The following is a 144,179-nucleotide window of genomic DNA, read 5'->3' on the forward strand; positions in this document are numbered from 1 at the left end:
CCTATCATGTACTGAACATGACAACCGTTCCAAGCATGCAGGGTGTACAGATAAAAGCAGTGGTCCCTAAAGCTTCTATTAAAAAAAAAATCACTTAAAGGGAACCTGTCACCACATTTTTCACTATTACATCTAGTGACAGGTGCAAATAGAGCCCTATTAACTAACTGACACCCTTCTTTTAGTTAAAAATTGTTTCCCTCACATCCTCAGAGGAGGTGTATCCTGCTTAGCTGGCTCCTCCCATCTACTCATCTCCATGTCCCATGACTCTTCTCAGCATGTCATGTGACCAGGGTGATGTAATCTAAGGTCCTTTACCCAGTTAAATTTGCAATGTCTATCCCATGTGCTGTATGTATCTGTACACATGAAATCACAGCATGCCTCCATGGACTTCTACTGCTCCCCATCCTCCATGGAGGCTTGCTGTGATTTCATGTGATCAGATGCATACATGATGCAAATGTAACAGGTCCTTAGATTACATAACCCTGGTCATATGTCATCAAGTGCCCTTTGATGTGACAGAGCTCTCTCTCAATGTTCCACACAGCAACATGTTCTGTAGGGGTGAGACCTGTCAATCAGATCCAGTAAAACTGATTTTTTAACATTGCAGCCATGGAATGAAACAATTTAAGGATAAGGGCAATGCTTTTAAATCATAGTTTTTAATGAAATATTTATATTGTGTCTGTTCATTTGCATGGCAGGTGTAACTAAACTTTCAACAAAATTGTATAAATTAATATTAAGTAATTTATTAAAGAAATCTGTTCCTGTGTCCTTCTTGTCTATCTGCCTTTCTTCCTTATTTAAGCAGTTTATGTGAATCAGCTTTTAGTCCTTTATCCAATGACAGTTGAGAGATAAAGGATTAATGGTCTAAACTTAATTCTTAATCTCTTTATAGAGCAGAATCATAAAGGGAAATATTCTTTATGTATGAAAATAGTTACAATAGCCATACCTCAGAAGGCTTTCAAATATACTGCTCACTACAGGAGAAAGAAGTGGAAAAAGATCCAGAGAAGGTGCTTTACTTAATGAAGTATTGTTAAGATTGGTACACAAAAGACAGGGGATAGTGTGCCCTGAGCTTGCCCCAACCTATAGGGCGACCGTGGGGCGACTACTTGAAGACTCGAGATACGCTGGATAAGTGAGGGAAGGGAAACACAAACAGACTGACAAACATAAAACACAAAAGAATCGTAAACAAGCCGGAGTCACAACGAGAGGGTACGTCAATAGCAAAATCAGTAGGCAAAGAGTCAATGTCAAAAACTAGCCGAGGTAACAACAATACAGATACAGATACTGAGCAATACAACCTAGTAGCAGCGAGTGGAGAAAGGGATTTTCAAACACTGGCACAGGTGACTAGTGAAGCTGCAATTTATGCAGCCAGAACTCCACCTCCAGAACCTGATAGGAGCTGGACAGCATCTGGGAATTAACCCCTCATGGTGCAGAACAACCAGGCACCAAGCAGAGGTTCAAAGTCCCAGCCACTCCTAGACAGCGCGAGATCTTAGCAGCCGCTGCCCAGGACGAGAGGTGGAGTTTGCGCGGATACGCGCCGGGGTTCGGAGAACGCTGCTGGTACCACCAGAAGAACCAGAAGTCCCAGCAATCTCCCTAGCGAACCTGACAAGTATATTCCAAAGTTTACTATTATCAGCTGCTGTATTCATTTCTTATTTTTAAAAAAAGAATGGTTCCAAGGTTTAATTAAAGGAAACCTACCATCTTTAATAGGAATAGGAAGTGCTGGAAAACCAGTGACGTCACTGAGCTCTCGGGCACACTCGCAACTTCGCGTGCGAAGCTGGGCAGGATAAAAATTTGAAGTTGCGCAGTGAGCTCGGTGACGTCACTGGTTCTCCGGCACTTTGTTTTCAGGCGCACGCATGGTCGTGCGCATGGTGCGCCAAGAACGTATGATGGTGTGCCGAAGGGGGGTTTCTGAAAACTATGAAGATATGCTCCAGCACCAGCTCACCCTGAGCTGGTGCAAGGTATTTCAGGGTTATAACTACCATTTTAGAGTGGTAGGTTTCCTTTAAGCTTTAAGATAAGATTCATTACTCTGTTTAGAAGGTCTTGGTCATAATAAGAAAATAATAAAGGTTTCTGCTGAAATACATGTCAGGGTGATGTCATTACAGAGCATGAGTGTATTCAGCATGGGTATATGCTTACTTTTATATGGACTTCTACAAGCTTATTTGTAATTGTCCTGCTACCTGCTTGATGTGTCATATACTAGTATTCGGATGGGTCAGAATACGGTTTTACTGAGCAATCTTTTCTCTATAATAGCAAAACACTACCACTACTAACAATTGTCACTACGTTAATGAGGAGTGACATTATAATATGCAGGTGGCTTATATTGATCTGTATCTGATGCTATCTGATCTTTACATAGAACTTTGCTGTTGCTTATTTTTCTTTGCTGTGTATTCTTGTGTCATAATAGAATGTGATCAATAAAGTTTATATATGTGTTTTATTTATTTTTTCTTGTCTGCGCAGGGCCAAGATCAATGTCCGTCGTAGATCACTAACAGCAGTGGTTACAAAGTACTGCATTGTAAATTTCTGTACCATTGTATGATGGATACAAACAGTGACTGGTGGAGCTCAGTGATTTACAACAATGTGGCTCCAATGGTTTTTAAATATTTTGAAAACAAGAATTACGTTGCAGTGTTGCAGTTGTATAACACGATTGGAATCTTCAATGTTGGCTCTTTATGTCAAAGTGAAAAAAAATAAAGAAGACATCTAGAGTTTTAATAGGTGAGTTATTTATTTGGATACAGTTACATCCTGACAATGAACCGTAGAGAGACATAGCATAGATATGTCTTTTATAGATAAAATAAAAACATAGCTAGTTATATATACTGCAGATATAGAATTACATACTTAGGGGTAGATGTATCTATTTTTTAGGTTTTAGGGGTTCTTTTTCCAATTAGCGCAATTTTTATGACTTTTTCATGCATTATTGTAAGCTTGTGGCAAACTGTTTTTTCCACTTTGTTCCTAATTCATCTATGAACTGCGCCTGGTGGCTAATTGATTATTTGCAGTAAGCATAGTATATAACTATTTGACAGGTGAAAGGGCGGGGGGGACGATTTTGTATAGTTCGCCGCAGCAAAGAGGCTAGTTTTACCCCTGCCTATAGATAAATAGATAAAATGCATGAATATGATCCATAAAATACTAAGAAAGATAGAGCTATAAATAGATGGCATATAGGTGCCTTTTCTATATGTTTAACTTTGTATTTAACGTTTTATGTATCTTCTTATGCATTTCTTTCTTTCAAATTTATCAACTATGATTTTGACAGATTTCTTTATATATGTATCCAATATGATCAGTGGTGTAATAACTGCTGTAGCAGCCGTAGCAGCTGTGACGGGGCCCATGCTGCGACGGGGCCCCGGAAGGACGGCAAAACTAAAATTTATTGTGCTGTTCTACCAGTCGCTTCTCTTCCAGCTGACCACAACAACAGGACAAGCTGCAAGAGCTGTGCCCCACCTTCACCGGGCACCCACTCTCCCATCCGCACAGCCATCCATACTCCGAACCGTACGTGGGCACATTGACCCTCCCTCCTGCTTGTGGGCACAGCTGCCACCTTCCTCTAGCCCTTAGCACAGTCGTGAGTCCCGCCCCCGCCATACGATACAGCCAGACAAACTCGGAGCCGCTTACGCCCAAACCCCACCCCCACAAAAGATTGAGGCTCCCTCCTCCCACTGGCATGGACTCCCGCCTGCTCGGCTGCTCATTCGTCCATATTCCCACCTGCCGGACAGCACAGCCACCTGCCTGCACCAAGCCACTGAAGAAAGCAAGTAACTTTATATGTAGTCATCTGTGCGTATATATATACAAGCGGTCCCCTACTGACTTACATCTGACTTACAGACGATCTCTAGTTACAAACAGACCTCTGGATGTTGGTAATTTAATGTACTTTAACCCTTGGCAACAATAAACAACACACGCAATCGGATTTCGGCACATCGGGGGGCGGGATGGATCCTGACTGAGCACGCGATTTAACATTGAAATTGTCGCAAGACAATGCACTTACATGCACCAGGAAGATGAAGGTGAACTCCGCTGGACCTGAGCGGGGAAGCGACACATGCAGGAAACCGGTGCACGATCTTAGTGAATTGCGCCAGAGTCCATGATCGTCGGACAACACACAGCGGGGAACACAACAGGACCGGGTAAGTAAATGTGCCCCTATGTGTGTGTATATAATATAAATGTCTGTATATGAGTGCGTAAATGTGTGTGATTGTATAAATGTGTGTGTACAAATATATTTATTTAATTATTTAAGGGAAAGGAGGGCCCCATGCAAAAATCCACTATGGGGCCCAAGCTCTCCTAGTTACGACCCTGAATATGATATTTATATATATCTATCTACCTCCTACTTTAAATCATATTTATCATATCTATGTATTTATTAGGCTACCGGATATACTCGTGTATAAGCCGAGTTTTTCAGCACAAAAAATGTGCTGAAAAACCTCACCTTGGCTTAAACGCGAGTCAGTAAAAAAATAAACTTAAGTACTCACCTTCTGGCACCCCTGATGCTCGGCGTGGCTCCTTTTCTGTCTTCTCCGTGATGCTCCGGTCCCCATGGCTCCTCTTCTGTCTTCTGTCACTGATGACCTCATAGCATGTGCCAGCCGGCAGAGTGCATGGCCGCGTCTCTTTTTTTTTTTTTTAGGTGCTGGACAAACTGGGGGCTGACTACTAAAGGGGGCTGGCTGGCTACTAAAGGGGACTGGCTGGCTGTATACTACAGGAGGCTGGCTGTATACAATAGGGGGCTGGCAGGCTATATATTACAAGGGCCTGGCAGGCTATATACTACAGGGGGCTGGCTGTATACTACAGGGGGCTGGCTGTATACTACAAGGGGCTGGCTGGCTGTATACTACAGGGGGCTGGCTGGCTGTATACTACTGGGGGCTGGCTGGCTGTATACCACAGGGGGCTGCCAGGCTATATACTACAGGGGTTGGCAGGCTATATACTACTGGGGGTGGCTGTATACTACAGGGGTTGGCAGGCTATATACTACAGGAGGCTGGCTGGCTGTATACTACAGGGGGCTGGCCGGCTGTATGCTACAGGGGCTGGCTGTATACTACAGGGGGCTGCCAGGCTATATACTACAGGGGTCTTCCAGGCTATATACTACAGGGATTGGCAGGCTATATACTACTGGGGGCTGGCTGGCTGTATACTACAGGGGTTGGTAGGCTATATACTACAGGGGGCTGGCTGGCTGTATACTACATGGGGCTGGCCGGCTGTATACTACAGGGGGCTGCCAGGCTATATACTACAGCGGGCTGCCAGGCTATATACTACAGCGGTCTACCAGGCTATATACTACAGGGGTTGGCTGGCTGTATACTACAGCAGGCTGGCTGTATACTACAGGGGGCTGCCAGGCTATATAATACAGGGGTTGGCTGGTTGCATACTACAGGGGGCTGTCTGGCTATATACTGGGAGGCTGTGACCAATGCATTTCCCAGCCTGGCTTATACTAGAGTGAATAGTTTTTCCCAGTTTTTGGTGGTAAAATTAGGGGCCTCGGCTTATACTCGGGTCGGCTTATACTCGGCGTATACTTGAATATATCTATTTTTATCTATAAAATCTTCTTCGCATCTATAATTTTTTTCTATGTAAGTAGACAGATAAATAAAGTTTTTATATTATATAAATATATATATACACATAAGACATTTATGAATACATAAATATAATAGGCCAAATAGGCAGATAGGCACATAGATATATAGAGGGGCGGGCTGGCCATTCATCCCACCAGGAATTTTCCCAGTGGTCCGATGCATCTTGGGTCGGTTATACTTGCTGTCTATACTGTGAACTAGCAGCAGAGTGCAGGAGGATATCAGTCTCCCCTTACACGACATGCAGCTGTACAGCACCAAACCTGGAATGTCTGCGCTCTTTTCCTCTTTACATACAAGCAGCAGTCAGCAGTTATATTTGTGAGGAAAGATGGGAGATGGGCACAGCTCCAGTGTCTGCAGAGGAGAAGCACAGGAACAAAAATCTGCAGTACTGTGTCCGTGCTGGACATCTACATCTATAGGCATGTCTGCTGCTTCTTATAAGCTGCTTTGAGTTCTGTTTCCAAACCTCCATTTTTATGGTATAAGAAAACTGTCTGTCTGCCGGATATTAGGGTACAGGGTAACAGAAGTATATAGACCATACATGAAAGTAAAAGCGTGTCCGTATATACTTGAGTATAAGCCGACCTGAGTATAAGCCGAGACCCCTAACACAAAACACAAAAAACTGTGAAAATCTATTGACTTGAGTATAAGCCGAGGGTGAGAAATACATTTGTCACAGCCTTCCCCCCAGTATAAGGATAGTCCCCTTTCTCCCCAGAATATAGCCATACCCTTGTAAATATCCAACCAGTACATGCCACACGGTAACATTTTGATTCTGTTCTGTTGATTCCGTTGTATGCAAACGCATGCGCTCGGCAATCAGCGCCCGGTGTCTTGTATTGGATAAAAGACACCGGGTGCTGATTGCTGATCGAATGCGTTTGAATACAAACGCATATGCGATCGTCTGTAGCCGCCCCAGTGCGCTTGATTCCGTTACAAAACGGAATCAAAACGCTAACGTGTGACATCACCCTTTGTATTGCATTTCAAAATGAAATTCAAACACTGAGTACCACATATTGAATTTGCATTTCACCTGGTTTCCCCTGCAAAATCAAAAACAGATCCAAAAATGATTGCAGCTATTGATGATGCAGTTGAGACACAGTTTAAACGCAGCTTGGCCTGATCAAGTATGAGATTCGCATGCGATTAGTAACGAGCACCACGTGTCTTGCAAACGTAATGTGTGAACACCACCTCAGCTCACATTCACACACAGCATTTGAATTTCTTCTTGAATATGCATTCACACGGAAAAGCAATTGTAATTGGGTAAGAGCACCACGTGTGCAATACCCCTGCCAGGAGTGTTTGCGGGAAAGACTTTGACTCCACTCCAGATTACAAAATTTGGGATTATTCAGTTTAGAAAAAAGACGACTGAGGGGAGACCTCATTACAATGTACAAATACCTGAACGGACAGTACAAGGATCTCTCCAAAGATCTTTTTATACCTAGGCCTGTGACCAGGACAAGGGGGCATCCTCTGCGCCTAGATGAGAGGCGATTCTACCATCACCATAGACAAAGGTTCTTTACTGTAAGAACAGTGAGACTATGGAACTCTCTGCCGCAGGAGGTTGTTATGGCCGACTCTATGTACATGTTCAAGAGAGGCCTGGATGACTTTCTGGAGAGAAAAAATATCACGGGTTATGGGGATAAAACATTTATTTAATTCTTGAAGGTTGGACTTGATGGACTTGCGTCTCCTTCCAGCCTTATATACTATGATACTATGATACCCTCTAGCGCAAAGCGGACTTCCTGCCACACCTCATCGCAAGGCCAGAGCTTCTGGAGATTCTGTGCAGAGAGGTCAGCGCCAAGTCTGCTCCTAGGCCTCTACCCTCTGCTGAGGGACCAGAGTTCCTTGAAGCTTTGGAGACTGCTCGTGATCTCTGCGCAGCCGGTCCGCGGAACATTTGCAAGACACCGGCTGCACCGGGGATTGACCTGGGCCTCTGTCATGAGGACCTACCTCCAATCGGTGATGGAGCTTCAGGCACTACCCAGGCGGTTCCTGCTGCCTCTCCCGGTTACCATGCTGGTAACCCAGGCACACGTGGAGGTGCCACGTGGGGAGGCCCCGATTCCTGCTCCCAAGCCCATACCTGCAGCTGCCGACAACCCCACTGTTCCGCTGCTGTTCCCGATTCTCCAGCTACTCCTGCTCCAGTTCCGGCACCTGCCTGCCCACCTGCGAAGCTAGAGCCTTTCCTGGAGAAACAGCCCACAACACCACCCCCCCCCTTCCGCAGCCTCAGGGTCGAGGTGAGGCTCTCCGCCGACATCTCCGAGACGCCGAGGTCTTCATTCCCTGCCGGTCCGTCAAGAGGCCTGATATACTGGAGCGACCCCACAACCTGAGGGCCCGTGAGTGGATCGAGTTCTCCCTGCAGGAGGGTCCCCACCGACATTGGGCAGCTGGCGTCATCCGGATCCCTGATCCAGAGGAGTCTACGAGTCCCCAGGCGGTGACCCACGTGAGTGCCCCATTGACAGTGATTGTCTCTTATGTTTGCACAACTGTCATAATATTGTCAGTAAGTTTACACATAACATCTTCATAGGCTTTACTAAGGCTGTGTTGGCTGTGTTGGACCGTCCTTTATATGTAAATCCTGACCACAGGCTTACGCTTGGAACCTGAGCTCAGTCATAGTATGGCCTCTGTAAACTGCGATCCTTAGGGGACTGGGGGTGTTCGCGTAGAAGCTTCTAGATATCATACACCAGGGTAAGACTGCCAGAGGGCAGGTAAATTGTATTCTATGCACTACATATACTGTTATGTGTATTATATTGTCGCCAAGGACAAAGTGTTTGCGAACAAATTATCAGACCTTGGTGCAAGGAGTGGACTACAGGACATGACACTACACCTTTCGCTCACCAACAGTTGGTTTAAGGGCGTTAGCTAACTGTATTACTCTCATTGCATTTTGTGTACCCAGTCCTACACCAACCCCGATGCCTGTAGCCAGGACTGTGGGCAGCTTGTCCCTCACACTACACATAGCCAGCACTTCCCAGCAAGTGCACCTTTACCATCCAAACCCCTACCTGCTGTGATGTGCATAGACCCTCTGGAGGCCATATGCTGCTGGCCAGCGTTGGTTATCCTTCACCCACCGGGTCCATAGCCGAGCCGTAGGCGGCTCTTTTAATTGCCTAGGGGTATGCCATACCCCTGCCAATGCATGGGCAGAGGAGTGTTTGCGAATGAGGCCCTTTATCTGTGTCTCCCCCAGCAGGTGAGCCTGTACAACTCGCCTTAGGGATAATGCAGTCATTGTTAGGCATCAGCAGCTGTATATACTGCCATTACAGGCAAGGGTTAAGAGATGTGTGATATGTCATCCAATTGTATTCCTTTATGTGAACTGGAGTGTGATTGGAGAGTGAGCAACCACCTGACCAGGAATTAATAAAACCCATGGACAGGGAGGAGCAAAAGGTCTTTTACCACAGGTTTGTTCTTAGGACAGAGCTCATGAGCTCTTAGGCCTAAGCTCTCCGACGAGAAAACACCTACTACTACTTCTAGAACATACTGAGTGACCAGAGACGGTGTCTGTGCACCACTTGCACAGACACACAGCTAATCCCAGGACAAGCTGCAGCATCCACATCTGGACACAACTTCATCCCAGCATGTATCTACTACCAGGCTGGTGAATCTACTCCAGAGGATCACTCTCAATGACCACTTCAGTAATCCGGAATCTCCAATAATCTGGCATCTGTTCTTAGATTGTTTCAGCCCATTGCCTGCAGTTGTTCTAATAAAGAACCGTGAGTTATTTTGCACCACGTTGCCTCCGTCTGTTCCCTTGATAAGGCTCTCACCACCAAGGGCTCCTCATCCATTACTCAGGGACATATCATACAGACACTAAGTGGTCTAAGAGAACCAGTACATCAGCCTCTCCCTCCTGTAGGATAGCCCTCCGGTCCCCATACCAAGCACCGTGACATCAACGTGCCTAGGCAGCAACCGCCAGCCACTCCAGTATTCTGGGCCCCGGCTGCCTCCAGGCCCCAAAAAAAGGCTAGGCCCCAGTGGGGGATGTTGCACATGTTTTGCATTGTTTACATGTACAATTCGGCCAAGCCTCTTCTCAATGCAATTGAACTCACAACACAACTTATCTTGAGTATGAACGCTGCCTTTTGCTTCATTGCCTTTAGTACATTTTCCTGCACTACATCACTCAACCTGTTTAATACCATTATTTTCCCACTAGCGAATAGTTGTTCCTGTTTTGCATTAAGGAGGACCTTTCACCACCTCACACATATGGAGGTTAGCATACCATGTTGTAGGGGCAGCTACACAGATGCAGGAGCACTTTGAGGGTGCCTTCCCACGTGCTGTTTTCATTGCGTTTTAAACGCATCCAAAACTAAAGTGGTAGGGAGTTTGGCCAAAAAGCATATGCATTTGCAATAAAACGCATGCATTTCAGGCAGACCCCCCTCCCACTTGTGTTTTGGATGCAGTTAAAAAACGTGATGAAAACGGCACTTGGGAAGGCACCCTGAATGTTTCTTCTAGCCCGCCATGTTGTGAAGATATTAGTCTCGAATTCTGACCAATAAAATCTATGTTTAGTCAGAGAGGAGGAGCTGGGGCTGGAGCTAGAGGCGGGGTTATGCAAATATTCTCTCATACTGTCAGTAGTGAGCTGTGATTTTTTTCCATGTTCAGCGAAAGGTTATGTTCACACACATTCGGCTAGTATTCTGATAACATTGCGTTTACACCTGGATATGAGCACAGTATAAACACAAACACACGCAAAAGGATCAACATGACACAAATGCGACAAAAGCAAACACCACATAAGCATAAATCAAATTCAATTGGCACATAAACACTATGCAAATGCCATATAAAATGCAAATGCAACATAAATGTGTTGCCAATGCTACACAATCATAAAGTAAATGCTAACACCTTGTACACCTAAGTGTAGACACAATGCAAACACCAGGTAAACACAACCAACAGGGAAACGCCACGCAAGTGCCATGTCAACGCAAATGCCTTGTACCCACAAATGTAAGGCAAACATAAGCAAACACCTTCTAAATGTCATGATGGCGTAAATGTAATGTAGATACTTTTACATCACGTTTTATGTTTACACCACTTTTGTGGTAACACATCACATCAAACATTATTAAGTTTGCATTTACATTGCGTTTGTGGTACACAACTTGTTTGCCATGTAAACAGAATGTACACGCAATGTGAATGCAATTAACCCCTAGGGGACACAGCCTATTTTGGCCTTAAGGACGCGGCCCCATTCTTCAAATCTGACCTGTGTCACTATAAGTGGTTATAGTTTTGGAACGCTATGAGATATCCAGGGGATTTTGAGATTGTTTTCTCGTGACACATTGTACTTCAAATTAGTTTAAAAATTTGGATGATATCTTTTGTGTTTAGTTATGAAAAAAAACTAAATTTGGCAAAAATTTGGAAAAATTCTTTATTTTCAACGTTCTAAATTCTCTACTTTTGATGCAGATAGTCATGGCTCCCAAATAAATTCCTAACTTACATTTCCCAAATGTCTGCTTTATGTTGGCATGGTTTTTTAAGATTCCACATATTTTACTAGAATGTTATGAGGCTCAGAATTTAGGTATCATTTTTCAAATTTTTTGTAAAATCACCAAAACCTGTATTTAGATGGACCTGCTCAACTTCTAATTGACACTGAGAGGCCTAAATAATAGTGAGACTCGTAAAATACCCCATTGTGGAAACTACACACCTCAACGTATGAAAAACCACTTTTAAGAAGTTTGTTAACGCTTTACGTGTTTTATAGGGGTTAAAACAAAATGGAGGTGCAGTCTGCAAATTGTAATATTTTTTCACAATACACTCATTTTGGGTGGAAAATTAAACATTTACAAGGGATTAAATGAAAAAAGGCTCCACAAAGTTTGTTACCCAATTTCTCCCGAGTACACGGATACTCTACATGTGGTGGTAACCTGCTGTATGGGCGCACGGCCGGGCATAGAAGGGAAGGAGGCGCCATCCAGATCAGATTTGCTATGTCATATTGTACAGGCTATAATTTTTTTCTTTTTTTAATGTGGACCTATAGGGGCTTATTTCTTTTGCCACATGAGATGCACTTTTCTGGTACGTAATTTGGGGGAATCTATAGGCTAATTGGTGAGATTTTATTAACTCTTTGTTGGTGGAGGAAATGAAAATCATCACTTTTCAGGAAGATTTTTATGGGGTTTTTTTTGGCTGTTTACCATACCATAAAAATAGTATATTATTTTTATTCTATGGGTCGCCACGATTACAAAAAGACCTCATTTATATAGATTTTTTATTTTTTTCCCATTTTTAGTGCATAAAAAGTAATTTGGCAAAAATGTTGTTACTTTTAGCATCACCGTCTTTCATATGCATAACTTTTTTATTTTTCGCCTCACAAATCTGTTTAAGGGCTTATTTTTTGCGAGAAGGATTGTTCTTTTTAGTGGTCTTATTTTAGAGTGCATAACATTTTTTAAATCCCTTTTTAGAGCATTTTTATAGGGTATTAATTGAAAATGATCTTTTTTCTGGAGCTTTTTTTTGTTTTGTTTTTTACGGGGTTAACTTTGCGGATCTAATAACAATTCTGTTTTATTATGCAGATTGTTACGGACGCAGGGATACCAAATATGTGGGGGTTTTGTGTATTTTATTCAATTGTACTGAATAAAAACCAATTTGGAGAAAATCTTGTTCATTTTAGCATCATCATCTTTTCATATGCATAACTTTTTTATTTTTCGGCTGACAAATCTAGTTAGGGGCTTATTTTTTGCGAGAAGAGTTGTTCTTTTTAGTGGGCTTATTTTGGAGTGCATAACATTTTTTAAATTACTTTTTAGAGCATTTTTTTATAGGGTATTAATTAAAAATTATCTTTTTTCGGAACGTTTTTGCGTTTTTTTTCTACGGCATGTACCGTGCGGGTCCAGTAACGATTCTGTTTTATTATACAGATTGTTACGGACGCGGCAATATCAAATATGCGGGGTTTTTTGTGTTTTTGTGTTTTTTATACTTTATTAAGTGTTTTTATGGGAAAGTGACATTTTAGGGGCTTATATTTTTATGTATTTATTTTTTATTTATTATAATGTGAAGTGTTAAGTGTTTTTGCATATTTTTACTTATACTTACTTGAACTTAAACCAGTGATGCTCTGATCACTGGTTTAAGTTCAATACACTGCTCTACAATACTATTTTATTGTAGAGCAGTGTAAACTGTCTGAGCAAGCTTGCGCATGCTCAGACAGTTTACAGTCAGACCCGGAAGGGGTCTGGCTGCCATGGAGACCGGGCAGCTCCGGGGCACATGCCAGTCCTCGGAGCTGCCCAGAAGTGGATCGGATCCCCCGGTAAGCGGCACGGGGGATCCGATCCACAGCGCAAACACCCTTACACGCCGCTGTCATGTTTGACCGCGGCGTGTAAGGGGTTAACACCCGCGATCGGAGCCGGCTCCGATCGCGGGTGTTAGCGCAGGCTGTCAGCTGTACTAGACAGCTGACAGCCGCTGCTTCTGGTACCGGCTCCGTTCGTGAGCCGGTGCCAGAAGCAGGACGTTATAGAACGTCCCCGTGCGCTAAGCATCTAGCCCCGGGGACGTACTATAACGTCCTGGTGCGCCTAGGGGTTAAGCAACATTGTGATTATGTAAACACAGTGACAACAGAATATTAGCAGATTGTGTGTGAGCAAAGAAAAAATCACCTCATAGCACCTCATAGCAGCTTCTCTGACATTGCCTGCCACTGATTGGACAGTATGAGAGAAGATTTGCATAACACACGCCTCATGAGCTCCCTTTTAAGGGAACCTACCACCACGATTCTACCTATAAAGGTAGATCTGGTGATAGGTGGATGTAAGGGACGTGAGGAGAGCTCTTTTTAGAGCTAATCCTCACGTCCCCGCTAACTTTTGGTAAACTTTATTCCCCTGATATGTAAATTTTGTTATGCGGCTACTGGGGCGTGGAGTAGCCGGGCACAAGGCTACACGGCGCGGCTACTCCACGCCCCAGTAGCCATGTTACTCCTTCTACCCTTTTGTGTGCGGTGCGCAGCTCCTCGTAGCTGCGCGCCCTCGTCCGACAAACCGGCTACTGCGCATGCGCAATAGCTCCGGCCTCGGAGCTGTGGCTGCTCAGCCGCAGGCCTGCGTTCTGTGCATGCGCAGAACGCCAGCATGTTGGACGAGGGCGCATGTTGTCTCGTGCCCGGCTACTCCACGTCGCTGTAGCGGCATAACAAAATTTACATATTAGGGGAATAAAGTTTACCAAAAGTTAGCGGGGACGTGAGGATTAGCTCTAAAAAGGGCTATCCTCACCTCCAATACATGCACCTACCACCCGTTCTACCTTTATAGGTAGAATCGTGGTGGTAGGTTCCCTTTAAGTCAAATATCGTGGTATTCAGTTTGCTAATCCCAACTGTCATGTCAGCCACTTTTACAATTTTTTCCAGGGTCACTTTAAGTTCCCTGGATATATAGATATGATTTATGATAAAATGGAAAAAGTTCAAGTCCGCACAGTAAAGTGACTCCTGAGAAGGAGGGGTGCAATGCCTCCAAGGATTTCGGCTTGATCCTGGTTTGTAGTCAACGAATGGAAAAGGCAGGCAGCACTCCAAGGTTCAAATCAAACGTGAGAGATTTTTAATGAAACGGGTAGCAATGTTTCGGTGTTGGACACCTTTTTCAAGCCGGGCTTGAAAAAGGTGTCCAACACCGAAACGTTGCTACCCGTTTCAATAAAAATAGATAGGCTTGAGAAAGGCTCACTGTATTGAGCCAAAATGTTGCTTTCCATATGGAAAAAATCCACCATCATATTTTGACACTATTTGTTTGTTGGTGTGCTTATTTTTTCTGGAGATAGATAGATAGATGTACGTGTAACTGTGTATTTTTACGTCTGTCCCTGACACACTTCCGATGGGGTTTTCTGCAATGTACTATACAATAACATTTGCACTTTAGTAGCTCCCACAGATTAATTGTATATAGAATGAAGCTTTAATTAGAGAAGAACAAATGTGCAGCCCACTCCTGGGTAACAAAGTGGAGAACTGCGGAGGGCATAGACTGAAAGCTATTGATATTTCTCTTTTTATTGAACTAAAAACAGTGACTCATATTTTCTTCAATGCGATCCCTGGGGGGATGTGACATTAATGAATATGTTTACAATACCTTTGTCTTCTAAAAAGATGTTAATCATTATCCTGAAGCTGTGAAGCTTTTCACCTATTATGGGTATTCAGCTGCTAATAGGGAGCAAAAGAATATTATCTGCCGCATATTGGGACTCATGGACACTGACCAAGGAAGCTCTGCCTTTAGCCATATATACTGATATATTCATAGTATCATAGTATATAAGGCTGGAAAAAGACGCAAGTCCATCAATTTCAACCTTTAAGAATTAAATAAATGTTTTATCCCTATAGCCCGTGATATTTTTTCTCTCTTGAACATGTACATAGAGTCGGCCATAACAACCTCCTGCGGCAGGGAGTTCCATAGTCTCACTGCTCGTACAGTAAAGAACCTTTGTCTATGGTGATGGTAGAATCGCCTCTCCTCTAGGCGTAGAGGATGCCCCCTTGTCCTGGTCACAGGCCGAGGTATAAAAAGATCTTTGGAGAGATCCTTGTACTGTCCGTTCAGTTATTTGTACAATGTAATGAGGTTTCCCCTCAGTCGTCTTTTTTCTAAATTGAATAATCCCAAATTTTGTAATCTGTCAGTGTATTCTAGTTCCCCCATTCTCCTAATAATCCTGGTTGCTCTCCTCTGCACCCGTTCCAGCTCTAATATGTCCTTTTTATACACTGGTGCCCAAAACTGTACACAATATTCCATGTGTGGTCTGACCAGGGATTTGTATAAGGGCAAAACTATGTCTTTATCATGAGAATCTATTCCCAGCCCCAGATCATCCCGGGTCAGCAGGACATTTGTCCTGAATTTGTCATTGTTAAGAGTTTGGGTAATTTTCTGCTCCAGAGGTTAGACTCTGAGCTACATTGGGACCACCACCTGTCTAACCTGTTTTGTTTGGCCAGCTTGCGTTTGAGCCTCAGCCTACAATTGTACCATTTCTTCTTAATGTCAGCAAGAAACTAGCACTCGACCCCTGTCCTGAACCCCCTCCCTATGGGATTTTTTAAAGCTCCTGGAAAAACCCTCTAAGATCTTTTTTCTAGTGTTACTTGAAAGTAATACTGTGTGATCTGAACCACCAGTTATTTTTAGACCATAGCAACAAATATTAAAATTGCCCTATTGGCCTTAAGTTATAAATTTTAGATTGGTGTGGGTATGACTTACTGCACGCTTGCCAATCAACTTCTAATTTTTTACCCCTCTTAGTCTCTGGTCATCATTCTGTGTGTTTTTTTCTGTGTGTTGTTCTTATCTAGTATCCACAGACTGTTGTGGCCCCATACTGTACATCTGCTACTTCTGTACTTCCCATCCGCAGCCTAACTGGATCCATAACTATGTTGCATCTGATTGCCATATATTGCACCATTTTATTTTGTTTTAGCTATTTCTCTCCCCCTCCCTCCCTCTCTGTCATTTTCCTCCTCTCCTCCGTCTTCACAAGAATGGCGGGTGACATTTGACTTTGCTGTAACAATGCAACGTTGATTAATTGTAATCATTGTTGATTGAAATACAACTGTTAGAAGAATGTAATGTAAATCTAGCCGGCTCCTTCTAAGCCTCTGTAAAGATGTGGATGATCTCCTAAGAGGATGACCTACATTATTGTGTGAAACGGCTATGTGGTGTATCTAGGATCCACACAGCTGGTAAATATGCTCGACAAGGTCATTTCTGATTTGTATCAATAGCAAACACTAGGATTTTTATTCATGGCAGCTGTCTTGTATGATGGAAACTTGAATCACGGTAAGGTGTATCCTAATCTTAATTTAAATTAAAATTAAAGATTACTATAAGAAAAAAAACCCAATAAAATAAAAAAAAAATTTTATAATCAGACAATTTATCCAATTCTACAGTCCACCTGTAAATTCAAATTCTATGTCCATGGACATGGGTAAGGAATATGCAAATACCTTTTCCATGGTGTGAAAAGAAAAGTAATGCTTTCAGCGCTACCTTAAAGGGAACCTGTCAGCAGAAATTGACCAACTAAGCCACTACCACTCTGTTGCCAAGCAGATTAACACCTTCCAGATTGTGTTTCTTTCATGACCCAGTGTGGCGGCATCATCCAGAAAATCAACTTTAAGAAAAGATGTAAATTTGTTGTATAAAGTCAAGGAGGATGCATCCAGAGGCATCACTAACCAGATCTCCTATAGTCCGATGCATAATGTCAATCACAGAGGAGGAGGCGTACAGAGCTCCCCACCTCACTTCAGTGTTAAACGCTCAACCTCTATGACTTTATACAACCAATTTACAACTTAAAAGTTGATTTTCTGGATGATGCCACCACACAGGACCATGAATAAAAACAAAAACTAGAAGGTGTTACGCTGTTTGACAATATACTGGTAGTGGTTTATTAGGCCACTTGCTGATGACAGGTTCCCTTTAAAGGAAATCTACCATCAAAATTAAAGGGGTATTCTCGTCCGGGCATTTACATTCAGTTTCACTAATCTTCCATTTATAAACATTTGTTCAATTGGATGTTATTAAAAAAAATGTTCCTGTGTGAAGATAATTTCTCATAAATGTAGTCATTCTGTCCCTTAGAAACGAGATAGCTTCCTCGGTTACGACCACGTCACACTCTGGCAGCGGTGGCCAGACATGCGCTATTGAGTCATGTCTGACCTCCTGAATTCAGCGATCATTACCACAGGACGGCTGGGGACATACAGTAAATCCCAGATATTTCATATATAAAAACCTTTTGTTTCTTTGTGCAATCCCTCCATCAGAGGTGGCCGTATCTGAGGAAGCCATCTCGTTTCTAAGGGACAACATCGCAACATTTATGAGAAATTATCTTCACACAGGAAATTTTTTTTTATAACATCTAATTGAAGAAATGTTTATATATGGCAGATTTATGAAACGGAATGTGAATGCCCAGACGAGAATACCCCTTTAAGCATTATAAACCAGGGACACTTACTCATAGACTCAGACACTGTGATTGTGGTAATCTTTTTAAATTTGCATAAATGCTGTAACCAGAAACATTACATTTCTTATAGAACTTCTACTATTAAATCATTTATTACATGTGAATATGCAGAGGGATGGATATGCATTTGTAGTGCTCTATTATAATAAATGGGAACACAGAAACATCTTAGCGATCCACATTGTTATCAGAATCTCAACATTTAATTGAAATGCTTGTCAGGGTGAGTACATGACTCTCAGTAAATGCAATTGCAACACCCCTGCCAATACATGGGCAGAGGAGTAGTTGCAGTTGTTCTAATAAAGAACCGTGAGTTATTTTGTACTACCTTTCCTCCGTCTGCTCCCTGGATAAGGCTGTACCACCAAGGGCTCCCCCTCCATCACCCAGGGACATATATTATGGACATTAAGGGGTTGCCCCAGGGAGATCCAGTACATCAGCCTCTCCCTCTTTATTTCTTGCACACACCATCTGCTGGAGACCTCCCAGGCTGTAGGACAACCCTCCGGTCCCCATACCATGCACTGTGACACTAGCGTGCCTAGGCCGCAACCACCAGCCACTCTGGTATTCTGAGCCCCGGCTGCCTCCAGGCCCCAAAGAAAAGGCTAGGCCCCGGTGGGGGATGTTGCACAATACTAGAGCATGCTGAGATCAAAGATGGTACTTCATGCATGGGATTGTCACATGGTTAGCAAAAGCTGAGCTATGAATATAGTGCAGTCCTCTAAAAGCTACTGGCATCTATTTCTTTGACTATCCCTTTTTTTTGTGAAAGGTGGCAAAATGATTAATCTCCTCTTTCCCCTAAAATAAGACCTAGTACAATTTCTTTGCAGCTTAGAAATATACCATGAAAATAAGACCTAGCAGCAGTTATTGCTAGATCTCTCCCACGCCATACATTTGTATTAGTAGATGCTTTTAGATGCTGCAAGTTGTGACATGGGTAAAGAAATAATGAGATAAAATCACTCACTGTCGCACTGCAAATGTGATACATCCCCTGAAAATAAGACCTAGTGCTTATTTAGGAGCAAAAATGAATACACTGGGGGTCATTTACTAAGGGCCCGAATCGCATTTTTACGTCGGGTTACCCAAATTTTACCGTTTTGCGCCGATTTGCGCCGGGTTTTTGGCGCACACGATCGGATTGTGCCGCATCGGCGCCGGCAGCACGCGACGGAAATGGGGGGGCGTGGCCGGTGGAAAACCCATCGGATTCAGAGAAAGCACTGTATTAAAAAAAAAAATTGTCACTTGACACGCACTTACCTGCACCCGGCCTAGCTTGGTGAACTTCAGAGCACTCCAACGGACTTCAGCGCAGCAGCGACACCTAGTGGACATCGGGGGAACTACCTTAGTGGATCGCGACAGGACCGGGTAAGTAAATCTGCCCCACTGTCTTGTTTTTGGGGAAACACGGGTAGGTAATACATTTCTCATCACTGGTAAAGGAAGCAATGATGGAGATGTGTACAACACTTTGTACTAAGTCTTTCTCATAGATTTTGAATGGATTATTACAAGGAGAAATTAAGGGCCTGTTTAAGAAAGTGTGGGGACCCAGTAATGGGGCCACCGGCAAAATAAACCAGTATAATCTAAAATCTGTGGATAGATAATAAATGTTACGGTAATTGTACACCACTAGGTCCATTGCTCATGAAAAAGTGTATTCCAACAAATTTAGTCTACGCGCATGTGGGATTAAATGGTCAAACCTAGAACTACTGAACTGACATTCTAATGAGCGTGTACAACAAGAGAGTTTGTCGGAATAAATATGCCCATAAGAAGCCGACCTAAATGGCAAATATCAATTCCTGGACATTTTCTTTAAAATTTGTTTTTTTACTGTTACGGATGAACCCACGATCCTTGTCGCAGATCACTGGCACACCCGTGCCCCTCTATGTGCTGCGGTCCTCACTGCCGCTCTCCCGCTCCCCAGCCTGGACTCACCTCTCCACGCTACTGCCTTTACTCCTGCTAGGCCGCGCTCATACTGCTAGGGCACATGCGCGCCAGCTCTTTAATACTTAAAGGGCCAGTGTCCTCCTGATTGGCTCATGCTAATCCGGCTCGCCCTTATAATCCAGCACCTCCCTTCACTCTCTGCCAGATCTCCTCCTAGGATCTCCTATGGTTTCCATACCAGGCTTCCCTAAGCCGTTCCTGTGGAAGAAGAAGCCCATTAGAGTTTCCAGACGCTTTCCTGTGTTCCTGTGTGGCTCCTGCGTTCCCATACTCTCCTGGTGTGTCCTGTCTTCCAGCGTTTCCAGACGCCTCTGTGTCTCCAGCATTCCCATATGCTTCTGGTGTTCCTGTCTCCAGTGTTACTAGTGTTCCTCCATGTTCCTGTCTCCAGTGTTACCAGGGTACCTCCGTGGGCTTCTGTCATCCTGTGTCAAGTCTTCAGTCTGTCTCCATGCTTCCTGCTGTGCCCCCCAGGGTTCCAGTCCAGCAGTGTCTCCAGTCCATGCCAGCGTTACCAGTGTTCCTCTGTGTTCCTGCTGTCATCCCAGGCTTGGACTGTTTCCTGTACCTTGCCTGCCACCGCGGACCTCATAGCATCGCCTGCGGTGGTCCAGAGGGTCCAATGGTCCACAGACTCTTCCCTCCGGACTCTTCCCATAGAGACTTTTAGTTTGGTCGTCTGTGTGACCCGTTACATGTTGTTGCAATAATTATAAGGAAGCCACATTATCCATAACTTCTATAATTAAGATCAGAATTTTAATTTACAATACAGACCTTTTATTCTAACATTTTCTTAATATTTTCCCCATGCCAGTATCAGATTCTAATAGAAAGCAATGGTCATATCAATAGACCCAAAGCTCTAGTCATTACACAAAGGAGATTTATTTCCCTTAGCCACTCTCCAGGAAATGTAAATGATCTTCTGTCCTGTTCCTAGCACCCTGCACACACATCCTGCAATGCCAGAAGAGCAGGGGTTCCAGGAGCCAACTATTACTTGGCACTATTTCCATTTACCTACCAAAATAGACTCTATGAGGGTCATTTATCAGGGTTTTTATGGCAGAAAACTGGCATAGAATGCCCTGAAATAATCGCAATTGCTAGTGAACCGCAAGTGATTGTGATTATTTCCCCCTTTATGCCATCTCCGGGCCGAAGGATGTAAAGGCAGGCACGTCTGGCGGCTGAGCGGGTTGGCGTATTGGGTGTTAACCATGCAGGAACACCATTGTATGATAAATGTCCCCCTATAAAAACATACCATAGGAAAATTGTCCTCAAATGCAATTCTAACTTTTCCAAATTTTCCAAATGCTACTAGATAGATACACAGATGTCTATTAACACATTAAATAATATTTGTATAACTGGAAAACACTCAGTATCCAGTGTGTCCTTCTAGGACCAAAGGACAATACAGGAAATGAATCGTCTGGAAAGGAAGTGACATCCCAGTCATTGGATGAAAAAGTTCCCCCAATATTTCTGGACTGAGACAGAACGAGGGATAAGGGTTCCTTTGATTTTTTCCCACCATGGCTCAGCCTCCTGGGGATTTTCCATATTCCTGGAAAATCCCTTTAAAGCTCCAGCATTTAAACACGTTCAAAGACAAGAATAGTCCTTTGACTTATTCAACTTGTTGTATGGTATCATATTGTATTAAATCATGAACAGATTAAGATATTATAATGCTCTACAATATGTTACCTGAAGATCCCTGTAAAGCTAATTAGAGGTGTGTAGTAAATGACTTTTGTTACCTTTTGCTTTATTAACTATATACAGTACTCTTCTAGGCCAATGTCTTACAGCGTGCAAATTCTATGTATGACAGGTTTTTTTATGGCCATAGCATTTGGAATAGACTAGGCTAAGAAACAGATGTAACACCTACCTGGAGCAGGTGCATATACAACATACTCATTATGTTCCTGGTAAGGCACATGGTAATTACAATACAATTTACTGCATCCACCATAATATAGAGCCTTACACTGTATTCAGCCGACCTGCAAACATTGCAATGTGACTCATTTCGTTATCACACCATTACTTAGGTATCAACCAATTCTGTTACAGATATAACAGAAGCTGAGTACAGTAATTCATGGAAAAGTGTATTTTACTATAGGAATGAACACATTGGGGCTCATTTACTAAGGGTCTGTCAGACGCATTTCCGTCGGCTTTCCCGAATATTTCCAATTTGCCCTGAATTGCACAATTGGATTTTGGCGCATCGGCGCCAGCTTTCATGCAACACGAATCTGGGGGCGTGGCCATCGGACAACCCGACTGATTCGGACAAACCGCGGAATTTAAAATTCAAATTGTGTCAGAATGTTCAGAATGAAAAAGAGTATCAAAGGGACTGAAGCTGAAGCCTTTTATTGCATCTTTTGAGTACTATTCCCTTCTAGGTTGCTTCCTCTGTGCCAATCTATCACTAATAATTTAGGATCTGTACAGCGCTGCAGAATATGATGGTGCTATATACATAAAGTTTTATTATTATTATAGTTGTACTTGACTATGCATTCAGACCCTTTTTCATGTGTCCCGTATAGTGCAATGGAATCAGTAGTACTTCATAATATTAATTTATGCCTGTAATAATCCAGGTTTTGCATTCAATGGCTCGTAATCACCACCTGGGGATAACACTGATCTTATTACACTTGCAAAGAATGTAAATTCTTTAAATATCTTTCACCTGTCTAAAATTGACATGTCTGTGTTGTTAGATGGATCCACATCGAAATAACAATACTGAAACATCTCTTATTGTACAACAATATTGTGCAGTGTCCTTCTAAAAATATATAGCAGGAGTTAACAAAGTAGGTGTTACGAATTAGGATGAATAATGATGCCTCTGGCTTGTTTAAATTGTAACTAAACTTTGAACAAAATGGCATAAATTAATAATGCAGATTATAATAGTACACATTATTTAAAAAATATGTTATTATTTCCTTATTTTTCCCCTGCCTTTCTTCCTTATTTAGAGGGACACTTTCCCCAGATTTTACCCCATTAAATTTCTATCCCCTCATGTAGGGTATGAAATGTCCTCTCTAGAATTCCCTCTTTTATGTGAAATCTCACCTATTTACCTATAAAAAAAAACCTTCCTCCATAGTCATATGCAAATATGTCTCATATTTTGCATGAGATGAGTTAAGTTTAGAGGCTGCAGACGGTGGGGTTGTTACTTCAGATGCACCTATTTTTTGTTCAACAGTACCTAGAAACATGCCGGTGTTATATTAAAGCTAGGAATCTCATTTTTCAGATCGCATCAGTCTTCTAGTTCGGTTAGCAGAACCAGAGATACAGGTAGTTAAAGACATAGTTGGAAATGCAAGCTTTAGATAAATGTCCAGTGTCCAATTCTCATCAATTAATTAAACTGCCAGTATCTCCAGCTCTGTAGCTTATCTCTATGCTGTGTAGTGGGACTTGAGATACACTGCTCACTGCAGGAGAAAGAAGGAGGAGGAAAAAATGACTGTGAATCTTCCTTTTTATAAAGTATATTGCAAAGTTTACTTTTATCATCTGCTCTATTCATTTCTGTTATAAAATAGGTTCTGGGATAAACATCTGAAGATAGTGTAACATGAGACTATTACTCTGTGGAAAACTAGTAACTGGTTCTGACGCCTCCATAATGAAGAGTTAATAATAAGCAGCAGATAACTAGCAAAGATAAAGAAAGTCCTACTGTCAGAGCTAATGAAAGCTGTAAATTATTTTTTATGTTAATGATAGAAGCTTTTTCAAGGTTCTGTACCATACAGTGCACAGTATACAGTAATAATATCAGCTGTTCTCAACTGGTGTACAAAGGAGCCGCTTATTTTGGTACAGTAAAAAGTAGCAGTAGTGACAGTAAATTTCTCTTTGCAGTAGTGGGGTTTTCTCATGGCCAGTTTTTACAACAAGTTGTAACAATGTCATAAATACATCATCAATATGGGTGCCATATTTGGGATAATGTGGGGCTGCTGACCCCTGTACCATGTGTGGGCCAAATGAAGAGTTGACTGTGCATGGGAGTCCACTTTCCATTCAAGTGCATGGGAGCGCCAAAAAAACGGCATGGTATGAGAGTCAGTGGAAACCCATTCCAGAGATGGGTGTCATGTGGATATGCCATGAATACTGACCATGAACTCATTTTTTTTCTATGATAATTAGTTACAACACATTACTTTATGTACTGTAGGACTGTAGGAAAAAGTAAAAAATGAAAGCCAACCGAAAGTTACAAAATTGCGATGCAAGTTCTACAATTGATCTTGATATTATAACTTTTCTGTAATGTGGTACCATACCAGAGATTTACGTTAAAGAAATCATACTTTAAACATTTTTTCAGATTTTTAGGATGTTCCACCTTCAAATGGAATAGCCTTGACCCAGGTATAGTAACGCAGTCTGTCTACATATAGATGTTCACCACAATCAGTGACGTGAAGCAGCCCCACACAAAGCTTTTATCAATGACATTCCTCCCACTCCTGAAAGGTTTAACGTCACCGTGCAGATGGATTCAGGAGACAGAAGATCAGAGATCAGTGTTGACTCAATTCAAAAATGTTTTGTAGGAAAACAAATCAAATACTAAAATAGATGGCGAAATATACATATTGCCGGATAATTTCATACAGAATATCAAGCATTGCACATTTAAATGTTAATGTTTTCCTATTAACCCCATCAGGACCGAGGGTCATTGATGCCTGAATGTCCAGATGTGCCCTCTGCATAAACAGATAATATGCTGTGACCCTCAGTATATTATAATATATACCCTTATATATAAAATATACCCTTCATTATTTAACATATAGCACAGCATATTTATTATATAGCACAGCATCCCAGCATAGAATGGAGCTATGCTCCCCCTATTAAAATGTAGCACTGTACCCCTCATTATAAAGATATATAGATGGTATGTAGGTAGCCAACACATGCCCCAGTATAAAGGTAGCTCAGCACATGCCCCCAGTACATAGGAAGCCTAGCACATGCCCCAGTATAAAGGTAGCTCAGCACATGCCCCCAGTATATAGGTAGCCTAGCACATGCCCCAGTATAAAGGTAGCTCAGCACATGCCCCCAGCATATAGGTAGCCTAGTACATGCCCCAGTATAAAGGTAGCTCAGCACATGCCCCCAGTATATAGGTAGCCTAGCACATGCCCCAGTATAAAGGTAGCTCAGCACATGCACCCAGTAAATAGGAATAATGAATATTCAGACACTTGATGGTACAGATATTTGCAACATACATAATATATGTATATTTGGATCCATTGGTTACTTGTACAGGATAGTAGGACCCTACTTATCCTTCTTACAGAAAAACCTTATTTCATGTGGTAGGTTTCCTTTAAATAAATATAGGTAAATAGACTAATTGTCAGTGTTTTTATTTTTGTAGCCCAACTCATGCACCCAGTATATAGGTAGCCAAGCAAATGCCCCTAGTATATATGCAGCACACCACAAAAAAATGTATACTCATCTACCTGCACTCCCTGCAGCTTCTTTCTCAGCCCTGTGCTTTTCCTCCAGGGCACTGGCAGCATAATGATACAGGCGGCACCCCAATTCATGTTCACCCAAGTCAAGGTACAGTAGCTGTTTGGATATTGAACTATTCAATTCTATCTGAATACCATACAAGTGAACCAAGGAGACCAATTAAGGGTTATTATAACAGACCTTTGGGGTACTTGTGAAGTTGCTGCTTCTCTGTTTCAAGACCTCCAGAAAAACTGATGTCTGACATGGCTGACATCCCAGGCCCCCAAAAGTGTCTAGTACTGTTGGGGGTCCTTAAAGTTGGACTCTCACTGATCACATGATGTACCAATAATGGACTATTTAAGAAAATCCCTTCAAAGGGGACCTGTCACCTTTCTTGACTTGTCTGTTTTCGTAAAAACATTCCCATGGAAATACAGTTTTTGTTATTTTTTTGAAATTTCGGTTCCGTCAAAAGTTGTCAACTGGGTGTTACCATTCCTTTCATTAAAAGGAGGTAAACCTGCACAGTCTAACACTGTGAGAGCTATTTGGACAGCTTAGGGCAGAATTATCATGCTAATACCTCCATCCATAACCACCAACATGTTACTAGAAGAGAGCAGCACTGGACCCAGGAGGAGTCTCTCCAATGAACCACAGCTTGCATTACATTAAAAATGCTTTAGACTGCGTTTACACAAAGCATTTTAATTATGTGTTTTGCAATGTAATTTCAGTACAATGAGGAGGAGTTTCTCCTGATCGCATCTTTGTTTACACTTAAATGCTTGTGATCAGCAACGTGAACCACGTGTTTTGAATTGTGCACATGCGGGAGACACTCATTCCCACTGTGAAATCGTGTCCCTAAATGTAATTCAAATACAGCGTGTGAACATAACTACCGGGAACCAAAGTCAACTAAACCTGGCCCCACTAACCGACAGCTACTAAGCTGCTAACAAACACAGTGCCATAACTTATTAAAGGGGTTGTCCCAGCTGAATGGGAGTGGAGGTGTCAAAATAGGAAAGCAGCTTGTGGCACCGATGGCCAAAAATAATTTCTGCTGCACTCAAGGTTGCTTAGAGCACAGTGGCCTCAATTATTCTTAAATTGGAAGTATTTTTCAGACGACCAAAACTCTTCTGGACCTGGCTAAGTAATCGTGGGAGAAGAGCCTTGGTGACAGGTAAAGTAGAGCCCCAAGATCACTGTGGCTGAGCTCCAGAGATGTAGTACGGAGATGGGAGAAAGTTCCAAAGTCAACCATCACTGTAGCCTCCACCAGTCGGGGCTTTATAGAAGAGTGTGATGACGGAAGCCTCTCCTCAGTGCAAGACATATGAAAGCTGAAAAAAGCTTTCTCGCAGACTATGAGAAATAAGATTCTCTGGTCTGATGAGAAGATTGAACTGATCAGATGAATTCACACGACCGTTGGGGGATGTATATATGTTCTCCATAGGCCAGTAATGGCCACACGGCACGGTACGTGTCATTCTGTACCCAGGAAAAGATAGGACATGTCCCATTTTTCCCCGTATTACGGCGCCGTGCACCATGTATCTCAATGGAGAGGGGTGGGGGCGAGCAGCGTTCACCCCCTCCGCCTCTCCCGTTCGCCTCCCATGCAATGGCATGGCGGGCACACGTGTGCGTGAATGTAGCCTTAATTCTAAGCGGTATGTGTGGAGAAAACCAGACGCTGCTCATCACCTGCCATATTACACAGCCATAAGGTCAAAACTATGTCATGATTAGTAAATATGTAAATACCCAGAGTTATTAATTGATATAAGTTATTACAATTATTTTACTGTGAAAAAGAAAAAAAAACATAGAAAAGCATCAATGTGATGTAGTTTCCGGTGGGGATATGTAGGTCTATGTAGTGTGAGGCTCAGGAATGGACAGACGTTATACGGTTCTCTGTTTCTGACCCCCCGGGCACCGGTTGGTCATGTGACACCTCCACGCGTGACGTCAGCGACCAATTTGAGAGAAGGGGCGGAAGTGACGTAGTGAAGCCCTCCTGGGTGACGTTGTTGCCCTCCCTCCGGCTGCTTCGTCACCGGTAGACAGAGTGAGGAGAGTTGGGAGAGGAGTGCAAGTCAGAGGCCGGCGCTATAGTGACCCTGAGCAGTAGCGGGAGGAGGAGGACAGTAGTAGCGGTGCAGATCCCGTCATGGGCACCAGGGAGGACAGAGCAGAGCTGCTGGGCTTCACACCCCAGAAGGAGATAGTGTACAACCTCCTGCTGCCCTATGCCGAGCGCCTGGACCGGGAGTCTAACGAGCTGCTGGCCCAGATCAAGAGCAGCCTGGGCCGGGCCGTGCACCTGCGGGAGCTGTGGCCTGGGGTTCTGTTCTGGAGCAGAAAACTGAACACGTGAGTGTCTCCATTGTGTCCTCACCCTGCTGTGCATGTCCCCTGACCTCTAAGGGCACTGTCCTCACCCAGCTTTCCTGATGCCCAGATAACCCCACTAGTCATGGGCGAGCGTCCTATGAGTTGGAGAATTATTTAAAGCTGACTATTTGTAATCCTCCATGTGTCACCGCTCTGCTCTAGATCCATTGATCAGTTTTTTTTAATGATTATACAAATGGTTCTGATTTAGCGTGTCAGCCGCCATACGGGTGACAACCTAAACCTCTTCCTAAAATCCACACAGGACGTTTACACATCGCTCGGTGTCCATGGTGACAGAACAGGCGTTTTACTCTGATGGAAAGCTCGATTCAGAATTCTCAGTCGCTTTTTATATTACTGTATATCTAGACTATAATAATAGAATAATAAATCTTTTATAGCGCCATCATAGTCCGTAGTGCTTTACAGGTCCTAGAGTACGGACAGAATTAAGTGATTATATCTGTTAGTAATTTCTAGACTGTAAGCTCCTGCGATCTGACCATGTTGTTGATCTGTACAGCACTACGTGATATCTTTGCTCCTGACAGATCATGGGGGGGTCATTTACAAATAAGATCAATGGGAGTGGGGGGCACTGCTCGCAAGAGCTTATATTCTCTGAGGTGAAAGGGAGGACAAAGAAGGTATTTAAGGTATATACTCGAGTATAAGCCGAGGCCCCTAATTTTGCCACTAAAACCTGGTAAAACCTATATTTTTTTTACTCGAGTAGAAGCCGAGTTTGGGTTTTCATTTTTTTTGTGCTGAAAAACTAGGCTTATACTCAAATATATATGGTAATTCATTACAAAAATCAAATTTTTACGGTCTTGTCCTGTTGTGGAGGTCCCATGTGGGATGTTTTATGGGGGGCTACAAATTCCTTTGCAAGCATATCAATGTCCAAAGATCATCCCAATGATCTGAATATACCAACACTGGGCACAGTTTTCAGTCCCGGCTGAACCTATATACAGTAAGGGCTACGTCCCCCAGAAACCCCCCCCCGCCCCCCCGCAAATCCTAATAATTGGTACACCATGCCAGAATTCTTTTGATTTCTTCACCCCTTCCCACTCCAGAGCAAGATGAGCAACTGCTCCACAAATTGGGTTAGGAATAGAACCTGCCTATGCACAATGAGCGCCTTTGGTGGCCATTAGCTAGCTGCCATATTGGCGGCTCCCATTTGCGGACATGTGTGTGTGGAGCCTTCCAGTCGGCCTTGTCAGATGATTTAGACTTCATAGAGACTCTGTAGCTACATACAAAAACATTTCCAGCTCTACACTTTTTTTTTTTTTTTTACACGGATCCTACTTTTTTGAACGGGTGTTGGGTTATGCTACAAATGCAGCAGTACTGATATTATCTGGGATGACCACAATATTCTCCCACATTCATAGTTATGTTGAAGTATTGGAGGACGTGATGTGTAGCTAAGCAGACTCGCCCTTTGATTCTATAGAAATTCCGTCTGACAACGCCTACGGTAGCTGCGATAGCCGCGATATTGGTTGTCAGATGCAGCTTTCCTGATAAAACTGAACTGAATTGTTACCCACCTTTCAAAGACGTCTCAAGGGCAAATATTCTCTGCTGGTATTGTATTTTAATACCAAGCATAGAACGCAGAGTACGTCTCTGCTCCGAGTGTATCTGTGCAATGTCTTCTCTGGCTAGGTGACTGATGGATGTTCTGGTAAAGTGAATAAATGACTTTAAGGTTAATGTAACCTCTAGAGGACATGTCTGTATCTATGCTCATCCTGGAGGATATGTGGAACATTCCCGGATCCCAAATGTTACCTTGTGTCCATATTGGAGGCCAGGTCTCCCGTTTGACCTTCATTCTGATGATACTATGTATTATTTCTATGACGTGACCTCCTCTTGCTACATTGTTATTATTAGATGTCTTGTTTACGGAGGATCTTGTTCTTCTTGGAAAACCTTTATCCTTATTTACTAGATATGGGACATGATATTAGCTGCTGTTGCAATCCTGGAGTGACTCTGCAATGTGTCTGTACATAATATCTGTAGTGTTACAGGCCAGGCCTCTCATACCTCTGGATGTCACTCTTTTTGCACTGTCATGTTTAACTTTTTTTTGCTGTTTGTGTAAGAAGCTTTTTACCTTATGAAGGAATGTTTTTCAGTGCAGGCGATTTCACCGCGTGCCATTGGGTGTCAGTCTCTCACCACTGTCATTGTCGTGTTCTTCCCATTTATTCAGAAAACTTCAAGTTTAAGGTGAAGTTAGTGGAAAGGTTTGATGTGCCAAGAAGCTTCTTGAACTCTATGAACCATATTTTATATTGGGAGTAGACGTGATGTTCCTTATTCTGATCGATGGGGTCTTTATGTAGAAAATACAACGTGTGCCGTCCGCTGCTGTCCTTCAGGAACTCCTCTTCCTTGTCATCTTTATTTAGTTCTAATACAGAGAAACATTATCAGGGACTTAAAATATCCCTCCTCTACCTGTTCTGTGTTCTGTTCAGGGTTCTGGAGTTGGAGTTGTGGAGTCTGGATAAAATGGACACACTGGGGGTCATTTACTAAGGGCCCGATTCACGTTTTCCCGACGTGTTACCCGAATATTTCCGATTTGCGCAGATTTCCCCTGAATTGCCCCGGTATTTTGGCGCACGCGATCGGATTGTGGCGCAACGGAAATCGGGGGCGTGGCCGAACGAAAACCCAACGGATTCGGAAAAACCGCCGCATTTAAAAACGCGCCGCTGGATCGCGAATGGACCGGGTAAGTAAATCTGCCCCACTGACTCCAGAAATATAATAAATTGTGAAATTTCCTGTGTGTCTATTCTATTCCTGGTCTAAGGATTTAGACCAAGGGTGAACAACCTTTATTGTTCCAAGGGCCACATTGTCATACTTCTCAACTCTAAGGGTTGCAACAGTAACCAGCACCCTAGATGCACCAACAACCACAGTAAAGCACAAAATGTATTGCTGTACATATTACAGTACAGCAATAAATACCACCCCAACCACCAAATACTATATTCAGAGCAGATAATCATGCTGGAGACACCTAGAGAAGATGACTAATAATATTGGAGACCCCTTTCCTGGCTCCTCTTCTCCTATCTGGGTCCTAACACTGGCACATTCAACCAGCATCAGTAGATGGGACACAGAGTGAGGCTACGTTCACAGCGGGCACACGTCGGCGCCCGGGAGAGGAGGCGGAGGGGGTGAGCGTCTCTCACCCCCGCCCCTTCCCATAGCGATATATGGCGCAAGGTGCCGTATTACGGGGAAAGATAGGACTTGTGGAACGGTACAGTGCCGCACATGTTGTGCACCCATTGCCGTCTTTGGGGGACGTATATAAGGTATAAGGTCCCCCATACGGTCGTGTGTATATAGCCTGAAGTGGTAGGAGAGGACCCAGGAGCAGTAAGGACTTCACAGCTGCTGTTACCTTTTCCGGCACCAATGAACACATCAGTTATGGAAGCGCCCATTGGGCTATTTTTGGGATACTGCTATCCCAGCTCCACCAACCATTTGCTAGAGCAGTTGTCTAGGATCAGACGTTTCTGTTATTTGGGCCCAAGGAAGTCGAAAAAGAAAACCGACTTTATTTTACCTCCATCACCGCATTACTCAGAAAATCCACATTGCTCCCTGATGCAGAATCTGGCCATGTGATTTGTGGTCTCCCTTTCCTGCTTTAGAAATATGCTAATGAGTTACATGTGCTCTGGGGGACGGTCACTGTCTGTGCAGCCGAAACTTAGGGGGACTCCTGGTGATGCCCCCAGAGCACCTGCAGCTGATTAGCATATTGCTAAAGCATTTTTTTAGAAAGTGGAGAACATAAAAACTATTACAAGGCCAAACCCTCATCAGGGTGTGAAGAGGATTGTGTCGTTGACAGGGTTGAATCGGATGGTAGATTTCCTTTAACACACTTATGAACTGCACTTCAAGCTCATCTTCTGAATAGAACTTTACTATAGTTTGTGCAGATACATTTACACTGCGTAACTTTGTAGTGTTATTTTGCACGTGCTTGGAGTTGCCTGAGCTGATTCTGATGTTCCTTGTCTATGAGTTACTTCACATATTGCAGAAATTTTATTGGAATGAAAATCTATTTGATCTGAACGGAGAATCTTATGCAGCCTGTGCCAGGTTTGCGGAGTTAGAGAAAACACATTGTAACAGAATTGCTAATGCTGTCTAGCGCTACAAGAACACGATCGTAGCTGATGCGGCGTGTCTGATGCTGGATAATATGTAACATTACCAAAATGTCTACTCTTATGTTACACTTTCTATTTTTTGGCTTAATTTATTTCACCGGCCATACACCGCTTTGGAAAAATGATCATTAAAGGGCACCTACCACCACAAATCTACCTATAAAGGTAGATCGGGTGGTAGGTAGATCAATGGGACGTGAGGATAGCCCTTTTAAGGGCTAATCCTCACGTCCCCGCACTTTTTTAGTAACTTTTATCAAACTTTTATGCAAATTTTATTATGCGGCTACTGGGGCATGGAGTAGCCGCATCTGAGGTTACACGAGGCGGCTACTCCACGCCCCGGTAGCCTCTTTTCTTCTCCTACTCACCATCTTCGGCGCGCAGCTGCTTGTAGCTGCGCGCCCTCGTCCGACGATCCTGCAGTCTGCGCATGTGCAGAACAACAGGCCTGTGCAGCTTCGGAGCAGTGACCGCGCAGACGCGGACCTGCTGTTCTGCGCATGCGCAGACTGCCGGATCGTCGGACGAGGGCGCGCAGCTACAAGCAGCTGCACGCTGAAGATGGTGAGTAGCAGGAGAATATAGGCTACCGGGGCGTGGAGTAGCCGCCTTGTGTAACCTCAGATGCGGCTACTCCATGCCCCAGTAGCCGCATAATAAAATTTGCATAAAAGTTTGATAAAAGTTACTAAAAAAGTGCGGGGACGTGAGGATTAGCCCTTAAAAGGGCTATCCTCACGTCCCATTGATCCACCTACCACCCGATCTACCTTTTATAGGTAGATTTGTGGTGGTAGGTTCCCTTTAAGTAGGAGGAAGGCCAGGGATTTGAAGAGACACAGAGCTGTCAGTCAAAATAATGAGGCGTGGTTCACTGCAAGCCTGAGAGAGAGAAGTATCACAGCCAGCAGACATGAGTCACAAAAGCAAGAAAAAACATCTGTAATTAAGCTACAGTGCCTCACTGGTGATATGAGGAGGACCCTCAGCAGGCATTGTAAGTCAGGGTGGTCAAAATCTGGTGACAGGTCCTCTTTAAATTCATCTTTTACAAAACAGATATCGAAGAATGCAGGCAGGTGGAGAGCTATGTTGCTCAGGTTTAAAGAGAATCTATTTTTTTATCATACAAAACGGCATACTATGTTGCATATAGGATGCAATAGTTATTTATTTATCCCCTACTTTTTTAAATACTGCCTCGGCAATTTTTACATTTTTACACATCACAGTTAGAGATTAGCTTAAAGGGGTATTCCAAACTGGGCATTTAAATTTAATTAAATTCATTTGCCATATGTAAACATTTCTTCAATTGGAAGTTATTAAAAAAAATGTTCCTGTGTGAAGATAATTTCTCATAAATGTAGTCATGTTGTCCCTTAGAAACCAGATAGCTTCCTCAGATACGTCCACCTCACATTAAGACAGTGGTGGCCAGACATGCGCTATTGAGTCCTGCCTGACCACCGGGCTTCAGCGATCATTACCACAGGACGGCTGTGGGACCTGCAGTAACTCCCGGACATTTCATATACAAAAACTTTTTGTTTCTTTGTGCAATCCCTCCAGCAGAGGTGGCCGTATCCAAGGACACAGTCTTGTTTCTAAGGGACCATATGACTACATTTATGAGAAATTATCTTCACACAGGAACATTCTTTTTAATGATATCTAATTGAAGAAATGTTTATATATGGCAGATTATTGAATGAAGCCACGAATAAGGTGTAATACCGAAACGCGTAGGCTTTTCAGGCATCTTTCATGTTTTTTATCCTAATGTGCTGTGCTTTACAATTTTTTTTTATTGATCTAAATAAAGAATTTCTGGATTTTACCTACATACCGATTTCCTGTGTCCAGCTAGAAGATTTTCTTCTGATGTTTACATGCAAACATAGTTACAGGACATTGTGATACAGCACAATACAGGTTAACGCAGAGAACGCATTAACGTCTCTACATGTGTATAAATCCGCATCTCGACTCTGTCGGGGCCGGGGACTGCAGCCTCTTCATGTCCCTTCCATAGAAAAGAGCGGTGCACGGCCGCACACATGGGGAAAGATACCTTATCTTTCCCCCGTGTACGATGCGGAATGGTGCCACACATGTGAGGCACCATACCACTGCTGGGCCACCATTGCCGTCTATGGGGATGTATATGCAGCCACAAACTAGTGGCCGCATATACATCCCCCTAGACGGCCGTCTGAATGCACCCTAACAGTGATTGTGGTGAAACGGTAGTGTGCTGCTGTTGGTTTAGCAGAAGAGACACTTTAGCGATACTTTTGCCAAGTATCAGCACTCGAGCTGCCTTGTGCTGGCTACTACTGGAGCATTGGTACAGTGTTCCCCCTTGTCTGCGGTAAGGCACTGGTTGTGACCACTTAAAATTAAGGTGCTCTGATGACTCCTTAACTGGTGACCCTGGAGATCTGTGTAACCATGTAAAATGCATTTCTATTCCAGGATTGCAGCTTGATTTGGGGGAGTCTACTCACACTACTGTGTTCTTTGATCCATGTATTTTAACTGCAACGCGCAATCCATGTCATCACCTATCACACACCAGTTCCATACAGTGCTCTAAGTCCATCTACTATTGTGGAATATAAGTACATTTTTCATATTCCTGCTGCTGCTAACACAGAGATATGTCCCACCCTGGAGATCTGTGTAACCATAACACTGGGGCAGATTTACTTACCCGGCCCATTCGTGATCCAGCGGCGCGTTCTCTGAATGAAGGTATGAAGGTAGTTCCTCCGCCTCCTCAGCGCTGCTGCACTGAAAATCATCTGAACGCGCCAGAATACACCGAGCTGGACCAGGTGAAGGTAAGCTCTTCCCAAGCGACACATTTTCGGTTTTTAGATGCGGCGGTTTTTCCGAATCCGTCAGGTTTTGATTCGGCCACGCCCCCCGATTTCCGTCGTGTGCATGCCAGCGCTGAATCGCCACAATCCGATCGCGTGCGCCAAAATCCCAGGGCAATTCAGGTACAATCGGCGCAAATTGGAAATATTCGGGTAGCACGTCGGGAAAACGCGAATCGGGCCCTTAATCAATGACCCCCACTGTCTGCAGATTTGCACGGTCAACAATAAAGATTAGCACTAGAGATGAGCGAACACACTCGTCTGAGCTTGATTAGCGTACTCGGAACTGCTCGTTGCTCGGACGAGTATTTCGCCAGCTCGAGAAAATGCCATCTCCCGCCGTTTTGCTTTTTGGCGGCCAGAAACGTTAGGGTGTTATATTAGCTTACTGTTAGGCAGGAGTGATTCTACAAGAATCCAACAGCCCTTGTTAGGGCTACAATAGCGTTTATATATATATATATTTTTTGCTTGTGGCTGGGCTTGCTGCCATTAGTAGTGCAGCTAGTACCATATTGAGAGGAATTTGCAGGGAGACTTGCGACCGTTGTGTTTAGCTCTTAGTGACACACATATCCACCTCATACACCGAAGTGGGACAATTTATTAGGGGTTTAATTTGAATTAGGCAGAGTCTGCTGATTTATTTTTTTTTACGTTTATTTTTTTTTTATAACTCAAAGTCATCAGGCACAGCACAAAATCCAGTTGTGTGCTGTCAGTGTAGGTTAGAAACTAGCCATAGCAATAGGATAGCATCGTTTTGTTAAAAAAAAAAAAAACACAAAAAAACAAAAAAGTTTTTACAGTTTACACTTTAATTTTGAAAATGTTTAACCCGAGGGCTAGGGGTAAAGGACGAGGGTGTGGACGTGGGCGTCCAACTACTGCAGGGGTCAGAGGCCGTGGTCCTGGGCGGGGTGAGACACCACCTGTTGATGAGGGAGCAGGGGAACGCTGCAGAGCTACACTCCCGAGTTACTGGGACTCGTGGTAGAGCACTGTTGAGGCCAGAACAGTGCGAACAGGTGATGTCGTGGATTGCGGACAATGCTTCTAGCCATTTGTCCACCAGTCAGTCTTCCACGCAGTCCACCCATGTCACCGAAATCAGCACTCCTCCAGCTCCTCCACCTCAGCCTCCTTCCCCCCAGTCTGCACCCTCTCAGGAAAATTTGCCATTTGAACCGGCATACTCTGAGGAACTGTTTTCTGGACCCTTCCCACAGTAACAAACCACTTGTCCGGTTGCTGCTGAGCTCTTTTCCGATGCCCAAATTTTCCACCGGTGACGTAGCGGAAGAAGGGTGTAAAGAGGCGAGGAACGATGAGGAGACACGGTTGTCAGACAGTGGTGAAGTTGTTGTCAGGGCAGGAAGTCTGAAGGGGGAGCAGACTGATGGATCGGAGGATGATGAGGTGACAGACCCAAGCTGGGTTTACAACCTTTAACATGATTTACAATATATCACATCATTCACATTTTTCACATAATTCACTTGTGGTCAGATAGTACTTAAATTTTACCTCTTGGTTTTACTATTTTCCATTTTTTCCCCTTGATCCTCCCAACCCTCCCCCCTGCGGTTGACGGCTGCCTATAGTTCCCATCAGTGGTATCAAATCCAATGCATCCTCTTAACAATGTAATCTATTTATCCAAGACTTCCAGATCGACTCTGGATTGACCCAAGCTGGGTTGATAGGCCGGGTGAACACAGTGCTTCTGAGACGGAGGCGAGTCCTATACCAGAACAGGTTGGGAGAGGCAGGGCCAGAGCTGGTGCATCAGCGCCAAATGTTTCACATAGTCAAGCTCCCGTGGCGAGGGCTAGATTTTCAGAAGTCTGGAGGTTTTTTAAAGAAACACCGGATGACCGACGGACTGTGGTGTGCAACCTGTGCCAAACCAGGATCAGCAGGGGTTCCACCACTACTAGCTTAACTACCACCAGTATGCGCAGGCATATGAATGCTAAACACCCCACTCAATGGCACCAAGCCCGTTCACCTCCGGCCGGGCACACCACTGCTCCTTCCCCTGTGTCATCTGCTAGTCAGCCCCCTGCCCAGGACCCCGGCCCAAACACCTCCCGTGCGAAAACCCCATCTTCGCCTCCACGATCCTCCACAGCATCCACCAGCGTTCAGCTCTCCATACCCCAGACGCTGGAGCGCAAAAGGAAGTATAGTGCAACCCACCCACACGCCCAAGCCCTCAACGTCCACATCTCCAAACTGCTTAGCCTGGAGATGCTGCCCTATAGGCTGGTAGAGACCGAGGCCTTTCGAAACCTCATGGCGGCAGCGGCCGCTCGGTATTCGGTCCCCAGCCGCCACTACTTTTCCCGATGTGCCAGCCCTGCACAAGCACGTGTCAGACAACATCATCCGTGCCCTGACCAACGCCGTTTCTGACAAGGTCCACCTGACCACGGACACGTGGATGAGTGCTGCCGGGCAGGGCCACTATATATCGCTGACGGCACATTGGGTTAACTTGGTGGAGGCTGGGACCGAGTGTGACCCTCGGGGCTGGTCATATACTGCCGACGCCGAGGATTGCGGGGCCTACCTCGGTCCAGGTCTCTCAGGCCTACTATGCCTCCTCCTCCTCCCACCCCTCCTCCACCTCCTCCTCCGAATTACCATCCGTGGGCATGGCGCCATCAGTCGGTAGCTCTAGGCACAGCAGCAGTGCCGTCGCTAAGCGACAGCAGGCGGTGCTGAAACTGCTGAGCCTAGGCGATAAAAGGCACACCGCCCAAAAGCTATTACAGGGCATCACTGCGCAGACTGATCTGTGGCTGGCACCGCTGAACCTGAAGCCAGGCATGGTTGTGTATGACAACGGCCGTAACCTGGTGGCGGCTTCGCAACTCGGCAGACTGACACATGTGCCATGCCTGGCCCATGTGTTAAATCTCATAGTTCAGCGGTTCCTCAAGACCTACCCCAATCGGTCTGATTTGCTCGCGAAGGTGCGCCGCATCTGTGCGCATTTCAGGAAGTCCAGCACAGATGCTGCCACTCTCAGGGCAGCGCCGCCTCAAACTGCCCGCTTACCGACTGTTGTGCGACGTGCCCAAGAGGTGGATTTCAACATTAACCATGTTATCCAGAGTTTACCAGCAGCGCAGAGCGATTGTAGACTGCCAGATGTCAACTTCCACCAGAACTGGTAGTCGGGTCAGTCAGCTTCCTCAAGTCTACAATGAGAAGTGGACGTGGATGTCTGATATCTGTCAGGTGCTGAGTAACTTTGAGGAGTTAACACAGATGGTCAGTGGCGATGCCGCCATCATCAGCCTCACCATCCCGCTGCTTGGCCTGTTGAAAAACTCTCTGGTCAGCATGAAGTCGGAAGCTTTGCGCTCGTCACAAGAGACGGGAGAAGAAGATTCCCTTGTTGATAGCCAAAGCACCCTCAGGTCTGTTTCTCAGCGCATATCGGAGGAGGAAGAGGAGGAGAATGTTGGCGAGACAGAAGACGGGACCATTGTTCAGTCCTTCACTGTTCAGAGTGTATGGGCAGAAGAAGAGTTGGAGGAGGAAATGGACAGTCAGGCCAGTGAGGGGAATGAATTCTTGCGCGTTGGGACTCATGCTAGGCTGCCTATCCCATGACCCTCGCGTTCAAAGAATTTATTCCAGCACCGATTACTGGGTATTCACTCTCCTGGACCCACGGTACAAGCTAAATCTTTCCACTCCCATCCCTGGAGAGGAAAGGAGTGTGAGAATGCATGAATACCAGCAGGCCCTGGTGCACAAGCTGAAACAGTATTTCCCTTCTGACAGCGCTAGCGGCAGAGTGCGTAGTTCTGCGGGACAAGTAGCGAGGGAGAGTAGGCGAGCAGGCAGCTTGTCCAGCACTGGCAGGGGTACGCTTTACAAGGCCTTAGCCATTTTTATGTCACCCCAGCAAGACACTGTCACCTGTCCCCAGTCTCGGCAGAGTAGGGCTGATCTTTACAGAAAGATGGTGAGGGAGTACGTAGCTGACCATACCATCGTCCTAAATGATCACACAGCTCCCTACAACTACTGGGTTTCAAATCTGGACATGTGGCAAGAACTGGTGCTCCTTGGGGTTCTTGCCTGCCCTGTCGCTAGCGTGTTGTCCGAGCGGGTTTTCAGTGCAGATGGTGGCATCAACACCGATAAGCGTACACGCCTGTCGACTGACAGGCTGACGCTTATCAAGATGAATAAAGCCTGGATTTCTCAGGATTTCCATTCTCCACCAGGTGAAGGAAGCTCAACCTGAATAATTTATGCACTCCTCCTCATTTTCCTCCTTCTCCTCCTCTTTGTATACTAAAGCAGAGGAAACTGGCTATTTTTTTCCAGGGCCAACTGGCTCTAGCTATATAGTACTCTATGTATTTAATTTTTCTGGAGGGCCACCTACCTGCTCCTCTGGTTTGAAAACTTTTTTGGACTGCCACATACAGGCACTATCCAAATTAAATTGTCTCCATAGCTGCCTCCACGCGTTGTCCATATAGCTGCCTCCATACATCGTCCCCTTATCAAACGAGCTGTGTCAGGCAGAATTTTGGGTTGTTTTAATGGCTTCCACATCAAACTTGTTAACTTTGTCGCCACCCTGCTGTGTTATCCACAAAATATACTGGCAAACTTTTACCATTTACGGATATTATTTCAGCGTTTCTTGCACATCTGTTTACATTCCCCTCACCCGCCATAACCCAAACTTATAAGAACACTACTACACTTGATCTTATACAAAAGGTTCTTAGAAGTGCTGTTTGGGGAGTAACCGAGAGATAGGAGCTTGGATAGGCAAAAGCTCGCCTGGCAGCGGAGCGCCAGCTCCATCCCAAGATCCAACTAACATAGTTTTAACTGCAGCACCTTTAATCTACTACTAGTTCACTGCCTCCATTCATCGTCCCCTTATCAAACAAGCTGTGTCAGGCAGAATTTTCAGGTGTTTCACCAGATACATAGTGGAACTCGGCCCATCTGTCGCCGCCATGCTGGAGACCTGAAGTTGCAATCATAGCAGCGCAATATGGATGCCCCATACTGTCGCTCTTAATCATGGAAGTCGTCTCCATGGCTGCCTCCACATGTCGTCCCCTTATCAAAAGAGCTGTGTCTGGCTCATTTTTCGGGTGTTTCACCAGATACGTTATGGAACTTGGTCACTATGTCGCCACCATGCTGTGTTATCGACTAAATATACCGTCAACCTTTTGTTCACATAGGAAATCATTTCAGCGCTTCTTGCTCACCTCCTTTGGTTCCTCTCTGCCACCCATTGGTTTGAAGCCGGAGTTCATTTAGGGTATGTCGTCATGACACACTCTGGCCTGCCGCTGCCTCTCCATGCCGTCCCCTATAGTGTCAGGGTCAATTAATGCATGTTTTAGATGCTATCTTGCCTCATTCGGTCACTCATTTTGGCATAATGGTACGATTAAGCAGCCTCAGAGGCATCCATGCATGCTGCCCCTGCTGTTTTCTGTCCATTTCTGTGGTGTTTCCATCCTTTTCTGAGGTTCCCAGGTGTTTGGCCAAGCTTCCCTGTGCAGAGCCTTGGTCCCCTTGAAAAATGCTCGAGTCTCCCATTGACTTCAATGGGGCTCGTTATTCGAGACGAGCACTCGAGCATCGGGAAAAGTTTGTCTCGAATAACGAGCACCCGAGCATTTTAGTGCTCGCTCATCTCTAATTAGCACAAGAAGCAGAGCTCTTGCTAGAATTTACAACTTGCCTCTGGTTTCTCCTCCCCATTGTGGTTCAGATAACTCCTACTTATGTCTTTGTGTGCCTGGATTTCCGTTGCCCGTATTATTCTTTCTTTCGTAGGTTTCTTGGAAGGAGGAGAGAAACTTGTGACTTTAGCCTGGACCATTCCTGTAGAGTATCTGATCAGTATCGGACACTAGTAGTGGAGATATTCGGGAGGGAAGAATTTGCAGAGTGTTATCCGACTTCCTGAACCCTTCCTGCACACGGTCAGTGTTTGATCAGTATTTTGAATCAGTATTTGGAAGCTCAAATGGTTCGAAACGCGTAGCAGCTACAGATAGTTCCTCTATAACTATTCTTTGAAAGCCGAAAATAGAAGTGGACCTTTCAGAAACATTGATGCAAAATACTGATCAAGTACTAAATCTCTAGAGGACCGGTCATTCAATTTTTACATGCACCCACTGGTGCATGGCTCCGCCTATTGCTTTTTGGCCCTGCATTTCTCTCATAATGTTCCCAGAGCACTGCTGGCTCATTAGCATAATTTTCTAAGTTGATTGTAGAAGGAAGAGGACCGTGGGAAACAAATAAAATCTGAGTCTATTCAGACGTGCGTGTCTGGTGATATCCTTGTGAAGTCTATATTGTATATCTGCTTTTTTTTCATGTCTGCTAAAAAACAAATGGGTTTCTAATCTACATCCTGCACTGCCCAGCTGGTTGCCTAGCAACATTTGAGGGAAAAAAATTATTGCATATGGATCTTTTTTTTTTTTTTTTTTTTTTTTTATTTGGATCCATTTACTTCTATGGAGATCTGTGGTCTGCATGTTAGAAATGAACTGTTCATGCTGCGATTTTTAGTTTTCTCCCATTCCGTACATCAATGAATGAGACATGTGAACGGACCCATAGAACGCAATGGGGCAGATTTATCAAGCTGTCTGAAAGTCAGAATATTTCTAGTTGCCCATGGCAACCAATCACAGCTCCCCTTTGAAATATTCATGAGCATTGGTAAAATGAAATTTGAGCTGTGATTGGTTGCCATGGGCAACTAGAAATATTCTGACTTTTTCAGACAGCTTGATAAATCTGCCCCCTGCGTATGCTATCCGCAAAACACTGATGTCCCTTAGTGAGCCCTTAGTGTCCTTGGCTTGTCATGCTTGATTTTGTTGGTAGATTTCTTGACTTTGTGTTCCAAGAAATTTTTAACAAATTGGCGTTACCATTCCCCTAGAGAGAAAGGTGTGTTCCTACATAAACTCACACTGCAAGCACAATGCAGAATGTTCAGAAATTATGCTTCAGAATAGTGTTTTTTTTTTATTTATGCGAAATACAAGTATTTAGTAAAATGTACATGTCCAAAGAGGCAAAAGAGATTCCTTAACATCTACTACCGAGATGAAGGATTGTCAACTATGCACATGCACATACTGGTGTGTGCTCTTTCCTTTTTTTATCTTTTATATATATAAGGTTCTTAAAATTTAGCAAATGTGCCTGAGTGCCTCCGGGCTCCATGTTAATGGTGCCTGGAGCCCCTCGACTCATTTGCAAAATTTGTAACGTTTTTCTTCTTAAAAACAAGGGCCTAAGATGCTTAAAGACGAGCGAATACTGCTAGAGGGGGCATACACCAGTATGTCTGTGTGCTTGGTTTACAATCCTTCATCCTGGTGGTAGATGTCCTTTAACGGGGTTTCCAGAAAAATATATATTGACTCGTTACTTATTGGATAGATGGGGGTACAACATTTGGCGGCGTCCAGTGATCATCCTACTACCATCTCCACTGGTCTGAGGGTCTCTACATCTATGGGCTTGTTGATGGAAATCCTGTCAGTCCCTTGAAGTTGGTAGTGGCCCAGCAATTGAATCCACTCCTCCCCCCCACCCCCACCCGCTATCATTTGCTATTTCATGCGATATCTCTTTTAGCCAATGACCATTGCTCTGTGATGTCTGGAGCTGTGTATTTCGGCTTTTTGATAAGAGGAAGGCAGGTGAGATGCCACGACGCCGGGTCATGCTGAACTTATCATGCAAACTGATACATAAAGGCACATGAGAGGCACAAGCCATAGTCATGGATAAAGTTCACTATGAAGCAATATCCCTGAACATCTCCGGTATGACACGTCCTTCATTCCCAAGTGTATGTTTGATAAATCCGTGCTGAACTTGGTGACGTTGTCACGGCCTGCATCTTGTAGGGAAAATGCTGCATATTCTTATGTATCCTTTCTACTTATTGTCTGTTCTTTCATCATTTGCACAGCGCAGCATTTTACTGCTTCTATATATAGCTTTCCATAACAATGAACGTCTCTGACGTATGCACTGGGAAGTCTCCTGACATAGATATGGACCTTATCCATATATCTGCATACCCATATCTGCAATATAGAGGAAGGAGTCAGAAGACTAGCTCCGTTCTCTGTGTAGTGGAGGTTTAGGTAGCTGCAGTAACACAGCTCAGCCACTGCACAGCAAATGGAGCTGTTCCTCAGACTCTGTCCTTTGTGTTGATTCTAGTGCTGTACTTGTGTGATCAGTTATCCATCAGCTTGACTTCTTCCTATATTGCTCTTCTATTGCACTCATTCACATAATGTCAGGCCGCGTTCACACGTTGCGTTTGTAAAGCATTTTGAAACTCTTATTTAATCAAGGAGGAGGTACTCCAAAACCCTGATGTGTTTAGACCTAAATACTTGCATTCGATAACCGGCAACACGTGTTATTGCATTGAATAGAAATGTTTGGGTCTAAACACATCTGCATTCATGAGAAGCCTCCTCCCTGATGTGTTTGAAGTGCACTTCAAAACTCAGCTTAAACGCAACGTGTGAACGTGGCCTGAATTAATGTCTGGGGCTGCCTTTTTCTATTGCTTCATTGTTTAGTTTTGATGCTCGTATACCTTCTGTAGACACCTTTGGAGGTGGACATGATGACTGCTTTGTGGATATAGAGAAATAGAGGGGTAGGACAGCAATCCTTTTCTTTTTAAAGGAGGTTGTGATGGTGCCCGCGGCCAAAGTTTCTGATGCAGGAAACCAGGAATCAGCAGTTTTGATAAAGATTCATTGCGAATCGAGTCGCGCTTATCATGTTTGGATGCACATGTAAATAAACTTTCTGGAATTTAACCTTTGGTGCTGTGGCTCCCTCCTTGAAGACTGCTTTGAGGATATAGGCACCTGAAACATAGCAAGTTGCCATGTGTGAACTGACCCATTTCTGGTGCGATATAAGATGCAGTAACAATGGACCATAGAAGCTACCGTGTTTCACAGAAAAGATGACTAGGTCTTCTATTATTCATTTATTTTTTGCACAAAACAATAGCTCTTGGCATATAGAACAACTTTGCCTATTCTCTTTGTTAACTATATCCAGCAGTTTCTTTGCTATACCACTCAGATTACCTCCGTGCTGCAATGGCTGCCTCCTCTCCATGTGCTGATAAGCCCTGGAGTCCGTAGTATAAACAAACTATGGACCTCTGTGAGGGGAGGGTCTTCTGCTCACAGAGGTCATGTGACAGAGCTCTCTGTCTATGTAGTAGAGCTTGACGTGTTCAGAATTGTGGATACAGATGTCTCCTGCTAAGAATAGGGCCCCGTTCCAGTTTGCCATTTTTTTCTGCTTTCAAAATTTGAATTGCAAGAAGTTCCCTTGACAGATACAGCATATTTATGGAAAGAAGATTTAGCACTCCATTGGAAATCCAGTGAAAAGCAAGCAAACAATAATTCACCCATATGAATGCAAGGTCTAAGGCCCCTTTCACACAATGTATATGGGCACCTTATGCTAGCCATACAAACGGCATCTAGCGGCTGCCGTAGAGGTTCATTGGGCACGGCATGGTAGGGTAAGCACACAGGTAGCACAACTTGTTATGGAGAGGGGAGGGGTGAGAAGCGCTCACACCTCCACCTCTCCAGCCAAACTCAGCCGGGGCTGAAACTTCCTTTCTGACATTTTTCCAGTCTTGGATCAGACATCAGTTGCTGGCGCTCGGTGTGAATGTATATACGTGTCATATGTGAGAAACGCTCTATGTCCTACATGAGCAACATTTCGACTAACAACCCGTGCTAATGAGAGTTGTGTGGGAGGCATTCTCCTGACTGTCTATATGCCGCAGTAAACACTGTTATTATCGCACGCTGTATATGCTGTGATGCCGCTAATGCTTGGAAACAATTTCTAAGTATTAGTGGTAAGACCTTGTGAGTCTGTTCCCTGTTGGGAAAATTGGCGGTGATTTTTTTTTTTTTTTTTTTTTTTTCCTTTGACAATTGTCTGTCTAGTCTTTCTGGTCTATTCTATGATGCATTGCTTATTTGCAACCAATAATTAATATGTCAAGAACATGGGGTAGTCTCTCACAGCCATGACTCTACGGAGATGCTTACGGCTGCATACGCTGTGCCGTGATCACGTGTTTTTTGAGGGCAAAGGTGTCCGATTCCCGTCATCTCCAATTAATACTACTCTATTAATAGTAAATCACAGGCAACACCTTTAATCGGGACCCCATACAATTGGTTTTTAAAGGGGGGTCAATAAATTTTGCTATAGACATGTACTGTATATGAACTTGTGTCTTTGCCTCCTTTGGCTCCAGGCTTTTCCTGTTCTCATTAAGCTTTCCTCTGCTTTTAAACACGGCTTCCTCTCTCACTGATCTAGACCGTTCTAATTTTTTCCAAAAAGCGGTGATAGGTTCCCGTTATGGTTCTTTTTAATAATTATTTTTACTTAAAGGAAACCTACCATTTAAAATGGTCGGTGTAAGCTGTAAGTACCGAGCACCAGCTCAGGGTGAGCTGGTGCCGGAGCTTACTTTTGTTAGTGTTATTATCCACTGTATCGCGGTTTTAACACTTTTTTAAACTTTATAGCCGAAGCTGCGTGCGCGCGCAACATTTCGAGCATTTTGTATGTAGGCGCACGCAGCACTGAAGCAGCTTCTGCTATAGACTTTTAAAAGTGTTAAAACCGCGATACAGCGGATAATAACACTAACAAAAGTAAGCACCGGCACCAGCTCACCCTGAGCTGGTGCTCGGTACTTACAGCTTACACCTACCATTTGAAATGGTAGGTTTCCATTAATATTATAATGATAATTAACATATTAACACTTCCCTGGTGGTAGGACTGGTATAAAAATTAGGCCGCTTGCCCTACTCTCATTTGCTGTTCCTGAGTTAGACCTCTCAGAGAAGGCCCCAGCATACAGGAGGTTTTCCAAAATACTGAGAGTGCACCCTTGGTACTCTGTCCCATGTCACACGTAGCTCCAATCTATGCATGCAGTGAGCTAGTTGTTTTTAGTTTTACCTTAAGACTTTACTGTTAATTTAATCTATTTATTATCTTGATACATTTTATTTACAATGCAATCATGTTACTATTCATTCTCTGGGTTTCTGAACTACCGGATAATCCTTCAAGAACGTTATTTTTATTTTTGGTTACAGATGGAAGACCTTCCATTCGTGTCTGTGACAATTCACTTCCCTGTTAAAATAAGAAAGCATTTTTTTCAGAGTATTTAAAACGAATGGAAACCATATGGAAAGGACCATAACTACCATAACATATGGAAAGAATATAACTACAGGCAGTCGCTGGGTTATGTATAGGATAGGTTCTTTAGGTTTGTTCGTAAGTTGAATTTGCATGCAAGTCTGAACAGGTTTATTTTTAGTATATTTTATGGTTTTTTTTTTGTTTTTTTTTGTTTTTTTTTACCCTGTGACAATTGGATTTTCAAATTTTGTGCTGTCATGGGAACAAAGATTATTAATAAAGCTTCATTACTGACATCTTATAACTGATCATTGCAGCTTGGGACTAAAGTAAAGCATCCAGAGAGCTTAACCAGAGGTCACAGTGGGCTAGTAGGGGTCGTCTCTAAATCAGGTGTCCTTAAAGAGGACCTCCTAGTGCTACAGCACATGCCGCAGTGTTACACTGCCAGCGTTATTGGAAACCTCCGATAACGCTAACAAACACTGCAGCGATGTACAATTGAAAACGCAGGACCCCCGCTGTAAGTGGTCAGGCGTATTCATGAGCGGGTGATCCGTGGCGCTGCCTCTTCCCTGGACCGCCCTCCACTCCATAGTCACCGCCTCTAATCCCGCCCCCTCATGAATACGCCCGACCACTTACAGCAAGGTCTGGCGTTTTCAATTGTACATTGCTGCAGTGTTTGTTAGCGTTATCGAGGGTTTCCAATGTAATATAACACTGCGGCATGTGGTGCTTTAGTAAGCAGCTCCTAGTGCGGTTTGTAGAGGTGACCGGTCCTCTTTAAGTCATGGACTGCCTGTACTATAATGCTAAAAACAGTCACTCATCACCGGCATATCTTTATTACTACTGTCCATTATTCAATTTCCAATATATTCCTAGTTTAATCCACATGTTAATGTGCATCAAGGTTGTGTCCTGAGCATCCAGAGCATTGTAAGTCTTGTGTAAATCACTTTCGTCTTCTAGAATTATCCTATACTTCTCATGAGACCAATCTTTTGCATGTCTGATGGAGAGGTTGGTAGTGCAGGCAGGAACAGAAATGTAAAAAGACCTAGATACACCAACTGCCTCATTAACATAAGGATTAAAATGGGAATTTCTCTGAAACTACATAATATACAGAAATAATAAATGTATTTTTACTTGGTGCCAACACATTGTAACGCTTAGATGCTTAATATTGAAAGCTACTAGATTTCGGAGGCAGTCGCTTATTAAACTTTAATCATGTTGGGTACATTGGGCAATGAGTGGGGTCTCTAGAGAATTTTTATAGCGCTTATTTTTCCTAATTTTACTTAGACATTTAAAAAATTTTTGAGTTGTATCGATTTATTTCTTCTCATTAAACCTATTGGTAGTTGTATATTCAGCAGACCATGACTATCCATATTTCTACTACTGGATCTATAATCTGCATTACAGCCAGGCGTTGGCGGCATAAGGTTTAGCTTGAGCTGACTTGGCAATGCAATGTAAATCCCCATCATCTTCTATGTTATTTATGTGCGTTTTATGAATTGTATTGTGACTATAAAGGTTTTCCGCCCTTTCCTCCTCAGGTATATACGGCTTTATGGCAGAAAATTTAGCAAAGAAGACCATGTCCTTTTTGTGAAGCTCCTGTATGAGTTGGTGACTATCCCCAAATTGGAGATCAGCATGATGCAAGGTTTTGCACGCTTGTTAATAAGCCTTTTGAAGTAAGTTGATGAGATAATGTATTGGTTTATGTTTACCACTTTTTATTACTTTCAGAAGTAGAACCATAATACATCTATATAACATTGCATAGAGGTTTATGGTGCTACCTAGAAGGTTCCCAAATAGCATTAAAGGCGGTGTCCACTTTCAGCAAATTATTAAAATTGTTTATGGAATGAAAAGTTTTACAATTTTCCATAGTACTGTATGTACTCGTCTATAAGCAGAGTTTTTCAGCAGTACATCTGAAGTCCCTACACAGCATAGAGACATGAAGGTTAAAGGTTATCTCTTCCCATACCACTGTAAGGTGACCTGTATGTAAAAATTTCCCTATATACTCAAACTGCTTAAATAAGGAAGACGGGCAGGAGCAAAATGAGTTCACAGAAACATATCTGTGAAATAAAGTACATTACAAAGTTTACTATTCTCATGTGCACAATTGTTTTGTGCAATTATGTTGTAAGTTTAAAGTGTAACTAAAGGAAATCTACCATTTGATTTGATGCATTATGAACCAAACATACCCTGAGAATGCTGTAGCTACACTGATGCAGGATCATATCTTGGTTAATCCCTGAGTTGAGTGGTTTTGCTGAAAAAACAATTATAACATTCAGGATCTTTGGAAAGCAGGGTCAGGCTGGCTGCCTACATAAACACATTACACACGGAGCTTACTCATGAATTAGTCAAGACATAACTAATCACCCTGAGCTGGATCACTCATACAGCGATTGATGATGGTGCAGCGATGGATTATTCTGCCTTCGGGCACAACCCAGGGATTACATCATCCTCTCCTGCAGTGAATAACTAATGTGCTAGGAGAAGCTCTGAACCAGCCATAGAAGTGAGGCGGCTTCATTATCATAATGTTGTAATTGTTTTATCAGCAAAACCACTCGGCTCAGGGATTAACCAAATGATCCTGCATCAATGTAACTACAGCATTCTCAAGGTATGTTTGCTTCATAATGCATCAAATCAAATGGTAGGTTTCCTTTAAGAACGTTTGTGATCCGCCAGTGCAATTTGTCTCCTGAGTTGCTGGCATTACGTTATGATTGTCTGTTTAGGAAATTATTTCTTTCTACAGGGTTTTCTGTCATTAGTCTACATCATAGTGTTTCTGTTTTATATAGTTACTTTTTAAGTTATACCATAAAGGGCACAGATATGACTGTGCGGACCTCCGTCCTTATTAAAACACATTGTTTTATTTGTGACCCATTGCAGGAAGAAAGAGCTCCTCTCTCGAGAAGACTTGCAGTTACCCTGGAGACCATTGTACGACATGCTGGAGAGAATACTGTACTCTAAAACGGAACACCTTGGTCTTAATTGGTTTCCCAAGTATGTAAAGAAATTGCTTTTGGTCCTTGCACTGAATTTCGTGCTCGGGTTGTATTAGAATTGAACATGTAGCCTGCAGTTACCTTGTTTCCTTTGATAGGATAGAATATACTTGCGCTGTGGAGGTGGCGGCAGTAAATGTGATTGCTAATTGTTGGAAATAGCCTGTCCTCAGCATGAAAGCTGCAGTTTCCCTACCACAATCACATGGCTCCTTCAAGTAGCCATGCTTTCCTGAAGTATACATTGTCATTACGTAACTTGTATATTAGACTACACAGGAGTTTGGAATGTTTATTACTATACTAAATAGTAATATTATTTTATAATTAAGGTAGATGGTATCATAGGTTCCCAGTAATATCCTAAACCCTTAATTATTCTTCCCTAACCCTAAAACACTTTGTAGCCTACTCTAATATGTACATATTTTGCAAGGGATTACGGGGCCCTGGAGTAGCTTCACCGGGGAGCAGGAGCAAAGGCACCCCAGTAGCCTCTGCTGTCCCTCCCTACCTGCACGTGGCAAAGTCCTGCAGTGTTGGGCACGCACAGCATGCATGCACATACATAGACCTCGTCCCTCTCGCTGGCACTGAGGCCGCAGCTACTGCACAAGCGCAGTGCTTCGGGAGCTAGCAGCGTGCCAAATTAGGTTATATGGTTAGAGAAGGATGGTTTAGGGATTAGGATATTACTAGGAACCTACCATCAGCTCTGCCTTAATACGAAGATCCCTGGTGGCAGGTTTGCTTTAAATTCTTATTGGTGAATGATTTATGGTCTTAAAATCAATGATTCCCTTAAATTACAGCTTTATTCTTCTGCAGCGACTAAATTATTTATCCATAAGATAGATCATCAGTATTGGACCACTGTTGGCCTGACTCCAGCACCTGCGGCCTCTTCTGCTTATCACGTACAATGCCATACATACTATTATTGCACTGTACTTGGAAGAGCAGCTTTGCTCCTTTACTCTGGTTAGACTGAGCCTCTGTCTTGAATTTTGATTAATAAAGGTATTTACCATGTGTCGATCTTGTAGTCATGAAACACTATGGGATAAACTTGCACAAGGCAGAATCTGGTAGTAAAGCCACAGCAAATACCATTATCTGTAAAAACAATTTTAAATACCTGCGCTGACTGACAAAATCCCGTATTTAAACATAGGAGCAAGACTCCATGTGCTGATGCTGTTTATACATTGTCCTATACGCTGATGAACTACCATTATCTGTTGTCCTAGATAAGTGGTGGCGAACGTATGGCACGGGTGCCGGAGGTGGCACTCGGTGCCCTTTCTGTGGGCACCCAGGCCATCACCAGAGAAGACTCCAGGTATCTTCCTGCAGTCCTAGACAGCCCAGGACTTACTGTGCATAGAGCTATTTTAAAGTGACAGCTCTACCTGGGACTACTCGAGGAGTGGGAAGGTGTTGTGACTGAGCAGAAAGTATAAATCACAAATAAAATGTCTGTGTTGGCACTTTGCGATAAATAAGTGGGTCTTGGTTGTAGTTTGGGCATTCGGTCTCTAAAAGGTTCGCCATCACTGTCATAGATAGAGGTCAGGGGCCCTGAAATTTAGGCTTGGCATCCTTGTTTATGGCCGGCGGCACACGTGGTGTTTTGAACCCTTTTTTGGGCCTTTTTTTAAGCAGTCCAATAAAAAATGCATGTGTTTTAAAAATGCATGCGGTTTTTCCGTATTACCTTAATTATCATGATGCGTTTTTTTTTTTTAGCGGACTGCTTAGAAACGTGCCAAAAACGGGTTCAAAATGCCACGTGTGCCGGGGGCCTAAGGCTCCTTTCACGCTTGCTGTTTTGGGATATATATCAGTCTGTATACATCCCCATAGACTGCAATAGGTGCCCGGCAGCACAATGGAGATGGGCCCAATGCCTCACTAAGAAGAGAGGAGTGTTGAGCAGCGTTCTGCTGTATGCCGTAAGCATATGTTAGGTATAAAAGTGGCCTTACCCAAATGTGTTGCTTAATGAGCTTGATCAACCTGACTGGTTCTCTTTAAGTTATCCCCTATCCACAGGATAAGGGATAACTAGCTGATCATAGAGGGTCCCACCGATGCCGAGAATGGGACTCCCAGCTCTCCAGAGAAAGTGGATCCCGTTCTCGACAGTGGGTGGTGCAGCAGCAGTAGGATCAGATGAGTGTGCCGAGTGAAAGACTCCAACTGGTCTGGTGATCCATAAAAAACAAAAAAAAACAAACCTTACACCAGAAAACCTCCAGTGATCTTATAATAAGAAGGCAAGCGGTATTAAAATATATGACTGGCAGATTTATATGCATGAAACTGCATGGCCAATTTGCACTGCACCCCTCCTCCTCCCCAGCGTGCTACTGTGTGCTTGCATTCACACGAACGTATGAGGGACTTATATACGGACTATATCCGTCCCCCATACACTTCTATGGCCTCACTGCGCCGTACGGGACCACCGTACCATTCCATAGCCCGTCGAAGGATTGGACGTGTTCTATCTTTCGACGGAATACGGCGCCATGCGCTGTGTATTCCTGTGGAGAGGGGCGGGGGGAGCAGCGCTCATCCCCTGCTCCTCTCCTCGGCACCGATGTATGCCCGCCGTACTACGGTACGGCGGGCATACATCGTGTGAATGTGGCCTTATAGTGTACATAGTGCTACATTTTCAAGTTACTTGTTTGCTGTTGGTGAATACATACATGCAGACCATTCTCCTGCTTAAGGCCTCTTTCACACAAACATATGATTTCTCCAGTCCTGCATTTCTGTGCCATATTAATGCATATAATGTGTGATGTTTTACATCCATATGTGCACGTAAGTTACTGTATACGTACTGAATCTGTATAAAATACAGTGGTCTGGCAAATGATGGCTGGCTTATGGCTGACAAAATGCATCTGCCACTGGTTCTGGTCTCCCTGGATACAGCACCTATATATACTGCAGCATATGGTGTACTTAACTAAAAATGTTTTCTAAACATTCCCATAGTCTTCAATTGGGCATACAGAACAGATATACTGGAGAAAATGGTTCATGCTCTCTATATTTTATTTTTACGTCACTCTCAAAGTACGCTACGGTGGACAGTACAAATGAATGTGGTCTTATGCTACCAATATAACAAAAACGGTACGGTACTGGTACGGCCATTTTCATACGTATGTGGGAAAGGAGCCTGGATTTGGCTGACACAGATATGAAGGTATATTTATCAATGGTATTTATTCTGCACACATCTATTTGTGATTTTTCAAATGTGTGTTAGAATTAGGGGGTCACATATCAATGGTTTTGGTTAGAAAAAAAAACATTGATTCAAGTTCAGTAAAATGACAGATACCATAACGGAAACTCACCTGAGCCGCTGGTGGTCAATAGGATTTTATACTATGATGTAGGTAGGTCCATGCCATGCAACTTTTTTTTTTTCTGTACGTATGGCGGATTTGTAAACTAAGCCTTAAAGGGGCTTTTCAGTAAGAAGGAGAATACATCTCCATCTAGTGTAGAGGCCATCTGGCCACACTGCAGGCTCTTAATCACTTACGGTACTGACAGATGAATTTGGACCATCCCGTATAAGAGCTGATCAGCAAGGGTGATGGGTGTTGCACCCCCATTTTATCAACTATTTAACAACATATTCTATGAAGGAGGACTGTCGTACCATTGGCCTGGAAAACCCCCTGAAAAGTAATAATAGAGCTGAGAACTTGCTAAATTTATTTTGGCACCACCAAGAATGTCCTCAAGTAAATACCCAGTAATTTAACAGCAGTCCATTTCCTCCCATACATTTGAGCAGGACTATCTATGTGCTAGCCTTGGCAGCATAACCCACATGTAATACACAGAAAGCAGCTATTTATAACGCGAGATGCATAGCGGGAAGCTTCACAGTTGCTAATGTGTCAGCCTTTTGAAGTGGATACATATTTATTGTACCATACATGTTGGGTCACAGTTCAGACCTGAATGGCATCTAAATTTAGAAATGAACATCAGAAATAAAATATTGTTGCTATTAATGTTTTTTTTTTTTGGTCATCTTCAGCGAAGAGCTGCACATACTCCTCCATGATGCCGGGTTCTGCTTTTTAGGAATACATTGAAAATGAGTTGTGCTCCTCCCTACACACCATGCATTCTAAGAATTAGCTTCAACTGGAGTGTATCGTTATAGGAAATATGTCAGCAGTTTGACCATGCAAAGCTGTAATCACTGTTGGGTATTTGTCCTGGATAACTGTGTACCTTTGCGTATGTTGTTGGTAGCCGCAGGATTGTAAGGAGTAAAGTTTTAAATGCAGTTTTGCAGCTCTTGCACAGACTTTGGGCAGGTATTTCAGCCTGAAGAGCTTTCTACACTTTGCTGCTCCAAAGTCCCTCCCCTATATTTGGAGTATGAGCTGCATGGGGGACTTTGGTTGGATACTTACAACGGTCCCTAAGGAAATGGGAGGTGCTTCAGGCTTATGGTCCCACCCAGAGCACTTGACAGAGCAGCAAACCTAGATTAAAAGTTCACTTTTCACAGTCCTGCTTCTACTAACTATACACAGAAAGGTAGTCTACAGCTCATTATAGAGGGATAGAGAAAATTGTTGTGGCTTTATTTCAATTTTCTTGAAGTACAACGAAAATAAATCTAATAATGGAAGTACCAGACGAGTTAAATACCAATTAATCCTTGTTTATTTCACATAGGGCCCAGACTTTATTTTGGACATGAGGGCACATAATACCATCCTGCTTTGTCCAGGACACTGGCTAACAGCTGGACGTTGAGTGCTGGCCCCTGGTGGGAGTCCTGCGCCTGATGGCCGACCTGTCACTATTGTTGCTTTGTAGGAGATATTGCTTTTCTCTTATACATCTACAAAGATTTTTGAGGGGTCTAGCCAGTCGAGTTTCCCTCATTTATATTGTGTAATGATTAGATTGCTATAGAAGTAATGGCTGCAGATATCAATGTGTAGTCCTTACAATTCTGAGTAAGTGATGTGTTCCTGTTTAGTTATACGGGTTTGTTTCTCTGTGTTTATAGGAGATTACCTTACATCCATAAAGTGGACATGTATTGCATCACATGTGGTATAGTCATTTGTGCAACTTTTGCTGTGTATAGAAAGAGCACATTGGAAGCCGATGACTCAGGACATACTGGGATGTTTTTTCCGGATATTTATTAACAGATCACTTTACAGATCAGCTTGTAGTATGACCCTTGTACAACACCATGACGACTGCAACAGTGTCATCTTTCTCCTCTGTTAGCAACACAGAACATACATATCCCCAAATATATCTATAAAGAGAAGATGATCCATGTCCCCAATCTGCTTTATCAGAAGTGTCTGAGAGCAGAACTGTACTAGTTGTCCATGGCAGCCATTTAGAGCTAGGCTTTCATGTTCCCACAGCTGTCTATAAAATGAAAGCTGCGCTCTGATAGCCCCGAGTTGTGTTGTATGATTATGCAGGATTCGAAGCTGGAATCTTGAAGCATTCTGTGCCAGTGTTTTCTTTGCAGTCTTCACCAGTAGGCTGACGGACCTACCTACTAGTGCCCTTGCCACTCTTAAGTTTGGTAGAGGGGGTGATGAAAATCCCTTTTATGTACAAAACTTTTTTCAAAGAAAAAGATGCAAACCAGTGGTTTTCTTCTCCAAGAATAACATGGTACAGGTGGTCCCCTACTTAAGAACACCTGACTTACATACGACCCCTAGTTACATCTTGTATGTAACCCGGGTACTGCCTGTACTTAGTTTTTGTCTGCCTATTGGGGCATGCTTACATGGAGCAATGATTAGAAACGTTCATTTTGTTCCCTTTATCCTTGGCCTAGGAAGAACTCGTGGTCCCATTCATTCTAGAATATCAGTTTGAGCATAACAGGAGTGACAGTTCCTGACCGCGCCTCATAATGCGGGCAGTTTTGTTGAACCATCCTGCTTTTCTCTGGTCTATTACGGTAATGTGTCACCTCTCTAAATTATAATGGCTCACACACCAGTTTTCTGCTGTACAATCCATGAAAAAGTAAAAATTTCAGACGAACCCCCCCCCCCCCCCTTCCCCACGCTAACCTCACCCCAAATGGAGGGATGGGAAGTGGCACATTTGTTATAGCTTGGTGTAGGTTTTTGCAGAATTCTACACCAGGCTGGATCACTAGTAAGTAAAAACATAACAAAAGACAAATCTACAATGTGAAACGTCCTCTATATGAATGGGCAGCTTCTGCTTTTCTTCCGTATACTGTAAATTGTGTTCCTAGTTGTTGCATCACTTATATGGTCAATGTCAATTTGCATGGTCTCTTCTCCATTCAATTATAATATAATTCTGAATTGGCTTACATTATCAATTCATTGAGACATGATGATTGATGGTAGTTTAGGGGTTTGTGAGATTGGTGTTAATGGGTCTCCATAACAAGACCTAATCGCTTCTGGCTGCCAGTAATCACAGATTTTGACTCTGTACTGCCTGGCATCAAGCTTAAACCAAAATTTGGGTGGAGTGTTATGAGTAAAGCTAATAGACAAGGATGTGTGTGGCACGCTTATCAGAATTGTGGACTTGGCTCGCTTTGTCCTGAAAAGGGGGGCTCGGGCAGCCTGAGAAATAGAGCTTAAAGGGACTCGCCAGCTCTTACTAATAAACTCTAAACTAATAGCCCCTAAGCTGTGAAATATCTTTTCTAGACTTCCCTCTTTCATATTACATTTTGCTCATTTGCCCAAAATCATATTGCGCTTGTATTTTTGCTTACAGATAAAAATACAAATCTCATTGCCTGTACAGGCGGTCCCCTATTTAAGAACACCCGACTTACAGACGACCCCTAGTTACGGACGGACCTCTCTGCCCACTGTGACCTCTGGTGAAGCTCTCTGGATGTTACTATAGTCCCAGGCTGCAATGATCAGCTGTAAGGTGTCTGTAATGAAGCTTTATTGATAATTCTTGATCCAGTTGCAGAAAAAAAAAAAAGGAAACTAAAATTGTCACTGGGGCAAAAAAAAGTTTTTGTCTGGATCTACACTTATAAAATATACAGTTTCGACTTGCATACAAATTCAACATAAGAACAAATCTATGGAACATATCTTGTATGTAACCCCGGGACTGCCTGAATCCCCAGTTCTGTAGCTCTCCGAAACACAAGCCTGATGTGATCTAAAACATGTGATTCTTATCTTTTAATATGGCACAATAAGCATGCTCCTAGGTAATTTAGAACTGAACATGGGGGTGTCTGAAGTGACACTTCTCTGCAGCCTCTAGAAGTGACTTCTCTGTGACTCTTCTTCTCGTTTTCACATGACGGAGGAGAGTATGTATAGGTAGATGGTGGAGATTTCACATAAGAGAGGGGAGTCTAGAAAGGAGTTTTCATGCCTTACGTGAGGGAGCTAGTAGTTATAATGAGGTAGAATCTGGTGGCAGAACCCATTCAGTCCAGAATGGTACCTACACGGTGCCGGTAAGTGTGTGCAGTACTGTTGGGCACTATATCTGCTTGATACCAGGCATAGCATACAGCTTCCTATTTTGGGGTTTCTGCACTTCTAGTTATACCATTTATCTCATACTAGATGCATTTTTTTTCTCTAGAAGATTGTGATCTCATTTCATGACTTATGCTTTTGTCTCCATTTTCCATATTCAGTTCGTATCGGCCAGGCTTGTCCTCCACTAAAACAATTGTGCTTAATGTTTTACGTAGGTGGTAAGGACCATTTATTATCTATCTTTTTGTTGTTGCTGTATTGTCGCTGCTCATTGGCTGATTTATATATATTTTTTTTTAATTTTATTTTTTTCTTCCTGCATGCCTATTGCCCTTCAACTCATGTCACGGATGTTGTGTTGGCACAGCGTCATCTGTGCACAGTGTTAGCATGTGATAAGACATATGACGGATAATCACGCATCACCCAGAGGCTAACCTCCATTAACTTGTATGTTACACCCTGCATCTCCATGAGACACTTTATGTAATTGTGTACTCACTGACTGCACCTTTCTTATCTAAACCACGGGAATCTCTTAAGAATCTTCTTAAATCTTGTGTTTTCAACTTTATGGAAAGCTATAAAATGAAAATAATTTGGGGTCAGGTTGGGGCGGGCTATTTAAAAATAATAAATGTGTACTTACCTCCTCCGGAGCGCCTGATGTCCGGCGCCATGGTCAGTCTCATCTGTGCGCTGGTTTGATTACAAGGGCGCACAGGGAGCTTCCGGACGGCTGATAAAATGAGGTCCCTGGTGAAAGGTTCCTTTTAAACATTTTTAGCTGAGTGCACTGTATGGGGGATGCTGATCGTACGCCAGTGATAGTGCTCCCACCCCTTCATGTATCTGGTGGCCGGCTGAACTGGTTTACAATTGCGCTATTGCCGGTGGCAGTTGAGGGCTGAATGTTCGCTGGCTATATCAAGTGCACCATACATCATGCATTCCCATTAAAGGGGAAATAATCGTTATTCCCGATGGTTCCCAAGAAATGAAGGCTATTTCAGGGTTTGTACACCAAAAAAGTAGTAGGCTGTGGGTTTGGGGACTGCTGCAATACGCAGTTTTGCCATTGATACCCAGTATAGCCTTATCAGCATTTGGGCACAGCTGGCGGGTGGGTTTTGGTCGAGCACCTTTGTTGCAGTTAGTGGCTGTGCCTTTAAAGGAGAATAAACTACAAGTTATTAGTAACATTTGGATGATGTTCTCAGTGAAAAGTAGTTTCAGATGTTGCTTAATTTATGTAAATGGATGCAAATGATGAAACCTTGCTCATATAATGTCTAAGAGCTATAAAACTGTTACAATACTTAAGTACGTATACGTAATGAGCAGAGATCTGTATACTGCTCACTATATACCATTTGTTTGCAATTGGCATTGACTTCCTTGAATTACCAATGGGCTCAGCCTTACACGGATATTTCCAGTGTTCCTGGTTTTGAGCTTAATAACTAGTAACAATCCCTTATGACACCAATTTGGCAAAAAAAATTAACCGGTAGGTGACTTGGGGTGCTATCACACAGTGCGTTCTTGGACCGTTTTTAAACGCACTGAAAACGCATGTGTTTATTATGCGTTTAGCTGGTTTTAATCCATTTCACCGGTGCTTACACTTCCAGAAATTAAACAGATTAAAATGCCTGTAGCTGAGCGCCCCCTGTTAATAAAATGCCTGCAGCCGAGCACCCCCTGTTGATAAAATGCCTGCAGCCGAGCGCCCCCTGTTAATAAAATGCCTGCAGCCGAGCACCCCCTGTTGATAAAATGCCTGCAGCCGAGCGCCCCCTGTTGATAAAATGCCTGCAGCCGAGCGCCCCCTGTTGATAAAATGCCTGTAGCCGAGCGCCCCCTGTTAATAAAATGCCTGTAGCTGAGCGCCCCCTGTTAATAAAATGCCTGTAGCTGAGCGCCCCCTGTTAATAAAATGCCTGTAGCTGAGCGCCCCCTGTTGATAAAATGCCTGTAGCCGAGCGCCACCTGTTGATAAAATGCCTGTAGCCGAGCGCCCCCTGTTGATAAAATGCCTGTAGCCGAGCGCCACCTGTTGATAAAATGCCTGTAGCCGAGCGCCACCTGTTGATAAAATGCCTGTAGCCGAGCGCCCCCTGGTGATAAAATGCCTGTAGCCGAGCGCCCCCTGGTGATAAAATGCCTGTAGCCGAGCGCCCCCTGGTGATAAAATGCCTGCAGCCGAGCGCCCCCTGTTGATAAAATGCCTGTAGCCGAGCGCCCCCTGTTGATAAAATGCCTGTAGCCGAGCGCCACCTGTTGATAAAATGCCTGCAGCCGAGCGCCACCTGTTGATAAAATGCCTGCAGCCGAACGCCCCCTGGTGATAAAATAAACCTAGTACTCTCCCTCCAGCGCTCACCCCAGGTGTGACTCTCTCCCTGCAGCAAGTCTTCGGGTTCCTGACACGTCTATACCACCTGTAGAATCGGTGACTCTTCTGCGTCATTGTGTGTGCGCGGGAATCTCTCATAGACGTTCCAGGTACCAGAAGACTTGCTGCGGGGAGAAGAGGTGCCGAGGGGTGAGTGCCGGAGGCGGAGTATTAGGTTTATTTGTTTTATACACTAGAGTTTATGTCGAGTGAGGGTTTTTCAGTACAAAAACAAGTATATAAAATAATTAATAGATGATGTCAAGCTGGTCTAAAGATGTGCCATATTTATCATCGGGAGATCTTTTAGATCTTTTATTTATATATAGGCAAGATTAGTAAATGTACCAGAGTATATTTAAACAGTGCAGTCGGGGCACTTTACCTCGAAAGTACTTGGTTGGGGATGAGGAATGGCGCACAAGAAGATGGTATCTTGAGAGATTTGCCATCCCACTCGTGGTTGTGTTAAGGAAACTTGACTTTGTAAGGAGAAGACTAACATCTGGCATACATACTGACCTTAGTATATTTGGGTCATTAAACTTGCACAGTCCGGTATAACTGCAGCTCTTCTATGAGGCAAGAGTCCAACAAGATGATTTCACTAGCAATTGTATCCATACGTCATTCCCACAGAATGGTAAAGCATGACGTGCCATCGGCTCTGTATAAACCCAAATTTCAAGAGCCGATTCCTGGCATACTGCCGATGACCTTGTGTTTGCTGTGAAAATCCAAGATTTTTGATATTTTGTTCAGCTCCTAGAAAATTACCCATTTATTTAACTTTCCAAACAGATGAGAAGGAACATTGCAATTTGTGCTTCCGCCCCATTATGTACAGTCTTGCCATGGCTTTGCTGAATTGGGTCCAGGCGTTTGCATGCTGAGTGTTCAGAGGCGGATATTATTATTCTTTTGAATTTTCTGTTTTTAACTAAATACTTGCCCATTGTACTTGGTAAAAAGGTGTACGATTTTCCAGTATATTTTCTGTATCCATTCTCCTTTGTTTTCAGAATCGCTGCTTGCTCCCATTCAGTAGAATAAGGTATTCAAATGAGATCTCTGTGCTGGGAAATGAAAAGTTATACCACTGGCGCCACCTTATGGAAAGTAGCAACCAGATAAGTCAGTGTCCGACTCTTAAAGATGTCATCAATCATAGCTAGGGATATCGGTCAAATCAGAAAGGGGTCATAGGTCTTCAGGACAATAATAATCATTATTCTGGGAGTATAACATTTATACTTTTTCTGGATCGCACAGAGGAAGCACAAATTCTACACTACACATTGAACAGTATAGTACAGTGATGGCGAACCTTTTTTGGAGAAAGTGTCCAAATTGCAACCCAAAGCCCTGCTCATTTATTGCATAGTGCCAACCAGGGCCGATTCTAGCTTTTTTGCTGCCTGAGGCGAAAACTGAAATGCTACCCCCCCCTACCCCCGCAAAAAAAAAAAAAAAAGCCTAGCCCTGATCTCATCCTTATTCAACCCACTGAATTTAAATACGCAACTTAAAAAAAGCATCTAGAACCTGCTTAAAGTTTGCTGACAACATTATTAATAACATCCTAACAAAGCGCCACAGATCACGGACACCCTATGACTGGCGCTGCCTCGCACACTGGTATCAGTCAGTTACACAGACATTAGTGACCTCTGGTACCTCACAGGTGATGATCTGCTCCATGAGAAAGAGAACTTCATTACAATTTCTCCCCTCCATGACAATCACTGATGAATTCATGGCCAGATGTCTTCAGCTCCATGCAGCATCTCCGCACTGCACCCATAAAAATATAACAATCACTTACAATATGTCACCGGGATAACAAGTACTATATATCCCAAACTACACAATTTAATATACAGCCCCTAATAATTTAATAAATAGTGTCACCCTAATGAACTAATATATAAAACACCACCCTAATGAACTTATATACAGCCCCCAATTAAATCATATACAGAACCCCACAACAGCAATTCCCCCCCCCCCTGTACTTAAAATCTGCCCCCCTTAGATGGAAATTTAGGCACTATCCACTGGATAGGGCCTAACTTGCTGATCAATGTGGGGTCTCAGTGCTAAGACCCTGCAGATCGCGAAAACGAGGGGTCCGTCGGATTAATGGAGCAGATGGCCGCGCATGACCGTTCTGCTCTATTAATCTCGATGGAGCTGAAGGAGATCAGTGAGCGCTGTGCTCAGCAATATCCCAGTAAAGCTAAATACAGCAACCTATCAACCCACCCCTATTTACATTAATATTCACCCCCCCCCCCCCCCCCCATAAAAAGTCCCCTCCACCACAGTTTAGTTATACATAGTACTTAGGAGCTGAAGGAGATCAGTGAGCGCTGTGCTCAGCAATTTCCGTCAGCACTAGAGATTAATGGAACAGAACCGTCATACGCGTCCATCTGCTTCATTAATCTGACGGAGCGACAGCACTGATCAGCAAGTTGGGGACTAACTGGTCTTTGTGGGAAAACCCCTTTAATTATATAGTATCCTATAACAGCCCTCCCCATAAATGCTCCTTTTGTTTAAGATCTGACTCCTATATACAATATACCAATATCCCAGTAAAGCTAAATACAGCAACCTATCAACCCACCCCTATTTACATTAATATTCACCCCCCCCCCCTCCCCATAAAAAGTCCCCTCCACCCCAGTTTAGTTATACATAGTACTTATTTTACCATAGGGAATCCTCCCTCCCCCAGGTTTTATTTCCCACTCCTTTTTTATTATATTTATTATATGCAGTCCCCCACAAATGTTTTTTTTCTATATAAAATGGGGCCAGTTAAAAAATAATAAAGCTTCTACTTACCTCGTCCCACGCCGAGGTCCCTCCTCTTCTCTGGACTGTTCCCGGCAGCTCTGCAGCTCTATGGCACCGGAGGACGCAGGCGGCATCTGATGACGTCACGTCGCCTGCATCCTCCAATAACATAGAGCAGCGCAGACAAACAGGTCTGCGCTGCTGCCCCGTACCGCGCAGTCGCGCTTGAGACCGCTCTCGCGGTCGAGATATGTTTGTAATACAGACTGCCAGCGGCAGTCCGTACTGCTAGTGGGTGATTCGGACGAGCGCCCGAATCACCCACAGCTGTTTTCGCCGCTTCTTTCAGGGCTCCACATCTACCGCCTGAGGCGGAATTTTCATCCCGCCTCATGGCAGATGCGGCCCTGGTGCCAACACTGCAATTCGAGCAGTAATGTATTGAAATATTTTAGTACCCTGCTCTACCACAGCTTTCAATAAAACTGAAGACACATAGATCATTAACAGAAGTAGGGGAAATTTGGATTCTCGTTGTTAAATTTCCTCGTGAGCCCACCCAACAGGAAGAATCATGGGGCCCAGAGCATGAGCTCCAATGATGATCTGACCCTGTCCACACCTTCTCTCTCTCTTCCTTCTCCATCAGTGCCATAGACATGATTGGAGCGTGACTGGCTGCTCTCTTCATCTTGGGATATTACACAGGTAGAACGGAACCCTGTTCTCGTGATCAGTGGGGATCTTATCACTGAGACCTCCACTGATCAGCGAGTTGGCCTTTATCCTGTGGATAGTGGCTAACTTGTATGTCACTGGAGAATCCCTTCAAGTCCTATCTGGAAAACTCTGTGCTGGGGTAACTACCACAGTGCCCACTGAGTGCAACCTCTGGCACCCTTGCCATATGCTCTGCACCACTGGTATAGTATATCAATATTTCAAGAAGCTAAACATGTCTGTAAAATGGGAAAGTGGGGGTAAAGTGGAGAAAGAAAGGAGACCAACCAAGACCTAAGTCTTTATCGATATACAGACATTTCAAGTAGATTGAGGTAAGGCAAAGGGTGTTGCTGCTTCATCTGAACAATCCCTGATGGGATAGACTCTGAAAGACTGTTCCAGGGTTCTTCTCCCTTGTTGTTTGAGTAGGGGACTGGTTGGCCAGGTGGGAGGACACACAGATTTTTAAAGGCTTAAAGGACATCTACCACCAGGATGAAAAACTGTATGCAAACTAGTCTGAGGGGCTCCAGACTCCATAGGTGGGTGTCTTCCCTTTGGAAGGGATTTTTTTGATTGACTGATACCTCTAGTGGCATTTAAAGATCTCTTTAAGAGTTTGACACAGACTTGCAATGCTAGCTTACCGTAGGTGACACCAAAAGCACATTTTGTTTTTCCATCAAGAAGAACTAATATGCTTTACATTTTACCAAAATTCCCAACGAAGTTCGCTTGACTGATCTGTTGAACGATTATTGATGATCATTAAAAAATAAAAATCTAAGGCGTAGACTGGTCCATTGAGGTGAAGACCCATGTATGTTATAACCCAGAAATAAATAATGGAGGGTCTGTGGAACACCAGCAAGCAGATATCCTAAAACCTGTTATCACTGGATACAGAAATTGTATTGAAAATTTGTTGAACTTCTTATTACACGATGGATTGCTGTAAAGAAATTACAGCTGCCAATGACTTGTCGCATGTTCAGGAATGCACTTTGCTGATGTCTCCCTTTTGCTCATCCTGATTATATTTCCTTTCCTAAATCCTACTTTATAAATCCTACTTTATAATGATCAAAAACGTGAATTTTTTTTTTTTTATTCATGGGTATTTGTGGCTTATCCATTCTTATCTTGTCAAGTAATATCTTGCCATTGGCATCACATTCTCAGGCTACATTATATCTCGTTTTTAGACCTCTTTTGTAAGGGTACATTGGGTGGGTTCATGATTTGTCCTTATAACGGAGAGTTGGAATGTATCCAGTGGGATATGTCATCCTGTTCTGCCACTTCCCTCTTAGAGTGGGTGGAGTATTGAACATTGCCAGAGATGTTCATGGTGTTAACCCACTGACATTATTGCCCTTGGACAATGATATCAATGGGAGCCCTCCCAGTGCATACTCTCAGTGGAGGCCAGGGATGGATACAATACTGTTGCATCCGTCCCCCTTAGGCTATTATTGCCTCCATTGAGCATATATACGTCACACAGCAGTTAGGGAGCAGGATGGTAAGATGTACCTTGCTGCAACTTTCCATCCTGTGTTTCCCACAGTATTGTGATGTATACTGTGCAGACAAATGCAAAAAGGATTCCTCCAACTGCCAGTATATGTCTCTGTACACGTTCACTACGTACAGCGGGGGCTTTATTGATGTGTACTCTAAAAGTATCTTTAAAACGAGACGTTAATGTAGCATGGTGGTCGTCCAACCTCTGAGAACTCCAACCATCTTAAAAAACTAAGAGGAGTGGACTTTGCACGTGGTTGCCAGTGGGAGAGCTTGTGTACAAGGAAAAATAGTGTGGAGAGACCCAGAGGTTTGGCCCGTACTGTACGGGTTATACCCATGGCATTACTTAACGAGATGGGAATAACTAAGAATTGATAATTAGGTTTACTAGGCATATTTAGTTTCTTTTGGGGGGAAATTTGCAGTCTTGTGTTATTATTCCTGCATTTTGGGCCAATGGGCAAATTGGGAGAAGAAAAATTAAACTAATAAAAGTGCCATTGTTAGAGATGATTGTCTTACTGTATTGCAGGAATCTATAGTTCTGTTATTGTACCAAATGTGCAAGTTAAACATTACCAAGATTTTTAACAGTACCCCTATTAATTGAAAAAGCACATTTTGGTAAATCGGCTGCACCCTTTTCATATAGCTCACCTGGCCCACTTTCAACCACTTTAAAATGTTTACACCCCTTTTTAAGGTTTGTAACGGTTTGTTTTCAGAATCCTGAGGTGTTGTATTGAATTGATTAAATGTTGGCAAAATTTGGTAATCATTACATCAGCTCAGAGTTGTTGTATGAAAAGTTTTTGTCATGACGCAATAAAGTATTTTGTTTTTTTCAGCTCTGTAGAAGGTGTCCTGAAAACACTAGTGAAAGCCTGTCGACCGTAAGTCTTTATAAATGTGTCTATTCAATTGAAATTTAAATGTATCAATGGTATAACTGTTTTAGAATATCCAAAACTTTATATACCGTATTTTTTCGGACTATAAGGCGCACAAAAAATCCTTTGATTTTCTCAGAAATCAAAGGTGCACCTTATATATGATCCGTACTTACAGACAACAGCTGCCTTGAACTGTGCACAGGTCTGCCACCTGCTGGTCATTCATCCTTATAATCAGGTGTGCCTTATATATGAACCTAGACGTTTTAGCAGGCATTTGATGGTGCGCCTTATACTCCAGTGCGCCTTATAGTCCGAAAAATACTGTAATTGTTTTATTATTCCTGTATGGAAAACTGCATAATTGTAGAAAGTCCAGTATGTCCCATCAATCCCTAAATGATACAAAGCTCATAAACACCTGAAGTATGCAGTCTCTGAAACCCTTGCACCTTTCTCTTTTAAAACATCACAGTTCTGGTGATGTTTTAAAGAGGAGAATCTCTCACCAGGATGTGTATCTACATGAGACAGAATCGAAGAAACCCACTGTTACAGTTGTGAGTACGTTTTTTTTATATACAGCTTCCACCCCCGACTGCAACTTTCACTGTAGATATCTTCTTTTCTATATCACCTAGAAACACAAGCGGTGGAGATTCTCCCTATTTTTCTAGGTGTCACGGTTCAGAAGATATAGGCTTTTTTTTAAGTATGTCCACCTAAATAGAGAATGAGCTGACAGTTTGCAGAAGTACATGCACCCTCTGCATCTGTAGCTGAACCTAGAGAAGGTGACGGAATAACAACGTACATATTAACCTAATTAGGTAAAGGTCTACTTAATTTTACAAATGGGCATCAAACATTATTCCCCATCCACGATGTTCAGTTTAGGATCAAAGGGCCTCACCACTTGGTCCTCTGCCCCATGTAAAAAAAACTGTGGTTTTGTCTTTCCTGGTAATAGTGATGGTGACTAAGGCCGTTTTCACGTTATTCCGTGATCGTGGATGTGATGAGTGCCGTGCCACGGATGATCTCTGGGTTCTAAAAATAATGAGGAATTCTTTAGAAAGTTTAGCAATAGTTTATGTATGATTTAATAATATGACTCCTGTATTGTGCATCTTTTTACATGAGTGATGACGAGATCCATATGTCTATATAAACAGAATTTTACAGGATTTCCAAACTGATTTTTATTTTTGTTTTTCTAGTTATTTCCCTGATGATGCAACAGCAGAGATGCTTGAAGAATGGCGGCCTTTATTGTGTCCTTTTGATGTAATCATGCAAAAGGCTATTAGTTATTTTGAATTGTTCTTGCCTACCTCCCTGCCTCCAGAACTTCACCACAAAGGTTTTAGGTGGGTAAACAAGACCAAGTGTATAGCATAAGCCATGGCTGATACGGATGGGGAAGGACAGGCTCCTATGTTATATATAGAGAGAGCATATTTATAAAGGAAATCTATCATCAAAATCCATCAAAAAATCCAACCAGGTACACTCACTCATAGATCCATAATCTTATATTTGTTATCCATGGCCTGCTTTATTTTAAAACCAACTTTTAAAATGATGCTAATAAGCATAATGGTTGTTACTAGAGCCCTTACATGCTGCAGCTTTACAGGCTGTTACACTGTTTCCCCCCTCTGCTCCCTGTGCACTTCCTCACAGCAGTAGAAAAAGTGTCAAGGGAGGGGAAGTGGAAGGGGAAGTGCTCGTACACAATGTAACAGCCAGGGAAGCTTGCCGCAGGGTGGTGCACTGCTAACATCCCCAGAGCCCTTCAAGCTTATTAGAATAATTTTAAACGTTGATTTTAGGAGGAACGCCACCATGGGTAACAAATATACGTAAATTACCACAGTCGCAATGCCTGGATCTGTGAATGGAGGCCGATGGTTTATCATGCTTGATTTTGATGGTATATTTCCTTAACAAATTCCAACAATGTACGTCAATTATTGTTCTCTCTTGTATCTTTTCAATATCCAAGCCGTTACCTCTATATAGTTTTCGTGTCAAAGAGTAGACAAAACCAGCCAATAACAATAACATGCAGTGGGTACACATAACCTTATAAATCCTGGTTCCACATTTTCCATGGAACCATCGAAAAAAGGAAGGCAGCAGCACTCCACTGAGGGGGAAGTCTTTCGATGGTCTATATCATTTCCTGGTATAAGACAGTGTTTTCATGCAGGACAAGGATTCTCTGTTTGTTCTATTGTAACGTGATCATTCTTTTTCAGGCTTTGGTTTGATGAACTTATGGGTCTATGGCTTTCTGTTCAGAATCTACCACAGTGGGAAGGGGTAGGTATCATTGCGTTCAACGGTCATGCCTTGTTACTAAAACCACATTTAAAATCAGGGAGAAATTACAATTTTTTAAGTATTTATTTTTGCAATTTTTTGAAATTTTATACAATTATAATAAACAAAACCAGAAAACAATATTGTCTGTCACATATTTCCTTCCCCCCATTACAGGATTATTATACAACAGCCATGGTAACAGTCAGGTTCTTGCTGTGTTTCAAAACTAACTGAGGGATATTACACAGTAAATGACAGCAGATACTGTAGCCAGACATCTTGATACAACACAAATAACTATTGACACATAGACAATCAGTCACACACACACACATACCAGCACGCTCAGTCTCCTTCATCATGGAGAGGAGTATATATCACACGTGATTATAAGGCAGTATGAGGAGTCGCGCACCATCTGGACCAGATGCGATCAAACTTCTGGGGACACTTCCTGTTGGCATACAGGGACCGGTAGTGGGGAATGACGCTGTTAATAAGTAGTATCCATCTTTTTAATGGAGGGGGCTCCTGGTCCTTCCAGGTCATCACCACCACTTTTCGGGCGTAGTATAATACAAACCTAAAGAAAATTTTGTCATAGTGGCCATTGGAGAAATTACAATTTTTAAAGGGAAACCATTTTTACTTGAATAATTATGGGATAACAGCAAGAAGGGTCCCAACTTCCAAAATTAATGTCCATCAGATGCTTTTTATTCATCACTGGAATAAGAATGATGTTGCTTTACCACTTTCATGTGACTGTAATACCATTGTCACAAGAGAACCTATTTTGCTAAATTTGGCTTTCTACTGGATGTTGTACCTTAGCTTGCAAGTTCCATTGCAACTACATTTACTAATATTTCCCACCCACAAGTTGTCATAGCTGTATTATCATTTTAATGAAATTGGCAATGAAATATGAATTGCCATACAGATAAGATTGTATCTGCAAATTCTTGCATGTCCAGGCATAATAACAGGCCATTCCATGGCTTAGAGTTCTAGCACTGTAACAGCATTGGCAATACAAGTATTAAAGGGGTTGTCCACTTTCAGAAAATCATTTCTATTGTTTGTATATTACAAAGTTTTGTATCATTTCATCTCAGATTGCTAGATCTCTGCTTGCTGTCATTCTCATTGTTTACCTAGGTTGCTGTCACACGGTGCGTTCTTGGAATGTTCTTGATCTGTTCTTGGTGCATTTTTAATCACATTGAAAACGCATTTGTGCATGTTTACCATGCGTGTGGCTGGTTTGAATCCTGTATTAACATTTTCACAGCTGCTTAAACTTCCACAAATGAAGAAAAACAGATTCAAACCAGCTAAACGCATGGTAAAGACGCAAAAACAAACGCATTTTCAGTGCGTTTAAGTTCCTTACTGTGGAAAGAGATCTGTCCCTGGTCATGTGATGTTACACAGGTGCATGGCTCGTTATACGAGTGATCAGAGCTGTGTGTTAAAATGAGCTGTGCACATGTATGACAACTCATGGCCAGGGGCATAACGAACTGTGCACCTGTGTGACATCACATGACCAGGGGCATAACGAGACGTGCGCCCGTGTGATATCACACGACCAGGGGCATAATGAGCTGTGCACCTGTGTGACATCACATCACCAGGGGCATAATGAGCTGTGCACCTGTGTGACATCACATCACCAGGGACATAATGGGGGTCATTTACTAAGGGCCCGATATGCGTTTTCCCGACGTGTTACCCGAATATTTCCGATTTGCGCTGATTGTACCTGAATTGCCCCGGGATTTTGGTGCACGCGACGGAAATCGGGGGGCGTGGCCGAACGAAAACCCGACGGATTTGGAAAAAACGCTGCATTTAAGACAAATAATGTGTTGCGAAAATTACACTTGCCTTCACCAGGTATAGGCCGGTGAATTTCAGGGCATTCCAGCACGCCTCCGGGGAACTTCAGCGCAGCAGCACCATCTGGTGGACAGCGGAGGAACTACCTTAGTGAATCCCGGCCGGACCCGAATCCACCTCAGGGAACGCGCCGCTGGATCGCGAACGGACCGGGTAAGTAAATCTGCCCCAATGAGTTTTGCTCCTATGTGATATCACACGACCAGGGGCATAACGAGCTGTGCACCTGTGTGACATCGCATGACCAGGGGCACAACGAGACATGCGCCCGTGTGAGATCACATTAGTAGGAATCATAATGAGTCGTCCACATGTGTGACATCACATGACCAGGAAGTAAACAAGGAAGCTTCATATGGAGTGACAGCAAGCAGAGATCTAGAAAACCATCAAGAATTTATATAGAAAGGAAATTTGAAAATTGTATACGTTTTCATTACACAAAAAATATATTTTTTAACTTTTAATATTATAACCAGTTATGTTATATAACCAGTATTATTATCATAAATCTTTTGCTAATACGCATGTAATTACTAAGTTTTCTCTTTTTTTTTTTTTTTTTTTTTTTTTTTTTTTTTTTTTTTCTGGTTGTAGCATCTGGTGAACCTTTTCGCTCGTTTAGCGAATGATAACATTGGCTACATTGATTGGGATCCTTACATACCAAAGGTAATCTAGGGGAGATATGTTTTCATTTTGCCAGGGAGAAGTCATTTCTGCTTTAAAGTTATGTTCTCTGAGATATGTTCTCATGATTCGTTTATTCGCTATCCACTATTCACTGAAATACATTGTATAATGATTTTTTTTCCCCCCTTTTTTTTTTCTCTTCTAGGTTTTTACCAGGGTTCTCCGTAGTTTAAATCTCCCCGTTGGAAGCAGCCAAGTGATTGTCCCAAGACAGATAGCGAATGCTTATGACATTGGACATGCAGTAATATGGATCACTGCCATGATGGTGGGTATCTAATGGTAGTTGTTTGGGATCTGTGCGGCTTCAGTTTTGGCAAACCTGCTTTTGAATGTCAAGATGTTGTTTATAAAGCACATCTCATAAACTTTACACTCTTATTCATGTATAGAGTCTCTTTCTATTAAGGCTTTTTATTTGTTTAATCTGCATCATGGCTGCCAACCATAACATTAGTTTCATGGTTCCTAGTTTGTCAGCATTCTCATTGTGTTTTTGCCCTCCTTATGGAGGATTCCTGCGGTGTCTTCAGAATGGAAGGCTACATATATTCCCTCCTGGATGCATATACAGTGATATATGTTCTTTGGCTTCCGATGTTCAGGGTGTCTTCATATTTGGACAGTTATATCACTAGACAATCTCCCTAATATTTGCTCAGCAAGGGCCAGGAATGGACGCCATACAGTGGCATCCGTCCCCCATAGCCCCACCTGTTGTTGTCTGCATTCAGCAAATTTGTATTGTTTGCGTAATGATATGTTCTACAATTTTCCAATACACTTTGGAACTGTCAGTCTCTCGCGGTTTTCTAGATCTCTGCTTGCTGTCATTCTATAGGAAGCTTCATTTTTTTTTACTTTCTGTTCATAAAGGATGGTCCCTGTCATGTGATGTCACACAGGTGCACGGCGTGTTATATAACCGAGTAATCAAAGCTGTGGGGCATAATGACATCACATGACCAGGGACCTGTGTAACATCACATGACCAGGAAGTGAACCATGAAGCTTGCCATAGAAAGACGGCAAGCAGGGATCTAGAAAACAGCAATGAATTGATACAAAAAGTATATTGGGAAATTGTAGAACTTTTATTTCACAAATCATATCCATTATTGACGAAAAGACAATATTTTAAAGATTGATAAATGAAACTGGTAAGTTTAGCTTTTATTAAGTGGTAAATTATAATGTTTCTTGTTAATGTTTTCTGTTGGTTTTTTTTGTTTGTTTTTTTTGTTTTTTTTCCTGTACAGGGTGGACCAGGGAAGACGGTGCAGCAGCATCTTACAGGACTGTTTAATAGCATTGCCTCGTTCTATCATCCCTCTAACAATGGGAGGTGGCTGGTAAGTACTTTTCTTACATTCTTCTTGTAGAAGTGATCTCATTGACATTCCTTAGGAGGACTTCCTTGGAAAGCCACTGCTGTTTTAGGGAAAGACATTCGAGACATGCCCACATCATGACTTTGTGAGAGAGAGCACCAAGCTGTTTATGGGACGGCACCTGTTACTTAGTGTTCAGGCTTTACTCCTAAGAACCAGGCTGGGTCTTACACTATGAAATCCCTTTCTCTTAAGTCTTTGATCTTCTTTAGTAGGAATGTATATTGTGCATTGCCTTGGGTATGTGCTAAGTTCTAGGCAAACTCTCTTTACAAAGGAAGTTATGAGCTGATTCTAGTTGGCTGAATATGTATGATAAGAGACAAGCTGCTTCAGATCCTTCTACTCCGCTGCTATATGATAATACAGGAATCAAAGGCTCCGTGTAATGCATAATAAAAGTTGGGAAAAGCTGACATGTCTCGCTTCAACAACTGAAGGATATTATGATCACACGGATTACTTACCAAATACAACATGAAGTTGACCTGTAGGAAATCTACAACCAGGATGAAGAATTGTAAACCAACATATGTACTAACATACTGGTGTGTGCCCCCTGTGGCAGGATCTGCTCTTCTTTTAGCTACTTATTCCTTGGGTCCCCCCCCCCCCCCCCCAAAAAAAAAAAAAAAATATTTTAAAAATATGCGAATAAACCTGAGCCTGGAGCCCCTGAGGCTTAAAGCCTTTGATTCTTAAGAACAAGGGTATAACAAGCTTAAAGGACATCTATTACCAAATCAAGGATTGTAAATCAAACATACAGACTTACTGGTGTGCGCCCCCTCTAGCAACATCTGCTCTTCTTTCAGTTTCTTATGTTCTTGTTTTTAAGAAAAAGGCTTTAAAAATTATGCAAATGAGCCTGAGGAGCTCCAGGCTCCATTAACTCCCACAGAGCCCGGAGACTCTCAGGTTTATTTGCATAATTATAAAATCTTTTTTTTTTTCTGGAAAAAACAAGGAATAAGAAGATATAAGAAGAGTAGATCCTGCCAGAGGGGGCTTGGTTTACAATCCTTGATCCTGGTGGTAGATTTCCTTTAAAGTGTAATCATGGGTATCTGATTTCACAGAAATTTCATTTGCATGTAGAACGCAAAGTTTAGTTCACTATGGCTATAGGCTTCATTCACATGACCTGTAGCAGGCTATAAACGCAATGATATTCTGCCATCTGTGATGGTTATTCGGATTTGTCTATCAGTAAATTCCAGGGTTGGAGTTTCTTGGGTTTCCCGGGACTCGTGCCACTGACACAGAGCAGATCGGTTGCAGGACTTGTGAAATCTTTTGGTTATACATAAATCTCCCGACTTCCTCGGGTGTATAGACAAGATGTCAGCATGTGCTGTTGAAATGTCCTTTTGTTTACACGATGCCTGACTGAGACTTGCTAAAAATAATGTGATGTGCTAAAAGTTGAACTTCAGGAGCCTTGTAGATGGATGTTGTGTAATCAGAATGGATCTTGTGACCGGGTGCTATTTATATTTACTGGAAGCGAATCCATTTTGCTTACAGCTCTATAGATTGTAATACCAGGCTATGTCCTTATTAGTATTAACGCAGTTACTGCAGATTATAACATTAGTTGTTCATTTATTCGGTGCTATATGGCTACACGTAAAACAAAAGATTCCTTCTTGATTAAATGAAAATTAATTGTAGAAAAATGGCAAAATTCTTACACTCATTTAAAGGGAATCAATCCATCAGCACAATTTACCTACCTGAACTAACTTAACTTTAGAAAAACATAAAGGGGCAGATTTATCAAGCTGTCTGAACATCTGAATATTTCCAGATGCTAATTCTCGTAACTTTTTGAGAAAAATAAAGAATTGAAGTTTTAAAGATTTCGGTGCCAGAGTAAATGAGAGGAAACATTAGTTTTATAAACTGGCAGCAAACTCAAAACATAATTTATTTATTTTTTTTCCCCTCAATAGTCAAAACTTATGAAACTGCTGCAGAGACTGCCGTGCTGTGTTGTCCGAAGGCTGCATCGGGAGAGGTACAAGAAGCCGTCATGGCTGACCCCCGTGCCTGACAGCCACAAGCTCAGCGACCAAGATGTAACAGACTTTGTGCAGAGTGTCATGCAGCCTGTACTTCTGGCCATGTTTAGCAAAACTGGAAGTCTGGAGGCAGCACAAGCCCTGCAGAACCTCGCACTGATGCGCCCGGAGCTTGTGATCCCCCCAGTACTTGAAAGGTAAGTTCTTCATTCTTTCATTGTATGTACAGATAACTATTAGAGTATTAGTCAGATCAGCATAATGATCTACAAAAATATGATAAAAGTACTCAGATACAATCTATAACCTCCAGATTTAGGACACACTAAAATAATCTAAGTGAAGCCTCAGGGACCTACACGGTATACATTTTGCTTAAATTAAATAAATCTTCAGAGTCTTCTGGAAGTTCTCTATACAAGAACAAAGAGTTCCTAAAAACGGTGACTTCTGGGTCAGGGTGTACAATTTTTGGTTACATGAAGATTTATATAGAATTTGAGTTCAAGGGGTTGGCCCCATTTCATCATTTTTTTTTTTTTTTTTTTGGTGGTAATGTGTGGGGACCAAGATATTAGGTAATTTGCTAATATACATATATTAATAGTTATGCTTTCAACCGGAGATTCCTCTTTATACAATGGCCTCAGATGAAGGATAACTTGATCGCTAGTTGTCCAACAACAATCACTAGAGATCACATGATTCTCCATCTGCAGCCATTTTATGGACAGGAATCTCTGGCTGATGAGGTAAAAGACAGGAGGCTTCACTTTACGTATTAAGAAAGCAGAACTATTAATAGATGTATATTGGTAAATTACATAATATCCTGCTCTCTGCACACACACGTTACAAAAACCTAACGTAAAGTGGCCAACCCCTTTAAGGTCCTGGAAAGTAGATTGGTCATGGACAGTTAGCTGCCATTCGTGCCACTCGTGTGACATTTCTGAATGAGGGGCTTTACTTTACACATCATGAAAGCAGTGCAGGACTTTTATTAGATGTATATTGGTCAATTTCTTATTATCCTGCCCCCCCCCCCCACCCCCACCCCCCTACACACACACATATTACAGAAAGCGGCAATATACGTGGCCAAGCTATCTAACTGCTTGCTGCGTTATTAAAAGTTAGGAATGTCATTTTAAAACATACACCCACTCTTGTATATCATATAGATAAACCTGTCTAATTGGGAAGTTATCCTTGAGGAAAAATTATTCCTTAGAGAAGCAGAATTTGGCAGTAACTTTACCAAGCAGGTGCATCATTGCATGCTCGCCTCACTCGTTCTCCTCTAGGGACCTTTGTGAAAAGTTGCTACACGGTGAAATATTTTTTTTATGAGAAACGTAAAGGAAATGTAACATTAAAATCCAGCATAATAAACCAGGGACACTTTACCACAGTCACAATGCCTGGATCTATGGCATATATATATATATATATATATAATATATTTGTTGTCCATGGCCTCCCCACTTTTAAAATTATGCTAATGAGTCTCAGTGGCTACCCTTGGCCCTTTGTGATCTGGCTTTACAGGCTATTACACTGCCTCGCCCCCTCTCCTGCTTCCTCAGCACTGAGATTACGGCAGTAAGTGCTCACTGCACAAGTGCTGAGGAAGCAGGGGGAGGTTGAGACAGTGTTATTGGACTGTAATCTTGATCACATAGAGGCTAGGGTAGCCACTGAGACTCGTTTGTATAATTTTAACACCTTTCCGACATTTGACGTGATGCATGGCGGGAGGTGCGTTCCCGCATTTTGCAGTACTATTACGTCAAGCTTTGGTCACTGGCTCCTGAACGTAGCCGGCACTAGAAGTTGCGGGTGTCGGCTGTATTTTATAGCCGACACCCGTGACCAAAGATTCCTCTGATCGCAGGTGTAACCGGAGGGGGGGGGTTGTTGTCCGCTGCTCTGATGGCAGCACCGGGGTCTGCCAGTGCCCCGGGGCTGCGCGGTCTTCTTCCCTATCAGGACCCGGCTGTGACACACTGTGTATGCTCAGTGTGTTATATAACACAGTGTAATACATATGTTATATGAATGATCAGAACATCGCTTGTTCAAGCCTACCTGTTAAAAAGGAAAAAAAAAAAAAAATTTTCTAATAAAATAGGAAATGAACACAAACATACATGTCTATACATGTCTATACATGTCTAATAAACTAAAAAAAAACAAAAACACAAAATCGCCATAAACCCACACACATTTGGTATCGCCACATCCATAACAATCTGCACAATAACTCAGAAGCATTAGTGAACGTCGTAAAAACAAAACCAGAAAAACTCGTAAATGTAAATTTTTCATAAAATCCCTACACAAAAATGTTCTAAAAAGTGATCAAAAAAGTTATGTATGCCAAAATGGTACCACTGAAAAGGACAACTCATGAGAAAATGAGATTTTCTTTACATTCGTTTCTTTTCCATTTGTAAAAAAATTATAAAAATGAGGTATCACCGTAATCATAGTGATCTATAGAATAAAGATAATATAGTATATTTAGTGTACATTGTACGGCCCCCAAAATACACTAAAAGAAAGGAAACCCAAATTGACGATTTTCTTTTCCTCTGTACATTCAAGAGTTAATAAAATCTCATCAATAAGCTAATGACCCACTTAAATGAAGTATTTGTAAAGTGCATCTCATGTAGCAAAAAATAAGCCCTTATATGTCCAAATTGCCAAAAAAATAGATTGTAAAGCCAATAAAAAGTGACAATGCATAATCTGCTCTGAATGGCGCAGCTCCCCTCCATGCCCTGGTGTGTGCCCATACAGCAGGTTACCACCACATATGGGGTATTGTTATATTCGGGAGGAATTGGGTATCAAACTTTGTGGAGCGTTTTGGTATTTTATCCACTGAGAATTTGTACATTTTATGAAAAACACATTAATTAAGCCAAAAAAAAATTTAATTTCAAAATTGTATCCGATTTAGTTTTAACCCCTGTAAAACATTTAAAGGGTTAACAGACTTCATAAAAGTTGTTTTACGTACGATAAAGAGTGTAATTTCTATAATGGGGTAATTTATGGGGTTTTAATTTTATTTAGGCCCCTCAAAGTGACTTGAAATCTGAGTAGGTGTGTTTTTTTTTTTTTTTTTTTTTTTTTTTTTTTCCATAAATGCAAATGTTCAAAGCCCTTCTACAAAAATGTGTGTAAAAAAACAGGTCCACATAAAGTAGACATTGGGTAAATGTTATTACGTTTTTTTTTTTTCCTGCTATGACTGTGTGGAAAAAGTAGAACATTTTCAATTTGGAAAATCGAGAATTTTCCCAAATTTTTCCCAAATATGTGATTTTCTCATAAATAAACGCAACACACATCATCAAAATCACTTGGATATGTTAAAGCGTTCCGAAGTTATAACCACTTATAGTGACACTTGGCAGATTTGGCTTCGGCATTAAGGGGTTAAAAGTTGATATTAGGAAGGAGGAGGCCACGCATAACAAATATAAGAAGATTACCACAGTCACGGTACCTGGATCTATGAGTAATTGTATGAGTAATCACTGGTTTATCATGATTGCTTTGAGGATAGATTTCTTTTCATGATATTTGGGTAAGATATAAAGGAGACCTTAGTTGGGTATAATGCCTTTCATAAATATATGTCCATATGAGGCTTCTAGAATACCTAGCTTAAAAAATGACCCTTCTTTCGTTTTTAGCTTTAGTGTCCATTAGACTGAAACGTCCCTCCCCTTTTCATAGGGAGCTGTGCAGCCATCCTTCAGATCAGGGCAGGAATGGGACCTGCTCTATAATACATTGTTATACATTGTGTGGCGAGACACGATTTTCTCACCCACCTAGTTCCTGCATATCACCCCTCTATAGCGGCCGCTAGCTTATTGCCGTTTTTGCGGCTAACTCATGGCCGCCATTTGCGTACATGTTATTAAGCCTTTATGGCTTTTTATTACGTTATTTGGACTCAGCACTGTAAGGATTATCATGTAATGTTTCGGTATTGACAGTAATAATCACACGTTAGATATTCTCACCATAACCCTCTAAGTTTTCAGTTTGTTCTCAGATAAGGAAAGTAACTAACAAATGGTGGCTTCCATCATATAAGATCACACAGCAGCGAGCACTATGCAGGATGTGGGTATCACAGAGCCATCTTACTGATCCATCAGACAGTGCTGTTTTTGGAAGAAAGCTGCCATTTGTTTATACCTTGCGACAACCCCTTTAAGTACAGCAATATCCTCCCCTGCCAGGTTTCATATACAACATTTCATTACAGTAAATGTATTTGTTGGACTGTTCCACTTGTCTTTGCATTTTATTTCAGTTCCCCATACATTCTTTTTAAAATTTTTACTTCATGCAGAACGTATCCAGCTATGGAGACCCTGACTGAGCCTCACCAGCTCACGGCTACTTTGAGTTGTGTCATTGGGGTGGCTCGCAGCCTGGTCGCTGGTGGCAGGTGGTTCCCAGAAGGCCCAACGCACATGCTACCTCTATTGATGAGAGCGCTCCCGGGTGTGGATCCAAATGACTTTAGCAAATGCATGGTATGTCCTGAAAATGCGGAAACGTTTGCTATGGAATTTATCACCTTGTTAAAAGGACAGTGATCCAAAATTTTGTGTTAATTTCTATTGAATTTCAAAATTTCAAGGCTTTACCTTGGTATACCCCATGCCTCTACTCTTCAGTGCCAACGTTTCTTGGTGTGACTGTGTACTAACTTCTTTATGCATACGTTTTCATTGTACTATTTGTTTTAATATGTAGTTTGCTGTTATTTTCTTTTTTTCTTTTTTTGGTTCACTTATTTTATTTTTGTTTCTTACACAACAGATCACATTCCAATTTATTGCAACATTTTCTACTTTGGTGCCTTTAGTAGACTGCTCATCCGTACTTCAAGAAAGAAATGATCTGTCAGAGGTAAGGGACTTGGCCTCATGCACACGAAAAGATGTCCACCCGGGGAGTAGCCCATAGCATTCAGCCGGGTGTAGGTGAGTGCTCCTCACCCCTTCCATCTCGATAGACCAGCGGCTGGCACCGTAATATGGCAAAATATAGCACATGTCCTATATTTTCTGTGAAGCCGCCCACTCGGTCATGGTGTGGTGAGACTGTGTGCTCACTGTACTGTGACTGGGTGTCATAGATGTTTATGGGGACGTTGATGCGGCTGTAGCACCAACCCACATTCACTCATCTGCGTGGGGCCTAAGAAGAATATAACTATGTTTTCAAGAAGAGTTTGTCATTACTCTTAACTTTTGTGTAATTTGTTCAGGTGGAAAGAGAGCTGTGCTCGGCCAGTGCGGAGTTTGAAGACTTTGTGCTTCAGTTCATGGACAGGTAACCAATTTAAAGTTGGGGACTTAGACATACAGGAATTTTTACTTTACTAAATACTTGTATTTCCTTTTATTTCTATGTAGTACCTTTTTTCTTGTCTTCCCCCCCCCCCCCCCATCGAATGAATGAATGAATGAATGCATGCAATGTAAAAGATCGTAATAGAATTTAATGTGTTTTTATCACTTGCATATTTTTATAGTACAAATATATTAAAGGGGTTGTCCATTTTTAGCAAATAATTGATATTGGTTGTGTAATGAAAAGTTATGCAAGTTTCCAATATACTTTCTGTGTCAGTTCCTTGCTGTTTTCTAGATCTCTGCTTTCTGTCATTCTGTCAGAAGTTGCTTTGTTTACTTTCTGTGGAAATAAACTCGTCCATGGTCATTTGATGTCACACAGGTGCAGGGCTCGTTATATGACACAGCTCTGATTACTCTATAATGTAACAAGCATGTAACATCACATGACCATGGACCAGTTTTTATCCACAGGAAGTAATGAAGCTTACTATAGGATGACAGCAAGCGGAGATCTAAAAAAAACCTTGAAGAATGAATACAGAAAGTATGTTAGAAAATTTTATAACTTTTCATTACACTAACAATATCAATTAGTGTGGGTACCTATGTGTAATAGTGGCAGATCCATTTGTACCTTTGTCCCCTGATGGATACATTTTTCAGAAATGCTTACGGTTAGGAATTTTGAGAACTGGTAAGGAGTGCAGTACCATTGAGTATAGATTGAGGGGTTAGCCATTTAAGAGAACAAACAGCTTGACATCAGGCAGTTTTTGGTAGTCTCTAGGCAGACCTCCAGCTCCAAAATGAGGTGTAGTAGCGCTAGACTCGGTACACTCTTGAGAATTGAGATCCATAGAACTGGATGTAATGGAGAATGTTGCATTTTAATATGTTATAGGACTCTGTGTTTGTTTGTTTTATTTTTTTAACCAGAACTAAATTTTGGTTAGAGTTTATTTCTTTGCCAGTGAATATTTGCTGAAAGTGGACAACCCCTTTAACATTTATTTTGTATGTTTTTGCTAGGTGTTTTGCTTTGATTGAAAGCAGTGCTCTGGAACAAACACGTGAAGAGACAGAGACTGAAAAGATGACCCACGTGGAGAGTTTGGTGGAGCTCGGCCTGTCTTCAACATTCAGTACAATCCTCACTCAGTGTTCCAAAGAGATTTTTAAGGTAGAAAATTACTTTTCTTATCTAAATAGCTAGGTATATAACACCAGAAGCCTAGCGTCCATTTTATTCATATCTAATATGCCAAGAATAAGAAGGTGAGTTTAACCCTCTTGAGAGCAGAGACATTAAATGGATTTAATATGCCTTCTAGCCACAGTAGTCTTTTAGGATCAAGAACAACTTTTGCTGGGGGATGTTACAGCCAAAAAAAATCACAAAAGAAAAAAAGGAAAACTTTACACCATATAGAATACATTGGCATATTGCACCTCTTTTAGCCTATATTGGAGTGTACACTTCTACTAAGGCCACATTCGGAGAGCTGTGTCCTCCCCAGGCCGGAACCCAGGCGTAGCACACATCCGGGAGGAGGAAGGAGGGGCTAGCGCTCCTCACCCTCCCCTCTCCAAAGAAAAAACTAGCTTGGCCGTCCTGCGGTAAAACACTGTGTGCTTACCGTACCATGACTGGGTGCCATGGAACGCAAAGTGGGCTGTGATCTGGCCGCAAATTGTGTGGCCAAACCATTGCCCCTATCACAGTTGTGTGGATAAGCCCCAATTGTTCCTAGCTGAAAACACCAATAACTGGAACTTTTAAAACATATGAATATGACAAGGTCATCAATATCTTTTTAAGATTAGTGGGTTTCTGACACTTTGTGTTCCTGAGATCCAGGTAAATTCTTGGCACCGGGACTTGCCCTGGGAACTTTGCTGTATTCTTATATCTCTACATTCATAGTAGTTTCAGTAGACTTCCCCAGTGGTCAATGTCCAGCTACAATCTTGAAATATAAACCCATTTTTCAATTCTACAACTGTGTATCCCTTTAAGTATGGAGATGCTTTATGGCCTTAAACCTTATTGGGCATTTCCTTTAATAATGTAGAAACATTTCAGTACAGATACTACCCCTATATGACTTGGTTTAAGATTTATTTTTTTGTTTTTTAATGTGGACCTAAACAATTGTAACTTGATTTACAAAAGCAGAACATTCTGTAATTAAATGTTAATACACCTCTGGTACATAGCAAAGTAATTGTCATATACATAGTTTTTAAATGTATATGGCCATTTAGAGCTTTATAAAAGTTAATGTCTACTTTATTGCAGGTTGCCCTGGAGAAAGTTTTTAACTTTGCTGTGTCCAACATATTTGAAACAAGAGTTTCTGGCAGGATGGTGGCTGATCTCTGCCGTGCTGCAGTCAAGGTAAAGTTCCAAACAGATACTTTGTCTTTATTTGGCTTTTTCAGATCTATACTCTCGTTGTTGAACCTGTTGGGTCATTACTACATGTCAGGTGTTACAAAGAATTAGTCAATTTAGTAAAAAATGGTTAAAGCATTTCCCAAATGCATGTTCAAAACTGGGAAGCACTCAAAACATTTTCCATAAATTGTTATTTTTTTCAGAATTTGCACCCAACAATTTTTGCTGTGTAGTGTCTGTGCAGCAGCTGTACGTAGCTGGCTATGCTGCTGCTGCTTTTGATATTCTCTAGAATATTGGAGGTATATTCTGATGGTCCATATTTGCTTTATGCGTCTTTTTGTTCTTTAATATACAGTGTTGCCCGGTGGATTCCTTGAAGCTTTTCCTGCCCCATTGCTGTAGCGTTATAACTCAGCTCACAAGCAGTAAGTCCATGAGGTTTCTTTATATTCTTTATATTCTTTTCAGTGGTCGTTGTTTTGTAGGTCTGTTCTTAAAGGGGTACACAAAAAGACAAGATTCTTTAAATATACTTAGAATAACAAAATAACACATTCTCTAATTCAATTTTATTAACAAAAAAAAACAGAAACGGGTTAGAATTAGATCTGTGAAATCCTATCAGTCACGGTATATAATATGGTAAATTTTCTGGCTTGGGGTCGGACATGGTAGGGTTTTCCATGAAAATCTTCTTTCTGCTCGCTGCAGTCTCCCTGCGCTCCATGCCCCCCCCCCCCCCTGCATTCCAAGATGAGCTCACGCACACACACTTCCAGCGGCAAGCAGCCTTGTAAGGAAACTAAATCTTCCCCTGCTATAAAGATCTAATCTTGCCTGTAGCTTGTAGGAGTTTTAGCAGAGATGACTGTGTGTTCCAAAGCTCAGCTGTAGTACAGATAAGATGTTAGGGTGTTTTTATTTCCATTTCATGGATCTCATAATCTCTGATCTCTGATGTCTCTTGCTCTTTTTCTATGTGTCAGCTTCTGAACATTCTACTAGTATCTGACACATAGAAAAAGAGCAAGATCAGCGTCCAGGGGTTATCTACGCTTTCATTTAGCTTCTGAATATTCTACCAGTATCTAAATGAAAGTGTAGATAACTCCTGGACGCTGATAATCTAAGCATGGTGTCATCACCCAGCATCTCATAGCACAGAGGAATCATGAAGTGTCTGCTTAGAGAGTCCCCACCCACACTCTGGAATTTTACACTGACCATCATGGAGTGATAGGAGCTAATACAGCAATAATACTGAGTAAAATTGTAAAATAAGGTGTTAAAAATGATCTTTTGTTATTGTGTAGACATCACTAGGGGATTATAATTGAAAACATTCTTTCATGGAAATATCCCTTTAAACTGAATTTGTATGCAAGTCGGAATAGGTATATTTTGTAAGTATAACACAACCAAATAATTTTTTGACCCCTGTGACACTTGGGCTTTTCATGAGAACAAAGCTTAACCATAAATCTTTATTGCAGCCGCCTTTGGTATCTCTTATATTTGATCATTGTAACCTGGGACTAAAGTCCAGTAAATTGCCAGCATCTAGAGAGGTCACAGGGGCAGAGAGGGCCATTTGTAGCTAGGGGTCGTCTGTATGTTGGGTGTCCTTAAGTGGAGGGCTTGTCTGTATTTATAATGTTTTATCAGATCTTCCTCTATTACAAAGAAAATGACACCTAAGTTTTAGTCTAGAAATGACTTGTCTTCAAAATGATTAACCCTGTTCTGTCACCTCACTGGGCCAGAAGTATCTGATCAGGTAAATGGTATCTTATTTGTCTTTATTCTCCTTAGATGAAGATGTCCTCCGTGAGGAAGAATTAGACAAAGAGCTCCTCTGGAACTTGCAGCTCCTTTCTGAGGTCATTTTTCTAAATTTCATATGTACTTGTATAAAATCCGTATGGCATTGAACGGGCTATAAACTTTTTTTAAGCTTATCTCCCTTCCTGCTTAACCAGATACCTTATTTTACAAGTGTCTTAAACCTAAACCCACTGATGACATTTGCCTCCAAGACACTGGATGTGGCTGCACATAAATGTGACCAATATGTTGGTTTGCACAGGATGGAAGTCCTTGGTATTATACAGAAATATGATGCATGGACTCCCTGCCTGTTGGACAAACAGCAGCATCTGTACTGTAACAGTTCTTACAGTGTAGGCTCTGCAGCGCGTCCTGCAGATAGGGAGCCTTTGTACCTTATTTCTATGTGATGGCAGTCTGTGGGATTGGACTAGCATATGGATCCTTTTCCACGAGCTGAACATGTTTGCGTGCAGCCGGCCTAAGGAAAAAGTGTATAAATCTTGAATGGAAGGAGATTTCTGTAAGACATAGTATGTGCACTGTAACTCTGGTGCATTTGGAGGAGTAGATCTGCCCCAGGAGTAGATCTGTTGTACTTATCACTCAGGACACTGGTTTCTTTCCCGTATAGTTTCCCACCAGATCTTCTGTCATGTCATAGATAAATCCATTTATTTATCTTGCTGGTTGTGCTAACATTATTCCTTATTGATTCTTCAGATCACCAGAGTGGATGGGGAAAAATTGCTTCCCTACAAAGATCAGCTTGTAAAGATTCTGCAGCAGACCTTGCACTTCACTTGTAAACAGGGTTATTCTTTGTCTTGTAACCTGCTGCACCATCTCTTGAGATCCAGCACACTTATCTACCCCACGGAGTACTGTAGTGTCCCTGGTGGATTTAACAAGCCGCTTTCTGAATATTTCCCAATTAATGTAAGTATCTGCGCTGTGTAGGGCTTTGCTATAACAATATGAAATAATAACTAAATTTAGTAAATGTGTTTAATCCTAGCTCTTTTAAGGATTTGAAACATTTCCATTTAGATGTTTCAACTTCTACAGGTTGTAAAAATACTTCGTTTTGGTGCAGTTATAGAACTGTTATACCAGAATCTTCATTCAAAGGACAATATGCAGAAGTATTACATACACTTTTTTTGAGTCCATCCATGTTCTATAGATGCAGTGAAGAAACTTATCGATGCAAAAATTGCCATAAATTCGGGGCGTGAATAAATTGTATCTCTGTGGAGCCTGGTGGAGCTCTGCAGAGCAACACAGGCTAATTTGCATATGGTATGAAATAATTTTTTTACAAAATGAGTCCATAGAAAGTTATGAGAAATGTAGCATGGAGAACAGGGGGATGGGACGGGGAGGTGAGTAATATTCACCTAAGCTAATTGTAGATGTCCTTTAAATGTTGCCTGCAGGTCATCCCACATAGATTATCCTGTTTTATATGACACCAGAATTGTGTTTCTAGGTGGCAGGGTTCAGAAGGTATAGGTGTTGGTCACTGTCATGATCTATATAAATGTCCTTTCTGCATGGGGCATGTGCAAATTGGATGGATATAGCTGTATGACAGTTGTGACTGAGTTAATCAACACAATACCTACAAATAAATATACATATTTATATTTAAAGGGGTTTCCCATCTGGGCATTCACATTTAATTGAACTCATTTTCCATATGTAAACATTTCTTCAATTGGATGTTATTAAAAAAAGTGTTCCTGTGTGGAGATAATTTCTCATAAATGTAGCCATGTTGTCTCTTAGAAACGAGATAGCTTCCTTGGATACGACCACCTCACATTTTGGCAGCGGTGGCCGGACATGCGCTATTGAGTCCTGCCTGACCACATGGCTTCAGCAATCATTACCACAGGACGGCTTTAGGACTTGCAGTAACTCCCCGGATATTTCATATACAAAAAACTTTTGTTTCCTTGTGGAATCACTCCAGCAGAGGTGACCGTATCCAAGGACAGTCTTGTTTCTAAGGGACCATATTACTACATTTATGAGAAATAATCTTCACACAGGTAATTTTTTTAATAACCTCTAATTGAAGTGTTTTATATATGGCAGATTAATGAAACTGAATGTGAATGCCCAGACGAGAATACCGCTTTAAAATAACTGGCTTGTCCTCTGATCACCCAGGGGATCTAATTACCCAGACCCCTGATATACTGTTCTTTCTTTCCATGATTGAGGATTCAGTGTTGTCACGTGGCTCTGTGTGATATGATTTGTGATTTGTCTTATAAGGACTGGGGCAGGGCTGGAAATCTATGGAACCTGAACATCAAGTGGCATGTCCCATCGGCAGAGGAGATTGAATTTGCATACTACCTGCTGGACAACTTTTTACGCCCAGAATTGGACAAACTTTATCGTTATGGGAGTGGAGAGCTTGAGATGTCAAGGTATGCACCCGCTTACTTGTTTTCTGTCTTTTTTGGTTTTTATGAAGATAAACTTGTATAGACCAAGAAAGGACAAGGTTGTAAGTAAAATAATTTATGTGCCATGATAAAAGCAATGTTAATGTGTTTTTTTTTTTCTTTGCGTAAGGGATGATGTTCAGCAGTGTCTCACCATCGTACATAACTGTCTTACTGGCTCAGGGAACCTTCTTCCTCCTCTAAAAGGGGAGAGAGTATCTCATCTGTAAGTATCCATCAGGATATTCCCATGAATATCTTATTAGGCAAAAAGCTGGACAATTACCTGGAGTAATTGTGATGTATAGTCCCTTTTCAGTGCAAATCCACATTCAATAACAGCTCATTGTATGCAAGTGGGGTGGGTGTCCCCTTGTAGTACACAGAGCTTGTCAATGTATATGTAATCCTCACAACATATAGGCATGTACAAAAACCTGAACAAATAGTCCATGGGCCCAGATCAGATTAACTACTTTATGGCTGGGAAATGTGGTTGAAAAACACACAAACTATGTAGGAATACACATTTCCAATTGGACCCTTGGCCTCCCGTTGTTTTGAATTCCTTGTTGCTGGGGTAAAAAAGTTTGTCAATTCTTACCACCGAATCGGCACAGAAATAGTGCAGAAGTGCCCAAACCATGCCACATGCAGATTTAGTTGGCCCATGCTGTATGCAGACATAATAAGTCACAGAAGATATTAGGGGCTCTGCTTGGATTTTTTTGCCATGGAATCCACCATCGAATATTCCAATTATTTATAGATTTGTATATGAACAGTATGACATTGTGTTTTACAGGGTAACAAGCTTGGTGTCTTTGGACGAGACAAAACTTTTTACCGGCATTGACTATGGTGAGTTGACTACTTGGTTACAATTTGTTGGCATCTAATTAGATGCAGTATGTAGGAGAGCAAGTCTCTATTAAGTTTCTTCTAATATAGATGTAACCCAATATATACACTGCTCAAAAAAATAGAGGGAATACTCAAATGACACATCCTAGATCTAAATAAATTAGATATTTTCACTGAATACTGATGGAGTCAGCCACAAAATTAAAGCGGAAAAACACAACACAGGCTGATCCAAATTTGATTTAATGTTCGTAAAGTAAAAATGACAACAGATGATATGGAGAGGGCCCCCACACCCCCAATCCTATCTGCTAAATGCGGCGCCGATTGGAAATCGATTATGTGACCAAAGTGCCACCGCAAGACCCTTAGTAAATGAGCCCCAATGTCTCGCTCCATCCACCAACATCATGTTGCACCACAGACTGTCCAGGAGTTGGTGGATGCTTTAGTCCAGGACTGGCAGGAGATCCCTGAGGAGACAATCCGCAACCTGATCAGGAACATGCCGAGGCGTTGTAGGGAGGTCATACAGGCACATGGAGGCCACATACAATATTGAGCCTCATCTTTGTCTTGTTTTACGGACAATACATCAAAATTGAATCAACTTTTGGTGTGTTTTTCCTCTTTAATTTTGTGGGTGACCCCAAATCCAGGCCTCAATTGGCTAATACTTTCGCTTTCCATTGATAATTTTTTTGTGATTTTGTTGTCAGAACATTTAACTTTGTACAGAACAAAGTATTCAATGAGAATATTTCATTAATTAAGATCTAGGGTTTGTTATTTCAGTGTTCCCTGTCTGCAACAGCTAAATGTCTAAATGTGCTAAAAGACAAAATGGTGAACATTCACTAGCCAAATTTATCTCTTTAATTAGAATGTTTCTGTGTTCTTCATTCTTTTATGTATTTTTTTTTTAAATAATTTTTAGATTATTCGAGGGAAAACTACAGAGAATCCATTGCAAAAACACTCAGGAAACTCTTGCGTAAGTATTTGAAAATGAAAAAGTATTAATGAAAATCTAAATAATGGGGGGGAATTTATCGCTGGGTTATAATAAAAGCCACACCCCCACCCCCATCCCGCCAGATACATCAAGAGGCTTGGGCCCAAGTCCGACCTGATGTAGTTCTGTGAAAAAACAGTTTTTAAAAAGTACACAAGGAATGCCCCCCTCCCTGGCGGCCAGCATGGAGGTAGCGTAGATGCATAATGATCACAAATTCTTGCAGTGTGCGAGTATTTGCAACTATTTCACTGCTATGCCAGAAAACTGACTTAGAAGCAGTGATAAATTCCCCCCATTACGTTTTGCATCTGAACTACAATAAAATTTTACGCTGCTTGATGACGGAATTCTCAACATAAATCTCAACATAAACAGACAAAGCCTCATCTACAATGTTGTAATTTTTTTTTCCCCTCCTCAACTACAGACTACATACTTGACAACTCAGAAGATGATACTAAGTCTTTGTTTCTGATAATAAAGGTAAAGTCGTACATTTTATTTTGCTTTATTCTGTTCATATGCATGTGGAAGAAGTTTCCTAACTAATGGCCCTTTGTAGAAGTTAAAGCACCATGTCCTTATCAGCTATGTTATAACGGAAACGAACATTATTCAAAGCGGATCTTTCACTTCTCATTGCCACAAAGTCTTTGAAGAGTAACTGTAAAGTTACTTCACAAAAATAGTAGTAGCACAGCTGGAGAGAACCTTTAAAAACCATTACCATACCTGTTGGCCTCTTCATATCTTGAGATGCATCCTGGTATATATCAGCATTCCCCTCCAAACAACATGTACCCCTCTACTCCTCTCAATCCTCTAGATAAGAATTCCCACGGCAACCTATCTAAACAAGGTAAAACCCCTGCTAGCAGGCAATAGCTGCAGATGGCGTATGAGAGTAAATTAGAGAATTGCTTATTTTAGCTTAGTGCAGAATATGGAAAAAAGTTTTTATACTTTGCAGTTGTTCTTTCGGCTTCCGATATGAATAGTTAATATTCCTTTTTTGGGTGAAGTTCTCAGATAACGGACCTTTATTTTATATGTTATTGCCTAATACATTTTTATTTTTCCTAACAGATTATCAGTGACCTCCTGCAGTTCCGGGGATCCCACAAACATGAGTTTGACTCAAGATGGAAGAGTTTTACTCTAGTCAAAAAGTCAATGGAAAATCGGGTCAGTTATGCATGAGGAAATATATGCATATTACAGAACAGATGTAGGATGTATGCAATGTTCTCTGTGCATTAATCATGATCCCTGCTGATATGCATAGATGTAATGCATGTAGTGAGTCTTCTGGAATTGTGAATGTGACCACTCTTCCCCTGGATGTGTCTGCTTGTGGTCGCCCTATCAGGAGGGACAGTGGTCAGAGAACATGGCTCCTAGAGAGGATCTTTGCATGCAGTAGCATTTTCACAACTACCCCTTCAAATGTCAGTGCACAGTATTTGGTGCTTTGTTCTATGCCAAGGTTTTTTTAAAGACATTTTTTCCCCCCCTAGAATGTTTGTCTTAAAAATCAAACCAAAAATTCCCCTAAATGTCAAATTAACATATTTAATAGGATATACAGCAACTATTCACTTTAGTTTTGCAATTAACATCTGACTTTCATTATATATTTTCAGCTCCAAGGAAAGAAGAGGCACATCAGAGCGCTGCTGATTGACAGAGTTATGCTGCAGCATGAGGTAAGTAACCTGAAGGGGAAAAGTGATGTTTTGTTTCTTAACACATTGGGATGGATGATGCTTACAATTACATAGTTGTACTTGGTAGGGTACTTTAACTGCTTTCACTTATGCTGTTCATCTAGATTTAGTTTAATCTAGATTTAGTTTTAGCGTTTACGCTGTATTGTATTTTTCCATCCTGCTTCTTGCTGGAGAGTGCAGTATACACACAGCAGAGACCATTAGTGGCTATTGGAGATGGATGCATCGGTATTGCCTACATCTCCGCCCTCCGGTGGGTTTTCCCCCAGTAATATACCTATCTATAAAAAGACAGTTGAATCACTCGGGACACGCCCTGAACACTGGCAGTAGCCAATCACTGGCTGGTGCGGATGTTCACTCCACCTCCACATACAATGGGATATTTTGCTGCCCTCTGTTGATACATACATGATAGATAGATAGGAGATAGATAGGAGATAGATAGATAGGAGATAGATAGATAGATAGATAGATAGATAGATAGATAGATAGATAGATAGATAGATATGAGATAGATATAGATAGATAGATATGAGATAGATAGATAGATAGATAGATAGAAATGAGATATGAGATATAGATAGATAGATATGAGATAGGCTCCTGACGAAGCCTAATGTGTCACATGTATCTGTTCCTATGCAGCTGAGAACATTGACTGTAGAAGGATGTGCATACAAGACAGTGCATCGGGACTTGGTGCGGGACCTCCTGCGTCTTTCTACAAGCTCATACGGCCAGGTAAGTCACTGGTTACATAATAGACAGATAGATTTTCTTTTTTTTTTACATTCAAACATGCAGAAATCTAAATCTATGATGGAACAGGTCACATTGGTTTAATCTACGTTGACAACGTAAGATACATTACCATCTAATGGCTGGAGGTCTCAATTCTCCTAGATAGGTCAAGAACAAGGCTCCCAGAGTCTCCTGTGTGAATGGAGCATTAGTGGGAGAGTTAATTGAGTACAATGCTCTGTTAGTCCCATACAGATGAATGGGATTGCATGCATTTTACACAGGGGGGTCTTGAGTGCCCTAATTCCTGTTGTGGCTGAGGTTTTCAGTGGATAATTCTAAATGTGATTTTTGTGGTCATCTGTCATTCCAACAGAGGTGGCCAATGAGCCCTGTGATTGGTCCAGCCCTCCGACGTTGAGTGGCTCCACAATGTAAGAACTATACGGTGAATAACTTTACTGGTGGACTTTTCGGGTAGCGTAGATTTACTCACTGGACAACTCCCGTTATGTGACATTTTGACTGCTCTATATTAAAACAGGAAACCTTCCATTGACATAATTGTTCATGCCATGTATTACACAGGTCAGGAGCAAAGCTCAGCAAGCGTTTTTCACAGCTCTGGGAACCTACAATTTCTGCTGCCGTGATATCATTCCTCTCGTACTTGAATACATCCATCCGGACAGACAAGATGTGACTCAGCAACAGTTTAAAGTAAGTGATGACATCCTTAATATGCATTTCCAAAATTCTGCATCTGTCAAATATTGAGGTTCATCAACATTTTTATCAAATGAATACACATTGATATAGAATTGATATGTAGCTTGTATGTTTCGTTAGTGGTTCACCATCATTGCCCATTTGACACCTAGATGATTGTTACAGAAAACCATCAGTAATCCTATTGTGGATTCTTCATGTACAATCCACTTGTCTCCTGTTCACTGTAGTTTTGTTTTTGTACTTGCATTTGTTTTATTCTTAATGTAATGTATGTGAACCCATCAGTGATTATACAGCACCATGGAATTAATGGTGCTGTATAAAAGCCGCAAAACTTGGAGCATGAGCTATTTCTGCCCCTGTCGTACAATCATGTTTGCATCTAGTGGTAACAGTAATATAATACTCCTACCCTTTCCTTTAGGGTGCCTTGTATTGTCTGCTTGGAAACCACGGTGCAGTCTGCTTAGCCAACCTTCACGACTGGGAATGCATTGTACAAACATGGCCGGCGATTGTTTCTTCTGGTCTCAGCAAAGCAATGTCTCTTGAAAAACCCTCCATCGTTCGCCTTTTTGATGATTTGGCTGAGAAGATCCATCGGCAGTATGAAACAATCGGTTTGGATTTCTCTGTAAGTAGTAACCCTGCATCTGTGTGGGTTTGGGGTGAACAGATATATCTGTCATATATGGATTTATCTGTACAAGTCCCACTTAGTACTGTATTGTGTGTTTGTATAGGTCCCGGAGAGCTGTCTACAGATTGCTGTTCTTCTGCAGCTCTCGCAGAAGCCCTCTAACCATGCAGAGCTGCCTCCCCCCGATCTGCTGGCTCTAGCTCTCAAGAAGCAAGAGGAAAAGAATGCAGAGTCTGTAAGGTGAGTCTTATATTTTCATATAGATTGAGATTGGGCTTGAAGAGAACCAGTCACCAGATTTTATCCCATTGAACTAATAAATCCTCTCATGTAGAGTATGAAATGCCCATGTGAAAAACCTATCAAAAATATCTCCCCCCAAAGTCAGGCAAGTAAGACTCATCTCGTGTGAAAATAGCACGAAAAGAGTGAAGATAAGTGGTTGCAGAAGTACTGTCACTTAGTCCTATATTTTTGGTTCTATAGTACCTAAAAATATTCTGGGACACATTTACTTACCTGTTCCTAGGAGTTAACAGAAAGTGCATTGTCAGACTATTATGCACTGTGCAGTGATTCACTAAGATCGTGCACCCGATATTCTGCATGTGTCACTTCCCCGCTCAGATCTTCCTGGTGTACGTAAGTGCATTATCTTGCGACAGAAATTGAATCTTAAATCCCCCGCTCAGTCGGATCGTCCGACAGCCTGCCCCCCTATTTCTGTCACATGAAAGCCGACGTAGCTGCGCCAAAATCCGATAGCGTTTGACACAATCCCCTGCTAAATACCTGTCACAGCCGTGCAATCCCCGAAAATGTCGGAAAATCCGACTAAAGTGCGGCCGCGGAACCTTAGTAAATAAGCCCCTTTGTGTCTTATATAAAGATAAGAATCTTATCTTTCAGGTACCATCCAGGTTATGTTTCTGTGATTTACAGAACCGTACATACATGCAGTTAAATAATAGGTGCCTGTATTTTTGATTCGGTAGCTCACAAAGCCATGAACTAGTTGTGATCTGAAAGGAAAGATCCTTTACTTTTAACATGACACAACAAGCATGTTTTTTAGGGACTATAAAACAGAATGTAGGGGATTACGAGGTGCCACCATACTCCTGCAGCCACTAAACTTGACTCATCTCATGTGAAAATTAGTTGAGAAGAGCCATATTTGTCTAAATTTGGGATAGATTTTTCATACTCTAAATGAGGGCGCTAATAGTTTAGGGGTACAACCTAGTGACAGGCTTTCTTTAAAAGGAATCTGTCAGTAGTTTTGACCATACAGAGCTGCAGAACGTGTTGGGTTGTGTAGAGCTGTATAACCATGCATCTGTATGTGAAAAATGTATTTATATTCCTCCCCTTTGGTTACTCCTGTAGTATTCAAACAGAAGCCTGATACAGCAGAGGGAAAAGCCGTCCAGTGAAACGATATGCTCCATGTCCAGCTACACTCCTAAAATATAAATGCATTTTCCCAGTCCTGCTGCTGGCGACAATACACACAGCTATGCATGGCGAATACTTACTACTGGCTGCAGCTCTTACAAAACTGCTGACAGACTCCCTTTTGATATAACATTCCTTATAACACGTATAAAATGCATAATTAAAGTCCACAAAAGGTGACATCAAAAGCCTCCACACTTGTGGCTTTCCATGCTATTTCTTCAGCAATCGCTTAAGTTTTCCTAAGAATCTCATAATCTTTGCTGCTGATGTAATACACTGGAGCTGAATTTTTATGTTTTTTTTTTTTTTTTTTTGACACTGGTGGAACGCACAACATGTTACAGGATAACCCCCTGCCCAGGTCACTTTGTGCTGTGTGACTTAACAGCAGGTGATACGTTCATGGCAACAAAAGTTCTGTGAATTTCTTCCTGCTTGACCAAAAACTAATAATTTTCTCAATGTTTGTTTCATTGGATTTTACTTTGTTTTCACAGGCACTATGAACACTTAATCGACACCTTACTGGACTGTGTCACACAGAGAAACCTGTGAGTACATGAAATGTTTTCCTTTCATGTATTATATCATTAGAACTAAAAGGCTTCACGTTTCCCTGTCTGTATACTTGTCTGTACTTATGTGCATGTACCCCCTCATTACAGTCCATGGAAGTTTGAACACATTGGCATTGGGTTTTTGTCCCTGCTCCTGAGAGATGACTACGTGCTACCCCTCCATGCGGTCAGATACCTGGTGCAGTGTCTGAATCATGATGCTCTTGTCGTGCGGAAGGTGCGGTCACCTTTTCTTTTATCTCTGTATGTGTTGATATCCATGTGAAAGTTATGTAGTATTGTATCATAGCATACACGCTGCAGGCCTAAATGACAAGTTAAAGGGCTTGTCCACATGCAGCAATTATTGATATTGTTTGTGTATTTGTGTAAAGAGTTCTACAATTTTCCAATACTTTCTGTATCAATTATTCACAGTTTTCTAGATCTCTGCTTGCTGTCCTTGTACAGGAAGCTTCATTGTTTACTTCCTGTGAATATAAACCACTCCCTGGTCATGTGATGTCACACAGGTACATGGCTGAGGTACATCACAGAGAGGAATCGGAGCTATGTGATAAAATGAGCTGTGTACCTGTAACATCACATGACCATGGCCTTTGCTTATCCACATAGAAGGACAACAAGCAAAGATCTTGAAAACTTAGGAATTGATTCAGAGAGTTTATTGGAATGGTAAATGATAAAAAAAATGGTCATGTGATGCCACACAGGTGCACTGCTTTTCATAGCACAGCTCCCATTACTCTGTCTTGCACCTGTGTGACATCACATGACAAATTAATTTAAAAAAAATAGTTTTCAATGTTTTGGCAATGTGCCCATATCCTTTCTTATAATGGAGATTTATTAATCTGTTCACGACAGAATTCTGTCATAGTTGCACAAAAAAAAAATCTGCACCACATTAACTACAACTAGCCCGACAAAAGGGGAGTGATCAGAGCTGTGTGATATATACTGGGCCACATACATGTATGACCATGGACATATTTCTGTCCACTGGAAGTAAACATAGAAGCTTTCTATAGCATGACTGCAAGCAGAGATCTCGAAAACTGTGAGGAATTCATACAGAGTACAGGCAGTCCCCGGATTACGTACAAGATAGGTTCTGTAGATTTGTTCTTAAGTTGAATTTGTATGTAAGTCGGAACTGTATATTTTAGAATTGTAGCTCCAGGCAGAATTGTTTTGGTCTCTGTGACAGTTTGATTTTAAAAATGTTGGGTTGTCATCAGAACCAGGACTAATAACAAAGCTTCAATGCAGACATCATTGATAACTTATAGCTGGTTATTGTAGCCGAGGACTAAAGTACAGTAAATTGCCAACATCCAGAGGTCTGTTTGTAACTAGAGGTCGTATGTAAGACAGGTGTTCTTAAGTAGGGGACCACCTGTATATTGGTAAATTGCATAACTTTTCCTTACACAAACCGCATCAATTATTTGCTGAAAGTGGACAAGCCCTTTAATGTGTCAGTCTTCAGACCAGTGCAGGACACAACTAGACAGATTTCTGCTTCCCTAGATTAATCCCTGTGTCTGATGCTGGGTGATTAATTTGGTGCAGTATAAGACCTGCTAGTCGTACTTTACACCTCCTATTAGTTTTTCTAGTTTGCTGAACCACAATAATGAAATGACATAGATGACACTCTGTTGGTAAACTGCCCAAAAACAGTCTAAAAGCTTCAATAAATGTGGTGCACCACATCCCAGGTGTAGGTTACTACAGAATTCCGGCATAGACAGATTGATACATTTCCCCTATGGCCTCCAGGAAATTTTGATATCCTTATTGATAGTATAGCTTCCTAGCTTTCCACTAAATTTTTTATTTATTTTTTTTTCAAGTGTTTTTAGTACTGTATTCATGCTTTAAAAAAAAAAAAAAAAAAAGGTGGACCATAATATTCCATTTCTTCATTACAGATGGCCATCTCCACTGTTGCTGGGATTCTGAAGCAGTTGAAGAGACCTCACGTTAAAGTGCCCATTTGTCCATATGAAACCAGTATGTAGACATTTTTTAAATTTTGGTTATAAATTTGGTTTTATTTTTATGATATCAAATCCTAAAATGTAGCAGTTAAATAGTTTGTGTCTATCCACAGCAGCCACTTGAAATATTTAACAATGATATAATTTTTAACATGCCATTTTCTTTATTTTTTTTGTAAAAGGTGATTGTCCTAAACCTAACACCATCATGGCCGGAGACAGGGATGACAACCTCTGGATACATTATAACTCTGTTAATCTACCAAAGACAAAAGAGATGTGGGAGTCCTGCCACTTTGTGGAGAAGACCCACTGGGGTTATTACACATGGCCAAAGTGAGATTTTTTTTTTTTAATTTTTATTTAACAACTTCAAGAGAATATTGAAGAAAATGTATGGAAATTGACATCTATTGAGCTAATATTGGATTGGCCAGCACTGGGGGTGTTGCAGTGTTTCCATCTTTGTTAGTTGTGTTTTTTCTTTTCTCTTCTGCACTTTCTCACCTCCCTTTGTTTTGTTGTTTGTAAGGGTCTTCTCTTTTTCTCTTTTTTCTGTTTTTTATGGTTTCATAGATGCGGTCCGGTCTGCGCAAAACTGGGCTTTATCCCTCTTCTCCTATAGGTCTCATTTTTGCTTCTGATTTGCATGATACTGTTCTTACATGTATTGCATTTTCACCTAATAAACTTGTAAAAATAAAAATCCATCAATTTACAGTCCAAACAGCATTTAGTATTGTCTAGATAGTTGTCATATCTGTTATAGTAAGGTTGACCAAAGGTTTTCAGAGACAAAAAGTGAGGACATGTGTCTGGTACACAATGAGTGGGCGATAGATCTTTAGCTAGTGGATTGGGGGAAGAATATTAAAATGTTGTGCGTTCCTTTCAGAACCTTATTGGTGTATGCACCTGCCGACCAGCAGCCAGTACTTGGAAGACCTAGGGAGGCAATGACTGAAGTAAGTACCTGCATGTAAAGACCAACAGTGACCCTACTAAATGCCTTGTAGCGTATGCAGCACACAGTCGTATAGTTATCAACGGGATAATATTGTCTGTCTTAGTTGAAAAAGCCTTTGTCCCATGAAAATATATAATTATATATCTATATTATTGATATTTGTGAAATGAAAATTTCCACAATTTTCCAATATACTTTCTGTATCCATTCCTTAGTTTTCTCGATCTCTGCTTGCTGTCATTCTGTGGGAAGCTTCATAGTTTACTTCCTCTGGATAAGAACTGGTCCCTACTCATGTGATGTCACACAGGTGCAGGGCTCGTTGTATCCTACAGCTCTGAATAGTCTCTGTGATACTAACAAGCCGTGCACCTGTGTGACATCCCATGACCAGGGAACAGTTTTTATACAGAGGGAGTAAACTATGAAACTTCCCATAGAATGACAGCAAGCAGAGATCTAGAAAACTGTGAGGAACTGATACAGAAAGGCTATTGGAAAATTGTACAACTTTATTACTCAATTATTTTCTGAAAGTTGACCCCTTTAAATTACATTTACAGCATTTTGTTTCATTTAATGTTGCATTATGATGTGGCTTGAGTTACTACTGCCCTTCACCTTTACTGTAAGAGGAGAATAGTAAGGCAGCCTTAATTGGCAAACTCTCCATAAGGAGAAATATAACTTCCTGACCCTAAAAAAAATAAAGGATCAGTAGTTACTAGTAGCTACTAGTCAATACTTCTGTGTTTTGTTTTGTTTTCTTTTACGTATAGGTGTTAACACAGTATTGTGTATATTTTTCCACTATACAGTATTTCTGATTTTGTTATAATATTCTTATTTCTCCTTGTAGGCAGAACAAATTATATATGATCACTTCACTGATGAAAAATTCATTGAACAGCTGATAAAATTTCTCTCTTTAGAGGATCGAAAGGGGAAGGATAAGTTTAACCCACGCAGGTTTTGTCTTTTCAAGGTGAATTAAGTTGAAATTAAATCTGAAAACACTATGAGGCTGGTGCCACACGTACCGCTTTGTCTGCGTTTGAAGACGCAAACGCAGACAAAGCCGCACCCACCGGGGCGGGCCGCGGCCCAATCGCACAGGCGTTTCTATGGAAACGCTTGCGATCGGGAATGAGCCACCAGTGTTTTGCGTTAATTTAATGCAAAACACCGGCAGCTCGTTCCCGATCGCAGGCGTTTCCATAGAAACGCCTATGGGATCGGGCCGCGGCCCGCCCCAGTGGGGTGCGACTTTGTCGTCTGCGTTTTCAAACGCAGACAAATCGGTATGTGTGGCACCAGCCTAACTTTGTTATAGACAAATAAATGTTTTTTTCTTTTTTTTTTAATTTACCTTATATACTCGAGTATAAGCCTATTGTGCTGAAACCCCAAACTCTGCTTATACTCGAGTAAAAAATATATATGTTTTACCAGGTTTTTGTGGTAAAATTAGGGGCCTCGGCTTATACTTGGGTCGGATTATACTCGAGTATATACAGTAATATTACTTTAGCACCATGTTACTTAAAGCTTGCAGACTAGTGTGAAATGTAACCACTATTGACAGGATAGGTGATTGAATCCAAACAGATCAGAAAATAATCTTTGGAACCCCCAGGCATCAAGAGACTTAATGGGGTTGTCCACAAATGAATGTTATTTTTTGTATGAAGAAAAGTTATCCCATTTTCCCAAGTTTTCCCATATTCTTTGTGTATTCATTCCTCATAATTTTCTAGATCTCTGCTTGCTGTAATTTTATTGGAAATTTGTTTACTTCCTGTAGATAGAAACCAGTTCCTGCTCATATGATGTCACACAGGTGCACGGCTGGTAATATCACACAGCTTCGATTACCCTCTGTGATATAATGAGCCATGCACCTGTGTGACATCACATGAGCAGGGACTGGTTTTTTTTATCCACAGGAAGTAACCAATAACACTTCCTATAGAATGACAACAAGCAGAGATCTAGGAAACCATGTGGAATTGATATAGAAAGTATCACAAATGATTATGCCACAACAAACTCCTGGGTCTCTGATAAAGGTTATTTGCCTAGGCCGGTGTCTGGTCATTCCCCTCTTCTGCTTACTTTTGAATACTCCTCCCTGCAGTTCTGTCCTCATAGTTGGTGTATCCACCCCTGATCAGCTTGCAAAATTTCAGGCCCTCCATACTCCTTATGTCACTCCTGCAGTCCTGTGAGAGACATCAAGAGTATATTTAAAGAGGTCGTCCCATGAAGTAAGTTAGGCCCTATCCACAGGAGTGGACACCCCCAGCATTATACACAGGCAAGCCACACTTAGTGCAGTTTGCACTAATCCTAATAAATGTGCCCTAATGTGTTATTTCTATGTCTTTAATACATTATATTGTATTTGTTGTACATTTTTAATAAAAAGAGTTAGGTATAACCCCTTAAACTCCTGTTTGCCTAATTTAATGGAGATGAGACTAGAATGCACTCTGTAATCTTAGATTTATTTCATTTTTGTAGGGACTTTTCCGGAACTTTGACGATGCTTTCTTGCCAGCCATTACTCCTCACCTGGAGCGTTTGGTACAGGACTCGCATGAAAGCACTCAAAGATGTGTGGCTGAAATTGTTGCAGGGATGATCCGAGGGTCGAAACATTGGACGTTCGAAAAGGTAGTAATGTTAATTTCCTATGCAAAAGAAATGTAGTATCTAACGTTGTGTCTTTATTGGTGTGACTGCTGCATAAATGAGCTTTATGGAAAGAATTTACATTGACTAAATAGCTCCTATTTATAAAGGAAAATGCTTAGGGCAGCATGTTGGCTCAGTGGGTAGCACTTCTGCCTTGCAGCAGTCTCACCCAGGTCAGCATCTGCAAAGAGTTTGTATGTTCTCTCCGTGTTTGCGTGGGTTTCTGCCGGGTCCTCCGGTTTTCTCCCACACTCCAAAAAAAAACATACTGGTAGGTTGATTAGATTGTGATCTCCATTGGGGACAGGGACTAATTTGGAAAGCTCTGTGCAGCGCTCTGTAATCTGTAGGCGCTATATAATAAAGAATTATTATTATTCAGTGCATTGCAACTCCTATATCCAGGTCAAAACTATGTACTGTAAATACTCATATGAGTATTGCAATAAGTTGTGAGTAGGGGTATGAAGTCTTGTAGACAGGGGTACATGTATGATCAATAATGTGACATCTGTGTTTATGGAGTAATCTGAGAATTAATTGGGTCATAGCTCGTTTTTAAAAAGCTGAATTGTGTATTAAAAGTGTAGATTTATTATTCTGTTCTGTACAGGTTGAAAATCTGTGGAAGTTTTTGTGCCCGCTCCTGAGAACAGCATTGGCCAACATCACAGTGGAAACTTACAGCGACTGGGGAACTTGTGTTGCAACTTCATGTGTAAGTCATTTTCTGTACTATAGGGGGTTGATATTGTTGTGTTTTTTATTCTAATACATCTCAAATGAGAGAGTATATTTAGCTGGATCCTGCAGTGATGCTTTTTTCATCCTCCTTCCTAAGTCACCGATTGTGTCTAAGGCGCTGTTAACATTTGTGTTATAACTGTATTCAATCACAAAAAAATAACTATTCCTCCCCTTTGTAAACTCTCATGGGCAAGGTCCTCCTTCCACAAGTCTAGTATTGTGTCTTTCAGAATTATTGGTGCTTGTGTAATGTAATGTACGGCACCCTGGAATAATAGGGACTATTCTGTACAAAGTATTTAGCAATGGATTTTCGGCCAGGGAAACCCCCTTTGCCCCTTTATTATCAGTGGTTGGCTGCTGGGTAAAATAGAAGTGGCATTCCCTATGGTCTAAGTGAAATCCAAATGAATTCTGCATAGAAAATCGGCATCAGAATGCCTAACAGCTTCTTGACGTGTTGGATTCCATGGAAGTTGTATGTAAAGAGGAGATGAGAGCAACCGGTCGCCACCAACAGATCAGGGACAATTGAGTATTAGGCCAAACAACTATGCTTTGTCCATGAAAAGCGGACTGTGTGCTTTACTGGGCACAATCCCTGGGGCAGGATCCTTTGCGTCATGGGGAAGTATGATGCAAGGAGCCCCTGTTTCCTTTGGAACAGCAATGCCATTCTGTAATCTGCCACCAAGAAGGGACTCCTTGCATCATGTTTCACTTCGATAGAAGGAGTCTGTTCCCAAACACTGTGCTCAGCGCGTGGAATCTGACTGTTCCACTGTATGTTTTAATGGACCAAGTGTGGTCTAAGGCCAGCACCGCTTTAGAGGTAAAGCCTCTCGAGGAGAGGCACAATATTTTTCATGTACGCTACTGATGAATGTAGAGGTCTGCAGCAGGTTAGGCGTATTTTAACTAAATCGTTCATTATGACACAGCAATAACCTAGAAATCTTTCGATTCCTCTAGGAGAGTAGAGATCCAAGAAAGCTTTTCTGGTTGTTCGAGCTATTGTTGGAATCTCCAGTGAGCGGAGAAGGAGGATCCTTTGTGGATGCCTGGTATGTATGTGTATTATCCTGAGCAGGGAAACCTCAACGAGCCCATGGGTGCACATTATACCTAAAAACAACTATATACTAAATTCCTATACTGACTGCAGATAAAAGGGATCCTGCTGCAAGTTTTTAGCCCCTTTAACCACCGCCTTAAACAAGAGGGGAATCTATTATCAGATCCACCTTTTAATAGGTAGATTTCTGATGATAGGGACTTGTGCAAAGTGTTAAATAGTAGGATAAACTGCCATGTATGGTAATAGCAGGGGTGTCATGTAACCCTCTACCACCCGCCTCAGCTGTATGGAGAACACTCGCAATGGATTGTGTTAGATGATTATATTAATGACCACATGCAATCTTTTTCCTCAGCCGATTATATGTTCTTCAGGGAGGTCTTGCACAGCAGGAGTGGAGAGTTCCCGAGTTACTTCACAGATTGCTGACCTATCTGGAACCCAAACTGACCCAGGTCTACAAGAATGTCCGAGAGCGGATTGGAAGGTGTGGGAATTTTTTAACTTCTTCTTTTTTTTTTTTTCTTTTTTTTTTTGTGTGTGAATTTTATTTTACATTTACAGGAAATCTACCATCATAATCCATCACGATAAACCAGGGACACTTGCTCATAGATCCAGGCACTGTGACTGTGGTAATCTTCTTATATTATTCCTGTTATCCCTGACCTCCATCCCTCGCAAATCAACTTTTTTAAAAGTTGTGCTATTGAGCGTGAAGGGCTCTCCGTGTTGTAGCTTTACAGGCATTTACACTGTACAGGAGCACTCCCCCTGCTACCCACTGTGTGCCAAAACTTTCTCTACTGCTGTGAGATTGCAAAGGGAGAGGGGAAGTGCTGGGGGAGGGTGAGACAGCCTGTGAAGAGGGATTCTGGTAATACCCCCTCCATGCCTTCAGGCTCACTAGCATCATTTTAAAAGTTTACTTTAGAAGAACTGAGGCCATGAAGAACAGATATAATATAATTGCAGTAACAGTGCTTATAAGGGTCCCTGGCTTATCCTGCTTGATTTTGATGGTAGATTTCATATAGGAGGTCCTGGTGCTTCCATTGAACCAGTGAACATGGTTCTTGCACATTTGCCCAATGGAAAAAATTGCACTATTCTATGGCATATTTTGCAGTCCTTTTACCCCTAATTTCAGATGTTCTATCCCTCCTCTGTTGTTGTCAATGGCTGGCGGGTTTAGTAATGTAGCTACAAGTGCCTCTGTCCTTTATGATTAAAAAGGGGTTGATGTCCTCACTTTAGAGTTGGTCCTATATAATTATATAGGTTTGGAGCACTGGAAACCTGACAATTATTGCTATTGCAAGGGCCATGTGCTCCCTCTAAATGGCAGATAGTTTGAAGCGGAATTGGGCTCCACCAATCTACTATTGAAGGCCTGTCCTTATACCTTCAATTGTGAAAACCTACATAACTTATTTAATGTACGCGGTAGTCTCACTACAACCATCCGGCCCATGTGCTCCATTATGTTGTACATATGAATCTTAAAAATGGTACCTTTTACATCAGATGACACATGTGACAGCAGTCCATTATGCTGCCTAACCACAAGCACTTTCCTGCAGCGTGCTGACCTACATCTTCATGATTGATGTCCCTTTGCGAAACACTGCTCCTACGAAATCTCCTCGAATATCCGAATTCACTGCGCGTGTTCTGGAGAGGTTGAAGCCACTCATGGAGGCAGATGAGGAGATCCAGAACCATGTGATGGAAGAAAACGGAGTCGGTGAACAAGATGAAAGAACCCAGGCCATTAAATTGATGAAAACCAGTGAGTCGTTGATCTCATGTGCTTGGTTCCAGTCGACGCATGTATTTCTTTAGTATAGAGCCATTATGCTGGTAATTGTAGTGTTTTATGTGTTTTTGTTTTTTTTATATTTCTAGTCTTGAAATGGATTATGGCAAGTGCGGGGAGATCTTTTTGCACCGCAGTCCCCGAGCAGCTGCAACTACTCCCACTGCTGTTTAAGGTAAGCAAACATCAGTACTATCTGACATGTCAAGGCTGGCAGGTATTTCATGATCATGGGGATGTAGATTTCTAATGTATAATATATATATATATATATATATATATATATATATATATATATATATATATATATATATTATAATTTTTTTTTTTTTTACTATTTTATATATACTATTACAGCCAATCCCCAGGTTACGTACAAGACAAATGTTTATGGTCTCTGTGACAATTGAACCAGGATTAACAATAAAGCTTAATTGCAGACACCTGTGATAACTGTTATAGCTGTTTATTGTAGCCTAGGACTAAAGTACAGTAAATTATCAACCTCAAGAAGTCCGTTTGTAACTAGGGGTCGTCTGTAAGTCGGTGTTCTTAAATAGGGGACCGCCTGTATATATATTTTATAAATTATATATATTATACATATTACACATATACACCTTCACATATATATGTGTGTGTGAAGCTTTTTAGTCATTTCTAACCTGTTTATGTGCTGTTTATTGGCTTTTACCACTAGATTGCACCAGTAGAGAATGACACCTACTACGATGAGCTAAAAAGAGATGCAAAAATGTGCTTATCCTTACTGTCTCAAGGGTTACTCTACCCGGAGCAGGTGCCGCTGGCTCTTGATGTGTTAAGACAAGTGAGTATCTTGCCGTTAGTTTGTTGAAGTTTTCTCCTTTTTATAGTGCATTTTACATATGTCAGTGCAGTTTCCATGTGCTATAGATGTTGCATGCTCTTCATCACAGCTCCAATCAGACTTCTCCTAGCAGTTTCCGACAAGAGCCTGGATAGCGCAGTCAGGGGAGCAATTTAGACTTTTAATCTGATGGGTCAGGTTTCAAGTCTTCCTAGCCATGGCCTAGGATTTGGGATTATACCGGGACTGGATTCTGGGGGACAGATACTTGTGAACATGAATGCAATCTGTCCATTCTTGTATCCATTTACAGCAGAGGGGTTAGGTTATCTTTTTGTTGCATAACAATCATGTTATTCACCCCTATTTTGCAGGTGTCACCTTATTTACCCAAAAATGCATGGTGCACAATGTAGATGTAGAAGCAAGTCCATGATGTGAGATATTTAAATAAAAGATTCTCAGTAACCTGATGATTTTGAATGATTTTGTCTGGGAAGTTAACGCACTAATAAAACACAGCAGGAAAAAAAACAATCTTAACTTTGCTACTAAGTTAAAGCTTTAACTACTCTCTCTGGGGCCCCATTGAGCACCAGAATTGCTCCAGCATATGACTCTCTTTTGTATGCTCATTATCTTAGGCTGTATTCACATTGCGTTTTGACAGCCTGGTGTATGGAAATGTTGATAGGATTTGTGATGTACCCTTAGAACTGAAGGCTGGGACGTATATTCTCATACATTATATGTAGACCTGTTCATCCCTACCCCTGAAAGTGGAAGCAGGAGCAAACCTAGACCGCATGCAGTGCTTGGTGGGCTGCTGATGTTCAGGGTGTTAACCTATTTGTCACTGTCCTTAGGTGGACAGGTACATCACAGGACAACTCCCAGAATGTACACTCAGCGGAGGCTAGGGGTGAAAGTAATATAGTTGAATCTGCCCCTGCAGCCTCCAATGGCCTCTGCTGAGCGTATATGATGCTCAGCAGGAGAAGGCAGGATAGAAAGACATAGCATTGCTGTGCCTTGTGTTTACCATGGTATATGAGTATACTGTGCAGATATAGGCAAAAAGGAAGCCACCACCTCCCAATATGTGTTTATGGATATGTTCAGTGTATAAACCTGGAGATTTCCTTCCGTATACGCTGAACATGTCCAAAAGACGTGATGTGAATGTAGCCTTATCATTTTGAGCTTTGAGCTTGCAGATAGCGGTAAAATATTGCTTAGAAACTCTGGTTTGTATGTTATTCCAATAGATTAAAGAAAAATATTTCTTATCTGTTTTTACTGAACTTTTCTGCCTTTTCAATCTGCAGACTGCAGGAAGTAGCTCCTGGCACGCGAGGTATACGGTCTTGACCTATACTCAGACGATGGTCTTCTACAATCTCTTTATATTCCTTAATAATGAAGAAACTGTCCAAGGCATTAAATGGCTGGTCCTGCAGCTGATGGAGGACGAGCAACTGGAGGTAACCATTCTTACAGCACTCTAAAAACAACATTGTATGAATGGGACACACAAATTCTAACTTCTAAAATTGTTAACATTATTTATAGCCATAGAAAGGAAAATAAAGGACTGTGACCACCCTCTGCATATTTACAAATATCCATATCAATATCCTCATGGCGTCATCCACTCTGTTTCTCTCTTTTACTGTCTATCCTCATTGACAAAGACTGGGAGAGGGGAGGGAGCAGGATAAGTTATAACTCTGGTGCAGCTCCTCCTATTCATCAGAGCTCACACATTTAAGCAAAGAAACATAGAGTCTGCACACAGCACAAAAATAAGTAGCAGAAATGCTGAATCCTCATTAAGGGATTATTGTAAAGGCATATGGGGAATTTATGTAAAAAAAGTAGCGAGTCTGGGGGGGGAAAGTTTTTGAGAACATATTTTCTTTGTGGGATCTGATGCGTTTCCCATACTAAAACGTGAGAAGAAAACACTGCGTTAGATTATGTAACCACGAGCCGCGTATACAGTAGGGAACGCCAAGATCCGAATACCTTACGGTTGGATGTGATCATTATAGCTCTGTGACAGGAACACTCACCGATTTCTCTGAGAATAATCTGAATGTACAAAAACTCGGAACTGTGTGCAGGGAACAGCGAGAGACAAATGTCAGGTTCCCCAGCGAGTGTGCTCACTTCTCAGCCGAGCCTCCTCTTACTCCGCCGTTATCGCCGCACTTTATGTCTCATTTATTAACACGGTCCCAGAGTGGGGCCTGCAAATTGTCAGCAGAATTTCCACCATACTTTTTCACTTCGTCCGTCTGACAATTCTTAATCAATTTGATCACATTTTAATAATGTACGATGAACGTGCAAATGAGCTTATTGTCAAGTTGGTCTATTTAATTAGAACAGCACTTGCCGCTACACTTACTGATTTGTGCGACTCCAGAACATGATGTTCAAGGAGATAATTTGCCGTAATGTGGCACATTACATGCCGAGCGCCAGTCACTAAGCAGATGAACCTCTTTGTTTACATTTTACCATGTAACAATATGTACTTATTAGTAATTGTGGCCTCCTTTTTTTATTATATTAATGATGATTAATCTACAACGCACTTTTAACCAGTTCATGGCCCTTTCCCTTTCCGTAGCCCCAGCCACGTTACTTAGAACCTTGCTGTAAGCGTTCTCTGTGGAGGGTAACTTTTTTTTTTTTTTTTTCTGTTACACTTTACATGTTAACTTTTTAGTGGCACTTTTTGGACTTTTGGATGTGCTTTTGTTGATGTTTGATGCCTTTTTTATGACAACTTTTGATGCTATGTGCAAAGGAAATATAACATCAAAATTTTATCTAAGCAGTTCTAATAGTGGTGAGTCTCCTTATTTGGTGGACTTAATATGAAGAGGACATCTTCATAAAACGCAAATGTAAATCTAAACCCAATACTTAAAAGGGAACTCCTTACACTACAGTGTTTTTTTTTTCTGCAATCGAGTCACTTAAAGGAAATATACTGTACTATTAAAATATATCATGATAAACCAGGGACACTGAAACATAAATCTAGGCACCATGAATTGTTAACCATGGCCTCCTTACTTTTAAAATGACAATTGTCATCCATGGGGTTGTTACCAGAGCCCCTCTGTGCTGTAGTTTCAAAAGCTGTTACACTGTCTCCCCCTCCCTCTTTGCTCTCTCTGCACTTCTCCCCTTGCTCGGTCTGATATAACCTCCCAGCAGCAGGGGGTTTTCGTGAACAGTGGGAAGTGCTCCTGCACAGTTTTAACAGCCTGTAACATTACAGCATGGATGGGGTTCTGATAACTATCCCTTTCTGTCTCATTACCATAATTTTAATGGTTGATTTTAGAAGGAAGGAATGATGGGTAACAAATATAAGAAGATAACCACAGTCACGGTGCCTGGATCTATGATTAAGTGTCCCTGGTTTATCCATGCTTGATTTTGATGGTAGATTTCCTTTAAAGTTAGAGTCTACAAATGGGTTTTGGCGCTATGTTGAGTTACACAATGCAACTTCTAACTTCTGGATTTTGTTATTCTTTCAATTTTATATTCTCTTATAATCTTTACCTCCATATGTTCGTCTTTAGGTGAGAGAAATGGCCGCCACTACTCTGAGTGGTCTTCTACAGTGTAACTTCCTTACCATGGATGCAGCTATGCAAGAACATTTCGAGAAGCTCTGCAAAACTAGACTTCCGAAAAAACGCAAGCGAGACCTTGGATCCTCCATGGACACTATACCATCAGCAGGTTGGTCTCTTCTGGTGCATTGCTTACTATATATTGGGGAACATTTACTTTTCTGTCGCGGCTGCCCTATGCTTCATGCAACACAAATTTATGCTCTGAAATGGGCGTTTTGGTGCTCAGTTTGACAGTGCGCAACTTTTAACATGCAAAGCCCAACAGAAATGTGTTGCATGCTCCATGTTAAGGGTGCATCAAAAAAAAGTTGAATCTGGTGCCATTTTAATAAATGTGCCCCCTGATGTCTTTGTCATGTCCCTTGTTTGAAACGAATGGGGGCAGAAAGGAGAACACCGGGGCGGGAGAGATGGACAGGCCTTGGGTATTCGAAAGTAGGGTGTAAGGATAAAATGAATGGTGCACTCAGAATGTAATGTATGGTAATATTTTTATTGTCATTAACGTCACACATGTGTTTCGGGGTGTACTACCCCCTATTCAACTGATGCAGTGGGTATTGGGTCTGGACAAAACTACCCTATACCCACAGCATCAGTCAGATTTTTACACTTGAAAAGGGGGTAGTACACCCCGAAATGCGTTGTGTGACATTAATGACAATAAACATATTACCATACATTACATTCTAATTGCGACATCCATTTAATCCTTATACACTGCTTCCCAATGTCCCTTGTTTGGATAGACACAATAAAGGAAAAATATATATATACAATTTATTTATTTTTTTACTTTTTAGATTATGGAGGAGGCATTAATGGGACCCCTGGTGGTTAGATGTAATCACTTAATGCCTGTTTCCAAAAAAGTATTATGTAGCATCTAGTACAGTCAATGGTCATCCAGTAATTTCATTGAACAATCACTGGACCCGTATATAGAAAACTTCCTCTATCTCAGAATTCCCTTTTGGGTTGTATAGGAAAGAGCTGGCTATACTAAAGAACACCTTAAAAAATGTCTTATTATTGACAATTATCCCCTATCCATAAATTGGGGATAAATGTCTTATTGCTGGAGATACCACTGCAAGGACCCCTTGGATCAGCAAAACGGTGAACAGCAATTCTTACTAAGCTCCTGTATAGTGAAAAGAACTTCTAGAATCCGCACACTGGAAGTCCACTAAGTCAGTGGTGTGCTTTGTATTACCATCGCTAGTAAGACTTACAGGACAGCCCATCCAATAATATACATTAATAATACGTAGACCAGGGGTCCGAGTGGTCGGCTTTGTGACTGCAGCATCACACTGGTCCTTTCGCAGGCATTCAAATAATTTGGAAATGGGTAAAAAAAAAAAAAGGCCCATATCTAAGGGTCCGTTAATTTCATAGATGCTCATAGTGGGAAAGTATAAATCCAGTATAAATGCATTAGACAATACTATCTGTATACTGCTTTTCTCTCTACAGATCTTGTTAAACGCCATGCAGGAGTTCTAGGGCTCAGTGCCTGCATTTTGTCCAGTCCATATGATGTCCCTACATGGATGCCACAGCTACTTATGGATCTTAGTGCACATCTCAATGATCCACAACCCATAGAGGTAACATTGTGTGCTCTCTATTAGTATTAGGCTTTCCTTTTGATGGATGAGATCACTTTGAGTTCCTAAGATCAGTAGGAATGGCAGGCAAATTTAGTCTCGTCTTTATATATGCTTTACATGGGGCAGATAAGGCAATCAATACATCCAAGCCGAAATGTAGAATTGGGTTACGTGCAGACAAATATGGCCAAAATCACCCATGAAAAACTGAGATTAACGTCTGATTCGCTTTAGTCTGGCATCAATTTTTAAGGATCCTTATATATGATCTGTGGAAAATGGTTCTTTCTAGGACATGCTCTACTTTCTAAAGGACCAGTCACAAAGACCATTAAAATAATGGCCAGGGGCACTGATCAATTAACAAATATTGCATTTAGTGCAGCCGTGTGCTGTCCATTTACAAAAAAAGGCACGTGTATCTGTCCTTGTAGAAAGAGAATTGGAAATAACTGGATTGGACGTTGCTATAGTGTTTACATTTAACACTTTATGAAAGGGATTGCTTGGTTTTTTAAAACGTAGACTTGCATCCAATCCTCCCCTTGTCGTGCTGTTTCCCATGGTCCCCACAGTCTTCATGCACAACTGCGCCCCTGTCCATGTGTTTTGTATTCCAGACACCTACTATAGCATTTCCTAGGATCTGCCTCAAAAACATTATAAAATACTCAACCGTCATTTGTTACCAGCTTTAAAAAGTTGCCTTCATTTTGCGATCTGTTTTTAGATGACTGTAAAGAAAACCCTGTCTAATTTCCGGAGGACGCACCATGACAATTGGCAGGAACACAAACAGCAATTCACAGATGACCAGTTAGTGGTACTGACTGATCTCTTGGTCTCTCCTTGCTACTATGCATAACAGGTGAGGCTTCACTATAAATATGGGGGATGTATGTATGGCAACGGCCGCAACAAGCGATACGGTGCCACACACATGTGGCACTGTACCGCTCCATGCATGGGGGGAAAAGATAGGACATGTCCTACCTTTCCCCATGTGTACAGCCTGTACGCCATGCATCTGTTTGTAGTTAGGAGAGGTCACCCCTCCTCCTCTCCAGCACGCTGGACGTATACCCTGCCATAGCTGGTTGGGCATATGTTAGTGCAAATGCAGCCTTAGACCATTTTCGGGCAGTTTTCCGACTCTTCCGAAAACTAACATGAGATGCAGAGTACGACTCTCCAGTCTTTTACTCCAGCATTAGACACAGACCGTTCTCTGCTGCTCCAGATTATTCCCTACTCTACTCTGCACAGGTCAAAAGACCCAAAACATTAAACACCTTCTTCAATCTGTTGTATTGGCATCATTAAAAAAAGAGAAGATTATGGTTTACATACAAAAAAGGTGAGATTTATCAATGTCTCATATTACACCAGTGCAGAGTAGGACAAGACAGATCTCTGCTGCTCCAGATTAATCCGTGTCTGATGGTGGATGATTAATCGGGTGCTTAATCATTTTAGACTTTTTTTTTTTTTTTATTTTGGCACAATTTACTATTTTATGGCACAGAGCTTGATAAATCTCCCCCCAGTGTTCTGCATCACATGTTAACGGAGATGTGGATATATGAATGTCTATAAAAGTCTATGAACTACATACAAAGCAAAAATCCTCTATAGGAAATGTGTATAAATGCTACACATTCTTGTAATTAAAGCTGTATTCACATTTGTATTAAAAGCTCTACATGAAGCATCCATTGCATATTGTCATAGAACAGTTTAGCCAAGATGTTTGTTTTGTCTATAGTGTAGCAAAGAGTAATAAAGAAAAATGTATATTTGTATGCATTATATATTCTTTCCAGTCCAATATGATTCCCCTAATTGTAGCTATGGTACATGGTGCCTTTCATCACAATGCACTTGCATTGCTCTGTGTCGTACCTATGGGCAGTATTTGAAGCGGTGACATAAGCCATCTGTCCCCAAACTCTTACTGTAGAGTCTCCTATTCCTATGATGCAGCTGTAACCTGACTTGGCTGCTTGTGATGGGTTTCCCCTGCCAGCTCTTACAAGCAGGAGGCAGGAGCGCAGTGTGAAGCTGCATGGCCCCATGCACACGACCGTATAAAAACATCGGAATATACGTCCGGAATACACCTCCACGCGTTCCAATGGGCAATGCAGCCATCCATGTACATGGCCGTATTCTCTACCGTGTACCGCAAGTAAGCTGTATAAAAATATAGAGCATGTCCAATTTTACACTGTATTTCCGGCCCATAGAAGTCATTGGGAACATATAAAATATGGGCTGAGCCCTCATGCACATGGCCGTTGGGGGACGTATATACGTCCCCAATAGGCCGGCAATGGGCCCACAGCGCCATATGGAGCGGTACCGCTCCGCACACATGCGGCACCATACTTTCCATAGCCATAGACATGTCCTATCTTTCTAGGAATATGGCGCAAGAATGGCGGGGTTGAGAGGAGCTCATCCCCTCCTCTCCCCAGAGCCTACGTTTCACGGTACTGCGGGCACAGTGTGAATTTAGCCTAAATATGTGCTGCATACGGTTGTGCTGCTGTATATATGTACAGTATCCAGAACCAGTGCGAGGTGCATTCTGTCAGCCATCCGTCATCTGCCAGCCCACCATATTTTATACGGATACGGTGCGATACGTTGCCATACTGTTGCAATACGTCCCGTATTTATGGCCAGAATACAGCTGTATATACAGAATAGACCATACAGTTATGTGCATGAGGCCCATTTCCCAGCAGTACAGTGCAGGTTCTGCACACATATAATGGTGTAGTCTGACAATCGTATGATGCAGGAAGATTAATCAATATGTTCATGTCTTCTTCTCAGGTCGCCATATAAAGAGGAATATCTGTGCGATGTGAAGGACCCAGGCCCATCTTACACTTTTTTTTTTTTTTTTAATTTTGGGCATTCAGCTGCCCATGTGTGATTTATTATTTTGTTTTATTTATTATTCATGGTAGACCAATAGAAGAAGCGCCTGAGGGGGCAATTTTAATGGATGGACGATACTTGTCCTTGAACACATCTGACGTATCCGAAAACAGAAGGACATTATTAAGCGACTAATTTGCTGCATACCACAAGGACTCAATATAATTTTTTTTATTTTTTTTTTTCCAGATGTGTTATATAACTGTATAAAATGTAGAAACCGTAGTAAAACAATGTACAGGTTACAACCTTTTACATGAAATGACAGCATTTGGTATGTAAAGAGCAGCGTCGCAGACATTTCGGCTAGATCTCGGCTTAGTATCAGGTGACACACCGACATATTTTTGTGTTTTTAAATTATTTCCCTTATTTGCCCTTAGTTGAAAGCACTTACATGGGTTTAGTTCATGTATGCATGTCTGTGTGTATATAGAATGTGTATCTACACACATGGATATGCATACATACATACAAACAAAACATCTGCGTTTTTTGCAGCTTTTTTTCTGTGCTATACTCCTGTTGCTGATTGTATGTTACTAGGTGACATTTTTAGCAAGGTACTTTATATACATGGAGATAATTCTCATTTTGGCAAACTCATCTTCCCTGTGTAAAGATGTGTACTGTGTTCCTTGGAGGAATGCTGTTATTTTTATTGCCTACCTGCTGAGCAAGTGACCCAGTGATTCTTTGAAGCACAGCAGAGACCCAGTGCAGGATTTACCAGCACTCAGCACACAGGTGTAACCACTGTATAGCGTAGTGCCAAATCCGTTCTTTCAATTGTACACTTAGTTTATTTTAAAACCAAATAAACTTGATTGTTTCTAACAGTTGTGTTTATTAATGTGTATTTTCATTATTCCTCAACTCCCAGAAGTCTAATATCCAGTATCCCTTGCTGCAGATTATATAAAAGTGTTTAGACTCTGGCCTGAGGAAAGGGGGAAGCAGAGCAGTCGGTGTAGAGGTTGCATTAACACCTGTATGAGTGTCATAGATGCTTGTACAGGCAATTATATTCCTTCGTTCCTCTGTTTGAAACCTGTGCTCAGTAATTCTGTACAGACCACTGATGCTTTAGTCACATGACCAGACACCACATCTGAGAGCCACACACAGTGTTAGAGCTGTGCCTCTCCCTCTCCTGCAGCAGTTGTCTGTGAAAAAGGGGAGGGGCTCTCATTTCATCCAACAGCACAGGATGCAGAAACTCTGCTTCCTCTGCCAGCTGTGCGCCGCCTCCTCTGTTATCGGGTCATCAAGGCACAAATGAGCTTGGTCACTAAGGGGTTAATAAATGTTGATTGGGGGTGGAGCGTGTCCTGGCACCGCGTGAAGATGGACATCTGAGTGAGAGCTCCCGGTAGTCACCCACAGCGACATAAACCTGACCATCCCCTACCAGACCGGTCAAAGGGGGAGAAAAGGTGCCAGATGTCACCCACAGCAGCCATACCCTATCATCCCGGCATGGATTGCTTTCTGACAGGCCAATCGGACGCTAAAGCCCCAGACCCGCGCCGCCAAGGCTGCAGAAGCGGGGACAGAGTGCTTGCAACAAGGGAGCAACAGCAGACCGTTCCTCGGGCTTCCGACTCCCAGACACCGATGCCGCCCGCCATCACCAAAGCCTGGTAAGCGAGGTCTCAACTTCTCAGGGGCCATTATCTTGGGCCAGCCATACCACGGGGACTGCTCTGCCCCGGCCTTCCTGCAGGCACCATTAGGGCAGCACCCTGACCATGCTGCTTTACTAACAGCGTCCCCTGAGCCCTGCTGTTCTGCACAAAGAGCTTCCAACACAGCCGTCAGGACTCCGTGGAAGAAGTTAAAGATATATGTCGGACTGAGCTAAACTCGGGCAGGGAAGACCTGCGGTCCCTAGTGGACAGAGTGGAGTGTCTGGAGGTGGCCCACAATGCTACCAGATCCTATGTAGCCCAGTTGCGGGACTCAGTGGTAGACCAAACCTGCGACATACGAGACATGAGCTGCCACATTGAGGACCTAGATAACCGGGGCAGACATAATAACGTTAGAGTTCAGGGAGTCCATGCGCCAAAAGGCCATAAAGAGGTGAAAGAGGTCCTGGAACCAATCTTCAACAATATCTTGGGCGAACCTGGATCACACTAAATCAAATTAGACAGGGCCCATCGAGCACTTGGGACCAAGGGAGGGGTCCACTATAAGACCTAGAGACATAATTTGCTGTGTGACGGACTATGAGCTGAAGGAGAAAATCATGCTAAAGGCCTGAATACTGGACACTTTGTCATACAAGGGCGCCTCTATTCAGGTCTTTGCAGACCTCTCCTGGATCACCTGGCACAAGCGCCACCAATTGAAACCGCTCCTGGCGAAACTAAGAGATCCCATACAAATGGGCCCTGACATCCCGGATTGGGAAATTACTCCACCACCGGCGCTCCTCCCAGAGTGAAACCAGTGAAAAGGAGAAGACTGTCCCCTTCGCTTAAGTATTAGTACTAGTACTGCTACTTGACAACTTTGAGCCGCTGAGAACAGCGCCGTTACAGCAGGATTATCTGCTTGCCCTCCCCGATAATGCATGAATGACCTCACTGGGACTAAGGCTTCGGCAGTCCGGACGGGTGAGGACCAGGAAACGTATCGTCCAGCTCGGACCTATTACTAACTGATATAGATCAGCAAACCAAAGAGAAAAAAGGGGAGGGGAAAATGAAGACTGAAAAGACGTGAAATAATATTGAAAAAGTGCAGAGCTTTATTGAAATACAAAAAATATATAGGATAAAAACATAATCTAAAAAACAAATTTGGAGGTTGGCTGCAGGAGACAAAAGTTCATATAAACCAGGAGCCAGAGAAACAGGTAATTATATCATATCGTGAGAGGCATGTTAGTAACACAACAATTGCACAGTGGCAGTATGTATGCCCAAAAGCATTAATACTAGTCAAATGTTACCAGCAGCATCTGCAACATCACATGGAGACAGTTTACACAGATTGCATAGTAGCAATATATGTGCCCAAAAAATTGGCGATATTAAGGTAATGTTGACATAAAGATCATCAAGTGACTACATAGTCATTAACCATGGCAGATACACATCATAAAGAATGCAAAAGCCTGTACTCATAGCTACCTGGTCACTAGGAAGTACCCCAACGCGCGTTTCAACCCGCCGGTCTTTCTCAAGGGGTAATATGCCATAGACCCAGCCCAGTATTTAAATGCTGTCTGACCAATGAAAATGCCGGAAAATGAAGATCACCTGGGAATGTGGCGCATGGCTGTCGGCATGTGTCTGCAACGCCGGCCGGGACGGGCGATGACATCACCGAGGCGGATCATATGACCGCGTCATGTGATCTCAGCGACCCGCCTCCCGGCTCGGAAGATGCAGGCCAGCGGCCGGCTGTCATGCGCACTAGGTGAATGGCCCAGAGGAATGCATGGTGTCAAAGAGGTGAGTATTATTACTTGCCCACTTGTCCCTCACCACATTCACGTTCACACCGCCTTTCTATCACTCAACCACTCTAAAATTATTCCCGCGGTTCTGTACAGGCCACACCACATCCCACGTCTCCACTCCATCACTCACCCCTTTGTTCTTCACATCACACACGGCAACCTTCACGCAGGTGATGCCTGGGTTCTACACTTCCCTGTAACAGCGGCTGTCACTCCCCATCACCACTTACAACATCGCCCGCAACGGCACATCCTCAGTCATACACACACCGTCACCGCTGCAACACGCAACACTTTACTTGTCACACAATATGTACACTTCTTCTCACACTCACACCCCCATCATAAGACCCTATTTTTGGGTCTAAACATGTGCACATACATCACTCACTTCGTTTTTTCATATACAACCCTGATGCACTCAGCACATTCATTCACTTACACCTGAGATTTTCCACAGTCACAGCGACTGCTAATAATAATACTCACCTCTTTGACACCATGCATTCCTCTGGGCCATTCACCTAGTGCGCATGACAGCCGGCCGCTGGCCTGCATCTTCCGAGCCGGGAGGCGGGTCGCTGAGATCACATGACGCGGTCATATGATCCGCCTCGGTGATGTCATCGCCCGTCCCGGCCGGCGTTGCAGACACATGCCGACAGCCATGCGCCACATTCCCAGGTGATCTTCATTTTCCGGCATTTTCATTGGTCAGACAGCATTTAAATACTGGGCTGGGTCTATGGCATATTACCCCTTGAGAAAGACCGGCGGGTTGAAACGCGCGTTGGGGTACTTCCTAGTGACCAGGTAGCTATGAGTACAGGCTTTTGCATTCTTTATGATGTGTATCTGCCATGGTTAATGACTATGTAGTCACTTGATGATCTTTATGTCAACATTACCTTAATATCGCCAATTTTTTGGGCACATATATTGCTACTATGCAATCTGTGTAAACTGTCTCCATGTGATGTTGCAGATGCTGCTGGTAACATTTGACTAGTATTAATGCTTTTGGGCATACATACTGCCACTGTGCAATTGTTGTGTTACTAACATGCCTCTCACGATATGATATAATTACCTGTTTCTCTGGCTCCTGGTTTATATGAACTTTTGTCTCCTGCAGCCAACCTCCAAATTTGTTTTTTAGATTATGTTTTTATCCTATATATTTTTTGTATTTCAATAAAGCTCTGCACTTTTTCAATATTATTTCACGTCTTTTCAGTCTTCATTTTCCCCTCCCCTTTTTTCTCTTTGGTTTGCTGATCTATATGTGTCATAAGAGGGGAGTCTATATTCCTGGTACAACTCTTATCTGTATGAGCAAGGGGGCGTTGCTACCCCGCTAATACATATATTCTTCATTTATTGCATTTATTGTGATAATTGTATCCTTACTGTGGCATTCTTCACAGAGTCCATCCATAATGGATTTTAAGACCAGGGAATTATCATGGAAAAACAAATTGGAACAGGCTTTTCAGGATGAAACGGGCGAAATGGGCCCCAACACAAGAGCAGATATTTTACCACTCAAAAGCAAACTAAAATCATCATCACATCGCAGATTGAAATTATGGTGGAACCGAGCATTTTTGGAACAATATTTGACTAACGGTCTGATACCGAGAGGTTTAAGAGTGCAGGTCTTCCCGTCCTTTGGGATTGAAGATGAGTCCATACGTGCACAATGGGAAATGGCGTGCGACATGGCTTCAAGAAAATTCTTAGAGCTTCTGATCACTCTTGGTACACAGAATATCACCACACTGGACGCAGAGATTAACATTCAACAAGAACAGTTAAAGACTCTGATGTCTGCAGAGGAGTTTAGTAAATTTTCAGAAGAGATGGAATTGGTCTTCAACAAATGGGAGAAAGACATCTATGATCTCAAAATACGCAAATTACATAGAGATCAAAAAGATCGATCTGGCAAGCAAATGTACAAATGGCAGAGGGGTCCAGTTGGAGCTCGCTTGGAGCGATCACCTTCGATCTCCTCAATCTCCTCAAACTCATCAGTAAGTAATAGGAGTGACATCTCTGGGCGTTCCCAAACCGATAGCTTCAGACAGAAGCGCAAGAGAGATATGGGCATGATGAGACAATCAAGAACAAAATATGATAGGCCAAACGAACATCACAATAGACTCAAGGTAATTAATCTTTCATCTCACAATCTGTCACCTGTTGATTTACAGGTATTATCTAAAGGTCTAACATTTGCCCCCTCCTCTCCCTTTAATTTGTTCACAGCAGTAAAAGATCTACATCTTTTTACTCGCAATCTTTTCTTCAAACGACTCTTTTTTAATCAGAATGATGACACCCATACCCCACCACATCTGACGGACACACAGGATGTAGCGGCGGTTCAGATTTTGGATGAGCTTCTGTTGGAGCAAAACGACTCTGTACAGGTAATCCCTTCCTCTTTTCCAGAACAGCAAACCACGAGTACATTGAACATCAATAAAGTCCCCACGAGTATCAGACCTAAATCTAAGAGATTCCCCCCATTTTCAACATGTCCAGTCTTAGATGTTTTCGTAAACGCAGTAACACGCGAATTTGAAAACATACCACATTCAGTGTTAAATGATAACCTCTCCCCACAGGAAAGGATTAGTCTCAAAAGACTTAGATCACTGGAAGGCATCCAAATCAAGCCAGCGGATAAAGGGGGAAATGTTGTATTATGGCCTACAGAGATGTATGTGAGGGAAGCCCACAGACAATTGCGAGATACAACGTGTTATAAAAGGTTGACATTTAATCCCTTATCCTCTTTTAGATCCCAACTGTTGAATATTCTGGAAAAAGCCATTGACGAGAACATCATTTCAAGATCCGTCGCCGACATCCTTTACACGAAGGACCCTACCATCTCCACACTATATCTTCTCCCGAAGATTCACAAGAATGCCTCCAATCCCCCGGGAAGACCTATCATTTCGGGGAGAGGTAATCTCACTGACAAGATATGTAAATATATTGACTCCATATTACAACCTATGGTACTGAACCTCCCCTCGTATTTAAGAGACTCCACCGATCTCCTCCGGCGATTGGATGGAATCCAACTTGACCAAGATGACATCCTCGTGACATGCGACGTTGAATCGTTGTATACGTCAATCAGGCACCAGGATGGCATCGAAGCAGTCGCCTACTTTTTGAGAATGACCGACTATACGGAATCTGAACAACAATTCATTTTGTCTTTACTTGATTTTGTTCTCGGTCACAACTTCTTCACATTTAACGGCTCCTTCTACCTGCAGCTCCAGGGAACAGCTATGGGGGCAGCTTGTGCCCCCTCATATGCCAACCTGTTCCTGGGGCTGTGGGAGAGGGAGCTATTCCTATCCGATGATGCGTCGGTGTGCCGGATCCCTCTCTGGATCCGGTACATCGACGACATATTGTTCATATGGAGGGGTGATCAGTCGGCTGTGAAGGCCTTTATTGATAGACTTAACACCAATTCACGTAACATCAAGCTGACCTATGAGTGCAACACTGACTCAGTTAATTTTTTAGATGTATCAGTAACCAGAGATCATCATGGCTTCATTCACACGAATATCTACAGAAAGGCGACGTCGGTGAACTCCTACCTTCACTTCTCTTCATCTCATCCGAGACGCGTCCTTAATGCCATCCCGATCGGGCAGTTCCTAAGGATCAGGAGGATCTGCTCCACGGACGCCCAATTTGAACAGCAAGCACTCGACCTGCAACGTAGATTCTTGGATCGAGGGTACAGTAGACGTTCCATCAAGAGAGCCTATAGACGGGCCAGGTACACCGACCGAGTAACCCTGCTACATCCACACCCATCCCAACACAAACCTGCCGTTCAACCACCACGTTTCACAACTCCTTACCATGATCAATGGCAGATGATGACAAATGCCTTGGAGAAATTTTGGCCAGTCTTGAGATCTGACCCAATTTTGAGACAAATTGTTCCCACATATCCAGCGACTGCTCCGAAAAGAGCCTCGAATCTCCGAGATCTGATGGTAAGAAGCTATCTGACCCCCACTCAACCCCAACCACGGATTTTTGGGGCCGCAATGCCACAATGCGGCAGCAAACCCTGTGGGCGCTGCATATCCTGTCCTCACATGGAAACAACAACGGTGTTCTCTGATCTGAAAGGTGGACGCGAGTATAAGATCAAGTCCAAAATCACATGTGACACGAGAGGTGTAATTTATTTTGCACACTGCCCATGTCCACTGATTTACATCGGCATGACGACTCGAGAATTAAAGATCAGGGTGAGGGAACATGTTAACGATATCTCTAAAGCAGCATTGGTAGACTTCTCCCAGACCGATAAACTAAAACCAATCCCCCGCCACTTCAAAAAATACCACTCTTGTAACCCGAATTTATTGCGGGTTCGCGGGATTGATCATATTAATCTGGACATGCGTGGAGGGGCACTGAAACAGAAACTCCTACAGACAGAGTCTCGATGGATCTGGACTCTCAAAACGGTGCATCCATCAGGCCTAAACGAAAATTTCGGCTTTTCTGCGTTTCTTTAATATGAATATAATTATCTGCATCTTGTGATCACACTATACTGGCCCACCTTGTTCCGTTCAGAATGTTCATGATTTATTATGTGTTTTGTCTTGATTTTAATTCAATTTTACTCATTTTTAATCGTTTTAATCCATGTTTGATGCTGTATGACCTATGCATGATTTGCACTTTTCTATATTGTGGACCTTCAGCATAGCTTCTTCGAGCCTTGGATTGCCACTAGATCATAACATCCACTAATATCAACTTTATCTTCAGCCTAATAGGCTTGGATATATAGGCAACCTTTTGTGCTCTGACCATCTGGGGCCGGCATATGTGTTTCTAGCTGTAACAGTGTCTGGATATATATATATATACAAACTTCTGTTTAGAACATCTATGGTCGTTTTATGTTTCTTTCATTTATCCAGACACAGATGTTTAAATCATCTATGGTCGCTGTATGTTTTTTCACTCATCCAGACACAGGTGGAGACCTCCACTTGCACTTCGGTAAGTATTCACTCATCCCACTCATTCTCACCCCTAGTCACGTATGCTTTGCACGTTTTTTTGAACACCAGCGTTTAACTCTTCACGATTTTACTCACAATTTCACAACTTTCCCTATCAACAACTTTCACTTCCAACCCCCCCCCATCGCCCACTTGTCCCTCACCACATTCACGTTCACACCGCCTTTCTATCACTCAACCACTCAAAAATTATTCCCGCGGTTCTGTACAGGCCACACCACATCCCACGTCTCCACTCCATCACTCACCCCTTTGTTCTTCACATCACACACGGCAACCTTCACGCAGGTGATGCCTGGGTTCTACACTTCCCTGTAACAGCGGCTGTCACTCCCCATCACCACTTACAACATCGCCCGCAACGGCACATCCTCAGTCATACACACACCGTCACCGCTGCAACACGCAACACTTTACTTGTCACACAATATGTACACTTCTTCTCACACTCACACCCCCATCATAAGACCCTATTTTTGGGTCTAAACATGTGCACATACATCACTCACTTCGTTTTTTCATATACAACCCTGATGCACTCAGCACATTCATTCACTTACACCTGAGATTTTCCACAGTCACAGCGACTGCTAATAATAATACTCACCTCTTTGACACCATGCATTCCTCTGGGCCATTCACCTAGTGCGCATGACAGCCGGCCGCTGGCCTGCATCTTCCGAGCCGGGAGGCGGGTCGCTGAGATCACATGACGCGGTCATATGATCCGCCTCGGTGATGTCATCGCCCGTCCCGGCCGGCGTTGCAGACACATGCCGACAGCCATGCGCCACATTCCCAGGTGATCTTCATTTTCCGGCATTTTCATTGGTCAGACAGCATTTAAATACTGGGCTGGGTCTATGGCATATTACCCCTTGAGAAAGACCGGCGGGTTGAAACGCGCGTTGGGGTACTTCCTAGTGACCAGGTAGCTATGAGTACAGGCTTTTGCATTCTTTATGATGTGTATCTGCCATGGTTAATGACTATGTAGTCACTTGATGATCTTTATGTCAACATTACCTTAATATCGCCAATTTTTTGGGCACATATATTGCTACTATGCAATCTGTGTAAACTGTCTCCATGTGATGTTGCAGATGCTGCTGGTAACATTTGACTAGTATTAATGCTTTTGGGCATACATACTGCCACTGTGCAATTGTTGTGTTACTAACATGCCTCTCACGATATGATATAATTACCTGTTTCTCTGGCTCCTGGTTTATATGAACTTTTGTCTCCTGCAGCCAACCTCCAAATTTGTTTTTTAGATTATGTTTTTATCCTATATATTTTTTGTATTTCAATAAAGCTCTGCACTTTTTCAATATTATTTCACGTCTTTTCAGTCTTCATTTTCCCCTCCCCTTTTTTCTCTTTGGTTTGCTGATCTATATGTGTCATAAGAGGGGAGTCTATATTCCTGGTACAACTCTTATCTGTATGAGCAAGGGGGCGTTGCTACCCCGCTAATACATATATTCTTCATTTATTGCATTTATTGTGATAACTATTACTAACTGATCTAGGACATTTAGTTTCTTCATAGATGCCCTCCGACAAATTTTTCTTTCCTATTCGTTAGTGGCATCCTCCTCCGGAACTGGGTGACAGGGGCGATATATTCCCTTGATCCCACCTGAGATTGATAATGCCCTCACCTATCCCTGTGCCTGCAGGCGCCTTTCTGTTATGCTCAATATTTTGTGGGTTTTATTGTAATGTCTTGTGCACCCCTTCCCCCCTGCTTTTGTGTGCCCCCCCCCCCCTCCCTGGTATCACAACCTACATCAGAAAAGTGAACCTCCTGAGGTCTACCGTGAACCGCAGCTGCCCTTGGATCCTGACTCACCAATCCACCTACACAGAACAGTGATTAACCCACTACAGAATCGCTCCCTGTAACCTTACTCATGGTTAAGTTCCTCACCCTGAATGTTAAGGGACTCAACTCCCCCGCTAAGAGGCGTTTGGCCCTTACGGAGATGCAAACCCAGAGGGTGGACGTGGTCTTTTTTACCGGAGACTAATTTTGAAGCATCAGTATCCGGTGCTTTTGCTAAAGGGAGCTACCTGATTTCTTTTATGGCATCTGGGGAGAGGAAAAAAAATGGGGTAGCCGCTTCCTTCCCCCTTCAAGTGATGAATGTAATCCCGGACCCAGAGGGGTGATTCCTCATAGTACAAGGCGCATTGCAGGGCACCCCGCTTACACTCTGCAATATCTATGCTCCCAATAAGAGGCAAATCCGATTTTTTAAACCAGTATTCAACCGCCTAGCGGCACAACCCAGAGCAGCCCAACTAGTGGGAGGGGATTTCAATGTACCTTTTTCAGCGCACACACAGACTGGCAGTAAACGGCAACCCCCCCCGCTTCCGCCGTTATTATTTATGACTAGGGAATTTCATAAGCTCCCTTCACTTACATCCACAGACCTCTAGGGATGCCCGCCTAGAGGCCTTCCTGCAGGGCTGTAATCTCCCACACTTACCAGACAGTATGATTGAGACTTAGGAGATGGTGGGCACCCTAAAGAGGCTACTTGGGGTTATTTGTATTATCAGAAGTATCAGACCATTCTACTGCCCCACCTACTCCCACTGTTTAACTCTTTCCTGGATGGCTCCCCACTTCCAGGTAATATGACGCACTCTTATACTGTATCACCCTAATCCCTAAACATCATAAAGACCACACTGAGTGTTCCAACTATAGGCCTATTGCGCTCTTGAATACGGACTATAAACAGTTTACCAAAATCCTGGCCAACAGACTGATCCAATGGCTCCCACAACTAATTCACAAGGATCAAGTGGGTTTTGTGTCGTGCAGAAAAGGGGGGAATAACAAGAGACACACCATAGATCTAATTGAAGTAGTTAATAAAATGTCAGGGGAGGCCCTACTCTTGAATCTGGATGCGGAAAAAGCATTTAACTGCATAGGCTGGTCATTCATGTTTCCATCCCTGCAGACTTATGGCCTAAGGGGACCCTTTATGCAAGCTATTGGGAGCCTGTATACCACCCCCTCTGCGACAATCAAATTACCCCATTCAATTTCACCCTGCTTTCAGATTCATAACGGGGCTAGGCAGGGATGCCCGTTGTCCCCGCTGCTGTTTGTTTTGTGTATAGAGCCCCTGGCAGCAGCTATCAGAGGATCCTCAGACAAAGGGAGTCGTGGTGAGGGATAAGGAATTTAAACTATCGCTTTTCGCTAATGATATCCTCCTAACCCTTACGCAACCACATATATCATTGCCTCATCTCCATAGATTTTTAGAGGAGTTCCAATCTAATTTCAACGTCCAATGGCAGACCCGATCATTGAAATATCTGGGGGTACAGATCACCCCATCGTACGATCTTTGCACTCCCAAAACTTTCCTACCCTGTTCGATTCTTTGAAACAACTGATGATACAATGGCACAAACTGCCCATATCCTTTTTAGGCAGAATAAATGCGGTCAAAATGACCATTCTTCCAAAACGTATGTACTACTTCAAAACACTGCCAGTCCCGATTCCGGTGGGAGTGTTGAGGGCGCTCCAGGCTTCTTTGGTCCATTTCATCTGGGCCCATAAATGACATAGACTATCCCAAAAGATTTTAATGCAAACTAAAAAAAAATACTCAAATACTACTGGGCGGCACAACTATGTAGAATTCCGGCGTGGTCAACGCTCCTAGCCTACTCCAGGTGGATGAAGATTGAGAAGCTCTGGAGTGTCCCAATACATCCTAACCACTTCCTCTGGGTGACAGCTAACAAACTGTCCCCTTTCCCCTTACTGGGTCCCATGTCACATACAAGGACAATCTGGTTAAAGTGTACCCAAAAATTTCCATTGTGCTCTGAACACTCCCCCATGACTTCCTTTTTATACATCCCGACCCTACCCTCCAGCCAAACCGGGACCGTGACGAGACACTGGCACACAGCAGGCCTCTTCCACTTTGCGGACGTAGCAGATTATAGCAATGGGGAACTATTGAGTTTCTCATACCTGAAAAATAAATTCTCATTCCCCCCAACCACCCACTACAGCTATCTACAGATCAAATCATACCTGTTCTCCCTGTACAGTTCCAGTAGTGTCACAGCCTACTTCGTTCGAAATACTCTGCAAAGAGGGGTCGGGTACACAGGGTCTTATTTCGGCTATATATACTATATTGAGCGACCCCCCCCACCCTGCCAATCCCCCCAGACATGACTATATGACAAAGTGGGAGACTTTTTTGGGCAAAGATTTGCCGCCTTTGGTGTGGAAAGGAATATGGGACAAGGCGGCCAAGTCGTCGCAATGTATACAGTACAAAGAGAATCAATATAAGATACTGATGTGGTGGTACCACACCCCGGGATGCCTGCTGGAGATGTGGATCTCAAGGGGCAGATATTCCCCACATTTTTTGGACATGCCCTAGAATACAGGGTTATTGGAAAATGGTGATCTCAGCCTTTGGACAGGTATTAGGTTGTGAGATACCCCTAGAACCTGGTATCTATCTTTTGAACACCATCCCTCCGGTTTTAGGCAAACACCGCTCTAAATTACTCCTGCATCTCCTTACAGCTGAAAAATGTCTCATCTCCTTGAAATGGAAACAAGTGGCCTCCCCTTCCCGAGGAGACTTTGACGCTCGTGTCCTTGAGGTCCGTGCTACGGAGCGTTTAACAGCCCAATTGAATAACGAACTGGAGCACTTTGACTTGATCTGGGCCCCATGGGATGACTTCTGGAGGAATAAGGACAATTAAGCACACGTAAAGTGTCATAAACTCCTTTGAGCTAGGTATATGAAGAACAATTAATTGTGCCTACCCCCCTCCTTCCCTTGTCTGTCTTTCCCTTGTTTTGATGGTTATATTGGTTAACTGCGGGTTTTATCACTCTTGGTTTCATGTTAAGTTGTATGATGTTTGGGTTATAAAGATATGTTAATGGAATGTCACACCCAGAATCTTTAACTGTGAACCGAAGATATAATGGTTATTTTCACTAGTGTATGCACTTTATGTTCCAATGATTTATGTACTGTTGAGACTTAAAATCAATAAAAAGACAATTAAATAAAAATAAATGTGAATTTTTGTTCATGGAAAAATGAGACATCCCCTGAAAATAAGACCTAGTGTCTCTTTAGGAGCAAAAATTATTATGAGACACTGTCCTAATTTTGGGGAAACATAATACATTGCTCCCTGTGACCTGTATATAAAACCAGCAGGGAACACATTATGCTGGTGCACCAGGTAAAAATGTAAAGTAAAAAAAAAAAAAAAATAGAGTTAAAAAGAATAAACACCTCCCAATTTCCTCCCCTTCTCCAGTAAAAATGAAAAAAATGAAATGAGGGCCTGCTCACTGCCCGCTGCCTGGTCTGGGGCCTAAAGATATTGCCTGAGGGGCGCGGCCTGTTTGCATATGCGTTTCAATAAAAATGCATGTGATGGGTAATGTGTGCCCGGGGATTTGCATGTAAACAGTCCAAAATGCCGGGCGCTCGTTACACACCTTTTAAAGCGCAATCCAGACGGAATGTGAGAACGCAGCATCTGGTATAACGGGGCAGATACAGGCAGTCCCCGGGTTACGTACAAGATAGGGTCCGGAGGTTTGTTCTTAAGTTGAATTTGTATGCAAGTCGAAACTGTATATTTTATCATTGTAGATCCAGACAAAAAAAAAATTGGCCCCAGTGACAATTGGAGTTTAAACATTTTTTGCTGTAATGGGACCAAGGATTATCAATAAAGCTTCATTACAGACACCTTACAGCTGATCATTGCAGTCTGGGACTATAGTAAAGCATCCGGAGAGCTTCACCAGAGGTCAGAGGGGTCTGTCTGTAACTATGGGTTGCCTGTAAGTCGGGTGTCCTTAAGTAGGGGACCGCCTGTATTCCGTATTTTTCGGACTATAAGGTGCAACGGATTATAAGGCGCACCATCAATAAATGCCTGTTAAAACGTCTAGGTTCATATATAAGGCGCACCTGATTATAAGAATGAATGACCAGCAGGTGGCAGACATGTGCACAGTTCAGGGCAGCTGTTGACTGTAAGTGAGGTTCATATATAAGGCGCATCTTTGATTTCTGAGAAAAGCTAAGGATTTTTTGTGCGCCTTATAGTCAAAAAAATACGGTAGATGCTTTTTAATATTACTAAGAATAAGATTTGACATTTTTTGGTTTCTGACCATTGTGCACGTGCTACATATACCCAAGAAAAAGCCGTCAAACAAAACTGCAGAATCCACTGTGCAGGAACTTGTGGGCCAGAACTGTGACGCTGTGGAGGAAGGATGGCATCAGTCTACACCCAGTCTACACTACAGCTGTGCCCACTATGTGCTGAGGCCTTGGTAAAACCCCTCAAGAACTTCAGGCCCATTAACACATGGATCCATAAGGTTTGCCTGGATAAGGGATTTTTTTATTTTTTTTTGGGGGGGGGGGGCACAGTAATATTTTTAGCAAAAATAAATGCTTGTTTTCTACGTGCAATAAACATTCCCCTTCCTTCTAGGCGCTGTTACTGCCATAAGGCAGCTCTAGCTTGTATCTGCAGCAGTGTGGATTACCAGCAGCATTGTAGTGTAGGGGATTGATATTTCATCTGCAGCAAATGAATAATTTATAATAATAAATAATCCTCATGCAGGATCGTGGTGCAGAAATCATTGAAAAAGGTGCCATCCATGCTAGCATCAGCGACACTGACTGCGGGATTACCATTGGTGTAAATCCTGCAGCCCTTCTGTTAATGTGTGCAGATAGACAAAAGTAAAGACAACTGTTTTGACATTTGTCATCTTGATTATTTATCATTCATTATTTATCCAACAGCTTTTTTATCAGTCCCATGATGCCTCAGCACAGCATCACAGAACCATCTATGCTAGCTAGGGGTGAACTGTGATTATTCTCCATACATATTTCTATTCCATGATGCACAAAAGACTCTCAAGATATGTACGAGGTGGAACAAAAAGGCCGGGACGGTGGAATATCTTGCAAAATACACTTTGGATCAAATCATTTTCAAAAATCTCTCCAATAATACCAAACCTGGCTTCCTAACCCGACTCCCTGGTGGGTGGGAGGCAACTTTGATACTATAATTAAAGAATTCATAGTTTATACGGTTGAAAAAAGACACCTGTCCATCAGTTTCGACCAACCAAGGAAGGGAAGGGATTGGATGAGGAAGGGATTTAGGGGAAACAATTTGATATAACAAAACCATCAATGTTATTTAGGTGTAAAAAGGCATCTAGACCCTTCTTGAAGCTCTCTGCTGCCCCTGCTGTGACCAGCGCCTGAGGCTATTCAACAGACTAACAGTTCTCATAGTAAAAAAGCCCTGTCGCCTCCGGTGATTAAACCTTGTTTTCTCCAGACGGAGACAGTGCCCCCTTGTCTTTTGATTTGATTTTATCTGGAACAACTTACCACCATATTTTTTGTATGGACCATTCATATATTTATATAAATTAATCATGTCCCCTCGTAGTCGTCTCTTTTCCAGAATTAATAAATCTAGTTGTTTTAATATTTCCTCATTACTGAGACCCTCCATACCCCTTATTTTTGTGGCTCTTCGTTGAACCCTCTCCAGCTCCAGGGCATCCTTTTTATGGACCGGTGCCCAGAACTGGACAGCATATTCCAGGTGAGGCCGAACCAATGGCTTGTACAGTGGTAATATTACATCCCTATCCCGAGAGTCCAGACCACTTTTGATACATGACAAGAACTTGCTGGCTTTAGCGGCAGCTGATTGACATTGTGTGCTGTTATTTAATTTATGATCTACTGGGAACCCCTTTTATTTTTTTGGAATATTTGGATTCTCCAGGAAAAATTATATTGATTCAATCTACGATTCAAGTCATTTTCATAAACAGATGGCAATGTAATCGCCGAAAACCAAAATGGGTAAAAAATGGGGATCTCTCAAGAAAAACACATCAGATTAAAAAAAAAAATAAATAAAACAAAATATGTGACAAATATTTTTTCATCAAATTTTTTATGTAAAAAACTACTTTCAGCGTAAACCAAGAACAACAACATAGACGTAGTACTTTACTGTTCTCTCCGGGGGCTGGTGTAATGTGAGTACCTGCCTCTCACACATTAGAGCGATGATTATCTTATGTCTCCTCCCTTCTGAAGATGGGGATTTTTCTTGTTGCTTACAAAGTTTTCAAATATCAAATGCTCTACATTAGGTGCTCGAATTTGGTAATATTGGATGTTTTGGAAAAATACTGCATACATCTATTTTCCGATGTGGGATCAGTTGAGTTATTATGGAAATATGTCCTTTTTTCCAAATTTTTTGCTCACATTTTGATTTTTTGGCACCATCTTTCACCAAAACTGAAAAAGCCCTAGGTCAAATCAATGTAATTTTTCTTGGGAATCTTCAAAAAAAATGGGGGGGGGGGTTCCATTTAAGATGTTTAAGTTGCCCTAAGTTTGGTATCATTAGATAGATTTTTGAAAAATATTAAACACATATAGTTTTAGTTTTTTGAACCGATGTGTATTTCCTAATATATTCCACTGTCCTAACATTTTTGTTACACCCGGTATACGTACGTATATACCCCGTATATACTCGAGTATAAGCTGAGTTTTTTTGTAAAAAAAAACTTTGTACTCACCTTTTCAATGCCCCCCTTCCTCTTTAGGTCCTCTTCTTGATCCCTGCTCGCTGGCAGCGCCAGGTCTGTGTGCGTTAGTGAAGCACAGACTATGACATCTGCAAACGGCTGTCCTCATAGTCTGCACGATGCCAGCGCGCACGGCCTTGCCACTGTCAGCGTGACTGGATCAAGAAGAGGACCTGCAGCCTGCAGCCCCCTGGTGTCTAAAAGGTGAGTACAGAGTTTGTTATTTTTATGTACTAGGGGGCTGGCTGGCTATATACTGGGGGGTCAGGGAGCGGATTGGCTATATACTGGGGGGCAGGGGGCTGGCTGGGTGTATACTGGGGACAGGGGGCTGGCTGTCTGGCTGGCCTATATACTGGGGGCAGGGCACTGGCTTGCTATATACTGGGGGGCAGGAGGCTGTCTGTCTGGCTATATACTGGGGGCACAGATCTGGCTGGCTATATACTGGGGGAACGGGGCTGGATGGGTATATACTGAAAGCAGGAGGCTGGATAGCTATATACTGGGGGAGGCTGTGATCAATGCATTATCCACCTTAAGTTTATACTCAAGTCCATAGGTTTTCCCATTTTTGTGGTAAAATTAGGGGCTTTGGATTATATTTGGGTTGGCTTATACTTGAGTATATACGATAATCTAAAATAAAAAAATCAGCAGCATGTCAAATGGTAGATTAAAGAACAAGTGGGATTTATCCTGCTAATTTTTCTATTTTATTTACATGGAGGATTGCCATACTCAGTTGGCTTGCACCCAGGATTAAGTATATCAAGTTCAGTTTGCAGTGCTGCTCTGGATTTTGTGTGTGTGTATATGTATATATATATATATATATATATATATATATATATATATATATATATGATATTTTCCATGGTAAACCTATTGTACTGTGGCCAGACCATAGCCGTATTATGCTATGGTGACTTTAAATGTCCTGTCAAAGGCTTGACACAGCCCTGATTCAGTCATATCTAATGAGTACATGTGGTTACATTTGCAGTAATGGAGATTAGGCAGCCTAATCTCCAGCTCTCTGGCTAAAAACACTCTAGTGGGATCTTGACATCTCATCCACTTCATCTGTGCCAGAGGGCAGTAATAATGAAAGTGAATGATATTTTTAAAGGAGGACAATAACACCCAGTGTGACAAGTGTGAAATGAGTTTATCATGACACGCTGAGTCTATATATAATGAGCCACTAAGTAACACTTTTTGCCTCTTGCCGGATGTACAGTGTTCTCATTTATAATAATCACCAAATGTTCTTGCTCATGTAAACCCATCCTGTACCTGTCTACATATAGGATCCATTGTGTGCCACATTTTATCTATTTCGGTCACATAGTGACTATGATAATCACTTCTCGGGATGTTAAATATGAAAATCAAAGCTTTTATGAAGTGTTGAAAATGTACTATTGTAGATTTTTTATTTTTTCATTAAAAAAATTTGAATGCCTTATTAAGGGACTAAGTACAAAACAAATTGCCCCATAGAGCGTTGGGGGTAATTATTATAGAGGAGACTGAAGCCCATTTGGACACAGAAACCCTTCTAAATCCACCCTATCCCATAAAACATAGATTTTATTAGAAAGGTTAAACAAAATGATAAAATAGGGAAAAAAGGGTTAAGTATAGAGATGAGCGAGCACTAAAATGCTCGAGTGCTAGTTATTCGAGACAAACTTTTCCTGATGCTCGAGTGCTCGTCTCGAATAACGAACCCCATTGAAGTCAATGGGAGACTCGAGCATTTTTCAAAGGGACCATGGTTCGGGAATAAAATGTGTTATTTAATTGAAAAAGAAAGTCTTCTGATAAGATAGCAGATGTATGCAAACATCTACAATCTATTCTTCACTGTTCCGCGCGTATATTATCTCCCGACAAGTTAGCAGATGTGGAGAACAGTGAAGAATAGAATAAAAACTGTGAAAACAGTGAACACAGGATCATTTAAGTGAAAAACACAGTGAAGAATAGATTGCAGATGTTTGGCACATCTGCTTACTTGTCGGGATCCGTGCTGCTGCTCCCCGGTGTCTCCGTGCCGCTGCTCCTCAGTGTCTCCGTGCTGCCCCAGTGTCTCCGTTCTGCCCCTGCCCGATGTCTCCGTGTTGCCCCAGTGTCTCCGTTCTGCCCCTGCCCCGATGTCTCCGTGCTGCCCCTGCCCGATGTCTCCGTGCTGCCCCAGTGTCTCCGTTCTGCCCCTGCCCGATGTCTCCGTGTTGCCCCAGTGTCTCCGTTCTGCCCCTGCCCCGATGTCTCCGTGCTGCCCCTGCCCGATGTCTCCGTGCTGCCCCAGTGTCTCCGTTCTGCCCCTGCCCGATGTCTCCGTGTTGCCCCAGTGTCTCCGTTCTGCCCCTGCCCCGATGTCTCCGTGCTGCCCCTGCCCGATGTCTCCGTGCTGCCCCAGTGTCTCCGTTCTGCCCCTGCCCGATGTCTCCGTGCTGCCCCAGTGTCTCCGTCCTGTCCCTGCCCGATGTCTCCGTGCTGCCCCAGTGTCTCCGTGCTGCCCCAGTGTCTCTGTTCTGCCCCTGCCCCGATGTCTCCGTGCTGCCCCAGTGTCTCTTTGCTGCCCCAGTGTCTCCGTTCTGCCCCTTCCCCGATGTCTCCGTGCTGCCCCAGTGTCTCCATTCTGCCCCTGCCCGATGTCTCCGTGCTGCCCCAGTGTCTCCGTTCTGCCCCTGCCTGTTGTCTCCGTGCTGCCCCAGTGTCTCCGTGCTGCCCCAGTGTCCCTGCCCCGATGTCTCCGTGCGACCCCAGTGTCTCCGTGCTGTCCCAGTGTCTCCGTGCTGCCCAATGTGTCCCTGCCCCGATGTCTCCGTGGTGCTGTTCCCCCGGTGTCTCTGTGCTGCTCCCCGGTGTCTCTGTGCTGCTCCCCGGTGTCTCTGTGCTGCTCCCTGGTGTCTCTGTCCTGCTCCCTGGTGTCTCTGTCCTGCTCCCCGTGTTCTTCAATGTGTTCTTCACACATATATATTGTTCTTCACATACTATTTTGTTCCGCGCGTATCTCCCGACAAGTAAGCATATGTGCCGAACATCTGTAATCTATTCTTCACTGTGTTTTTCACTGTGTTTTTCACTGTGTTCTTCACTTAAATGATCCTGTGTTCACTGTGTTCACTGTTTTTATTCTATTCTTCATTGTTCTTCACTGTATGCAAACATCTACAATCTATTCTTCACTGTTCCGCGCGTATATTATCTCCCGACAAGTTAGCAGATGTGGAGAACAGTGAAGAATAGAATAAAAACTGTGAAAACAGTGAACACAGGATCATTTAAGTGAAAAACACAGTGAAGAATAGATTGCAGATGTTTGGCACATCTGCTTACTTGTCGGGATCCGTGCTGCTGCTCCCCGGTGTCTCCGTGCCGCTGCTCCTCAGTGTCTCCGTGCTGCCCCAGTGTCTCCGTTCTGCCCCTGCCCGATGTCTCCGTGTTGCCCCAGTGTCTCCGTTCTGCCCCTGCCCCGATGTCTCCGTGCTGCCCCTGCCCGATGTCTCCGTGCTGCCCCAGTGTCTCCGTTCTGCCCCTGCCCGATGTCTCCGTGTTGCCCCAGTGTCTCCGTTCTGCCCCTGCCCCGATGTCTCCGTGCTGCCCCTGCCCGATGTCTCCGTGCTGCCCCAGTGTCTCCGTTCTGCCCCTGCCCGATGTCTCCGTGTTGCCCCAGTGTCTCCGTTCTGCCCCTGCCCCGATGTCTCCGTGCTGCCCCTGCCCGATGTCTCCGTGCTGCCCCAGTGTCTCCGTTCTGCCCCTGCCCGATGTCTCCGTGCTGCCCCAGTGTCTCCGTCCTGTCCCTGCCCGATGTCTCCGTGCTGCCCCAGTGTCTCCGTGCTGCCCCAGTGTCTCTGTTCTGCCCCTGCCCCGATGTCTCCGTGCTGCCCCAGTGTCTCTTTGCTGCCCCAGTGTCTCCGTCCTGTCCCTGCCCGATGTCTCCGTGCTGCCCCAGTGTCTCCGTCCTGTCCCTGCCCGATGTCTCCGTGCTGCCCCAGTGTCTCCGTTCTGCCCCTGCCTGTTGTCTCCGTGCTGCCCCAGTGTCTCCGTGCTGCCCCAGTGTCCCTGCCCCGATGTCTCCGTGCGACCCCAGTGTCTCCGTGCTGTCCCAGTGTCTCCGTGCTGCCCAATGTGTCCCTGCCCCGATGTCTCCGTGGTGCTGTTCCCCCGGTGTCTCTGTGCTGCTCCCCGGTGTCTCTGTGCTGCTCCCCGGTGTCTCTGTGCTGCTCCCTGGTGTCTCTGTCCTGCTCCCTGGTGTCTCTGTCCTGCTCCCCGTGTTCTTCAATGTGTTCTTCACACATATATATTGTTCTTCACATACTATTTTGTTCCGCGCGTATCTCCCGACAAGTAAGCATATGTGCCGAACATCTGTAATCTATTCTTCACTGTGTTTTTCACTGTGTTTTTCACTGTGTTCTTCACTTAAATGATCCTGTGTTCACTGTGTTCACTGTTTTTATTCTATTCTTCATTGTTCTTCACTGTTTTTTTTTAATTAAATGCTCGATCTCGAGCAGGGGAGTATACTCGCTCATCTCTAGTTAAGTAACAAACTTTCCCTACATGAATAATAATAGTGGCCCGGATACCATGTATCAGTACTTTTGCATGAACAAATTCAGCAGTTTGAGTATTTGAGAAATAGACCCAAGAGTAACTGTCGAGGGCTGTTTAATTGACAAGTCAGTAACTTCTCTTACATTGAGCGTGCACCAATCAACTTCTGAGGCTGTGTCCATTTACTGCACATATTCCTGCTTGACCCATATACAGGTGCTTGTTAAAGAATTGTCTTCAGGCTATTTCTGTGCTTTGTTGCGATAATGACCTTTTGCCTTAACCTTGATTATTCTTCTGCCATTTTGTACCTCACCCCCATCTTGGTTTTGCCTTAGTTTGGTTGACATTGCTTGTTTGTCTATCTAATCTCTCTTATTAATCTGTCTAAAGTACTAGGCTTGTATCCAGAGTAGGAACCACCACCCAGCTGTGGTTTAGTAAGCAGGCAGTTAAATAGGCAGAGACAAAGGTTGTAGAAAGCGCAGGGCCCATACTTATTCCCAATTTTGACACCCTAGAGAGAGACATTAGCACCGAATCGCTGCAAACTAAAGCTCCCCTGACATGTTTTGGGACTATTGAGTACAGCTTGTGGTAAGGCGTCTTGCACAGAGTTTTATCCTCTGCCCGCAAACCACAGCTTTCTTGTCTGCTTTTGCAGTCAATGGGAGTCCTATATCCTTAGTCAGGACATTTGTACATCAGGACATTTCTTTTTTTTCCTGCTCTTTCTGGGTTTTGGACTTGTTTCATTTGTCTTAGAGGGTGATAAATCAGGCATTTGTGTCTATTGTTTTTTTTGCAATTCTTTTCTAAAGGTGCAAAAAAGTCACAAATTCTTTTTCAACCCCACGCTAAACTTTTGCCTACGGTTGTTTGGGACTGCACAAAATTTGTGCCAAAGTTGCAACATTTTTATACGTCCACATCTGGATATTAAAGCTATATAAGACACAACACTGAAAAATTCTTGCACGTCTAACTTTCCTATACGAGTTTCCAAATATGGAAATGCACAAAAAAAAGTTGCAAATATAACAGAAAAAAAGAAAAGCTTAAATGACCCCAAATGTGTCTTAAGGATTTTCAACGTTTCTGAGCTGTTTGTCCTTAATAATGGTCCATGTGTCACTAATATGGCATCTGTTTTTGTGGAACTGTAAAAAAAAAAAAAAAATGGAATCCTGCCAAATAATGTCAATATCTTGTCCCAGTCCTTCGGATTGCATTAACTAAAAACAAAGACTAAAGATCCACCAATATGGATGGCATACAGATGACACCATTGTTGCCGCAAACACGGCCAACAACATTCTTTTAGTAGGACCAGTCAGCTGTGGGAACCCCGACTTTACGTATGAGACCATAGAAAGACATGGGGACTGTGACTAGCACTTGTGATAAAAATATATGCTCGTATCCATGGTGGGTACAAAATGTTGTCACCTTAAGTAAGGGGTGTTCCATGAACTCCCTCTTATCAATGTATAATGACACAATTGTATTGGAGAGAGGTCAACCCATATGTCCTACCTCCATGGATTCCCTTCTGCAGAACACTTAGCATACGGCTGATAGACAGGGTCTCCTGGCCAACAACCATTTATATTTGGAAAGTTTGCTACTTCTAACATTTTTAAGTTTTCTTGACTACTACTACTTGACTACTACTTTTTCAAAGCAAAATGTATTAAGGCATAGGGTGGATTAGGTTTCCTCTTTATTTTAGGGCCAATGTCTATTCACACAAGGAATCTTATATACAGCAGTAGCATGCTGGGGGGCTCACTGTGTCAGGGGGGTCTTATATCCGACCTGACACTAAAGAAAGGAGGATGTGCACCATTATATACAGTACATATTATGCTGCACATCTTCCACATACACCTTCAAACACCAAACTAAGCCATTTTTAGCCAAAAGTATACAGAAATCTTTATTTCATTTCATTATAAAATTACATATTCCACAAAGGAAAAAAGGGGGGGGGGGATACAAGCGGATAGTGAGGATGTCACACAGGGACACTTAAAAACATGGGCATCTGGGAGAGTAATGAATGTTAGAACATCATGTCACATGGGTAAAAAATGATCGTATAGTTCATACACAAATATATGACAACATGCCCCCCAGACGAAGGCTTGCGCCGAAACGCGCGTCGGGGAATCCATCCATAGCAGACGGGAGGCACAATTTAAACATGGGTATGTTTACAATGTATTATTTGCACATGCACTGAGCACTTTATATATTTAAAAAGCTGTACTATCAGTCTGAATATTTATCAGTATCTCGTGCATGGCTGTTGTGATATATTTGTGTATGAACTATACGATCATTTTTTACCCATGTGACATGATGTTCTAACATTCATTACTCTCCCAGATGCCCATGTTTTTAAGTGTCCCTGTGTGACATCCTCACTATCCGCTTGTATCCCCCCCCCCTTTGTGGAATATGTAATTTTATAATGAAATGAAATAAAGATTTCTGTATACTTTTGGCTAAAAATGGCTTAGTTTGGTGTTTGTAGGTGTATGTTTTCAAAAAGCCAGCCAGATGATTTTTGACCGAGATTTAGAAAGGGTTGACAAATAGAATGCCACTATCTTGGTACTATGGACATTACAAATTTATACCCTTTTCCATATTCGTAGCCCAATTTTTTGCATTACATCTTCCACAGTACACAGCATGAATCTGCAGCACAGATGATAATGTATTGACAGCAGAATGACAGGACTTTCATCCCAAATACCTGCCGTGTACATCCCCACATGTGGTCAGCAGCTATTGGGGCAGATCTGCGTCTGGGTATAAATGTACATATCAGTGGATGGAAAGAAATCCAGCAGAATGTACCAGTACCATAAGTGAAATGTAACTTTTAATAATAACTGATAAAATAATTCACAGTGAACCACAATAATATGCACATCAACCATCTAGTCAGCAAAAACACATCAGAAAGGGAGCTCATTCAGACCTCCAATAAGTCTCGTCTGTCACGGTCCCCAGTAATACCTCACCGTGTCTTGATGCATTCCTGTATAGCATATGACACGGTGCATCATCTCAAAACCACAGACAAACATTAATCCGGACAGCAAGGAATAATAGGGTGGATCTCACCAGTCTTCGATGCGCCGTCTCCTGGTCGAGCGGTACTGGTCCGGAGGTGCAGGACCTATTAAGCCCTATGATCGGTTACTATCCTGACCCCACAATATCGCTCCCGCCCTGACAAGGACGCTCCCAGTACAGACCCTAATATGTAATCCCTACGCGTTTCATACGTCGTGTGACGCACTCATCAGGGGAATAAAGTAATGTAGTGGTTTATGCAGCCTTGATACTAAGTATGGCTGCAAAAGCTCCACATCAAGGGGTTAAAATGAATGCAGTGGCCCGTATAATACAAGTTATACTAGCATGGTGGCTCGATGTATTGGCGTGAGCCCATTACATAAGATTTGTATGCAGCCTGAATAGCAAAAGTGTAAAAAAATATTTAGTACTTTTCGACAACCATCATTTTATAGACGATTATCTTGGCTATCTCATTCATATATTTGACTTGTAAGTATTCTTGTCATGTAACTGCATTGTTACTGTTTTGCTTCTGTTATACTGGAATATTTGTATACTACAAATTCCATCTTGTTCTCGCGTTCCTTAATAGTTCAGTGTTTCATTAGGGTAATTACCAATCAAATGGTCATTCGAGAAGCCTTGAGAAGAAAAAAGAAACCACATCATCTCACCGATACCAGTCTCTTAGGCCAAGGAAATTGCCAAACTGTATTGTGAGTGTCATGATAGCTTGAAGAATATGAAATTAAGCACAGGCATCTCAAGGTCTATCAGTTCTGCTGTGACAAACATAACAGTGGAGGCGGCTCGGATACTTTGTAATGGTGCAATCACAAACGTCCATGTAAGTATCATGTGAGGCACATTACACGAAACTGGAATGGTGGCCCAATACAAGGTACAGTATCTGTGAAAAAAAAAAAAAAAGAAAATGGACAGTAGAAGTTGTGAGGACTTATGAGATCCATTTCAACAGACTTGTATTTCTTATGTGCAAATGGATCTGAAAGAATCATGAAATCATGGGGGGTGGGGACTAAAGGATGAAGCATTGAAGGAACTGTCAAGTTTGGTGGAGTATGCTCAAAAACAAAAAGACAGAGAAAATAGCGCTACCTTGTGCATGATTACCTTTCGAAGTTAGTGATCGCAGCCTCATCCTTTCCCCTGAGGTGCATGTGGCCTCAGGGGTGTGTAGTAGTGATAAATTAACCTAAGGTTGACGTACCCCAAGGAGTGTAAAATTGGACGTATTAGAAATGGCGCTGATCCAAAATATTTCCAAAATGGTGTCCATTAATTGGGAAGATAAACATGGTGCACAACAAAGACTACGCGTTTTGCACTTCAAGTGCTTCTTCAGGTCTAAAAACAGATGGCAGACAAAAATCAGCTTTTCATAAAATAGTTCATATAAATCAATAAATAGGGTTAAAAATGGTAATTAATAAGTAATAATATATATAATATAATAATAATAGCCATGATACTTTAAAGGGAACCTGTCACCAGGAGACCTTGATTTTAGCCCTCCACACTTCCCCATAGAGCATTGCATGTACACTGCTAAACATCTTTTATCGCAAGAATCGGCTTTACAGAGAAAAAGATAACTTATATTTTACCTTTGAAAGACCTGTGCAGTGTGACTACTCCAGTCGCCAAATGGGCGGGGTTGAAGAGGAGTATATTTCCCCCCACCCTCGGGAAACGTCTCCTCAGTGTCTCATTTTCAAATCAATATTACCGCCCCTCATCCGCCCTTCGTCTTCATTTGAACGCCCCCTTGCTCGGCCCTACTGTTGACGTCACCTGCTCACGTCCCGCCTGCTTGCCGCAATTCTCGCGCCTGCGCGGTCAGCATCGCTTGTGCTGTGTGCACAGACATGCGCAGATGAAGCAGTGCCGGCCGCAAGGTCCCCGAATTCATCTGCGCATGCGCCACACTACCTAGGGCGAGTTGTCAGCGTAGTGTGGCGCATGCGCAGATGAATTCGGGGACCTTCCGGCCGGCACTGCTTCATCTGCGCATGTCTGTGCTCACAGCACAAGCGATGCTGACCGCGCAGGCGCGAGAATGCCAGACGCGGTCAGCGAGAGTTGCGGCAAGCAGGCGGGACGTGAGTAGGTGACATCAACAGTAGGTTCCCTTTAATGATAAAGTTTGGTGGAGAACGTCTGATTCACAGCTAAAGGCATTGGATACTTGACCAGGATAGATGGTAGTCTCAATGCTAAGCTATATGTGAGCCATATCCTACAAGACGAGTTAATGGGGGTCATTTACTAAGGGCGCAAATCGCACATTTTCGTTGGGTAACCCGAATTTTTCCAATTTGTGACGCGATCGGATTGTGGCGAATCGGCGACATACACGCGACGGAAATCGGGGTCGTGGTTGTCAGAAAACCTGACGGATTAAAAAAAATGTGTCGCTTGACACGCACTTACCTGCACCCAGGCTAGCTTGGTGAACTTCAGTGAACTCAGACGGACTTCAGCGCAGCAGCGACACCTGGTGGACACCGGGCGCAGTACCTTAGTGAATCGCCAGAAGACACGAATCAGCGTCGGAGAACCCGCCACTGGATCGCGAATGAACCGGGTAAGTAAATCTGCCCCAATGTGTACACTTGAGTGCTATGGGTATGAAAAATGGTTCACATTAATGAAGTAGTAGGGTTCCCCCACAGTCACCAGACCTCAATCTCAAACACATTTAGCTAGAATTGAAGAAAGCACTGTATTCAAACCAGACTAGACCTGTATGTACCAACATTGGGAACGTGTAGAAGAGAACAGAGATCACATTATAATGGAGACATGCTTGAATCTGAATGAGAGCTCCAAAGGATATAGGCAGTGTTGAATGCCAAAGGTGGATTTAAAAAATACTAACAGAATAATTAAAATTAAAATCTATTTTTTTTTAAATGCAGTTACACAACAAGTATCTGCCTAAGTATATGCTAAGGAGCTGCAAGTTACATTTATGGATGAGATCGCTAAGATGATTGTCTATAGAGATATAGAGCCCAAAAGTGCAAAATATTGTAAAATTTTAGAGTATTGGTGATTTGTATACACTATGCACCTCCAGGTGACCCCACTCTGTCATATTATGTGGTCTGCAATGTCATTAGCATTGCATTCTGTGTGAAGAAAATTAAAAAAAACTTTTTATTAATAAGCGTAATAGCCTTCTAATACACAGAATGAAAGCCCCTTAAAAATGCACCCCCAAATAATTCTAGAAAGACACAAATCCACTGAGGTGCTACTATGTGCACTCCTGCAGAGGATATCTGCTGGTCCCCAGTGCTGGGCATGGAAGTATAATGGAAGTGTAACATTGTGATTCATGGTGAAATTTCCCATAATGACATATAATTGCTGAAAACATCTGGTTATAAGGATATATTCCATGAACTGCTTAATCTTTACTCTTCTAATGCCCCAGATAAAAGATAAATGATCTGAATCATCCCAGAGACATTAAACGGACAATGATATGAGAGCAGTTTTATCCAAATGTCCAACATTTTATCTAGATAGTCACACGGATCTTTGTCTATGTGTAATCAGCTACATGAGACACATGTTGGGACATGGAAATCTGCAGAATTAGATTGTTCTGATGATGTATAAATACACATGGACCTGAGAGGGAGCATGTCATTTGGTGTGGAGACACTAACTAGCATGCAACTATGCAGGGACCCAAAACTGTCTATATAATAGTCACCTGTCCCTGCAATCCATAGTAAATCAATGTATATCTGACAAGCCTAGGAGTCCACTACAGCGCATCGGAGGACCTTACAAGGATGTACTATACCAGAGATACCAGGTGAGGGCATTGTAGACTTTCTCTTTCCTTTTCTTATACATATGGCCCACACATCATTATGAATACTTACTCTGTGCTTGATCTTGCAACACAAATCATTTTTTAAATTCTGTGTTTTTTCCACTGATATGTACACTCACCGGCCACTTTATTAGGTACACCTGTCCAACTGCTCGTTAACACTTAATTTCTAATCAGCCAATCACATGGCGGCAACTCAGTGCATTTAGGCATGTAGACATGGTCAAGACAATCTCCTGCAGTTCTCCCGAGCATCAGTATGGGGAGGAAAGGTGATTTGAGTGCCTTTGAACGTGGCATGGTTGTTGGTGCCAGAAGGGCTGGTCTGAGTATTTCAGAAACTGCTGATCTACTGGGATTTTCACGCACAACTATCTCTAGGGTTTACAGAGAATGGTCTGAAAAAGAAAAAACATCCAGTGAGTGGCAGTTCTGTGGGCGGAAATGCCTTGTTGATGCCAGAGGTCAGAGGAGAATGGGCAGACTGGTTCGAGCTGATAGAAAGGCAACAGTGACTCAAATTGCCACCCGTTACAACCAAGGTAGGCAGAAGAGCATCTCTGAACGCACAGTACGTCGAACTTTGAGGCAGATGGGCTACAGCAGCAGAAGACCACACCGGGTGCCACTCCTTTCACCTAAGAACAGGAAACTGAGGCTACAATTTGCACAAGCTCATCGAAATTGGACAGTAGAAGATTGGAAAAACGTTGCCTGGTCTGATGAGTCTCGATTTCTGCTGCGACATTCGGATGGTAGGGTCAGAATTTGGCGTCAACAACATGAAAGCATGGATCCATCCTGCCTTGTATCAACGGTTCAGGCTGGTGGTGGTGGTGTCATGGTATGGGGAATATTTTCTTGGCACTCTTTGGGCCCCTTGGTACCAATTGAGCATCGTTGCAACGCCACAGCCTACCTGAGTATTGTTGCTGACCATGTCCATCCCTTTATGACCACAATGTAACCAACATCTGATGGCTACTTTCAGCAGGATAATGCGCCATGTCATAAAGCTGGAATCATCTCAGACTGGTTTCTTGAACATGACAATGAGTTCACTGTACTCAAATGGCCTCCACAATCACCAGATCTCAATCCAATAGAGCATCTTTGGGATGTGGTGGAACGGGAGATTCGCATCATGGATGTGCAGCCGACAAATCTGCGGCAACTGTGTGATGCCATCATGTCAATATGGACCAAAATCTCTGAGGAGCTTCCAGCACCTTGTTGAATCTATGCCACGAAGAATTGAGGCAGTTCTGAAGGCAAAAGGGGGTCCAACCCGTTACTAGCATGGTGTACCTAATAAAGTGGCCGGTGAGTGTATATATCAGTGGGTAAATGTGTAAGTGTACAAATATGTATGTTTTCTGAGGGGGTAGGGGGGACTACTTTCAGAAGACTGTTATGGGGCCCTGCCTCTCCTAGTTACGCCCCTGCTGTTGTTTTTATGTATTTGTATTATAAAATCAAATTTACAGTGGTCAGTATAGAAAATAGTACTTTATGTGTGTAAAGAGACTCTTTCTCTGTATAATGTAGTTTCAATGAAAATTTATTAATTTCATTATGCCAAAGCTTTATCTAACTACTGTGCTGTGTGTGTGTGGGGGGGGGGGGGGGGGGGGGAAATAACAGAGCTGAGGGATGGAAAGTCAGACAATATTCATAGCAAAAAGAGACAAAACTGCACTGACTGTGGTGTCTGGTGCTACTGGGATGAGAAGAAATCTGCCTAAGCTTATATCGTATTCATGAAAAGTATCACAAGGTCCTGGAAGGTAGATGGTCATGGACGTATCTCCAGCCATTTTATAGATAGGAATGGCAGCAGATGAGGTAAAAGACCATTCTGTATCAGGAGCTTTACATTACACATCAAATCAGTGCAGAACTATGAATAGATGTGTATTGGGGGGAACCTATAGCAGCTGCTATGGATACTACCACCACACATTATAAAAAAATATGAAGTGTCTTTAATGGGGAACCTGTCACCAGGAGACCCATTTTTAGCACTCCCCCAGTCCCCATAGAGCATAGTACATACACTGCCAAAGTGTTTTTGTATAAAAAATTGGTTTTACTGAAAACAAGATATGTTATATTGTACCTTTCATTAGCATGTGCTGTGTGACTAGGCAGTTGCCCAATAGGAGGGTCTGGAAAGGAGGATTGGGTTTAAAGGAAACCTACCACTACGGATCTACCTATTAAGGTAGATCCGGTGGTAGGTGCATCTAACATATGTAAGGATAGCCCTTTTTAGGCTAATCCTTTACTCCCCTCTATCTTTTCTAATCTTTAATCAGGGTAATATGCAAATTTACTAAAGAGGCTACCGGGTCGTGGAGCTGCGCGCACTTGTCTGCGAAGCTGGACCAGCGGCTGCACGATTTCGGCTCTAAAGTCGGAGCTGCTGTGCATGCGCAGAACTCCAGCTTCACGGACAAGTGCTACAAGGAGCTGCGCGCTGAAGATGACTGGGTAGGCGGATCAAAGATTCTACTGCGCCATGGAGTAGCTGCGCCATGTAGCCTCAGCTCCGGCTTCTCCAAGCCCCAGTAGCCTCTTTAGAAAATTTGCATATGACCCTGATTAAAGATTCGAAAAGATAGAGGGGAGTAAAGGATTAGCCCTAAAAAGGGCTATCCTTACATATGTTAGAGGCACCTACCTCCGGATCTACCTTAATAGGTAGATCCGTAGTGGTAGGTTTCATGCACACGACCGTGTTGTTCACCTCCGACTGAACCCAGGTGAACCCGACTCTGTCATAGTGCGGTGAGACACGTGACCGGATGTAATTGAACACAATGGTGGACAGGTTATGGCCCCCAATACGATTGTGTGAATATAGTAATATTATTTATTTAGATATATATGTATGTGTGTGTGTGTGTGTTACAGTGCAGCTGTAGTTGCTTCAAAACTTATTAATATCAAGATGCAGAACATAAAAGAGCACCCAAGCTGTAAAAAAAAATGGATGTAAGATCTCTGCTTCCAGGGCCATTGTCTCTAGATCTCAATCCATCACCTTTAATCATCATTTTCTCTGTGCAAACACTAAAAAGCAGCAGCTCAGCCTTCATCAGCCAATCAGCTGCCTCCTCTCACTACTCGCATCGCTGGATGCGAGTAAGGCGCGGCCGGCTATTGGCTGGCTGCTCTCCCAGTGGTAATTGGTTGTGAGAGTGGAGCTGGGCAGCGCTGGATGTTGTGCGGCTCCTCGGATCTCCCGATGTGTCGGTGCGGCTGTCATCGGCGCTACCGTCAGGTATGAACACCACCCGCACGATGGGTTAAGCCGCAGAGCGCCGGGTTATGTCAGCATCGCCGGGTGTCATTGCGATCCTGCAGGCGGCCCTGCTAATAGATGGAGCGGGGAGGAGGGGGCTGT

The 144,179-nt window shown here is 42.5% G+C and overlaps 2 protein-coding genes across 3 annotated transcripts in view; both read left to right on the forward strand.

Annotated features, from left to right (window-relative positions):
* Nucleotides 1-27,581: 27,581 nt before the first annotated feature.
* On the forward strand, nucleotides 27,582-112,789 carry PSME4 (proteasome activator subunit 4). Of its 2 annotated transcripts, XM_072140554.1 has the most exons (48): nucleotides 27,582-27,956; nucleotides 47,976-48,116; nucleotides 49,360-49,476; nucleotides 57,184-57,243; nucleotides 65,330-65,374; nucleotides 66,595-66,744; nucleotides 67,639-67,702; nucleotides 70,208-70,282; nucleotides 70,449-70,571; nucleotides 71,563-71,655; nucleotides 73,650-73,915; nucleotides 78,103-78,289; nucleotides 78,579-78,668; nucleotides 79,030-79,094; nucleotides 80,150-80,300; nucleotides 81,420-81,518; nucleotides 81,877-81,946; nucleotides 83,334-83,401; nucleotides 84,072-84,287; nucleotides 85,635-85,792; nucleotides 85,941-86,036; nucleotides 86,616-86,671; nucleotides 87,612-87,668; nucleotides 88,120-88,175; nucleotides 88,779-88,877; nucleotides 89,336-89,398; nucleotides 90,071-90,166; nucleotides 90,755-90,886; nucleotides 91,323-91,532; nucleotides 91,642-91,778; nucleotides 93,497-93,550; nucleotides 93,665-93,794; nucleotides 95,515-95,596; nucleotides 95,766-95,919; nucleotides 96,479-96,548; nucleotides 97,410-97,535; nucleotides 99,074-99,226; nucleotides 99,861-99,965; nucleotides 100,967-101,058; nucleotides 101,428-101,559; nucleotides 102,656-102,864; nucleotides 102,981-103,066; nucleotides 103,592-103,720; nucleotides 105,049-105,204; nucleotides 107,329-107,491; nucleotides 108,865-108,998; nucleotides 109,732-109,869; nucleotides 111,843-112,789. In XM_072140554.1, the coding sequence occupies exons 1-47, from the start codon at nucleotides 27,754-27,756 to the stop codon at nucleotides 109,864-109,866; spliced, it is 5,553 nt and encodes a 1,850-aa protein (XP_071996655.1). In that variant the 5' UTR covers nucleotides 27,582-27,753; the 3' UTR covers nucleotides 109,867-109,869; nucleotides 111,843-112,789. The 2 variants fall into 2 exon arrangements, with proteins under 2 accessions (XP_071996655.1, XP_071996656.1); XM_072140555.1 differs by lacking the exon at nucleotides 57,184-57,243.
* Nucleotides 112,790-143,928: 31,139 nt separating this feature from the next.
* The window catches only part of GPR75 (G protein-coupled receptor 75), a 3,452-nt gene continuing 3,201 nt past the window's right edge, over nucleotides 143,929-144,179 (forward strand). The window contains exon 1 of the mRNA XM_072140556.1: nucleotides 143,929-144,056. The gene's annotated coding sequence lies outside the window, so the exon portion shown is untranslated. The remainder of the gene's footprint in view (nucleotides 144,057-144,179) is intronic.

Source organism: Engystomops pustulosus, chromosome 3 (genome assembly GCF_040894005.1).
Source record: "Engystomops pustulosus chromosome 3, aEngPut4.maternal, whole genome shotgun sequence".
NCBI lineage: Eukaryota > Metazoa > Chordata > Amphibia > Anura > Leptodactylidae > Engystomops > Engystomops pustulosus.

Bases quoted from the DNA above. Each gene is read 5' to 3' on its own strand.
- PSME4 (XM_072140554.1), top strand. From the start codon at position 27,754: ATGGGCACCAGGGAGGACAGAGCAGAGCTGCTGGGCTTCACACCCCAG. The intron at 84,288-85,634 runs GTAAGTATCTGC...TTGTCTTATAAG, and splicing joins CTGAATATTTCCCAATTAAT to GACTGGGGCAGGGCTGGAAA. The intron at 88,176-88,778 runs GTAAAGTCGTAC...TTTTCCTAACAG, and splicing joins CTTTGTTTCTGATAATAAAG to ATTATCAGTGACCTCCTGCA.